The sequence below is a fragment of the Schistocerca serialis genome, chromosome 10, assembly GCF_023864345.2.
Source record: "Schistocerca serialis cubense isolate TAMUIC-IGC-003099 chromosome 10, iqSchSeri2.2, whole genome shotgun sequence".
In the NCBI taxonomy this organism is placed as follows: Eukaryota; Metazoa; Arthropoda; class Insecta; order Orthoptera; family Acrididae; genus Schistocerca; species Schistocerca serialis.
In genome coordinates this window covers 237,062,890-237,207,068 of record NC_064647.1, presented here as the reverse complement: position 1 = coordinate 237,207,068, position 144,179 = coordinate 237,062,890, and the positions used below count along the sequence as shown (strand labels likewise).

Below are 144,179 nucleotides of genomic sequence, written 5' to 3'. Positions count from 1 at the left end.
GGAGCGTCATTCGCTCTGCGAACGTCGAGGAGTGTGGACGCATAGCTCGGTGGGGCAATGCTGTAGCAATGAACAGCGGTTGCGATAAGCACTACAGGGGTCCAGCTGCGCCGCAGCATGGAGCGTCATTCGCTCTGCTAACGTCGAGGAGTGTGGACGCATAGCTCGGTGAGGCATTGCTGTAGCAATAAACAGCGGTTGCGATAAGCGCTACTGGGGTCCAGCTGTGCCGCAGCACGGAGCGTCATTCGCTCTGCGAACGTCGAGGAGTGTGGACGCATAGCTCGGTGGGGCAATGCTGTAGCAATGAACAGCGGTTGCGATAAGCACTACAGGGGTCCAGCTGCACCACAGCACGGAGCGTCATTCTCTCTGCGAACGTCGAGGAGTGTGGACGCATAGCTCGGTGAGGCATTGCTGTAGCAATAAACAGCGGCTGCTATAAGCGCTACTGGGGTCCAGCTGCGCCGCAGCACGGAGCGTCATTCGCTCTGCGAACGTCGAGGAGTGTGGACGCATAGCTCGGTGAGGCATTGCTGTAGCAATAAACAGCGGTTGCGATAAGCGCTACTGGGGTCCAGCTGTGCCGCAGCACGGAGCGTTATTCTCTCTGCGAACGTCGAGGATTGTGGACGCATAGCTCGGTGAGGCATTGCTGTAGCAATAAACAGCGGTTGCGATAAGCGCTACTGGGGTCCAGCTGTGCCGCAGCACGGAGCGTCATTCTCTCTGCGAACGTCGAGGAGTGTGGACGCACAGCTCGGTGAGGCATTGCTGTAGCAATAAACAGCGGTTGCGATAAGCACTACAGGGGTCCAGCTGCGCCGCAGCATGGAGCGTCATTCGCTCTGCTAACGTCGAGGAGTGTGGACGCATAGCTCGGTGAGGCATTGCTGTAGCAATAAACAGCGGTTGCGATAAGCGCTACTGGGGTCCAGCTGTGCCGCAGCACGGAGCGTCATTCGCTCTGCGAACGTCGAGGAGTGTGGACGCATAGCTCGGTGAGGCATTGCTGTAGCAATAAACAGCGGTTGCGATAAGCGCTACTGGGGTCCAGCTGTGCCGCAGCACGGAGCGTCATTCGCTCTGCGAACGTCGAGGAGTGTGGACGCATAGCTCGGTGAGGCATTGCTGTAGCAATAAACAGCGGTTGCGATAAGCGCTACTGGGGTCCAGCTGTGCCGCAGCACGGAGCGTCATTCGCTCTGCGAACGTCGAGGAGTGTGGACGCATAGCTCGGTGGGGCATTGCTGTAGCAATGAACAGCGGTTGCGATAAGCACTACCGGGGTCCAGCTGCGCCGCAGCACGGAGCGTCATTCTCTCTGCGAACGTCGAGGAGTGTGGACGCATAGTTCGGTGGGGCAATGCTGTAGCAATGAACAGCGGTTGCGATAAGCACTACAGGGGTCCAGCTGCGCCACAGCACGGAGCGTCATTCTCTCTGCGAACGTCGAGGAGTGTGGACGCATAGCTCGGTGAGGCATTGCTGTAGCAATAAACAGCGGTTGCGATAAGCGCTACTGGGGTCCAGCTGTGCCGCAGCACGGAGCGTCATTCGCTCTGCGAACGTCAAGGAGTGTGGACGCATAGCTCGGTGAGGCATTGCTGTAGCGATAAACAGCGGTTGCGATAAGCGCTACTGGGGTCCAGCTGTGCCGCAGCACGGAGCGTCATTCGCTCTGCGAACGTCGAGGAGTGTGGACGCATAGCTCGGTGGGGCAATGCTGTAGCAATGAACAGCGGTTGCGATAAGCACTACAGGGGTCCAGCTGCGCCGCAGCATGGAGCGTCATTCGCTCTGCTAACGTCGAGGAGTGTGGACGCATAGCTCGGTGAGGCATTGCTGTAGCAATAAACAGCGGTTGCGATAAGCGCTACTGGGGTCCAGCTGTGCCGCAGCACGGAGCGTCATTCGCTCTGCGAACGTCGAGGAGTGTGGACGCATAGCTCGGTGGGGCAATGCTGTAGCAATGAACAGCGGTTGCGATAAGCACTACAGGGGTCCAGCTGCACCACAGCACGGAGCGTCATTCTCTCTGCGAACGTCGAGGAGTGTGGACGCATAGCTCGGTGAGGCATTGCTGTAGCAATAAACAGCGGTTGCTATAAGCGCTACTGGGGTCCAGCTGCGCCGCAGCACGGAGCGTCATTCGCTCTGCGAACGTCGAGGAGTGTGGACGCATAGCTCGGTGAGGCATTGCTGTAGCAATAAACAGCGGTTGCGATAAGCGCTACTGGGGTCCAGCTGTGCCGCAGCACGGAGCGTTATTCTCTCTGCGAACGTCGAGGATTGTGGACGCATAGCTCGGTGAGGCATTGCTGTAGCAATAAACAGCGGTTGCGATAAGCGCTACTGGGGTCCAGCTGTGCCGCAGCACGGAGCGTCATTCTCTCTGCGAACGTCGAGGAGTGTGGACGCATAGCTCGGTGAGGCATTGCTGTAGCAATAAACAGCGGTTGCGATAAGCACTACAGGGGTCCAGCTGCGCCGCAGCATGGAGCGTCATTCGCTCTGCTAACGTCGAGGAGTGTGGACGCATAGCTCGGTGAGGCATTGCTGTAGCAATAAACAGCGGTTGCGATAAGCGCTACTGGGGTCCAGCTGTGCCGCAGCACGGAGCGTCATTCGCTCTGCGAACGGCGAGGAGTGTGGACGCATAGCTCGGTGAGGCATTGCTGTAGCAATAAACAGCAGTTGCGATAAGCGCTCCTGGGGTCCAGCTGTGCCGCAGCATGGATCGTCATTCGCTCTGCGACTGTCGAGGAGTGTGGACGCATAGCTCGGTGGGGCAATGCTGTAGAAATGAACAGCGGTTGCGATAAGCACTACAGGGGTCCAGCTGTGCTGCAGCACGGAGCGTCATTCTCTCTGCGAACGTCGAGGAGTGTGGACGCATAGCTCGGTGGGGCATTGCTGTAGCAATCAACAGTGGTTGCGATAAGCACTACAGGTGTCCAGCTGCGCCGCAGCACGGAGCGTCATTCTCTCTGCGAACGTCGAGGAGTGTGGACGCATAGCTCGGTGGGGCATTGCTGTAGCAATGAACAGCGGTTGCGATAAGCACTACAGGGGTCCAGCTGCGCCGCAGCACGAAGCGTCATTCTCTCTGCGGACGTCGAGGAGTGTGGACGCATAGCTCGGTGAGGCATTGCTGTAGCAATAAACAGCGGTTGCGATAAGCGCTACTGGGGTCCAGCTGTGCCGCAGCACGGAGCGTCATTCGCTCTGCGAACGTCGAGGAGTGTGGACGCATAGCTCGGTGGGGCAATGCTGTAGCAATGAACAGCGGTTGCGATAAGCACTACAGGGGTCCAGCTGTGCTGCAGCACGGAGCGTCATTCTCTCTGCGAACGTCGTGGAGTGTGGACGCATAGCTCGGTGGGGCAATGCTGTAGCAATGAACAGCGGTTGCGATAAGCACTACAGGGGTCCAGCTGTGCTGCAGCACGGAGCGTCATTCTCTCTGCGAACGTCGAGGAGTGTGGACGCATAGCTCGGTGGGGCATTGCTGTAGCAATCAACAGCGGTTGCGATAAGCACTACAGGGGTCCAGCTGCGCCGCAGCACGGAGCGTCATTCTCTCTGCGAACGTCGAGGAGTGTGGACGCATAGCTCAGTGAGGCATTGCTGTAGCAATAAACAGCGGTTGCAATAAGCGCTACTGGGGTCCAGCTGTGCCGCAGCACGGAGCGTCATGCGCTCTGCGAACGTCGAGGAGTGTGGACGCATAGCTCGGTGGGGCAATGCTGTAGCAATAAACAGCGGTTGCGATAAGCGCTACTGGGGTCCAGCTGTGCCGCAGCACGGAGCGTCATTCGCTCTGCGAACGTCGAGGAGTGTGGACGCATAGCTCGGTGGGGCAATGCTGTAGCAATGAACAGCGGTTGCGATAAGCGCTACAGGGGTCCAGCTGCGCCATAGCACGGAGCGTCATTCTCTCTGCGAACGTCGAGGAGTGTGGACGCATAGCTTGGTGAAGCATTGCTGTAGCAATAAACAGCGGTTGCGATAAGCGCTACTGGCGTCCAGCTGTGCCGCAGCACGGAGCGTCATTCGCTCTGCGAACGTCGAGGAGTGTGGACGCATAGCTCGGTGGGGCAATGCTGTAGCAATGAACAGCGGTTGCGATAAGCACTACAGGGGTCCAGCTGCGCCACAGCACGGAGCGTCATTCTCTCTGCGAACGTCGAGGAGTGTGGACGCATAGCTCGGTGGGGCATTGCTGTAGCAATAAACAGCGGTTGCGATAAGCGCTACTGGGGTCCAGCTGTGCCGCAGCACGGAGCGTCATTCGCTCTGCGAACGTCAAGGAGTGTTGACGCATAGCTCGGTGAGGCATTGCTGTAGCAATAAACAGCGGTTGCGATAAGCGGTACTGGGGTCCAGCTGCGCCGCAGCACGGTGCGACATTCGCTCTGCGAACGTCGAGGAGTGTGGACGCATAGCTCGGTGAGGCATTGCTGCAGCAATAAACAGCGGTTGCGATAAGCGCTACTGGGGTCCAGCTGTGCCGCAGCACGGAGCGTCATTCGCTCTGCGAACGTCGAGGAGTGTGGACGCATAGCTCGGTGGGGCAATGTTGTAGCAATGAACAGCGGTTGCGATAAGCACTACAGGGGTCCAGCTGCGCCACAGCACGGAGCGTCATTCTCTCTGCGAACGTCGAGGAGTGTGGACGCATAGCTCGGTGAGGCATTGCTGTAGCAATAAACAGCGGTTGCGATAAGCGCTACTGGGGTCCAGCTGTGCCGCAGCACGGAGCGTCATTCTCTCTGCGAACGTCGAGGAGTGTGGACGCATAGCTCGGTGAGGCATTGCTGTAGCAATAAACAGCGGTTGCGATAAGCGCTACTGGGGTCCAGCTGTGATGCAGCACGGAGTGTCATTCGCTCTGCGAACGTCGAGGAGTGTGGACGCATAGCTCGGGGGGGCAATGCTGTAGCAATGAACAGCGGTTGCGATAAGCACTACAGGGGTCCAGCTGCGCCACAGCACGGAGCGTCATTCTCTCTGCGAACGTCGAGGAGTGTGGACGCATAGCTCGGTGAGGCATTGCTGTAGCAATAAACAGCGGTTGCGATAAGCGGTACTGGGGTCCAGCTGCGCGGCAGCACGGAGCGTCATTCTCTCTACGAACGTTGAGGAGTGTGGACGCATAGCTCGGTGAGGCATTGCTGTAGCAATAAACAGCGGTTGCGATAAGCGCTACTGGGGTCCAGCTGTGCCGCAGCACGGAGCGTCATTCGCTCTGCGAACGTCGAGAAGTGTGGACGCATAGCTCGGTGGGGCAATGCTGTAGCAATGAACAGCGGTTGCGATAAGCACTACAGGGGTCCAGCTGCGCCACAGCATGGATCGTCATTCTCTCTGCGAACGTCGAGGAGTGTGGACGCATAGCTCGGTGAGGCATTGCTGTAGCAATAAACAGCGGTTGTGATAAGCGATACTGGGGTCCAGCTGTGCCGCAGCACGGAGCGTTATTCGCTCTGCGAACGTCGAGGAGTGTGGACGCATAGCTCGGTGGGGCAATGCTGTAGCAATGAACAGCGGTTGCGATAAGCACTACAGGGGTCCAGCTGCACCACAGCACGGAGCGTCAATCTCTGCGAACGTCGAGGAGTGTGGACGCATAGCTCGGTGAGGCATTGCTGTAGCAATAAACAGCGGTTGCGATAAGTGCTACTGGGGCCCAGCTGTGCCGCAGCACGGAGCGTCATTCGCTCTGCGAACGTCGAGGATTGTGGACGCATAACTCGGTGGGGCATTGCTGTAGCAATGAACAGCGGTTGCGATAAGCACTACAGGGGTCCAGCTGCGCCACAGCACGGAGCGTCATTCTCTCTGCGAACGTCGAGGAGTGTGGACGCATAGTTCGGTGGGGCAATGCTGTAGCAATGAACAGCGGTTGCGATAAGCACTACAGGGGTCCAGCTGCGCCACAGCACGGAGCGTCATTCTCTCTGCGAACGTCGAGGAGTGTGGACGCATAGCTCGGTGAGGCATTGCTGTAGCAATAAACAGCGGTTGCGATAAGCGCTACTGGGGTCCAGCTGTGCCGCAGCACAGAGCGTCATTCGCTCTGCGAACGTCAAGGAGTGTGGACGCATAGCTCGGTGAGGCATTGCTGTAGCGATAAACAGCGGTTGCGATAAGCGCTACTGGGGTCCAGCTGTGCCGCAGCACGGAGCGTCATTCGCTCTGCGAACGTCGAGGAGTGTGGACGCATAGCTCGGTGGGGCAATGCTGTAGCAATGAACAGCGGTTGCGATAAGCACTACAGGGGTCCAGCTGCACCACAGCACAGAGCGTCATTCTCTCTGCGAACGTCGAGGAGTGTGGACGCATAGCTCGGTGAGGCATTGCTGTAGCAATAAACAGCGGTTGCGATAAGCGCTACTGGGGTCCAGCTGCGCCGCAGCACGGAGCGTCATTCTCTCTGCGAACGTCGAGGAGTGTGGACGCATAGCTCGGTGAGGCATTGCTGTAGCAATAAACAGCGGTTGCGATAAGCGCTACTGGGGTCCAGCTGTGCCGCAGCACGGAGCGTTATTCTCTCTGCGAACGTCGAGGATTGTGGACGCATAGCTCGGTGAGGCATTGCTGTAGCAATAAACAGCGGTTGCGATAAGCGCTACTGGGGTCCAGCTGTGCCGCAGCACGGAGCGTCATTCTCTCTGCGAACGTCGAGGAGTGTGGACGCATAGCTCGGTGAGGCATTGCTGTAGCAATAAACAGCGGTTGCGATAAGCGCTACTGGGGTCCAGCTGCGCCGCAGCACGGAGCGTCATTCTCTCTGCGAACGTCGAGGAGTGTGGACGCATAGCTCGGTGAGGCATTGCTGTAGCAATAAACAGCGGTTGCGATAAGCGCTACTGGGGTCCAGCTGTGCCGCAGCACGGAGCGTTATTCTCTCTGCGAACGTCGAGGATTGTGGACGCATAGCTCGGTGAGGCATTGCTGTAGCAATAAACAGCGGTTGCGATAAGCGCTACTGGGGTCCAGCTGTGCCGCAGCACGGAGCGTTATTCTCTCTGCGAACGTCGAGGATTGTGGACGCATAGCTTGGTGAGGCATTGCTGTAGCAATAAACAGCGGTTGCGATAAGCGCTACTGGGGTCCAGCTGTGCCGCAGCACGGAGCGTCATTCGCTCTGCGAACGTCGAGGAGTGTGGACGCATAGCTCGGTGGGGCAATGCTGTAGCAATGAACAGCGCTTGCGATAAGCACTACAGGGGTCCAGCTGCACCACAGCACGGAGCGTCATTCTCTCTGCGAACGTCGAGGAGTGTGGACGCATAGCTCGGTGAGGCATTGCTGTAGCAATAAACAGCGGTTGCGATAAGCGCTACTGGGGTCCAGCTGCGCCGCAGCACGGAGCGTCATTCTCTCTGCTAACGTCGAGGAGTGTGGACGCATAGCTCGGTGAGGCATTGCTGTAGCAATAAACAGCGGTTGCGATAAGCGCTACTGGGGTCCAGCTGCGCCGCAGCACGGAGCGTCATTCTCTCTGCGAACGTCGAGGAGTGTGGACGCATAGCTCGGTGAGGCATTGCTGTAGCAATGAACAGCGGTTGCGATAAGCACTACAGGGGTCCAGCTGCGCCACAGCACGGAGCGTCATTCTCTCTGCGAACGTCGAGGAGTGTGGACGCATAGCTCGGTGAGGCATTGCTGTAGCAATAAACAGCGGTTGCGATAAGCGCTACTGGGGTCCAGCTGCGCCGCAGCACGGAGCGTCATTCTCTCTGCGAACGTCGAGGAGTGTGGACGCATAGCTCGGTGAGGCATTGCTGTAGCAATAAACAGCGGTTGCGATAAGCGCTACTGGGGTCGAGCTGCGCCGCAGCACGGAGCGTCATTCTCTCTGCGAACGTCGAGGAGTGTGGACGCATAGCTCGGTGAGGCATTGCTGTAGCAATAAACAGCGGTTGCGATAAGCGCTACTGGGGTCCAGCTGTGCCGCAGCACTGAGCGTCATTCGCTCTGCGACCGTCGAGGAGTGTGGACGCATAGCTCGGTGGGGCAATGCTGTAGCAATGAACAGCGGTTGCGATAAGCACTACAGGGGTCCAGCTGCGCCACAGCACGGAGCGTCATTCTCTCTGCGAACGTCGAGGAGTGTGGACGCATAGCTCGGTCAGGCATTGCTGTAGCAATAAACAGCGGTTGCGATAAGCGCTACTGGGGTCCAGCTGTGCCGCAGCACGGAGCGTCATTCGCTCTGCGAACGTCAAGGATTGTGGACGCATAGCTCGGTGAGGCATTGCTGTAGCAATAAACAGCGGTTGCGATAAGCGGTACTGGGGTCCAGCTGCGCCGCAGCACGGTGCGTCATTCGCTCTGCGAACGTCGAGGTGTGTGGACGCATAGCTCGGTGAGGCATTCCTGTAGCAATGAACAGCGGTTGCGATAAGCACTACAGGGGTCCAGCTGCGCCGCAGCACGGAGCGTCATTCGCTCTGCGAACGTCGAGGAGTGTGGACGCATAGCTCGTTGGGGCAATGCTGTAGCAATGAACAGCGGTTGCGATAAGCACTACAGGGGTCCAGCTGCGCCACAGCATGGAGCGTCATTCTCTCTGCGAACGTCGAGGAGTGTGGACGCATAGCTCAGTGAGGCATTGCTGTAGCAATAAACAGCGGTTGCGATAAGCGGTACTGGGGTCCAGCTGCGCCGCAGCATGGAGCTTCGTTAGCTCTGCGTACGTCGAGGAGTGTGGACGCATAGCTCGCTGAGGCATTGCTGTAGGAATAAACAGCGGTTGCGATAAGCGCTACTGGGGTGCAGTTGCGTCCTAGCACGGAGCGTCATTCGCTCTGCGAATGTCGAGGAGTGCGGGCGCATAGCTCTGGGTGTCTCGCTGGGCGTTGGCTTGCTACGTTCACTTGTGTTAACGTGCCACAGCAATGCCTCTACGACATGGTTACGGTCGTCGCTGGCGGCGCAGTGTACCTGTGTATCGCAGTTTGAAGGCGACTGATATTGACTTGTCTGTGCAGTTTAATAAACAGCAATTGATTGGAGGTCCAAATGTTTTTCGTGGACTCCGTCTGATCTTTACCTGCGATGTACAAGCAGTGTTTGGAGGTAGTGCTTGGCTGATACTTGCTGTTGTATGGGGCAATCAAGCAGATTATGGTGGCCTTGATGCATTTCCAGATGCTAACATTTTGGCTTGGAAGATGTAGATGTAGATGTCCTGTGGCTCCACAAAAAGCATAATTCAAGATGGTGGAGTTGCTGTTAGCGTTCCTCCGAGCCATCATCCACCGCAGTAGTAGCCCATGGGCGGCCTGAGCGAGGCATGTCATCGACAGTTCCTGTCTCTCTGTATCTCTTCCATGCCCGAACAACATCGCTTTGGTTCAGTCCGAGACGCCTGGACACTTACCTTTTTAAGAGCCCTTCCTGGCACAAAATAACAATGTGGACGCGATCGAACCGCGGTATTGACCGTCTAGGCATGGTTGAACTACAGACAACACGAGCCGTGTACCTCATTCCTGGGGGAATTACTGGAACTTATCAGCAGTCAGACCCCATCCGTCTAATAGCTAATAGGCGCTGCTCACGCATGGTTGTTTACATCTTTGGGGGGGGGGGGTTTAGTGACATCCCCGAACAGTTAAAGGGGCTGTATCTGTGATACAATATCCACATTTAACGTCTGTCTTCAAGAGATCTGGGAACTGGAGTGATGCAAAACCTTTTTCGATGTGTGCAATTTCGTGGCCCGTATTGCCGCTAGAGATGAAATCTGACGTCATTTTGAGCTGAAGAGGAAGCGTTACAGCCAACAGTGGCAGCACATGAATCCACCCCCAACGAAAAAATCCAGAGGCTTGCACGCGAGCTCCGGGAAACACATAATGATCTTTTTCTTCGACTGCAAGGGCCCGCTGCTCATTGACTTTCTGGAACACGGGACTACAACTAACACACTGTGGTATGTGGATACTTTGCAAAGTCTGGTGTGCGCTGTCAACTCCGAACGCCAAAGAATGTTGACGAATGACATCATTGTCTTGCAGGATAATGCGCGCCCACGTGCTTTGACTACGTTGCAGAAGTTTCGCTGGGATGGCCTTACACTTCCTCCATGCATTCCCTTTATCTTCCCATGCGATTTTCATACTTTTGGTGTCCTCCCTTACACTTCCTCCATTCATTCCCTGTATCTCTCCATGCGATTTCCATACTTTTGGTGTCCTCACTTACACTTCCTGCATTCATTCCCTGTATCTCCCCATGCAATTTCCATACTTTTGGTGTCCTCTCTTACACTTCCTCCATGCATTCCCTGTATCTCCCCATGGGGTTTCCATACTTTTGGTGTCCTCCCTTACACTTCCTCCATGCATTCCCTGTATCTCCCCGTGCGATTTCCACACTTTTGGTGTCCTCAAGGAAGACATTCGTGGCCGCCGATTTGCTTTGGACGAAGAGGCGCACCTCTGGGTACAAGCACGCAAACATCTTTCCATGAAGGCGCTGACCGTTTTGTATCAGAGTGCGCTAAATGTGTCCGCAGTTATGGCGTTTACTTTGGAAATAATAAACAGTTTACTTATTTTTTTGCCATCTGTCTCGTTTTCATTTGACTGCCCCGTATAACATGGCGGCATCAGCTTCAGAGCAACGTACAGTGTAGGTCTGTACGGCCAATGTGATTTTTTTCCACACCTGTTTATTACTCCGTTTCAGCGTTTACATGATATTTTTCAAAGTTCTCCCCTCCTACTTAAAAGAACAGTTTACAGCGTCTATGCCACTTCTCGAAAACGTGGAGCTTGCCGTTCTTTGTCAGGTCCTTGAGAATCACCTCACATATTTCGACCATTGCTTCAGACTTCTTAAACTGAAAGCCTTCAGCTTTACCTTTAGTGATGGTAGTAAAAGAAGTCAGAAGGTGGAAGATCGGAGCTACAAGGCAGATGCTGTCCAAAGGTAATACTGAACTGAGGCAGAAACTGCGCGATTTGATTTGCGACGTGAGGCCAGGCATTGTAGTCATGAAGTCGCCATCCAGTCTGAGAAAGCTCTGGCTGTTTCCTTGCAGTGTGCTTTCTCAGTTTAGCCAGTACTGACGTGTAGTATTCTACTTTAATAGTAGTCTTAAGGGGAACCACATGCTGATAAATCATTCCATGAGAATCTAGAAATGTGATCACCATCGCTTTCCCTGTAGATGGGGCAAGTTTCGGCTTTTTTGATGCTGGAGTACCTGGCGATTTCCGTGCTTGCTCGTTTTTCTTCATAATCATAATGGTGCAAACATAAATCGTCATCCCCTCCGTCAGCAAAGAGACGTTCTTCAGAATATTCTGAAGAGGGAAAAATATGTATAAAGTTTGTCCCACATGCCTTGACTCCCGAACTGATATATAACAACAACACGTGCACCACCGCTGCGACTTGACTGAAAAACAAAACATGGACGATTCTTCCGTGAAAAAAAAAAAAAAATCATCACAGGTGAAGAGACTTGGTGTCATCAGTATGAACCTACCACGAATCGACAAAGTTCAGAAATTCACCATGGCAACGATCAGTGTCAAAGATTTGGTGACATACCCTTCAAGCCAATGTGACGTTCGAAGTGAACAAGATCCGAAAGAAGGACTTTTCTCAGAGTATCACATTGATTTATGAAGGTCTTGCGCATTCTCCTCAGGTCGGAGTCCTCTTATCAGACGTATTGTTGTATACGCCGAAGTTCATGTAGTTTATGCTGCTCATAAAATACGTAGCGTTATGCAGTTATTAATTAGTAAATTTTTTAGTGCTACAATCATTTCTATTAATGAATTATTACTTTGCAATACAGAACCTTATGGACAGTGCATGAAGAAGAGTGTAAGTTATCTAGTACTTCCATTCTGAAAGCGAAAAACTAGCATAATTTCATTTCGAAAAAAGAAAAAAAAAGTTACTTGGTTCTCTACAGTTAATAAGATTACCATAACACACTGTTCGCTATTTTGTAAGATCATAGTAACTAATCGTCAAAGTGAAAATAAATTATCAGCATCCTCAGTGTATTACGAAGTGAAAGAGATCTCCTGAAAGTGAGATTAGAGACAGCAACGCCACCGCGAGATTACGGAGACCATCCGTCTGAAATTCCCTCCCTCCCTACTGTTGAGCCGGAACAACTTCGAAGCTCCGACGAAATCATACTTGTAAAAATATTACGGACTGTTACGGCGATACGTACAGAATTTCTTGGAGAAACTGAACGTTTCGTACCCATCTGACGAAGACACCTTCAAGGGGTTTGTAGTTTCTGCGAACGTCCGATTCACACCCTGGTTCACTACTGAAATATTGTGTAAGCTTTTTCTCTCGAAATACGTCTCCCCTACTAGCGCTAACGGGTACTTTCGGAAATCTACAGAGAAGGCTGGCTGTGAAAGAACAGACGCAAAGAGTAATGGAAGAGAGAGCTGGAAGAGAGGACAGGATACGTGACGAAGACTGCAACTGGAGGGAAACAAACCCACCATGCTTCAGACTTAGAGAGGGGCCACTGATGATGTTCAGATGGCTGACACACATCGAAGATGGTCTGTATTGATCGCACCGCTTCCATATGGAATCCAGCCTGCCTTTATTAAATGTTTGGCAAATATATTTATGCCCACAGCTCAATGTGACATAATAACTAACTTTCCCGTCCATGCCAAAAAAATTGTACCTTGGAGCAGACATGGTGACGATATCCTTCTTTTGCGCGATGGGACGAGAGAAGAATATTAGAGAGTTGTTCAAGTCCTAAATGGTCTCCATCATAAAATTAAGTTTTCCATGCAGCACACTCTAAAGAACTACAGACTGGAGTCTAACATACACAGACAAATTACCACGTCGGATCTCGTGATCCACAGCACATGTAACCATGCCTTAGCACATAAAATGGTCGCTTCTACATCTTCTCTCTACAGGCTGCATCAGGTTCCCATATCAAAGGAAACTGTCGACAAAGAATTTCATCTGACACGACACATAACGCACAGCAATGGATATGACTGTACATAATATCAACATAAGTATTTTAAGAAAAGTGACCATGATTTCAGACATCACAGAGTTTCGTGTTTGGGCAATATTTCCCATAAGACAGGTTTTACTTTCAAAAGAAAAAGTATAAAACCGTCTAACATCATTCCTAATATGTACAGAGATAAGTAGAGGCACAGGTGGAATGTCACAAATTCCAAATATACGACTACTGGAGTACTTTGCGTCAGCTGCGATGATTTCCCCATGAAACACATCGGTCAAGCCGGTACGAATTTTGAGGTTTCCTGAGCACTTAAATCTGACGAACTCGGCATCAACAGTAAGTACACACCTTTGTGAACACGGGCACACAATTACCAATTTGTCAAATTATTTTAAAATTTTTACATCGCAAAAATAGAGATCATACTTTAAATGTACTTGAGGAAATTGAAATTCTGCGGTGTACGAGTTCAAACCACCACGCAGAACACACATTAAATAGCCAGACAGAATTAACACACCGCACTCGAAATGCTCTGGTTTTTTTGTGTAATCTACTCCAACACTTAGAGCGCAAGGAGTGCTATGAAAAGGAGAATACTAAGCCCGTGAACCCAGGCCCCTCCAGGTAGGGAGATCCCAGACACGCCCTCTGTTAGACATCAGAAGAGCAGCCGTTGTCGGTGTACCTAAAATATATCAGTGAGGAAGGGGGACCTCTATTTTAGGGCAAACGAACAGATTATTCCCTGAACAAAGAAACTTTTTATTACATAAACTACCGTACACATTCGGGTTCAGGATGAGAAATCTTCATCAGTCTAGGAATATCCTGTGTAAAAGTATAAGACAATAATCGTATATTCGTCAAGTTTAACAAAACTTGATACGAAAAAATATGACAAAATTGCAAGTATAAATCTCAAATGAAGTTTCAGTCTAAAATATTCACTCTGACAATATAAACTGAGCTAGAACTGTAGCTGGGCAATGTTTTGCTGTCGCCTGTGTGACTTATCCGAATTTAAACCTTATGATGACGTGGCTGTTACGAACTATTACTCCAAGCTTACGGCCGGCCGGTGTGCCCGTGCGGTTCTAGGCGCTTCAGTCTGGAACCGCGTGACCGCTACGGTCGCAGGTTCGAATCCTGCCTCGGGCATGGATGTGTGTGATGTCCTTAGGTTAGTTAGGTTTAAGTAGTTCTAAGTTCTAGGGGACTGATGACCACAGATGTTAAGTCCCATAGTGCTCAGAGTCATTTGAACCATTTTTTTTCCCAAGCTTACGCAGTTTTGAAGTGAAAGCACGCTAGTGATTTCAACATTTAGTACCTCACCAATGCGTGATTTTACCTTTTGAAGTGTGCAGCGACAGTGGTGGCGTTGGCCAGATTCTGTATGTGACCTGTCTTGCACCTGTCAACCTAATAACACTATGCTGGCTTCTGACTGGATTTAACCAGTCAAAAACTTCCCTGAGTTTCTGTGAAGTGGAAGACTGTACTTGTCGTTAGGCTAAGACAAAACAGCTCTGTACACCTGCCAAGGCTGGGCTACATGCATAATAATGTGCCTACAGTTCTGGCAATAATATTAACGAGAACGAATGGTCTCACTTTCTCAGCTTTGGAGATCTACAAGGGATTCGGCACAAATATGGCTGAAAAAGAAACCCTAGTGAATCAAAAATGTTCACAGCAAAACCTCTGTGCATCACCTCTGTGCACATTCAACGCCTCTCGAGAGAAGAGAACCTCCGTTACCCTTCGTAACTGACTGTATTATCTTGAACTTCCCCAACTGTACCGCGGCCTTGCCTCACACCAACATTGGTGTCGGCCAGTGGGAGCTCTCGGTACATTCCATACTTGCTTGTTCGAGCCAATCAGAGTTTTCCTAGTAAACTTCTATGTCGCAATAACTTCGCCTTCTTCCTCCTTGTCTTCCTTTCATTCAATCAGCGCCCGTGTTTTTGTTATTGTTGTTGTGGCGGCTTCCGCCACCAAACGTCTCAGGATGACCGAATGTAGTGGGAAGACACCAAATGTAGTGGGTGGGTGCCAGGAGGTGCCGTATTAAAACTTGGCGAGAACTTTCCAAATGATTTATTTGTTGCTGCTACAGTGCTCCATTCAGCTCGGTCTGCATCACAGGGCCCCACAATGCTGAGGAAGCACCCCAGTGGACTGTGCAAAGCAACGCTGTATCGTGCCGGCCTTGTATGCGTGCTGCAGGCTTCCGATTACGTCAGGATGGCTGTGCCAGCAGCCGACTCAGCAGCCACCACCTCCGTTGACTTCGCGCTGCTCTGCCGGGAGCCGCAGGCTGGACCCGCCGCTGCTTCTTCCTCGCTGGTGTAGCTGACAATGCGGCGGCAATGACCGCCCACGATCTGGCATGGCATCCGAATCTGCGGCCCTCGCCTCGGGAGTCTCCAGTGTGTGTTGGGAGCTGAGACGACTGCCTGTGGTAGCGAGCCAAAGAGTGGCCCACCAATGACTGGCTGGAGACCCTGTGTCGGCCTCAGAGGGTCGAACCAACGACCTGCCATGGACAGGGAGACTGTCGCCCCATCTGGTGCTGCGTGTAGCCCAGTGGTGTCACATGCCCCGCCGTCCAGGAGAGCTGCCACACTTGAATGACTCTCGTTAGAAAACAACACCTATTTATATCTGGCTGCGCACCTCTGTTTCGCTAACGCACCGCTTCATGTCACGTACGCATAACACTTAGGTTGGCCAGTCGCCCTCTTCTGCCTGTGACTTGCGCCACGGAAACTGCTGTGTGCGTCATCTCCAGCAGTTCTACACCCCTGTGGCCTCTATTTGCCTTCGCAACTGCTGGTATGCATAACTTACTGCAATCTGGCCCACATCTGACAGTAACTTGTGCTCCAAATATCGCACAAAACTAACTTTCTCTATCCTAAACGGTTGTGTCGCTACACTGTGTTTAAGTTTCGCCAGGGCAGGTGTGAGCAAGAAATCGCATGTGTGTTATATAGTGATTGACAAGTCGCAGATATCACAATAGCAAATTCACAGAATCTAGATGTGATTTCAGCCACAACTAGGAGTTGCAAGTAGTCTTTAACATTCAACACCGTGTGTCATCTGTTGGCCCAATATCTTACTTCTTCCAGTGGACAGTTCGTCTACCTGCGATTTCATTGACATGTCGCAAGTAGCAACTAAAAAGCGCGGTTAACATACCACGCCATGTGGCATCTGTTGGCTGAATTTTGTACTTCTTCCTGTGAACTTCTTGTGTAGCTGCGATTTAGTGAAAAGTCGCAAGTAGCAACTAAACAGCACAGTTAACATACAATGCCATGTGCCATCTGATGGCCTAAGTTCGTACTACTGTTTTTCTTTGCGACATGCTATCAAGTCTAACCGCAATTCCCGTGATTAGTCACAGAATTCACAGAAATAACAGAGCGATACAAGTTATGAATTCATCAACTGCGGTTCTTAACAGCGACAAATCGCAGTTAAGAATTGCAGTTACCGAAAAGTAGTATCCACAGAAACGCTTTCTACCCCATCCCTGGCCACATGCTATTCACGACAGGTCACGTGATCCGAGTGTTCACTTACACTAGGCTCGTCCGAGGTACACTTGCAATCATAACAGCCACTTGAATGCATTTGATGCAGGCATTGTGCCAGTTTCCGTGGTTTTTGACTGGGTGAAAGCTGTTCTCACTGCCTCCAAAGCCCTTAATAAGCCTGCTCCAAAGAGATCAGTGTGGGCACGTGCAGAGCTTTTTCTGTTCAGTCTCGTAGCATTCTCGTTGAAGATAAAGAAGTTCTACGTTCCTGCTAGCCTTGTAAAGGAACTGTATACCTCATACTTGTGAAAATTTAATACGTCCTACTGTCATTTTATTCCCCATGGGGATTTTTCTGTAGAAATGGGTTGCGTATATAAAGCCTGGGATATCAAAAACAAAAGGATCTCGCTATCCTTTAACGTCACTTTCAAAATGAATAACATTTTTCTCTTCCATACAAAGAACCGATCAGAATAGCCGATAACTGGGCTCACATACTACATTTTTTACTATAAATGACATGCGCACATTAAGTTAGCTCACTTTAAAGGGGACGTGGCATAGATAGAAAATGTCATTCTATGCTATTACTCATATGCTAGTGAAATTAAGCTGTACACCAAATTCTTAACCAATAGACACATTGTGGCCACTCCCTGCTAACAATAATTTTTCTTCAAATTAGATAATTTCTGGCATTTGTAATGTTTGAGCATTAACTATATTGTTGTTTATTAACACTGGTATTAATTATCTGCAGTGCACTGTCAATCAGCAACAAAATTTGTCCTACCAAAATCAATGAGACAAGCTGGTCAAATTTTGTCATCATGGGCATATAATCAAAATATGTAAAATAAAACAGGATGTTAATGAGGAAAGTGGTGTCAGGAATAATTAAGAACGTCTTCAGTTAACATTTTATTTCACTGGTTCTCCAAGAACTGCCGACCACAAGTGGGAACCAGAAATGTGTGACTCAATTCCATTCAACATAATCGATGTTTTTGGAAAGCCTGCAGATGTCATTCATTCTTTAAATGTGGTAATGGAACACTGCACCACTTACATATTTTTTCATGGTTTGCACCTCGCATTTCGAGAATTTCTCATCGTTATGGACAAATATTTACATTAGTTTTTTGTGTTGTGATCCTGTCTTGCCCTGTAGTCATCTGTTGTGGTCATAAGGTACTGTGCCTTCTCCATTGCGCAGAAAACAAGACACACGCATACCATCACTATACTGTTTGTGAAAGTTCACAGTGTATGAGTGCCTATGTTTTTCCACACAATGTAGTAGGCACAGTACGCTACCTTAACCTCTAAAAGACGACATAATACACTGTAAGAGAGGCACAACGTACATACAAACAGCACACAAAATACTTACGTAAATGTTTTCACGTGACAATGAGAATAAATTCTCGAAACGCGTAGTGCTGAGGACGAAAAAGTACGTATCCGGTGCACAGTTTTATTATTTAAATCAGAAACATTTGAGCAACGCGAAGAGAGCAGAGGTGTCAACTAGCGCTACACGCGGTCACACAGCGAAACATGCAAAATATGCGTTCGTATAAACTCAAAGGGTTCTGACGGTCGAAACAATCACGAAGCTGCGCATGCGCAATACAGACAGTTTGAAAACGGTTACAGTCGGTTGTGATAGCCTTATTCGAACGAACCTACTGCGATGCAGAGGGTTTTTTCCACCTGCCTTAGTAATGCGCAGAGGCGACGGTCCAGGCCATTGTGTTCTAAATTGGCTTCCTGCAATAATGGTCGGTTTTCTGCGCCTCGCTATGTTTCCTAAAGTGGATTTCCATGTCGCGCTTATGCGTCCTTGCCTGAGCGACTGGCCCCTTTCACTTCAGTCCCACGTTGCTATAAAAATATAGGCATTTACCTGCTTACAAATTAGGAAGGGACTACGAATACCGTGTACACGAAAGCCACGTATGTGCCCATTGCTCATTGCACTCCTCATGAAGCTAATTATGTCCGAAGTATGGCATGTGCCGTATCAAGCGAATCGGCTGGCGTGGAGAATCACATTTGGAGTGGTAACGTATCCTGACACCTTACAATGTACACAGTCACAGAAAGCAGAAAATTTAAAATAATGTAGACCTCTGTGAAGTAAACTGAAGGGACTTCAGTCATATGAGTATGTGACTTCCACATTGCAAAGGGAAACAAGTTGCCAGGTCTTCTTATCTACTTTTATAAGCAACAAATCCCAGGCAAGTGAAAGGTGGAGAGTACATGATTTAGACAGATAAAGTAAGCGGGTCGATGAAACTTCCTGGCAGATTAAAACTGTACAGGAGAGCTTCTGTAAAGTTTGGAAGGTAGGAGACGAGATACTGGCAGAAGTACAGCTGTGAGGACCGGACGTGCGTCGTGCTTCGGTAGCTCAGATGGTAGAGCACTTGCCCGCGAAGGGCAAAGGTCCCGAGTTCGAGTCTCGGTCGGGCACACAGTTTTAATCTGCCAGGAAGTTTCATATCAGCGCACACTCCGCTGCAGAGTGAAAATCTCATTCTCTAAGTGGGTCGATTTCAGCCAACACCCCAGACAGTTGCTCGATTCACTACAGATTGTAAAGCATACACAGTGAATGGAAATTTAATGTACACAGGCTCCCAAACACAACAGAAACGTGGGGGCATACAAGTGGGCATTTTTGGTCTGCGTGTACCAAAAAAGAAATTACTTAAATTCAGGGTACAGCAAATACTAAAATTTTTAAATCAGAAAACTTACACACGTATAGTGCATGGGTAAAGCACCCGTCTTGCAGTTACACACACACACAGACGTTATCATCACTGGGACGCCGGGACCGATGACCTCGCTGTTTGCTCCCTCCCCCAAATCAACCACCCAAGTGGGATGCTGAATCACATTAAAGGCACTGGGCCAGCCTACGATCAGTACCGTAAAACGGGTAACTTGAAACAATATTTGTAACATTTATTTTACAATGCTGATGCTCCCCAAAGGAATTTGAGAACCATATTATGTTAAAAAATTTCGTTTTTATGCCTGGTTCAAGTTTCCATGTGTTAGGGTGATAGCTGTGACAAAGAATATTTTTTAACAAATTTCATGTTAAAAGTATTATAGGATACAAGAAACACAAAACTTTTTTGAAAAAATTGAGTGAAAGATTTTAATAGCTTTTGCTATCAAATAATAATTAATAGAGGAAATATTTGATGCAATTTAAATTAAATGGCATTATTCCATTTACAACAAGTTTATTTCATGTGCCAAAAATAATACACATGAAGCGATAAATTATGAAATTATACGAACATTTGCAACTTAACTGAAAGAACAGAGACAAATGAAAAACGAGAGCGACCCAGGTACAGCAGAATGAAATCATACAGTCACTACATAGCTCTAATAAACTTGGAAACTAAATATTAAAAACCTTATTCTTTCTGCAAAGTTCAGCACAATTCGACTGGAAAGCAATATCGTCCGAATGTCACAAACAATGTTTTCACATCACACATACAATATCGTCAACATTTTCCAGACTTATGTCATCTTCAGGTGGAAATAAAACAATGTTAAATAGTTTTGTAACTTCAATGTTTGTTTTAAGTTATCCAAGACTGAACTCATTTTAATACGAATATAGTGTAAAATCAGTTTATACAGATAATAAAATATGGTAGAATTCATCTACATCAAGAGGAACGAAAGAGTATTTCGTCTTTGTTTCAGTTACAAGGTGTACAAATTTGCTTCCGCCGTTTGCCGATAGGTGGCGACAACGGTAAGTAGTCGTCGAAAGAAACAGACCGCAGACGTCAGGAAGTTAGCTTGGACCTACACCAACATAACCTCATTCAAACATTAGTCGATTTGTGTCTGTATCATAAAGTTGTTCTTGATTGAAAATGTCAGTTTACGAGCCTAATTCCCGTCATTTGCGGGAGGTGTTACTGTTTTGTTTCAATATGAAGAAAACAGCGGCTGAGTCTCATCGAATGCTCTCAAGTACGTATGGTAAGGACGCTTTTAGTGAAAGAATGTGTCGTGAGTGGTTTCAACGCTGCAAGAACGGTGATTTTAACGTCGTAGACCGACATAGTGGTGGAAGAGAGAATGTTTTCGAAAATGCAGAATTGGAGACATTGCTGAGTGAAGACTCGCGTCAAACTCAAGAAGAATTGGCACGATTAGTGGGAGTGACACATAAAGCCATTTAGAACGTCTCAAGGCTATGGGCATGATTCAGAGAGAAGGAACTTGGGTCCCGTGTGAGCTGAAACCAAGAGACGTTGAATGGCGTTTGTGAACAGTTGCTTCACAGGCAAAAACGGTAGGGATTTCTGCATCGCATTGTAACCGGGTACGAAAAATGGGTTCGTTACGATAACCCTAAACGCAAAAAATCATGGGAATATGCCGGCCATGCTTCCACGTCGACGGCCAAACCGAATATTCACGGCTCCAAGATCATGCTCTGCATTTGGTGGGACCAGCTCGGCGTCGTCTACTATGAGGTGTTAAAACCAAGTGAAACAATCACAGGTGCTCGTTATTGAACGCAATTAATGAGTTAGAGCAGAGCATTAAAAGACAAAAGGCCGCAATGCTGCGAGAGGTGCGATAAAGTGATTTTGCAGCACGACAACGTTCGACCACACGTTGCAAAAGAGATCAAAACGTACTTGGAAACGTTAAAATGGGAAGTCCTACCCCACCCGCCGTATTCGCCAGACACTTCTCCCTCCGACTATCACCTGTTTAGATCAATGGCGCATGGCGTGGCTGACAAACACTTCCGATCTCATGAAGAAGTCACAAATTGGAACGATTCGTGGATTGCTTCAAAAGATGAACAATTTTTTCGACGCGGGGTTGGTACACTGCCCGAAAGATGGGAGAAAGTGGTGGCCAGCGATGGAAAATACTTTGAATGGTACATGTGTAACCAATTTGTTCCATTAAAGCCTCAAATGCTAGGGAAAAACCGCCGGAAGCAAAGTTGTACATCTTGTACATGTATGTCATACTTTAGCCCTACAAAAGAAGTTTCCACCCCGTTTTTTTCGTGACTTTACGTCACCTGATTTCATTTATTGCTTAAAAAACTTACACCTGAGCAATTAACAATCATCCAAGTATTTCCAATTCTTTGACGACCTTTAAGAGGTAGTGTGGTAACCAAGACAGGACACAAAACAGCACATGAATAAGTAATACTGTAATGGATAGCGTTGTCGTTTCTCGAATCAAAAAATGTAAGTACCGGTATCTCCGCATGCAAATAATTTTTTGTCAGTTCAACGTTGTTAACACATTCTAGGAATTTCTCACTAATGTAATACAAGTATATTCTGAAATATCTGGTGTTATTTAGATTTCCATATGATTTTTTAATTATTTTATGGCCAACTTTGGACCTCTTTAGTCAGTATTATGAATTAGGTTTTTATGTTTTTTATTGTTGCTGCAATATTTTTTCGTTCTTTCTTATCGCGCCCTTCTCTCCTCATCCGAAATCATCCTTCCCATTGTCTGTTTGGTAGCTTTTATTGGTAATGTGATATGTTTTTCCTAAAGTATTTTGAGGGCGACTGTCTTGCGTTTCAAATCCGCTATTGTTATATGTAATTTCATCATGACCGCCTTCATCTCTGTGATCCATCTAATGCCTCTCTTACTGTTCCATAGCTTCTCAATTATTCTTCCTGCTAACTCTATTTTCTATTCTCCTCATCAAAGGTCCGAGGAAAGAGACCCGTTTCTTCTTCATTCTACTTCTCACTGGTTCTATTTCTTTATAAACTCATTTGAAGCTATTTTCAAAACTCCGTGTTGTTTGGTATTTTTTATTTATACATGTTCTGACTATCCTTCTTTCTATTTTGAGTAATCTGTCTATTGCTACCGTCTTGGTTGTTTTAAACATAGTTTCGCTAGCGTATGTTATTTGCAGCTGTGTGACTGTTTTGTAGTGTTTCAGTTTTGTACCTATGGAGAAGCATATATGAATTTTTGGCAATATGATGTGTTTTAGTCAATTTGTTTATTCTGCTCTGCCATGATGATTTCTCACTCAGGTCGCGTGTTATTATTTCTTCCAAATATTTAAATTTTTCAACAGTTTTTATGTCGTGTTCTGTAATTCTAATTTTGTTTGCTAGTGGCGGCTCCGTTAGCATTAGTTCTGTTTTTTCAAAAGATATTTTAACGCCAATACTCTGGGCCATTCCCTGTAATGATCTTGAGTGTTATTGGCGAGGAGAGCGAGGTCATCAGCAAATCCTAAACAGTTCGACTTTATGTCGTCTTTCTTTGTGTTCCAATCTTAATATTCTTGGGATTTTCCTTGTACCATTCCCTCTTTATGCATTCAAGGGCACAATTAAAAACAAGTGGTGACAGACTGTCTCCCTGCCTTAAACCAGTTTTTACCAAGAAGGATCAAATAAGTATTTAGCGGTTTCCGAGTGTATGGTTAGTCAAGATCCTAACATGGCAGCTTAATTTTCCGTAACTGAAACGACGAGCGATGAAATTCATATTCTTCCTTCTCGCAAATATTTGGCTCTTTATTTCCGAATAAGCGGCGACTCCCGAGTGCATGATTGGACCGGAACCTAAGAGGACAGGTTAAATCGCTGCGAGTGAAACGAAGAGCGATTACGCTCATGTTCTCCCTTGTCACAAAATCGATAACCGATCGTGCTGTCGACGATACTGCGCGTGACGTCAAAATGACGTCACGTATGCGGGAAGTAGTGTGAAACGAGCGTTATCCCTGATAAGAGCGCTTAGAAGGCAGATATACTTATTCACTACGACAGCGATTTCAGCCTGTTATCCCATCCTCAAGTCACGCTTCACTATTAATTGAGTCAAACAGATTTTGGCATAAAATGACCATGTGGAGAGCCATCATGTTATTTAATTTCCTTGATCAGACAGCTTTTTGAATACAATTATTGGTTTCGGCTACGCACCAGCCATCTTCCGGTTCGACGATAGAAGTAAAGAAAAGTACATGGGTAGCTATTACGTTAAGAGATTCAAAACAAATGACTGTAGTTGTAACAAAAGCTCGATACACCTTTCGTTCTGCTGAACTGCACCAAGTCATAATATGTAATAATAGCGTGATTCAAAACTACCGTGCATGCCTAAACCAGTTATAGACGGTGTTCGGAAACTTTTCGTTCAGATTAATACAGGAGGCAGAGAACATCAAAGCAAATAGCTTGTAATGTTAGAGAATGCTAGTGATGCTGAGATAAGCTGGTCTGACACATTGACATTCAAATATCCTCAGTTCGCATGTCTGGGCTCATGTGAATCCACGAGGTACTCTAACTCGTTCTCGTCAAAACCGATTCAGGGTTAAAGCGTGAGCTGACATTCTCTGTCGTAGGTTGACTGGACCATACATTCTTCCATTCCGCCTCAGCGGACAGAGATATCGCTGTGCATTTTCAACTTTTTGCGGCGTAATGAATAGTCCGTCAAATTTCGGGCGTGCAGACGCGCAAATAAAATTTCTTCCACGGATGTTTTGGCGGCATATCGACCGGCCATCCTCAGAGCGAGGACAAGGTGCCAAGGGCGACCTTATGAGCAGGTTGATGGAGATGCTATGTGAGGTCCCCTCTCCCTTCTGATAGCTTATTTATTCGTGGAAGACTTCGAGGACAAGGCAGTGGACTCAGTAAGTTTTAAACCGACGGTCTTCCGGAGGTACGTGGACGACTCATTTGTGGTATGGCCGCACACGTTGGATCAACTACATCGATTTCTTGAGCATTTGAATTCTATATGAAATAGTATCAAATTTATTGTGGAAATAAAAAAAATGGCTCCTCCACTTTTTCGATGTTGTCGTTCACCGTAAAGTTGATGGCAGATTAGGACATGCCATATATTGTAAACCTACACATAGGCTCCAATTCTTTATCTACATGCCAGTAGCTGCCATCACCCTTCACAGACCATGAGTGTCCTTAAGACCTTAGTGCATAGGGCGTATTGTATATCCGATAAAGATAATTAGCAAGAAGAGGTCACGTTGAAACGTCCCCCTTGGAAAATTATATATTACTGTGCTGGTAAACTTCTACGTTATTTGATTTTCAAACAGCTGAGCAAAACTGAACGTACTCAGACATTTCTCTCTTTACTTATTCTGATCATCACTAAACTGCCGCACAATATTTTTAGCGCAACGCAATCTGACTTTCAATAATCCCTACAAAAGAATGGCCCTGACTAACAATAACCTATACCTTTCATGAATCACTTACCTCACAAAAATCTTCGTTTCTCGAACTACTGCAATACAGCGACCGCCAATACTGCCAGCTAAATAAAAGATTCTAACTACTGAAGGCACTAATTACTGATAGGCATAGTTAGCAAATGAAAGATTTTGATAGAGAACAAACAATGTATTTACATTAATAGTGTTCAAAAGTATATATATATATATATATATATATATATCAGTTCACGATATCCCGTCTTACAAATTTACTCTTTCTGCTGGACACACGTCCAGATCATCCGCTCTCAAAACACCGCCATCTCTCTCCCCACATCCACCACTGCTGGCGGCTCACCTTCAACTGCGCAACGCTACGCGCTGTTAACATCCAGCTGCCCAACACTACAATAGCGAATATTACAACAACGCCGACCAGCCACAGACTGCACACAGCACAGCAAGTGATTTTCATACAGAGCGCTACGTGGCGTTACCAACATAAAAACCTAAACAGTCTACTTACGACTCTTTCTTGTGCCCGAGCTTGAACTGACAACATATAGTCGTGACCGTAGAATATGTTAATAATTTTAATTAGTTTTCAAATCATAACGTAAGAAGTGAGCCAGATTTAGCTTGTTAGACGGCCCGCGTGAGTGACAGAGGGAAGTTAAACAGAATGTTGGGGACAGATAACGCGTCTCAGAGCAGCTGGAGACTGTTTGCTCCTTCGAGGCTGGTCAAACACGGCTACAGGCAGTACACTAGCCTTCGTCAGCAGCGCCTAGGGTCTACGTCGACAGAATGCCAGGAAACTTTCGAACCTCGTAACGGAGGGACCCAGGGTACAGATTAGAATGACAGTCGAGCAATTAGACCATCACATGTCGAGGAAAGCCGCCAAGGGAGAATACTCCCGACGGATATCGCAGAGGGCAGTGTGCACCCAGAATCGATGGAGAACGAAATAAAAGCTCAGAGAGGAGCAGATTAGGCGGAGGGAGTAACAGTGATAGTAGAGAGGAGAGATTCAGCGAGTAACCGGAGCACTCAGAGTACTGTGAAGTCAGTGACCGACTCTGGTGGACACACGGCAACCGCAAGCTAAGCAGCAATTTTCAGTACTCATTGGAACAGCATTGAACAGCGACTGGCTGGCTCTGTCTCAAAGAACTGAGTTAGAGAAATTTCAGCGAATACCAGGAACAGGTTACTGTTTTATACGTTTTATGTTTGTACAGTAAAGCGCCAAGGAAACTGGTATAGGCTTGCCTATTCAAATACAGAGATATGTAAACAGGCAGAATACGGTGCTGCGGTCGGTAACACCTATACAAGAAAACAAGCGTCTGGCGCAGTTGTTAGATCGGTTACCGCTGCTACAGCGGCAGCTTATGGCAGTTTGTACGTGGTCTCATAGTCGGCGCACGAGCGACAGCACACAGCATCTCCGAGGCAGCGATGAAGTGGGCATTTTCCCGTACGACCATTTCACGGTTTCCGGGAAAGCATCAAACCTCCGACATCGCTGCCGCCGGAAAAAGATCCTGCAGGAACGGGACGGACCACGACTGAAGAGACTCTTTCGACGTGACAGAAGTGTAACCCTTCCGCAAATTGCTGCAGATTTCAATGCTGGCTCATCAACAAGTGTCAGTGTGCGTACCATTCAACGAAACATCATCGATTTGGGGGCTTTCGGAGCCGAATGCCCACTCGTGTACCCTTGATGACTGCACGACACAAAGCTTTACGCCTCGCCTGGGCCCGTCAACACCGACATTCGACTGCTGATGATTGGAAACATGTTGCCTGGTCAGTCGAGTTCAGAATGTTCAAATGTGTGTGAAATCTAATGGGACTTAACTGCTAAGGTCATCAGTCCCTTAGCTTACACACTACTTAACCTAAATTATCCTAAGGACAAACACACACACCCATGCCCGAGGGAGGACTCGAACCTCCGCCGGGACGAGCCGCACAGCCCATGACTGTAGCGCCTCAGACCGCTCGGCTAATCCCGCGCGGCGGTCGGTCGAGTAACGAGTGGATGGACGTCTACGGGTATGGAGACAAACTCATGAATCCATGGACCAAGCAGATTTCCTCCCTATCATCTCCTCTTTAAAGGTCGACAAACAAGCTAACTGAACTTATATTGTCGTTAACGTCCAGAAACCCTCACGCAGGTAACACCGAAGCAAAAAAAAAAAAAAAAAAAAAAAAATTGGTGCGGGATAACTGTACCAAGACGCGAAAACGTAAGCATAAACCGTCCGTATTTCCTGACTAAATAATTACTTTATTTACTATATACAGCGGTCGTAACTATTGAAAAGTGATTGCCATCCCATCGCCCGCCGTACAAATAACTCTCATCGTGTTTTGGCCGTTTTTCAGTGGCCAACTCAGAGAAACTGCAGGCAGACTGTGCGAAGGTGAAGGACCGAACACTATTCGTGCTTTTTCTGAGAATGCTTACTTCACAGAGGCTAGAACCCCCTGAGATATTTTTTACCGGTCGTCTTCGTTACCTTGCGCAACATTTCGTACGAACTGAACGGGTTTGGTCGATCTCCCGTCATCGAACAATGACGCCAATCAGTCTACTCAGTGGCTTGATTTTGACCCACTTATTAAGAATTAAATCATGTGCCCACACAGGTAAAAATTCAATCAAACTACAGTGACAAGTGTGCTGTCCCTCACGGTGCCCTTAAAAAGAAATTATTCTCCATCACCAATGTGGGTTGTCTTCTTGTCCCGATAATTAACTTACGTAAGGTCATATACACACATCAAAGACAGTTTTGCATCACCTCGGGTCTGAGAGTTCCGGAACCTGTACAGAATATATGAATAGAGATCAACATAAACATCATTTCTGCCCTTTATATTGCTCCTGAAAACCACACATTGCATATTTACCACCATACAGCGAGCCCTTCATAGGTGGTGTAACAGTTGTGCTACTAAACGTAACTGGGTTTTCTCTTTTGATGCTAGTCAATTGTCAGGATGAGCATTCTAAAGCATTATGTCAGGGTGAAAATACTAGATAAATTAATTTTTCTCTCTTAACAACATGTGGGCAGGGTGGGTTCTTCCTTGGCTCGGGTATGAGGTAGAATGTAACAGCATTTTCACATAAGATAACTTTTATTGCAAGTTTCGTACAACTGTTTCCTTACTCGATGTTCTGGCGCGGAGAACGGCAGCTGTGTCGTTTGTGAAGCCTTCTGCTGCGGCAGCGGCGGCGTCTGATTATGCGTGGCAGTGTGTATCTCGTGTCGCCGTCTCGCCCAGTTGACTGGAGACGCGCAGCGCGAGGTGGCCCGTTTAATTATTGCGAGCGAAGTCGTGCATCGGATGATGATACCTTGGATGTGGCGTCCCAGTGTTTCTCTTCTCTAAGCGGCCGCGTGTGTTGTGTGTCGGCCAGCGGAGCGGTGCGGCGGGGGAAGGCCAGTGTCCTGGACTCGAACAACGGACTCCCGCTTGCCAGTCTTCGGCTGTCAGACCTTCATCCCAGCTCACAGGTGACTGCCGATGTCAGGCCGTCTCCTTCCCGTCCTCACGAGTCACCTGGGTACCTAAAAATCAGTCATCAAATACCTTTTAACTTCTGTCTTCTGGCGCCAAGGCTGCTGCTTGCTATTCCATTACAGCGGCGGACTTGGTGCATCTGTGCATGATGCAGTCTCTTCTTGCATGACGGACTTCAGCACCGAAACTGACTGAAAACTACTGCTACACTTCTTCACTTCTTCGTCTTCTTCGTCTCTCCTCTGTCGGGCCCACTGCGTCTTGCGTATTTATTCACTTCAGTTTACTGGAGGTGAACGACTTCATGGTCATTGCCTCTTCTGTCACGTTGAGAAGCTTCTCGAAGAATCTTCTTAACGTCGGTCATTGGCTCTTGGAAGCTCTTGGAATGTAGGCGAGGGCCTTTGCTCACATGCGGCAACTGAGAAACACGTGAGCCGGTCGGGCTAGGGCTATGCCGTGACGGCTGAATCGACAGCGCCCGCTTATGTGGAACTTGCTGACTTCACGGTCATTGTCTCTTCTGCTCTGCTGTTCTGCCCCCTGTTTGTCAGTATGTAACTCTCTAAACTAAACCAAGTTTTTCAGTTATATTCTAATTTCTACTTCTCTTTGATATCACTAATTTATTTACTTAAGTACCACTCAACAGTGGTGGTCCAGATTGCTGTATTCACCGATACCTCTAATTCCCAATAGCACGTTCTCTTGAATTGATGCATGCCTATATTCATCGTGGCATACTATCCACAAGTTCTACAAGGCACTGTTGGTCCAGATTGTCCCACTCCTCAACAGCGTTTCGGCGTAGACCCCTCAGAGTGGTTGGTGAGTCACGTCGACAATAAACAGCCCTTTTCAGTCTCTCCCAGGCATGTTTGATAGGGTTCATGTCTGGAGAACATGCTGGCCACTCTACTCGAGCGAAGTCGTTATCCTGAAGGAAGTCATTCACAAGATGTGCACGATGGGTGCGCGAATTGTCGTCCATGAAGACGAGTGCCTTGCCAATACACTGAAAATATGCTTTCACTATCGGTCGGAGGATGGCATTCACGTATCGTACAGCCGTTACGGCTCCTTCCATGACCACCAGTGGCGTACATCGGCCCCAGATGATGCGACCCCGTATCTCCACGCAACCTCCACCTTGCCGCACTCGCTGGACAATGTGGCTAAGGCGTTCAGCCTTACCGGGTTGTCTCCAAACACGTCTCCGTCGATTGTTTGGTTAAAGGCATATGCGACACTCATCGGTGAAGAGAACGTGATGCAAATCCTGAACGGTCCATTGGGCATATTGTTGGGCCCATCTGTACCGCGCTGCATAGTGTCGTGGTTGCAAAGATGGACCTCGCCATGGACGTCGGGAGTGAAGTTGCGCATCATACAGCCTACTGCGCACAGTGAGTCGTAAGACGATGTCCTGTGGCTGCACGAAAAGCAAAATTCAACATGGTGGCATCGCTGTCAGGGTTCCTCCGAGCCATAATTCGTAGGTAGCGGTGATACACTACAGTAGTAGTCCTTGGGCGACCTGAGCGAGGCATGTTATCGACAGTTCCTCCATGCCCGAACAACATCGTTTTATTTCCCTCCAAGACACCTGGACACTTCCCTTGTTGAGAGCCCTTCCTGGCACAAAATAACAATGCGGATGCGTTCGAACCGTGGTATTGACCGTCTAGGCATGGTTGAAATACAGACAACACGAGCCGTGTACCTCCTTCCTGGTGGAATGACTGGAACTAATCGGCTGTCAGACCCCCTCCGTCTAAGAGGCGCTGCTCATGCATGGTTGTTTACATTTTTGGGCGGGTTGAGTGACATCTGTGAACAGTCAAAGGGACTGTGTCTGTGATACAATATCCACAGTCAACGTCTATCTTCAGGAGTCCTGGGAACCGGGGTGCTGCAAAACTTTTTTTGATGTGTGTATTTCATTCTGCTGTCGCTCTTTGAGAAACTTTTAAGGGGGCAGACCAGGGAGACGCTCGCTTTTGGAACCGATATTCATGAGTCATTTTTCAATAAAATACCACGAAACTGACTTTAGACTTTATTGTATACTCTAAGATTGTATTATATGTGTACCTTTAAACAAAAACGTGCACCCGGAGAACATTATACGACATCGACGAAAGGCCTCCGCAGAATGCGAGGGCTGTTGGTGAAAGCTCTGAACGGCACAGTTTCCAGAATTTCAGAAACTATTTTGAAACTAATCCGTAATGTAGTACGTAGGTACATTTTTTTAATGGTTTGTAACAAAATGGTGCCACTCTGAACGCAAATCAATGTTTTAGTCAAAACAGTCGTTATTAAAACGTGCACCAAACATCTAAATTAAAGTTCATCGCAAGAATCCTATTTAGTACAATATAAAAAACGCCGACTCACAAGTTACAAAAAAGTATAATGCAATTTCTTATATATTTCATGAGTTATAGCTTCCGCCAACTTGAAAAATGTTGTTTCAGAAATACGAAGGTTTAAAGTTTCAAGTTGTGCTTTTTAATACTAAAATTGAACGATCCTTTGATAGTCAATGCCAGCACCATGCAGTTGGTCTTTTTTTTCGCCGATATCGGAACACTCTCATTTTGACGAAATTATATCGGTTAACTGGCTTCCGCTTAGCGAATCGAAGCATTTTTTGTACGACTGGGGATACTATCCGAACCTCTTCTATGGAATAAATACCTTTGTTTGTCATTTACAAGCACTTAAGTTTTACTTCGTGTAAAAACCAAGCGAAATGACATGTTAAGCAGACACGAGACACTTGCTTTCAGACCTTCGCACAAGCAAACCATGTTACGAAGGGAAATGTAGTTGAGAATAGTATTTCAGTCGACACTAATGCCCTCTGTGATATTGACCGAAACTAACAGGAGGCCGGCCGGTGTGGCCGAGCGGTTCTAGGTGCTTAAGTCCGGAACCGCGTGACCGCTACGGTCGCAGGTTCGAATCCTCCCTCGGGCATGCATGTGTGTGTGATGTCCTTAGGTTAGTTAGGTGTAAGTTGTTCTAAGTTCTAGGGGACTGCTGACCTTAGATGTTAAGTCCCATAGTGCTCAGAGCCATTTGAACCATGTTATTGAACTAACAGGACCCCTGTTCCTTCGGTAACTACACCGACGGACAAAAAATCGCAACACTAAGAATGAACTGTGCGACATAAATGGAATGTGGTAGGTGTGTTTCTACATTTGAAAGATGATGTCTGTTTGTTGTGTACATAGTTCCGTGTAGACATACACAACTTTCCCACTAGAGTGCGCCCCGCTAAGCACAATAGTGCAGGCGCAGCGCTCGTCCGTCTCCGCACTACGAGATGGCGCTGCCATAGAGACGGACCAAATTCTGCTTCCGCCGATCCGCGTATTAATATGTAGCGCAGCCAATGAGATTGCTGCTAACGTAGAACCTTTTCTCCTCGCGAATCACACTCGCGCAGTGATACCTGAACGCTCGACGTATTATAACGAGTGTACAGACCTACGATTAGTCAGTCTGCATTAGTCTGCATCAGTCTGCATTTGTGTGCACCGGTCTGTACCAGTCTGCATTTGTCCGTACCAGTCTATAGTCAAGTTTCAGTCTGCACCTAATAAGATTATCATATTCCTGTCCATAGCCATGAAGATAAATGAATAGACACTTTGTCAAGTGTCAGAGATATGTGAGAATAAGATTAACGTACCAAGACCAAAGGTACTTCAGATTGTCAATTGTAAACAGCATCCAGAATCAAGTTAAGTAATTTTTATGCTTATTATTTTAATAAATGTATGTGAAAATTAATGAAGTTCTGTTTAAAGTTGGCCACCGTCAATCTGCTACTCTAAGTGTGCAAGTGGCATTTCTATCGTCTGACCTAACGGCATAAGATAAACACGCCACGATAAGACCACGAGACATATTGCTGACACTCGCCTACTTCGTTAGAGCGACAAGTCAAATAATCTGATGGTGTGTGTACCGAAGGCCTTACAGTACGCACACCACACTGTTCAGACTACGTTGCAGTCGCTTAAGAGTGCTGTAAGCAGCACCACTGTGAGTGCGCAAACCAGGTTCGCTTTGATACACGCTGTAACGGTCCTGAGCGCTAGCCACATTCGAGATTGGACGTTGATGTTAGTCAAGAATGCCTTTAAGGCGTCAGAGCCGCCATTATAAACGCCTCGCTGAGTTTGAACGAGGTCCTGTAACAGGTCTACGAGAAGCTTGATGTTCCTTCTGCGACACCGTAGCAAGACTGGCAGGAATGAAGCCACTGTACGTGATTGCTGGCAGCGGTCGTCACGACAACGAACGGTCGAATGTAGACCGCGCTGCGGACGGCCACGTGGCACAACCGAGAGGGGAGACCGTCGTGTTAGGTGTTTGGCTCTGGTGCGTCGTACTGCATCTTAAGCAGTAACTTCAGCAGCAGTTGCCTCCACAGTGACACAACCAACTGTTGCAAATCGGTTACTTCAAGGCCAGCTCCGGCCAGACACCCTCCGGCGTCCATTCCACTGGCCACCAACCACCGCCATTTGCGATTTCAGTGGTGTCAAGCGAGAGCTCACTGGGGGTTGTTGTGTTTTCTGATGAAAGCTGGTTCCGTTTCGGTCCCAGTGATGCCCGTGTATTGTTTATAAGGGAGGCAGCTGAGGGCCTGCAACCGACCTATCTACGTAGTACGTTAGGTGACTCACCCTGTATATATGCAGCAGTAATACCTGATGATGAATAGTACATGGACGAAACGCAGTTGTACTACAATGTTAGAGCATTTGCCTGAGGGAAGTTTGGAGAGTAAGTCCAATACTAAGCGAGTCTTCAGGTAAGCTATGATAATACCTGATTACAATATACACTGGCCATTAAAATTGCTACACCACGAAGATGACGTGCTACAGATGCGAAATTTAACCGACAGGAAGAAGATGCTGTGATATGCAAATGATTAGCTTTTCAGAGCATTCACACAAGGTTGGCGCCGGTGGCGACACCTACAACGTGCTGACATGAGGAAAGTTTCCAACCGATTTCTCATACACAAACAGCAGTTGACCGGCGTTGCCTGGTGAAACGTTGTTGTAATGCCTCGTGTAAGGAGGAGAAATGCGTACCATCACGTTTCCGACTTTGATAAAGGTCGGATTGTAGCCTATCGCGATTGCGGTTTATCGTATCTCGACGTTGCTGCTCGCGTTGGTCGAGATCCAACGACTGTTAACAGAATATGGAATCGGTGGGTTCAGAAGGGTAATACGGAACGCCGTGCTGGATCCCAACGGCCTCGTATCACTAGCAGTCGAGATGACAGGCATCTTATCCGCATGGCTGTAACGGATCGTACAGCCACGTCTCGATCCCTGAGTCAACAGTTGGGGACGTTTGCAAGACAACAACCATCTGCACGAACAGTTCGATGACGTTTGCAGCAGCATGGCGTATCAGCTCGGAGACCGTGGCTGCGGTTACCCTTGACGCTGTACCACAGACTGGAGCGCCTGCGATGGTGTACTCTACGACGAACCTGGGTGCACGAATGGCAAAACGTCATTTTTTCCGATAAATCCAGGTTGTGTTTACAGTATCACGATGGTCGCATCCGTGTTTGGCGACATCGCGGTGAACGCACATCGGAAGCAAGTATTCGTCATCGTCATACTGGCGTATCACCCGGCGTGATGGTATGGGGTGCCATCGGTTACACGTCCCGGTCACCTCTTGTTCGCATTGACGGCACTTTGAACAGTGCACGTTACATTTCTGATCTGTTACGACCCGTGGCTCTACCCTTCATTCCATCCCTGCGGAACCCTACATTTCAGCAGGATAATGCACGACCGCATGTTTCAGGTCCTGTACGGGCCATTCTGGATACAGAAACTGTTCGACTGCTACCCTGGCTAGCACATTCTCCAGATCTCTGACCAATTGAAAACGTCTGGTCAATGGTGGCCGAACAATTGGCTCGTCACAATACGCCAGTCAGTACTGTTGATTAACTTAGGTATCGTGTTGAAGCTGCATGGGCAGCTGTACCAGTACACGCCATGCAAGCTCTGCTTGACTCAATGCCCAGGCGTATCAAGTCCGTTATTACGGCCAGAGGTGGTTGTTCTGGGTACTGATTTGTCAGGATCTATGCAACCAAATTGCGTGAAAATGTTATCACATATTAGTTCTAGTATAATATATTTGTCCAATGATAATAATGTCGTGTGGCGAGGGCCTCCCGTCGGGTAGAGCGCTCGGCTGGTGCAAGTATTTCGATTTGTCGCCACTTCGGCGACTTGAGCGTCGATGGGGATGACAACACAACACCCAGTCCCTGTGCGGAGAAAATCGCCCACCTAGCCGGGAATCGAACCCGGGTCCTTAGGATTGACAGTCTGTCGCGCTGACCACTCAGCTACCGGGGGCTATTTGTTCAATGAATACCCATTTATCATGTGAATTTCTTCTTGGTATAGCAATTTTAACGGCCAGTAGTGTAGAAAAGCTTGACCTGAAGTTAAGGTCTGTGGATATCGCACGCACTCTGACGACGAACGTGAATGTTCGTCTTGTGATACGACCTGTTGTACTGCCATTCATGAACAGCATTCCATGGTGTACTTTCCAACAGGATGACGCTCGTCCAGATGCCGCTGTTGTAACGCAACACGGTGTCGACATGTTGCCCTAGGCTTGCTCGATCAATCGAACACACATGGGACATTAGCGGATGACAACTCCGTCACTCACAAACTGCATTAAGCGTCCCTGTACTGACAGACCAACTGCGACAGTAATGGAAGTCCACCGCACAACCCGAAATGCGGCAGAACGTTTGCATGCTTGCATTCAGCTCTTTGGCGGCTACATCGGTTATTAGTATTTCATATTTGCAATGGCTTATCTCACGCTTAAAATAACGTGTGATCTTGCAATGTTAATCACTTGAAAATGTTACCTAGACAAATGTATTACCAAAATTTTATTATTCTACATTAATTATTTTTTCGTGTTGCGAATTTTTTTGCGTCAGTATATTATACATAAATGACTTGGTGGATGACATCGGAAGTTCACTGAGACTTTTTGCAGATGATGCTGTGGTGTATCCAGAGGTTGTAACAATGGAAAATTCTACTGAAATGCAGGAGGATCTGCAGCGAATTGATGCATGGTGCAGGGAATGGCAATTGAATCTCAATGTAGACAAGTGTAATGTGCTGCGAATACATAGAAAGATAGATCCCTTATCATTTAGCTACAAAATAGGTCAGCAACTGGAAGCAGTTAATTCCATAAATTATCTGGGAGTACGCATTAGGAGTGATTTAAAATGGAATGATCATATAAAGTTGATCGTCGGTAAAGCAGATGCCAGACTGAGATTCATTGGAAGAATCCTAAGGAAATGCAATCCGAAAACAAAGGAAGTAGGTTACAGTACGCTTGTTCGCCCACTGCTTGAATACATCTCAGCAGTGTGGGATCCGTACCAGATAGGGTTGATGGAAGAGATAGAGAAGATCCAACGGAGAGCAGCGCGCTTCGTTACAGGATCATTTAGTAATCGCGAAAGCGTTACGGAGATGATAGATAAACTCCAGTGGAAGACTCTGCAGGAGAGACGCTCAGTAGCTCGGTACGGGCTTTTGTTAAAGTCGAGAACATACCTTCACCGAAGAGTCAAGCAGTGTATTGCTCCCTCCTACCTATATCTCGCGAAGAGACAATGAGGATAAAATCAGAGAGATTAGAGCCCACACAGATGCATACCGACAATCTTTCTTTCCACGAACAATACGAGACTGGAATAGAAGAGAGAACCGATAGAGGTACTCAGGGTACCCTCCGCCACACACCGTCAGGTGGCTTGCGGAGTATGGATGTAGATGTAGATGTAGATGTAGATTAAAGTATTACATCGATTACAATCGAGCGTTCGGATGCGCCACCCCTCCATTCAGTAACTAGCAGCTTTAACATATTTTTAACATTTGTTACACACTTCATATGAATGAATCTTAAAAACAGACTCTCTAAGGAACATTTTGAGCCAGTAAAGAAATTAGGCTCAAAAAAATTTCCTACCCTGGTCTATCCTCTTAATTACATATCTCAATGTGAGACAGGAAGCCGGCCGGGGAGGCCGAGCGGTTCTAGGCGCTACAGCCTGGAACGCGCGACCGCTACGCTCGCAGGTTCGAATCCTGCTTCGAGCATGGATGTGTGTGATGTCCTTAGGGTAGTTAGGTTTAAGTAGTTCTAAGTTCTATGGGACTGATGACCTCAGACGTTAAGTCCCATTGTGCTCGGAGCCATTTGAACAATTTTTTTTTTTTTTTTTTGAGACAGAAAGGAACGCTACAGCGGGTGAAAGCTGGCAGCCACGTGTTCATAGCCGTCCCGATACAACTGTGTCACAGGATACCTGAACGTGGCCCGCAGAGGGTCATCGTTTTGCGGTAGCAACTGTGTCCATCCGCTCCGGACGGGCAGTCCAGTCGGCCTGTCCAAAGAGTGGGACTGTACTTCTGTGGAAACAGCAGGAAGGCTGCTTATTCGTCCGTATCAGTTCGAGGATCTGGTTTCGGCATTCGGATTTCTCCCATGTCAACACCGACGGCTGCCGTTGCAGACCACGACAATCGCGTCGCAACGCCGGTCTTGTGTTGCATTCAGAGAACGTCGCCGACGGACTTCAGTCGCTAAACTTGTGAACTACAGGATACCTTATGTTGACTGTAAAAGCAGAGAGAGAGAAGGAGAGACAGAAATTAAATCAAGGGCTGAGTCGGGGAATTGCGTGTCAGAGTCCCACCAAAGGGGCGTTCTTAAACTGAGGGAATGAAAGCCAAACATTACCGATTCCGGCGAAGACGGGACGGGCTCAAATATTGAAGGTCAATTACTGAGGCACATTGATCGATTTTACCACAAAAAAAGGACTGTCGGACAGCAGAAAAGAAGCGAAGTAGTGACTAAATCACGCCGTGGAGATGCTAAAGGCTTGGAAGAATCGATTCCGTGGGCGGCATAAAACTACAAAGGAAGTCGGTTAATGCTCGAGAGATGCGCTGGCTACTTTCGTACCGGTGCTGTGATTCTCCAATTCGTCAGCTATTAGATGATCTCGTCCCCTTCACTGTTTCAGACATATTCGTAACGGGACATTCCGCAACTGTGTTACTGTTGTTCAGTCTTTTATTTCACCGTCTCACTTGCACGTTTATTTTATGTAGACTTGTTTCGATCAATATTTGATCAGCTTCGAATCTGAGCAACCCTACAACATCGCAAATAACACTTCTTAAACTTCCACACTATGCTTCGCTCATGTATCCAGAATACAAAGGTAAAAAATAGTTGGGAAGCTTTATGTGTCACACTGTATCAGTATTAAGAGTTCCTAACGCAACTACACAGATCACGTTTCTATCTTACCGAGTTCGCGTACTTTGCGATATCTTTACCTGATCGTTCTCGCAAGAATCCAGAGGCACTACTTTTGCGGGCCCTTTAAAATTCTATTCGCTGAAATAAGAAAATACATAAAGTACAGTTATCAGCAACAGAACCCCATATTGTTCGTAATTCTTGAACTGACTCGTTAGGAAAGGAAAGGTACTGCTGTCATAATACTGTATGTTTAAGCAATAAAGAAACTGCAAAAAGGTGGGAATTTAAGGAGATGGGACCTGGATAAACTGAAAGAACCAGAGGTTGTACAGAGTTCCAGGGAGAGCATAAGGGAACAATTGACAGGAATGGGGGAAAGAAGTACAGTAGAAGAAGAATGGGTAGCTCTGAGGGATGAAGTAGTGAAGGCAGCAGAGGATCAAGTAGGTAAAAAGACGAGGACTAACAGAACCCCTTGGGTAACAGAAGAAATATTGAACTTAATTGACGAAAGGAGAAAATATAAAAATGCAGTAAATGAAGCAGGCAAAAAGTAATACAGACGTCCCAAAAATGAGATCGACAGGAAGTGTAAAATGGCTAAGCAGCCATTTCTAGAGGACAAATGTAAGGATGTAGAGGCTTACCTCACTAGGGGTAAGATAGATACTGTCTACAGGAAAATTAAAGAGACCCTTGGAGAAAAGAGAACCACTTGTATGAACATCAAGATCTCAGATGGCAACCCAGTTCTAAGCAAATAAGGGAAAGCAGAAAGGTGGAAGGAGTATATAGAGGGTCTATACAAGGGCGATGTACTTGAGGACGATGTTATGGAAATGGAAGAGGATGTAGATGAAGATGAAATGGGAGATACGATACTGCGAGAAGAGTTTGACAGAGCACTGAAAGACCTGAGTCGAAACAAGGCCCCTGGAGTAGACAACATTCCATTAGAACTACTGATGGCCTTGGGAGAGCCAGTCCCGACAAAACCCTACCATCTGGTGAGCAAGATGTACGAGACAGGCGAAATACCCTCAGACTTCAAGAAGAATATAATAATTCGAATCCCAAAGAAAGCAACTCTTGACAGATGTGAAAATTACCGAACTATCAGTTTAATAAGTCACAGCTGCAAAATACTAACGCGAATTCTTTACAGACGAATGGAAAAACTAGTAAAAGCCGACCCCGGGAGAGATCAGTTTGGATTCCGTAGAAATATTGGAATACGAGAGGTAATACTGACCTCACGACTTATCTTAGAAGAAAGATTAAGGAAAGGCAAACCTACGTTTCTAGCATTTGTAGTCTTACAGAAAGCTTTTGACAATGTTGACTGGAATACTCTCTTTCAAATTCTAAAGATGGTAGGGGTAAAATACAGGGAGCGAAAGGCTATTTACAATTTGTACACAAACCAGATGGCAGTTATAAGAGTCGAGGGGCATGAAAGGGAAGCAGTGGTTGGGAAGGGAGTGAAACCGGGTTGTAGCCTCTCCCCGATGTTATTCAATCTGCATATTGAGCAAGCAGTAAAGGAAACAAAAGAAAAATTCGGAGTAGGTATTAAAATCCATGGAGAAAAAATAAAAACTTTGAGGTTCGCCGATGACATTTTAATTCTGTCAGAGCCAGCAAAGGAATTAGAATAGCAGTTGAATGGAATGGATAGTATCTTGAAAGGCGGATATAAGATGAACATCAACAAAAGCAAAACGAGGATAAGAGAATGTAGTCGAATCAAGTCGGGTGATGCTGAGGGAATTAGATTAGGAAATGAGACACTTAAAGTAGTAAAGGAGTTTTGTTATATGGGGAGCAAAATAACTGATGACGGTCGAAGTAGAGAGGATATAAAATGTAGACTGGCAATGGCAAGGAAAGCGTTTCTGAAGAAGAGAAATTTGTTAACATCGAGTATAGATTTAAGTGTCAGGAAGTTGTTTCTGAAAGTATTTGTATGGAGTGTAGCCACGTATGGAAGTGAAACATGGATGATAAATTGTTTGGACAAGAAGAGAATAGAAGCTTTCGAAATGTGGTGCTACAGAAGAATGCTGAAAATTGGATGGGTAGATCACATAACTAATGAGGAGGTATTGAATAGAATTGGGGAAAAGAGGAGTTTGTGGCACAACTTGACTAGAAGAAGGGATCGGTTGGTAGGACATGTTCTGAGGCATCAAGGGATCACAAATTTGGCATTGAAGGGCAGCGTGGAGGGTTAAAATCGTAGAGGGAGACCAAGAGATGAATACACAAAGCAGATTCAGAAGGATGTGGGTTGCAGTAAGTACTGGGAGATGAAGAAGCTTGCACGGGATAGGGTAGCATGGAGAGCTGCATCAAACCAGTCTCGCTTGCACAGGATAGGGTAGCATGGAGAGCTGCATCAAACCAGTCTCAGGACTGAAGACCACAACAACAACAACAAGCAATAAATCAAATAACTGAATGAAGTAATCTGACCTAAATACGTAATTAAATTTTAGAAAATGCCAACATTGTGCTGTCTGTCGTAATATTATTTATTCTGCTACCGAAATCGGTCTTAAACCATCGGTTCGCGAGGCTCGCCCCCCCCCCCCCCACCCCCATCGAAGGTTCGAGTTCTCCCTCGGGCATGTGTGTGTGTTCGCCTTAGCGTAAGTTAGTTTAAGTTAGATTAAGTAGTGTGTAAGACTAGCGACCGATGGTCCCATAGAAACTTACCACAAATTTCAAATTTCTTAAGCCATCGTCAACTGCAGAAAAATCACCGCAGATCTATCACATGTCCCACATGCTTTGACATACGTTACCACTGAAAACCGTAATTGCCAATAAATAAAAAAACCGTAACAAAATTAAAATGTGATGGCTCAATCAATGGGAGCTGTGATCCTACCATTTACTACGTCATTTGCGCAATGAACCAAAAATATCTAACCACTACTGTGATAAAGCGTAACTCTAGTTGTGCACTATCGTGGCTGTTTTTGAAATCCATAAAAATACTAAATTCTTAAATTAGAATGAACCTGGTATACCATCATGATGGGATTTTGAAAAATATCTCGAAAAAAAAGGTAGATATTTGGAAAACCTGTCAGTTTCTTGGTATGCTTTTCTAAGTTTAAATGTCTAAGAAAATGTATACAATTAGAATAAAGAAAGGTCTCGACGGGGCCGCCAAAATTAAAATGTCTTTCATTTTAAAAAATCAAATGAATCTGTTAATCTAACGAGGTTCTAGAGCACTTGCGCGCAGAAAAATGTTGTTTCGACAAAAACCCGATTAAAGTTTGGAGTACAAGAAAAAAAAGGTTGTTTCAAAACTTACGGTTACTCTTCGATCACAGGACCATCCTTCCTCTGCCTCGGACATGCTGTGGTTCTCGGTTTGGTGCTGTAGCTTACCAACCCGGGTTCTTTTAACAAATTGAGACATTAGTTGCTTCAGAACGACCACGTGTTTCCTGACAGATAACTCCCCGAATTTTGTGCTGCTCGTCTCTTATCACAATTCCTGACACCTTCGTGGCCTTCAGAGTAGATGAATAACTACGCATAGATCTGCCGTCCAGCTGTCTAGGTCGTTAAAAACTCATACAGCAGTGTAACATTCTTTAAAAATTATTTGTATTCATACTTACTGCGCAATGTGTTGAGAAAATGGTGTGCTTAATCAGTGTTACTGTAATCCAAAGAAAAATTAAACAACTTAATCTGGAAAACCAGTATGTAATATCTATAATGAAATCAATCCCTCTGAAATTTACTCAGTCTCGTGAGCACCGATAACAATGGCCCTGTGCAATAAACTGATAAAATTCCCTGTGTAAATAAACAATGAAATACATTTTCCGTAGCTCTTGAGTCGCAACGGAAGTAATCTTGGTATCATGTTCTCTGCACAGTAGGCATACAAAATATTCAATCTTGGCTCAGCAAAGTGCAAAGCCGACCGTAAAGTAGCTTCATACAAAGAATGTCACACGACATGGCAGAGTATGAGGTACTGGTAACAGGATATGCTAAGACCGAATTCTTCAGTTCGAAAATTGTTTTCAAAATAGAGTTCCTCCTTCACAAAATCTAATATGAAACATTTTACGTTAACTTCAAAATCAGTGTACTTCTTAACCGTTCTACAATTCTCACTTACTGACGTAGTTAACAATACTTGGATTGTTGCATGGCAAAAGGTCTGACATCGTTTGACAAAAGAGCTTCCAAAATTTAACTTCGTTGTATTAGGTTTACAAAGGACACCAAATATTACAAATCGAGTATACGTAATCAACCTATACATTAAATCTGATAGAAGATACTCGGTTTCTACATTCAAGGGCCCTACTGTTAGAATTAACAAAATTCACATTGCGTTGCTGCATACTTAAAACTAAACATACAAAATTTCATTACCTTACAAAACTGTATTATGCTGCGTCCATGGGCCAACAGCTAAATTCTCACAGCTAGCCGCTAGCTTAAAGTCTTTAAGTCCTTCCTTTAACAGAGAGCAACGGCAAAAGCTTTTGCGCTTCGCGCGGTCCAACTTAAATCGATTCTGCCACTCAGACAACATCTTTGGTTCAGTGGTGTCAAAGATACAACCTCTTCTACATGTGATAACCATTAAATGTCATTTTTCATGAAACATTTTACCAAATCGGGCTCCACGTACAAGTGGACCCCTCACAGCAGTTAAAGAATGACAATGCTACCAGGGAACATCGCACCGATTATTCCGTGACCGGACACTGCACACCACACTGTCACCTGCTGAGGGTGAAGAGATTTCTCGATCGCGAAAAGTGGGTCGTCATTTCGCAAAGGTGCCAATTTTGCTTATTGGCGAACCCATCCAAATCAAAGTGGGCTTCGTCGCTAAACTAAGTCATTCTAATTACGATCATGCGCCGCGGGCAACTGTGCAGTTTGAACGTCGCAACACAAACCGTTCAGCAGTTATGACGATTTTATTTCATACAGTTAGGTTATTGTCACCCGGCACTGTGTTCACACAGTCAGACAGAACGATTGTACGTGATGAAAGCTCAAAAAGTCGTAAGACACCTGCACACGGTGGAAGTAAAATTATCTTCTATTACAATTTCAAAGAAACAACTTCAAAATATGTACCGAAAATTGTGAAAAAAATATAAAATAAAAATATCAGCACCCAATACTTCGTTTTTGATATCGATATATCGGTGAGAAAAATAAGGCCCATATTGTGATGACCTCAACCCACAGGAAAAATAATTATCAAAATCTGAACTGTGAAGTCATCCAAAATTCTAGTTGGAAAACCACACTCTTTGTTATACTTCTCAATTGGTCACGATCCTACTTTGTTTATGAACTGAAAACTTTAATATTCACGAGAAACTGCTCTGAAATTAACCTGAACAGACAAAATTGTGTATATATTCTCTGAAACTTCAAAGACATCTAAGACAATATCTGAAAGGAATTAGAAAAAGTGACAAAATTTCGTGAATCACACATAATACTGTTAATAATTGCATGAACACTGGGGGGGGGGGGGGGGCGTTCACCATACATCTACCCACTTTTGAGTATAACCAGTGTCTCTTAATACTACGACTCGTAGCAATACAATATAAAAAACTTTTATTACTGGGTAAACAGTCCCTACGTGATTTGACAGCTGACATTTATAATTCACGCTCACGTCAAGAAATGCACCAATACGGGAATAGCAGCTTTTACGTTATTGGTCAGAACGCAAGCAATTATGGCGGTCGCCGTAATTCTCGCGCGACGCCATATTTAGCGACAAAACACTCTTATTAGTCACTGTCATACATCTAGTCTCATAACAATACATAAAATAACTACAATAATTTTGACATGCAAGGAGTATTAGTTAATGAGAGGAAGAAGTTTATATTTACTGGTGTTTCAACAATGACTACCAGGCAACTCAATTCACTGATTGCAATGTTATTTTCTTTAGCAGAAAGCAAACATAGAGTAAACAAAGAATTTATTTGAATAGAGTCTGTAATTCTTATACTTTTAATAGAGAAAGAAAGTTTCTAGCTCAAGGGATAGCGTTCGGCGAAATCTCTTAACTTTTTGTTGCATACGAACGTTGCGTTAGGCAGCACGATGATGAGAGCAGGATACAGGCAGTTCCACTGGTTAATCTTCTCCGGCGAAACGCAAATAAAGTTCCGGCACAGCTGTATCATTAATGCCTTGGTGATTAACAAACCACAAGACGCCAGTATGCGACCGTTGTTGACATGTCCTCTCTTACAAAGTACATTACGTAGACATCGTTCGTTTTTTACACTTTATGCACTGTCCGTGACGCTATCGTCCACAATTACACAGCTCGTCGCATTCATATAGTCTTAGCCACAAATACACAGTTCATAGAATTGTTCTTGTGTGTGAAGCACACCGTAAACAATGTCCACTCTGTTCTCGCATTTCAAACTTCGACGTCACTGAAAGTCATTTATATTGCACAGTTAATTAAAGTCTTCACTTTCACGGCTTGATAGAATGTGATAGACAACAGTTCCACCACCCAAAACCAATACCAGCAACGTTCATTCGCATAAAAGCACTGTTCGTGTCGGCCACAACAAAGTACTGTTAGAGGCACTTTCACAGTCCGGTTTATTTGCTCTTAAAGTTAGCTGGCGACGGCATTATATACCGCAGTGATAAAGAGAATTAACAATCTGATAGTTCGGTATCACTGTCCAAACAATTACGTATGCTTCTCATAAAACACAGTACTATTTTTCCGCGCACGCTTCACAGACACACCATCCACCATCCACTCTACTACACAACAACCTTTCGACTATCGATATCACTATAGATGTCCCCTGTCTGTAGATGTTATATCGTTATCGTAAATTACATAAATCTTTATAAATGTTATTGACTGCATTTTTCAGAATTAATAATATTCCAAAAGAGAGCTTTACAAACTTTACCACAGGTACAAAGCAAGAAACATATTTATCCATTGGAAACGAAATAAAGACATCTTTACATTGAAAAACGACAGTAAAATGTTACATAATCACAATTAGAAATGCCCATATGAACAAAAGAAGAATAGAAATCTAAAGAAAATCACGAAAAAAAAATTTATATGCGTAATTAGCAATGCCTTCACAATAGATACCGATATTTCTTGGAAAAAACATGGATATACCAATATATCGGTACATCTTTATTAGCAGCCCTAGTCTCGCTCTATTTTCTATACGTTAACTATAGCATGCGGTGCGTTCCAAAGGAACACGGCTTTCTGTGTTTCGTGCACAATAGGCCTTCCTGGACCTTGCTGAAAACAACGTTGTCTTTTCACTTTTGAGTCGCAGAAGAGTGGCTGTGTGAGATCACATCTGTGTTGCCTGTGGTGCGTCCGACGGCCAGTCGCAGCTCTACAAAAGAAAGACCAGTGGACCAGTGGACCGCATGTCATTAATCAGTGTCCCTCCAAGGCATGCCCTGAGAACCCCCTGCAAGGTGGTTCGTCTGTCCACCTGCGTGACTGCGCTATTCGCCTCAGCACTGTCACCTCATCCCAATGTGCTTTCAAAGCCCTCTTACTAATAAAAAAAGACCTCGCAATTTCGACTAAAATGTAAATTACATTAATCGACTACTGACAATCACTGGTACCGATAAGTATTACATCTGTCAGCGTTGACTAAATTCTTCCGATCTATTGGGTATTATACTCGGATTTCATATTTACTGTGGGACAGTCCAGGAAAAAACGATCGCTTAAGAAGCGTTTCTCGAATACCGAGACTGGAATGTGCTCGAGCTCCATCATGCATAAACCACAATTTTTTTTAACAGGCTGCGAAACGGTCGCGAATAGAACGGTGATCGAGAAAGTGTAGAACAAATTTCATTTATTTCCGCCTATGGTTACAAAATTGTTACGTCCTTAGACTACCGGATTAGGTCGGCGACGATCATCCACAGATCTGCAGCAACACACGTGAAAAAAACAAATACAAAACGTGCACTGTCTACATCTTGAAACAATAAAATAGGCCATAATGAAAAGTATTACTGACATACATGTGAAAAACATATACTTAAGCCGGCCAGGGTGGCCGAGCGGTTCTAGGCGCTACAGTCTGGAACCGCATGACCGCTACGGTCGCAGGTTCAATCCTGCCTTGGGCATGGATGTGTGTGATGTCCTTAGGTTAGTTAGATTTAAGTAGTTCTAAGTTCTAGGGGACTGATGTCCTCAGAAGTTACGTCCCATAGTGCTCAGAGCCATATACTTAAAATATGACGGGGCACACCTGTTTTTAAAAGGAATATATAGTGAAGCCATAGTGGCATACTCAGACGATAGTCACAAAATCAGTAATGCACCGTCGCACAGCGTCGAAATATGATACGCACAAGGTAACAGTGTCGGCGGAATAATCTTATTAACAGCGCTACTGTTCGTGACGAAACGCGCTACAGTACTACAAAATGTTTGTGCCATAAGCTCGTTAGAAATCGCTACTGTGAGCCTACACATATTCGTCAATTATATAATTGTACAAAATGCAATACAATTAAGAATACAACAGGTGAGATCTATGATTTCTTTGTGGCAGTTTACTAATACACACCGTCACCGGTTCAGATCCGGTCCAACTGTCTCGTTGGGCAAGTGAGAGGAGACTCAAAGCAATGGGTGAATAAGAGCCGAGCGTAGCACATTGAAGGTGTGGCGGCGGTGGAATTTTACGTTCCCTGCCACCCTCCGACGGTGGAAGGACAGAGGAGTGGTGCAGTAATGCGCCAACTCTATGGTGAAGGAAAATGGTGGCTGGACGAGAACAGGCCACTGCTAGTGAGTGTACGAAACGGACAGAAAAACGTGGTCGTATTGGGCCAACCGTCAGTCATAGCCCGAATCCGAGTCCTCCATGACGGTGGGCGAAACTGGGTGTCGGTGGCAGCGCTGTGGAACTGTGGTGCCGATGGTTTCTCGTCCAGTGACCGTCTCACGGAGGGCATCCACTTTACTCTATAGCTGGCGAGCCTTGCGGCGAATGGTCGTCTTGAGAAGGGCCGTATTTGTCTCCTCATGCAGAATGACAATCCTGGTGAGCGGAGGGGCGTGAAGACTCCACCTGAGAACTTTATTCTGTAGGCGCTGGAGCGTCAGCATCCGGGACTTACTAATCGTGGCCCACGCAGAGGAACCATATGTTAGTGAGGGTAGGACAAGAGAGTGATTTAGCCGGAGCTTGGTATCTAACTTCAGCTTTCGGCTGGAGAAGAGCGGGTACAAGGCCTTCGTCAACTTTAACCCTTTGTGGTTGATGTATCCTGCATGGCGGCGGAAGAAAAGTTTCTTATCCAACCAGACCCCGAGATGCTAGGCAGCTTGGGCCCACGGGAACCGGACGCCTCCGACTGACATGTTATGGCGGAGTATATGGCGCCGTTTAGTGAAATACACGGCCGTAGTTTTGGCGGCATTGAGGGCCATCTTACCAGAGCGACACCAGCTGACCGTTGCGTCCACTTGCCTTTGGAGGCGAGCAATGAGTTGATCAGGATTGCGGCCCGTCGTATAAAGCGGCGTGTCATTGGCGTATTGCGCCAAATGGCAGTGACGGATGACGGGCATGTCACTGATGTAGACATTAAAAAGAAGAGGGGACAGCACAGAGCCCTGAGGGGTACCCACTGACATGTGGCGTACACTGGAGCGCTTTTCCCGCTGAGCAATGAGGAAGGCCCTCTGGTGAAGGAATTCATCCACATTCTTAACGTAGATGTCAGGGATGGGAGTTGGTGTCAGCATCTTATACACCAGGTTGTTTTGCCAAATCTTATGATAAGCATTGTACACGTCGAAGAAGACTGCTGCCGTCGACATGCTGGAATCGAAACCCTCGCTGATGTGCTCCGTGATCTGGAGAACTCGCAGTTCAGCGGACAGGTGTGAGGTAGTCTATGATTGGCTCATGAGCTCTATAAGCTATTACAGTGATGAAATACATTAAATTAAAAACATAACAAAAGTTAAATTTAGATTATTAAAAGGAAATGGTTAAGTGGTGAAGTATAATTCTGAGATGATCTTGTGGCGATTTTAGATTTAAAAAAAATAAGGACATAAATAAGAACAAGCCTACAGAGCTAACTAACAATATAGAAATGATAAGATAAGTAAGGAAGGAAGCCAAGTGGAAGGAACAGCAGACTGTAGGAAGCACCCTCGATAGGCGTGTCCGCCAGAATCAGAAATGGTCAAAGGTACGCAACCGCCAGGGGGCCCCTCGTACTGTGCGACACGCCGTTTCAAGGACAGAATGATAGGACACCGTAACAGTCAATTAATAAGACCACCTAGTTAATGAAATGTGCTATAAAACAGAGAAGGGATATTTTTTTTCTTTAATCTAATTTCATTCCCCTGCCCCACATGGGCAGGGGAGGGCTGTCAGCAGCACAATCCTCCGCTCTTCAGCCGAGTGGCACGACAACCAAAACAGGAATAAAATGATACATACATAAGGTGGAAAAAAGGGAAATATAAAACAGAGTAAGGGGAGAAAATGGAGGTAGAAATACATTGACATGGAGACGTTCATAGGGAACAGTTAAAAAAGCCACCAGAAAGATAAAAAAACACAGTTGGTGAGTCTTAAAACACAGAGAAGACACTGAATGCGCATCCACAGGTTAAAAGTCGGCCACAGTATTAAGAACACTCTGGAACAACACACTTAAAACCCACTTGGAGCACACACGACAAAGAATAAAACTGTCAGGTGGGACCTGCCGAGGGAAAGGTCAGTGAGGATGGAAAGGGAGGGGAGAGCAGGGGGCAGCAGGGGAAGCGGCAGGAGGAAGAGAGGAGGGGCATCAGTGGGTACACAGAGAGGCAGGAGACACGTGGGGCAGGGAGACAAGGCAGGAGGGAGTGCAGAGACACTGAAAGGTGGCACAAGAGAGGGAGGGGAATAGGAGGGGGAAGCCACTCAAGAGGAGCGAGGGGGAGGAGGCAGGAGGAAGATGGGGTTAGAGTTGGTAGGAACAGTAGATGTCAGGGCGAAGCTCATCATCTGGGAGGGGTAGATGGTGGAAGTCGGCGGAGGGTGTGGAGATGGAGAGACGGTGGGACACAACGGTAAAGGCGTGGCAACTGGTTGGGGGTGGAGAGGAAGGGAGACACCAGGGGGTGAGGGGGATCGAGGCGGCGGACAGTATATAGTGTGCGGATGTGTTAAGGAAAAGGCGAAGGTGGGGGAAGGGGATGAGGCCGTAGAGGATGCGCCTGGGGGACAGAAGGCGGATGCGGAAGGCGAGGTGGAGTGCATGGCGTTCGAGGATTTGGAGGGCTTTATAGAACTGGGGAGGGGCGGAAATCCAAGCTACACTGGCATAACAGAGGATGGGGCAGATCAAGTATTTGTAGGTGTGAAGGATGGTGGAAGGATGGAGACCCCACGTCCGGCTGGACAGGAGGTTCAGGAGGCGGAGTCTGTGTGAGCTTTGTATTGGATGGTGAGGAGATGGGGAATCCAGGGGAGGTGGCGGTCGAGGGTGAGGCCAAGGTATTTGAGGGTAGGACTGAGGTGGATAGGACGGCCATAAATGGTGAGGCAGAAGAGAAGGGACAAGTCAAGATGAGAGTAATACACTCAGTGTAAGAAAGCAAAAGCAAGTATGTAATCTACTCTGTACTGGGCAAAGATAAAGATCAGATATACTGGGTGATTATAATTAAAGTTAAACTTTCAAAACGCTGTAGAAATAACACCACTGGCTAGAATGACGTCAAATTGCAACGGACTGTTATCAGAGAAGGGGAAAAACGTATGGCATAGGAAAATAAATAGTGTGAAAATTGATGAATAGATGGCGCTGTATGTTTCAGAGTACGTAAATGAAAACACCTGTCATGCGCACGACCCAATGAAGTTGGTATTAACACTTCGGGTACCCGGGTTTTCTCCCTTTCGCGTCTGCGACGTTCGTCATGACTGTCTCAATGCAGGATCGCATTCTGCTTGTAAAGCTGTATTACAAGAATGGTGACTCTGCACACGTCGCTCTGCAGAAGTTCCGGACACTGAAGGGTTTGAAAAAAGGCGTTGGTCCGGTGACTGCCGTGTGTCTGGAGAAAACGATTCGGAAATTCGAAGAGACGGGTTCTGTTGGTGTGCAACCTGGTAGAGGGCGGAAACGAATTGATTCGAAGTCAGTGGAAGCAGTGGCCACGGCAATGAAGGAGCAGACGAGTATTGTTGTGCAAACGTGTAGTGGACTGAGAATTGCCCGAACATTGGACATACCCGTGAGCACGGTGCGTAAAATCCTACAAAACTTCCCTCTTTGCTATCCATTCAAAATTACTCCTGTGAACAAGTTGCTTCCTGTTAACCGGCCAGCAAGAGAGACCTTTGCTTTAGAATTTCTTGCTCGCACGGAAGTGGACAATGATTGGCCGTTTAAGATTTTATGGACAGACGAAGCCCACTTCCATCTGACTGGATATGTCAGTACACAGAATTGTCGAATATAGGCGACGGAAAATCGACACGCAAATCAGCCAGTACCACTTCATGCTGGAAAGGCCACTGTGTGGTGCGGGTTTACGGCATCAGTTATCACAGGGCCATATTTTTTCTAAGAGGCAGGTGCTTCCGTGTCACTGGTAAGCGCTGTGAGTGTCTTTTGCGCAACCACGTCATTCCAGCTCTCCAACAGAGTAGATGTGTGGATGGGATAATTTTTATGCAAAATGGCGCACCTCCGCACATTCCAAATCCAGTTAAGCGGCTGCTGAAGCGCCATTTCTGAAATGCTAGAACTATCAGCCGCCATTTCGGTACAGCCTGGCCGTCCCGATCACCTGATCTTAATCCGTGTGACTTCTGGCTGTGGGGCTGTCTGTAAGATGCTGTGTTCGGTGTTCCAATTGCAAAATTAGCTGCATTGAAGGCACGCATTGCGCAACACATTGTGAACGTAACCCCAGAAACACTTCGATCAGTTGTGGAACATGCTGGTCCTCGATTTCAATTTGTTGCAGGAAACGGTGCACAGCACACTGAACATGTTTTGCCCCAGTAACACGGAAATTAATAACCCGATTTAATTTTGATTGATGCTTTTTATGCGGTTTTTGCCTCAGGACAATTAAAAACTGATTTTTCCCATCCGATGTGATATGACTGTCGTGGTGGATGGGCTTACGTAACTAACAGTATCACACCTGTTCATCCATGCAATCTGAGTAGTACAGTTTGTTTAACGTCAAACGAACACATTAGGCATTGTTGTATGATTCATTTGTCATTTGTAGTCGACCACTATTAAATTATGATGCTTACAGCGCCATCTATTGCTGCATTTTGTAACTATTTATTTTTCTTCTGCCATACGTTTTCCCCCTTCTCCGGTAACATTCGGTTACAATATGACGTCATTCTGACCAGTGGTGTTAGTTCTACAGCGGTTTGAAAGTTTAACTTTAATTATAATCACCCTGTACATAAGAGGGCCGCGCATTAGGGAGGACTGCGGTTCAATCCCCCGTCTGGTCATCCTCATGTAGGTTTTCAGTGATTTCACTAAATCGCTGCAGGCAATTGCCGGGATGGTCACTATGAAAGGACTCGGCCGACCTCCTTCCCCATCCTTTTCTAACCCGATCTCCTCACTGTTTGTAAAATAAATTTGTTTCTTAACAATAAACTTAAAGCAGTTTTCACGTTCGGTACTTACTCTGGGATTACAAACCGTTCTGAGCTTGCAAACGCAATCAAGGGTGTCAGCTTCCTTGGATGTAAAAAAACCTCTACAGTAATGTCCCAATAAAGGAACTATTGAAATTATTAAATTTGCTCTGCTAACCCACAACCAGATCAGTACTCCAGAATTGGATTTTTTGATTATATTTTTTTTACCCTCAATGACAAAATGCGAAAGGCCTTGCCGCAATAGTAACACCGGTTCCCGTCAGATCACCGAAATTAAGCGCTGTCGGGCTGGGCTAGTACTTGGATGGGTGACCGTCCGGTCTGCCGAGCGCTGTTGGCAAGCGGGGTGCACTCAGCCCTTGTGAGGCAAACCGAGGAGCTACTCGACTGAGAAGTAGCGGCTCCTTTCTCGTGAACTGGTATACAGCCGGGAGAGCGGTGTGCTGACCACATGACCCCCCATATCCGCATCCAGTGTCGGCTGTGGGCTGAGGATGACACGGCGGCCGGTCGGTAGCGCTGGGCCTTCATGGCCCATTCGGGCGGAGTTTAGTTTAGTCCAATGACAAAATATATTATCAATGGTCTTGGGGTGGGTAATAGCTTGGCTGGTGCTCTAGCAGATACTTTTGTGAACGATTTAGAATGCAAATTCATTGCTAATTTTCCACTGCTGAAAGATAAAACTACATATTAAAAACGATATGTTGACTGATAGAGGGTGACATCAGTGAGATTAAAGCATTTTCCCGAGCAATAGGTAGTAGGAACCCAAAAATAAATTTTGCTACGGAAGTAGAAGAAGGAAACTCCATTAACTACCTTGACCTTATTATTAAGAAATATGGGAACAAAATTAAACTTTCGATTTTCAGAAAACCTGCGTGTTCAAATAGTGCCAGTTCATGTTATGCTCTGTCTCACTGATTCACCGCATCTTTCGTCTACCTTAGGCCGTAAGTGAAATACGTAAAGGACTTGGTATTTTAAAGCAAAATTGAAATAGCCGACGGTTTTTATGTAAATGATGTCATAATCTGTTACAACATGCTACAGAAGCGGGAAATGAACTGCAAGCAATCGCGCACTCAACCAGAAAATACAACTAATAAAGAGAAAATGAAAATCATTCTAATAAAATTTCATAGCAAAATGTTCCACCAAATAGAGAAATGTTTCAGAAAGTCTGATCTTAGATGTGGCTTTCAGCTTAACAACACCGTAATACTTCGAGTAAAAATAAAATAAATTGACAAGTGCGTATGACACATATGATGGCTGTGGAATATTGACTTTGATAAATGTTATACCGGACAATTCGAACACTCTTTAATGTAATGTTTCCGGAGTTGTATTTGTCACAGGTTGTCGGTTTGTTGGGGGGGGGGGGGGGGGAGAGGCGCTTTAAATAGAAGTAGTTGAAAATTTCCTACTGTTGTCGCTCGACGCCTTTCTTAGGTATACCTGATGTTTGTCTTTCCCTAGTACAGAGTAGATTACATACTTGCCTTTGCTTTGTTACGTTGAGCTCATTATCTTCGTGTTGACTTGTCCCTTCTCAGTTTACGTAACATTTCATTAACTAGGTAATCTTATTAACTGAGTGGTACGGTGTTCCATCATTCTTTCCTTCGAACAGCGTATCGCAGGGTACGAGGTTGTAACCTCTCCACAATAAAAAAAAAAATAAAAATAATTATGTATAGCATTCACATGTAACCTCCCAACAGATAAATAATATTATGTATCATTCAGATTTAGTGTAACCTCCCCACAGTAAAAAAATGCCTCTCACAGATAAGAATATATGTATATAATTGACATTTAGCGTAACCTACCAACACTTTACTTCCGTAACCTTTGAATAATAAAATGTGACTAACCTCCTAATAAAAAATGTGACTCATATATAACCTTTCAATAATTAACTGACTGTGAATCTAAACTGGTAAATCTGGACGTCAGCAATGCTGCGTCACGGCCCTGAAAGATCATTCTGAATAAATCGAAAAATCTTATCTCAAGGAAGTCGTCGGATAACGCATATATATGTCTGCTCCTATAAGAAATTTTTCTGGCACAGCCCTGTGCAATGCTGGCCGATAGATTTGTCATGTATAAAAGGAAACAACAGATTTTTCTTTACAGTAATTGGGATGACCATGGGTTGGAGAAATTAGTAAATTCTTTAAATTGAGATGAATGATCATCAAAGTTAATTTTTTATAAGAAAGATTATTATTAAGAGATTTCCTTTTAAAAACAATTTACATGGGACTTGATATAACAATGCTACATATGCGTGAGGCTGCTTTTACCTTATACTACATCGCTCAGACACCACCATCGCTCACCACGACCTGCCCAGCCAACTCGATACACCAGACTGCACGCTACTACTTACTCCTACTGCTACAGACACTGCTCTTACTGCATACAACACTACTCTCCGGTCTGAGATTCTCTTATAGCTTACATATCGCAGGCAGCGCGTGAGCAATCCATCGAAATTACATCTGCTCCAGTCCGCTAGCAATAAATTCCTTGGCCATGGGCGTCTTACGTGGTGCCCTCTGGCGGTTGAGTACCTCCGACCACTTCTCGCCCATGCGGCATTATGGCGATTACGCCAACAGAGAGCGCTGACTGTCTTGTTTCATCCGTTTGACTTCTTGTCGCAGTTATTCTATCATTTTTATATTATCCGTTACCTCTGTAGGTTTGTTCTTATTTATGTCTTTATTTTTTTAAATCTAAAATCACCACAAGATTGTCTCACAAATATATATCTTCCCTTAACCATATCCTTTTAACAGTCGAAATTTAATTTTTATTGTGTTTTGAATTTATTGCATTTCATCACTGTAACAGCTTATACACCTCGTAAGCCAACCATAGGTTTCACCTTTTGTATTCTTCTTTTTATAGCATTTTGACCATCACATAAATGACTAATGTGTGTAGGTTTACAGTAGCAACGTCTAGCTAGCTTACGACAGAAACATTCTGTGGCTACTGTAGCGCGTTTCGTCATGGACAGTAACACTGTGAACAAGATTATTCAGCCGACACTGTAACCTAGTACATACCATATTTAAAAGCTGTAGGACGGTACTTTACTGATTTTGTGAGTATCTTTTGAGTATGCCACTATGGCTTCAGTATATCAGATTTTTTTTTTTTAAAAAAGGAATCCTCATTCATATTTTAAGCATATGTTTTTCACATGTATGTCAGTAATCCTTCTCATTAAGGCCTATTGTATTGTTTTAAGATGGAGACAGTCCACTAGTTACATTTGTTTTTTCACATGTGTTGCTGCATACCTGAAGATTGTCATCGCTGACTGAAACCGGTAGCTAAGGACGTAACAATTTTGTGATCATATAGGAAACGAAAGCAATATGTTCTCCACATGTTTCAGAACATTGACACATCTTCTAGCAGGTTCTGGAGGGTGTTGTGAACAAATTCCCTGTAGACAGCACCTGTAGGACTTGATGGGAGGACGTATGGCGCTACCAGACAGTCACCTAGAATTCCGCCCACACATTAAACTGGTGCTGATGTCTAGCTAGCCTGTACTGTAGCATGAGGACTGCAGTCGGCTCACATTTGTTGGTTGTGGACCTTCGTTATGCCATCTCTTCCAAACGTTGTCTCGTCTGTACACAAAACTGATTAGACAAACAATGGAGTGGCAGTTTGTGTAACAAACCAGCCCCATAATTTCTCCCATTGGGGTGAGGAGGGGGGGGGGGCATTTGACCGGCATCTGACCACATTGAAGATGATGTGAATACAGAAGTAACTGGCGAGGTATCCTCCATGCTGAATTTGGCCATGTACCACATGTCTGGGCTACTTATTTTGCACTCATACCTGTCTCTTCTTCGAAGCCCATAGGACGTGGTTTTTCCTGGTCAGGTGTACGAGCAACATGTGGACTTCCTCGATCAGTAAAAAGTGGTTCAAATGGCTCTGAGCACTATGGGACTTAACTGCTGTGGTCATCAGTCCCCCTAGAACTTAGAACTACTTAAACCGAACTAAGCCGGCCGCGGTGGTCTAGCGGTTCTGGCGCTGCAGTCCGGAACCGCGGGACTGCTACGGTCGCAGGTTCGAATCCTGCCTCGGGCATGGGTGTGTGTGATGTCCTTAGGTTAGTTAGGTTTAAATAGTTTTAAGTTTTAGGGGACTTATGACCTCAGATGTTGAGTCCCATAGTGCTCAGAGCCATTTGACCCAAACCTAACTAACCTAAGGACATCACACACTTCCATGCCCGCAGCAGGATTCGAACCTGCGACCGTAGCGGTCGCGCGGTTCCAGACTGTAGCGCCTAGAACCGCTCGGCCACTTCGGCCAGCTACTCGATCGGTAGTCTGTGGTGCTATGGATTCCGTATCGGCAACGCGTTGATACACAGCAGTAAAGATTGGGTGATTCGGGTGTCTTCCGTTTGGAAACTCCTTCTAATACAACCTTGCAGCCTAGTGTCCATTACGATTTGTTGCTGTTCGTCTTATACCCTTCTTTCAAACCTTTTCCATTCCGTTCAACCACTCTTTCAATTCCCTTCCTGTCTCTACAGAATTACAATGTCATCGGCAAAATTCAAAGTTTTTATTTCTTCTCCTTGAATTTTAAATCCTACTCCAAATTTTTCTTCGGTTTCCCTTACTGCACGCTGCTGCATGCCAACCTTGTAAAGGGCAGCAAAACGGGTAAAATTACGAAAGGAGCGGAGCGAAGCTCTCTCGCTACATTACGGCAATGTCGACACAAGGCGGCCGCAATGAAAACATTTCGCCACCGAGAGTGGGTCAGGACAAAACACAACATCGGCGTTTCTGGCGAACCAGACAGCAGACATCAGCAGAATTTAGTGGGTCGGAGCAGCCGAACAGGGTCACGTTAACTTCATTATGTGGCGAAAGAAAGGTTAAGGCGAATGCAACACACGGTACAAAGAGCTTTTGCGAGCCAGGTACACTGAAGTGCCAAAGAAACTGATATAGGCATGAGTATTCGAATACAGATATACGTAAACAGGCAGAATACGGGCTATAGTCGCCATCGCCTATGCAAGAAAACAAGCGTCTTGCGCAGTTGTTAGATCGGTTACTGCTGCTACAATGGCAGGTTATCCAGATTTAAGCGAGTTTATACGTGGTGTTATAGTCGGCACACGAGCGATGGCACACAGTATCTCCGAGGTAGCAGTGAAGTGGGGATTTTCCCGTACGACCATTTCACGAGTATAGCGCGATTATCAGGAATCCGGTAAAACATCAAACCTCCGTCATCGCTGTAGCCGGAAGAAGATCCTGCAGGAACGGGCAGACCACGACTGAAGAGAATCTTTCGACGTGACAGAAGTGCAAACCTACTGCAAATTGCTGCAGATTTCAACGTTGGGCCATCAAAAAGTGTCATTGCGGGAACCATTCAACGAAACGTCATCGATATGGGCTTTCGTAGCCCACTCGTGTACCCTTGATGACTTCACGACACAAAGCTTTACACCTCACCTGGGCCAGTCAACACCGACATTGGACTGTTGATGACTGGAAACATGTCCGACGAGTCTCGTTTCAAATTGTTTCCTGCGGATGGCCGTGTACGGCTATGGAGACAACCTCATGAATCCACGGACTCTGGATGTCAGCACGGGACTGTTCAAGGTGGTGGAGGCTCTGTAATGGTGTGAGGGGTGTGCAGTTGGAGTGATATGGGACCCCTGATATGCCTAGATACGACTCTGACAGGTGACACGTACGTGAGCATTCTGTCTGATCACCTGCACCCATTCATGTCCATTGTGCATTCCGACGGACTTGGGCAATTTCAGCAAAAACAATGCGACGCCCCACACGTCCATAATTGCTATATAGTGGCTCTGTTCCGAGTTTACACACTCCCCAGACATTGAGCGTATCTGGGATGCCTTACAACATGCTGATCAGAAGAGGTCTCCAGCCCCTCGTGCTCTTACGGATTTATGGACAGCCCTGCAGGATTCACGGTGTCAGTTCCCTCCAGCACTACTCCAGACATTAGTCGAGCTCTTGCCACGTCGTGTTGCTGCACTTCTGCGTGCCCGCAGGGGCTTTACACGATATTAGGTAGGTGTGCGTGTTTCTTTGGCTCTTCAGCGAATATGGCTTAAAAATGCTGCAGTATGTAATAGAACTCCGATTAAGAGAATAAGAATTATCCATTCACTGATATTTCAATCGTAATTTACGATCAATAGTCTTTCCGATTTTTTAAATTTGCATAGATACGTGCAATATAGAAAAATACACTACTGGCCATTAAAATGATCAACGGGTATTCATTGGACAAATGTATTATACTAGAACTGACATGTGATTACATTTTCACGCAATTTGGGTGCATAGATCCTGACAAATCAGTACCGACAACAACCACCTCCTTGATACGCCTGGGCATTGAGTCAATCACAGCTTGGATGGCGTGTACAGGTACAGCTGCCCATGCAGATTCAACACGATACCACAGTTCATCAAGAGTAGTGACTGGCGTATTGTGACGAGCCAGTTGCTCGGCCACCATTGACCAGACGTTTTCAATTGCTGAGAGATCTGGAGAATGTGCTGGCCAGGGCAGCACTCCAACATTTTCTGTAACCAGAAAGCCCCGTACAGAACCTGCAACATGCGGTCGTGCATTATCCTGCTGAAATGTAGGGTTCGCAGGGATCGAATGAAGGGTAGAGCCACAGGTCGTAACTCATCTGAAATCTAACGTCCACTGTTCAAAGTGCCGTGAATGCGAACAAGAGGTGACCGGGACGTGTAACCAATGGCACTCCATACCATCACGCCGGGTGTACGCCAGTATGGCGATGACGAATACACGCTTCCAATATGCGTTCACCGCGATGTCGCCAAACACCGATGCGACCATCATGACGCTGTAAACAGAACCTGGACTCATCCGGAAAAATGACGTTTTACCATTCGTGCACCCAGGTTCGTCGTTGAGTACACCATCGCAGACGCTCCTGTCTGTGATGCAGCGTCAAGGGTAACCGCAGCCGTGGTCTCCGAGCTGATAGTCCCTGCTGCTGCAAACGTCGTCCAACTGTTCGTGCAGATGGTTGTTGTCTTGCAAACGTCCCCATCTGTTGACTCATGGATCGAGACGTGGCTGCACGATCCGTTACAGCCATGCGGATAAGATGCCTATCTTCTCGACTGCTAGTGATACGAGGCCGTTGGGATCCACCGATTCCATATTATTCTAACAGTCATTGGATCTCGACCTACGCGAGCAGCAATGTCGCCGTACGATAAACCGCAATCGCGATAGGCGGAAACGTGATGGTACGCATTTCTCCTCCTTACACGAGGCATCACAACAACGTTTCACCAGGCAACGCCGGTCAACTGCTGTATGTGTATGAGAAATCGGTTAGAAACTTTCCTCATGTCACCACGTTGGTGTCGCCACCGGCACCAACCTTGTCTGAATGCTCTGAAAAGCTAATCATTTGAATATCACATCATCTTGTTCCTGTCGGTTAGATTTCGAGTCTGTAACACGTCATCTTCGTGGTATAGCAATTTTAATGGCCAGTGGTATATATTGTAATCAGGTATTATTATAGTTTAACTGAAGACTCGCTTAGTATTGCACTTACTCTCCAAACTTCCCTCAGGCAAATGCTCTAACATTGTAGTACAACTGCGTTTCGTTTATGTACTATTCATCGTCAGGTATTACTGCTGCATATATATATATATTGTCGTACAGACCTGTAGGTCGCTAAGCCACACAGTTGGTAGTGGATTGCAAAATTCGTTCCGTGAAATAAAGAAGTAAAGTTCGGAAATGAAACCTGGTCATTTGTTGACTTGACATAGCAATAACGTGAAGCTCGAATCAGCTGTTTAAAGTCTCTCTACATATGTTATAGCTTAATACACTGACGGACATGAACTTTGGGTTCAAAATCGTTTGGCACTGTAGGCGGCACGCATTTTCTATCTTAGGGATGTACTGCTCCACCAGTTTTATCCATACTCTTTTCTTCGAAGTGTATGTTTAATGATGTAATGGGCAGCTGCAAGAGTTACTACCATCATCAGCATAAAATAAGAGAAATCAAAATTCGCACTGACAGCTTTAAGTGTTCACTTTTCCCGCGCGCCGATCGAGTGTGGGACAGTGGAGAAGTAGTCTGAAACCTCTGCCAGGCACTTAACTGTGAACTGCAGAATAATCATGTAGATGTACAAATGTAGATGCAGTCTCACATTTTCATCTTTTCACTTCATCTACAAGTTTTATTCTTCACCTTCGTATTTTCTTCTGTCCTTCCACTGTATCATCGCTACTTTCTGTCGAAATTCCATTTCCTCGCGGTGTATGTCCCACCCAGTCTGCTTTTTTTTTTCTTAACCAGGCTAACCTTCGTTCCTTCACTCTTTCCGCTAACTCATTTTTTTAAACCTACCGTTTCCATTGCAGCTGTTATTTCTTTTTCACTCGTCCGGTTATTAGTTACCATGCTCCCCAAATATTTGTTCTGTGCAACCTGTACAGTTTTGCCTTCTACCCTTCTGTAAGTTGTTTAGGGAATTCAATCTATAACTTGTTCCGTAAGTTGTTTAGGGAATCCAGTCTATAACTTGTTTAGTAAAATAAATGTTGTTAGTACACGAAATTTTGCCAACATTCTCAGTCAATTAAATACGCCAAACAAGTTACCTTTCAATGTGTATCCTGCGGAACTGTGGAAATTAGAGTTAGTTATTTACCTTTCTACACAATGAAGAGCAATTATAGTAGTACTAAACAACTTAAGTCCTTATTTATTTGCCGGCCGCTGTGGCCGTGCGGTTCTAGGCGCTTCAGTCTGGAACCGCGTGACCGCTACGGTCGCAGGTTCGAATCCTGCCTCGGGCATGGGTGTGTGTGATGTACTTAGGTTAGTTCGGTTTAATTAGTTCTAAGTTCTAGGCGACTGATTACCTCAGAAGTTAAGTCGCATAGTGCTCAGAGCCATTTGAACCATTTTGAACCTTGTTTATTTACTGGTTTTAATTTGTGAGTTTCCTGTCGATCCATGACAGTGCCTTAAGTAGTGTGTGGGATAAGAAGTGATAGGGCTATGGGACGCAGTGGAAATTCAGGTGACAGGAGTTACAGATAAACAATTCAACTCTGGACATAAAAGATTTTTATTACTATTTTTTCTACAAATCTTCATTACAAAATGGTAATACTGCTTTTGGGCATCCTCACATCAGTTATGGGATTGAAGCCAGTTGGTGAATACGTTGATGTTCGAGTGGCTTAAGCATGAGTTTTCTGACTGCACGAGATGGGAGAGGTGTACGTTCTTGGCACTGTGCAGCCGAGACACGTCGGATGTAATGAACAATGGAAGGCGAAAGGAATGTTTAGTGCTGGCATGTGATGAGAGAAGGCCGTGTCGCTCATGTTGTTGAATCACGAGGGTGCATAGAAGTTTGGATGTGGATGGAAGGTGAATGATGTGGTGACGACGTTGATCACAGAAGTGCGCAACTAGCAGTCGAGGGCTGGGAATATGAGTTGGTGAGGGTAGTTGATGTCTAGTGATGGAGGGCTGGAGTGTGAAAGGGTTAGTGGTGGAGACCGCCTCCGTAGCCGCCGTCGAAGCCGCCTTCCAGGTGTCCTCCAAAGTCGTGTCCGCCGCCGATGGCTGCCAAGCCCAGGCCTCCATCGTGCTGGAGAAGACCAGCTCCCAGCTCCAGTCCGTGGTGACCTGTGGACGACAAGTTCCAGCTGTGACGGGCTACTGTAATATCAAAATAAAGATAGTCGAGAAGAGATAATCATAAAGAAAATCTGAGCAAAATGAAGATTAATTGCAAATGCAGAACAGAAAACAGTATGAGCATGGCGTGTGGATGGGTAATCTGTGTTGATTGTATGAAAAGCGCAGATAGATAAGAGGATTACAGCGAACACCTCTGCGATGAAAGGGAACTGCCTTCAAATGTGCTAGAAGGGGCCTAACTTTGTGGTGCAGTAATGCAGTCACAGTTACCAGAGTACCGAATCTTCTGCCAAGACACTAAAACTCAATAAGAGCTATTCCAAACCGTGGGAGGTGTCTGAAAAAGGTTTTCTAATCTGATGGAAGAAATCCCTGAAGTCTCTGAGTTGCTGTTTGAGAAATCAACCAAACAGTTGCAAACAAAGGTTGACTAGCCCTTGACCTAAGTTTCGATATTTGTAAAAATACCTTCTTCAGAAGTAGTGGTCCTTACGCCAGAGATTAAGGCCATCTCATTTGCAGAAAACTTGATGTTATCGTATTACCAAATAAGACGCAAGTTGGTAACACTAGTGCGTGGATACAAACATTAATTCAAACAAGTTCTTTAGTGTGTGTTGTTACAGTCTGTCTTGCAGCGAAACGGAAGCAGATAGTTCGTGTGAGTTAGTATGTGCAGCCGGCCGGGGTGACCGAGCGGTTCTAGGCGCTACAGTGTGGAACCGCGCGACTGCTACGGTCGCACGTTCGAATCCTGCCTCGGGCATGGATGTGTGTGATGTCCTTAGGTTAGCTAGGTTTAAGTAGTTCTAAGTTTTAGGGGACTGATGACCTCAGAACTTAAAGTCCCATAGTGCTCAGAGCCATTTGAACCATTGAACCAGTTAGTATGTGCAGAGGTTATACGGCAATACGTTAATAATGGGTTCCTTTTATCGATCTCCCGACCCAGGTGATACAGTTGCTGAACAGTTCGAAGAAGACTTGTTTCATTTCCAGTAGGTACTTCACTCATAAATTATGCGGTTTGGTGACTTCAATCTACCTTCGATATGTTTACAGTCGGTGACGGCGTAACACATCTTACGACACCGTACTGAATGCTTTCTCCGAAAATTATTTTGAACAAATAATCCCATGAAAAATTGAGTGCATCATGACGGATAGAGGGATTAGTGACCAGAAGGTCGTTGTAACGAAAGTGAATACCGTAACATCCAAACCCACCAAAAACAAACGTAAAATATGTCTGTTTAAAAAAGCAGATACAGGGTGTTTCAAAAATGACCGGTATATTTGAAACGGCAATAAAAAATAAACGAGCAGCGATAGAAATACACCGTTTGTTGCAATATGCTTGGGACAACAGTACATTTTCAGGCGGACAAACTTTCGAAATTACAGTAGTTACAATTTTCAACAACAGATGGCGCTGCAAGTGATGTGAAAGATATAGAAGACATCGCAGTCTGTGGGTGCGCCATTCTGTACGTCGTCTTTCAGCTGTAAGCGTGTGCTGTTCACAACGTGCAAGTGTGCTGTAGACAGTATGGTTTATTCCTTAGAATAGAGGATTTTTCTGGTGTTGGAATTCCACCGCCTAGAACACAGTGTTGTTGCAACAAGACGAAGTTTTCAACGGAGGTTTAATGTAACCAAAGGACCGAAAAGCGATACAATAAAGGATCTGTTTGAAAAATTTCAACGGACTGGGAACGTGACGGATGAACGTGCTGGAAAGGTAGGGCGACCGCGTACGGCAACCACAGAGGGCAACGCGCAGCTAGTGCAGCAGGTTATCCAACAGCGGCCTCGGGTTTCCGTTCGCCGTGTTGCAGCTGCGGTCCAAATGACGCCAACGTCCACGTATCGTCTCATGCGCCAGAGTTTACACCTCTGTCCATACAAAATTCAAACGCGGCAACCCCTCAGCGCCGCTACCATTGCTGCACTAGAGACATTCGCTAACGATATAGTGCACAGGATTGATGACGGCGATATGCATGTGGGCAGCATTTGGTTTACTGACGAAGCTTATTTTTACCTGGACGGCTTCGTCAATAAACAGAACTGGCGCATATGGGGAACCAAAAAGCCCCATGTTGCAGTCCCATCGTCCCTGCATCCTCAAAAAGTACTGGTCTGGGCCGCCATTTCTTCCAAAGGAATCATTGGCCCATTTTTCAGATCCGAAACGATTACTGCATCACGCTATCTGGACATTCTTCGTGAATTTGTGGCGGTACAAACTGCCTTAGACGACACTGTGAATACCTCGTGGTTTATGCAAGATGGTGCCCGGCCACATCGCACGGCCGACGTCTTTAATTTCGTGACTGAATATTTCGATGGTCGTGTGATTGCTTTGGGCTATCCGAAACATACAGGAGGCGGCGTGGATTAGCCTCCCTATTCGCCAGACATGAACCCCTGTGACTTCTTTCTGTGGGGACACTTGAAAAACCAGGTGTACCGCCAGAATCCAGAAACAATTGAACAGCTGAAGCAGTACATCTCATCTGCATGTGAAGCCATTCCGCCAGACACGTTGTCAAAGGTTTCGGGTAATTTCATTCAGAGACTACCGCATATTATTGCTACGCATGGTGGATATGTGGAAAATATCGTACTATAGAGTTTCCCAGACCGCAGCGCCATCTGTTGTTGAAAATTGTAACTACTGTAATTTCGAAAGTTTGTCTGCCTGAAAATGTACTGTTGTCCCAAGCATATTGCAACAAACGGTGTATTTCTATCGCTGCTCGTTTAGTTTTTATTGCCGTTTCAAATATACCGGTCATTTTTGAAACACCCTGTAAAAACTCACTTGACGCCTTCCCAAGAGACAGTTCCCATTCCTTCCGATCCACGTATGAAAGTGTAGACCAGATGCGGCTTAAATTCAAAGAAATAGTATCGATAACAATGGAGAGATTTACACCAAATAAATTAATAAAAGACGGAACTGACCTAATGGCACACAAAACTAGTCAGAAAACTTCATGCCAAATTTAAAATATTGCACGAATGCGAAGTTTTACAGAAGCTCTAAATTTAGCGCGAACTTCAATCGAATGCTTTCAATATTTTCCACAACAAAACTCTGTCTCAAAATTCTTTCAGCAGCGAGACAGTCAATACCTTCACTGCAGGATAGCAATGGAAATGTTACCGAAGGCAGTGCCACTAAAGCGAAGTTAGTAAATAGGGTTTTCAGTAATTGCTACGCCAAACGTGAAGCAAATATTCCAGAATTCGAATCAAGAATTTCTGCCAGCAGGAGAAACTTATAAGTGGATACCCTTCCTGTAGCAAAGCAACGTAATTCATCTAATAAGGGTAATTATTCCGTTCCGGATTGTGTACTAGTTAGATTCCTTTCAGTGTATGCTGATGCATAGTAGCTCCGTATTTGACAATCGTATGCAAACGCACGTATCCAGAAGTCGCACAGGTTTCATCACTACTCAAAAGATGTAAGAATAGTTCGATGAACAACAGTTTCACATCACTAAAGACGTTTTGCAGCACAGTTTCGGAACATATACTGAGTCCAATATTGTCAATTACCTCAAGGAGAACGATCTGTTTACACACGGTCAGCACAGACTCAGAAAATATCGTTCTTGTGAAATACAGCTGGAAATTTATTCTCAGCCGGCCGCGGTGGTCTAGCGGTTCTAGGCGCTCAGTCCGGAACCGCGCGACTGCTACGGTCGCAGGTTCGAATCCTGCCTCGGGCATGGATGTGTGTGCTGTCCTTAGGTTAGTTAGGTTTAAGTAGTTCTAAGTTCTAGGGGACTGATGACCACAGATGTTAAGTCCCATAGTGCTCAGAGCCATTTATTCTCACGAAGTAATGAGTGCTGCCGACAGGCTATCGCATATTCATTCCATATTTCTGACTTTCCAGAAGACTTTTGACACCGTTTCTTACAACAGACTTCTACTCAAATGGAGTGCCTGTGGAGTATCGTCTCAGATGCACGAGAGCATTCGTTATTTCTTATCAGAAAGGTTACAGTTCGTAGCACTTGACGGAAAGTATTCGAGTAAAACAGGAGTGATATCTGGCGTTCCCCAAGAAAGTGTTACAGGTCTCTGCTGTTCCTAATCTATATAAAAGATTTAAGAGACAAGCTGAGCAGCCGTCTTATGCAGTTTGCAGATGGTGCTGTCGTTTACCGCTTAGTAAACCCATCAGAAGATCAAAACCAATTGCGAAATTATTTAGACGAGATATCTGTATGACGCGAAAACTATCAACTGACCTGAAATAAGGAAAAATGCGAGGCCATCCACGTGAGTACTAAAAGAAATCCGTTAAATTTCGGTTACACGAGAAATCAAATAGAGCTAAAGGTTGTCAGTTCAGCTAAATACCTAGGAATTACAATTACGAACGACATACATTGAAACGATCGCATAGATAATGTTGCTAGGAAGGCAACCCAAAGTCTTCATTTTATTGGCAGAACACTTAAAAGAGGCAACCGGTCCACTAAAGAGACTGACAGCGAATTGCTCTGCGATATGGGAACCTTACCAGATATGGTTGACGGAGTGCGTCGATTAAGTTCAAAGAAGGGCAGCTCGTTTTTACTAACGCGAAACAGGGGGGAGAGACTGTCACGATATGATATGCGATTTGGAGTTTTTTGTTGTGGCTAGATTTTTACACCAAATTTCAGTCCTCAACATTCTCCTCCGGGTGCGAAAACATTTTGTTGACACCCACCTATACATGGAGGAATGACCACTGTAAAAAAATAAAAGAAATCAGTGCTTGCACGGACAGGTTTAAGTATTCGTTTCTCCCGTGCGCTGTTAGAGAGTAGAATGGAAGATAAATAGTCTGAAGATGGCTTGATGAACTTTCTGGCAGGAACATAAGTGAGAATTGCAGAGTAATCTTTATCTGCAAGATCACTGAAAGGTTTGCACAAGGAATGTGATGGCACACGATGAAAAGTATTTAAACCGACAAACTCTGGGAGGTTGTAGGGGACATCTAAACAAATATTTTTCCCTAATGTAATTTTTTCCTATGAGTATTATTTAAACCGGTGGAGGCTGTATTACGCTCTTCAGTTGTTAGAGGCCGTATTACGATCTTCAGTTGTTAGAGGGTGTATTACGCTCTTCAGTTGTAGGCAACTGCTGTCCACCAGTGTAGTAGTGCATTGTCTCTGTTTACTAATGGAGCGATACACCTGGAGTGAAAACATTGATATGGTTGGAGCGTACTACGTAGCGCACCACAACGGACGAGCTGCATAGTGGGTTAATCAACTACCCGCTCCCTACAAGACAACGCATGTGGTTTCAACATGACGGGGCGCCGGCACTTTTCAGTCGTCGTGTGCGTCGATTCCTGGACCGACGGTTCCCAGAAATGTGGATTGGTAGAGGTGGTCTGTACCATGGCCTGCTCGATCCCCAGATATGTCCCCTCTCGACTTTTTTGTGTGGGGAGAGATGCGCAACTCCTGTTGCATCAGAAGAGGATCTGGTTGCCCGGATAGTAGCGGCAGCAGGAACAATTCAGGATACTCCTGGGGTTTTTGCCCGTGTCAGAACATGATCCGACGGTGTAACCTCTGTTTACGTGTCAATGGAGGCATATTTGAAAATCTACTGTAATTGAAATTGGGTTGTGTTAATGTGTTGTCTCTTGGTCATAAAAAATGGAAAAGTGTTCTTCATCATCATCATCATCATTTACGACTGATTATGCCTTACAGCGTTCAGTCTGGAGCATAGTCCCCCTTATAAAATTCCTCCATGATCCCCCATTCAGTGCTAACATTGGTGCCACTTCTGATGTTAAGCCTATTACTTCAAAATCATTCTTAACCGAATCCAGGTACCTTATCCATGGTCTGCCCCGACTCCTCCTACCCTCTACTGCTGAACCCATGAGTCTCTTGGGTAACCTTGCTTCTCCCATGCGAGTAACATGACCCCACCATCTAAGCCTGTTCGCCCTGACTGCTACATCTATAGAGTTCATTCCCAGTTTTTCTTTGATTTCCTCATTGTGGACACCCTCCTGCCATTGTTCCCATCTACTAGTACTTGCAATCATCCTAGCTACTTTCATATCCGTAACCTCAACCTTGTTGATAATGTAACCTGAATCCACCCAGCTTTCGCTCCCATACAACGAAGTTGGTCGAAAGATTGAACGGTGCACAGATAACTTAGTCTTGGTACTGACTTCCATCTTGCAGAAGAGAGTAGATCGTAGCTGAGCGCTCACTGCATTAGCTTTGCCACACCTCGCTTCCAGTTCTTTCACGATGTTGCCATCCTGTGAGAATATGCATCCTAAGTACTTGAAACCGTCCACCTGTTCTAACTTTGTTCCTCCTATTTGGCACTCAATCCGTTTATATTTCCTTCCCACTGACATTACTTTCGTTTTGGAGATGCTAATCTTCATACCATAGTCCTTACATTTCTGATCTAGCTCTGAAATATTACTTTGCAAACTTTCAATCGAATCTGCCATCACAACTAAGTCATCCGCATATGCAAGACTGCTTATTTTGTGTTCACATATCTTAATCTCACCCAGCCAGTCTATTGTTTTCAACATATGATCCATAAATAATATGAACAACAGTGGAGACAGGTTGCAGCCTTGTCTTACCCCTGAAACTACTCTGAACCATGAACTCAATTTACCGTCAACACTAACTGCTGCCTGACTATCCATGTAAAGACCTTTAATTGCTTGCAAAAGTTTGCCTCCTATTCCATAATCTCGTAGAACAGACAATAACTTCCTCCTAGGAACCTGGTCATATGCCTTTTCTAGATCTATAAAGCATAGATAGAATTCCCTGTTCCACTCATAACACTTCTCCATTATTTGCCGTAAGCTAAAGATCTGGTTCTGACAACCTCTAAGAGGCCTAAACCCACACTGATTTTCATCCAATTTATCCTCAACTAATACTCGCACTTTCCTTTCAACAATACCTGAGAAGATTTTACCCACAACACTGATTAAAGAGATACCTCTGTAGTTGTTACAGTCTTTTCTGTTTCCATGTTTAAAGATTGGTGTGATTACTGCTTTAGTCCAGTCTGATGGAACCTGTCCCGACTCCCACGCCATTTCAATTATCCTGTGTAGCCATTTAAGACCTGACATTCCACTGTATTTGATGAGTTCCGACTTAATTTCATCCACCCCAGCTGCTTTATTGCACTGCAATCTATTGACCATTTTCTCCACTTCCTCAAATGTGATCCTATTTCCATCATCATTCCTATCCCATTCTACCTCGAAATCTGAAACATTACTGATCGTATTTTCACCTACATTGAGCAACTCTTCAAAATATTCCCTCCATCTGCCAGAGGCATCCACAGGATTCACCAGCAGTTTTCCTAACCTGTCCAAAATACACCTGCTTGTCATTTCCTTCTTACCTCCCTTTCGAAGACTGCTAATTACACTCCAGAATGGTTTTCCAGCAGCTTGACCCAAAGTCTCCAACCTGTTTTCAAAGTCTTCCCAAGATTTCTTCTTGGATGCTGCAATTATCTGTTTGGCTTTGTTTCTTTCTTCAACATAACTTTCTCTGTCTACCTGAATTCTAGTATGTAGCCATTTTTGATACGCCTTCTTTTTCCTTTTACAGGCTGCCTTGACTGTGTCATTCCACCAAGCTGTTTGCTTCATCCTACTTTTACACACTACTGTTCCAAGAAATTCTTTAGGCACTTCTAGTACTGTGTCCCTGTACCTAGTCCATTCCTTTTCCAATGACTGTAATTGACTACATTCAACTAACTGGTACCTTTCTGAGATCGCTGTTATGTACTTGTGCCTGATTTCCTTATCCTGAAGTTTCTCCACTCTTATCCTCCTACATATGGACCTGACCTCCTGCACCTTCGGCCTCACAATCCCAATTTCACTGCAGATTAAATAATGATCAGTGTCATCAAAGAATCCCCTGAATACATGTGTGTCCCTCACAGCCTTCCTGAATTCCTGATCTGTTATTATATAGTCAATGACAGATCTGGTTCCCCTGCCTTCTCAAGTATATCGGTGAATGTTCTTATGTTTAAAAAAGGAGTTTGTGATTACTAAGCCCATACTGGCACAGAAATCCAAGAGTTGTTTCCCGTTCCTGTTGGCCTCCATATCCTCTCCAAATTTACCCATAACCTTTTCATACCCTTCTGTTCGATTTCCAATCCTGGCATTAAAATCACCCATGAGCAAACACTGTTCTTGTCCTTTACTCTAACAGCTACATCACTGAGTGCCTCATAAAAACTATCCATCTTATCTTGATCTGTCCCTTCACAATGCGAATATACTGACACAATCCTAATTTTCTTGCTAGACACTGTCAAATCTATCCACATCAGTCGTTCGTTTACATACCTTATTGCAACTACACTGGGTTGCATTTCTTTCCTGATGTAAAGCCCTACACCCCATTGTGCTATTCCTGCTTTGACTCCTGACAGGTAGACCTTGTATTCTCCCACTTCCTCTTCTTTCTCACCCCTTACCCAAATGTCACTAACAGCTAAAACGTCCAGCCCCATCTTACTTGCAGCCTCTGCCAGCTCTACCTTCTTCCCAGAGTAGCCCCCATTGATATTAATAGCTCCCCATCTCATTACCATTTGTTTGCCAAGTCGTATTTTAGGAGTCCCTGGTTTGTCAGTTAGAGGTGGGACTCCGTCACCTCCAAAGGTCCGAGGCATTTTGCTCTGATTGTTGCCAGCATCATATTTAAAGTACCAGGGAAGCAGGTTGCTAGCCTTACTTGCCCCGAGTCCCATTGGGTTTTACCCCTAACGGTTGAGGGACTAACCGGTGGATTTGGTAGTCTTTGCCGTATGAGCGCTAAGGTGACCACGCCTCAGAATATGTCCGAGATGCCCAGCTTTATTCCAGAGTAACTGGTATCCCGACTGTCGGGACCACTTACTTGGCCACTCATACGTTGCCTGTGGTTCATGAACTAGGACATGACTACAGGAACCCACACCATGAAAAGCGTTTGTTGGTTTAATTAATTTGCAGCCAGAGAAATCTTCCTCTACCGGTTTAACTACTCCACATACAAAAAAATGACATTAGGGAAAAATATTTGTTTTTATGTCCCCTACAACCTCCCAGAGTTTGTCGGTTTAAATACTCTTCACCATGCAGGGAGTCGCTGCTATGCAGTAACTCATTTCTGGGACCTTTGGGCAGGTCATAAAGTGCGCTGATCTGTGCTAAGTAAATACTGACTTCACCAACAGCTGACAGCAATAACAGATTGGTGCAAGCGACTGGTAAAACAGGAAATGTGTAATGCAGATGTGCCCATTGTCATAACTGATAACTGATTCGCAAGTTGAAGATCCAGTCAGGGAAGATGTAGGTATCTTTTTTCAGGGACAGCAAATCATTACTAATTATGCGGTTTTTCCGTGACACAGCAGAAATCGCCGAACTTAAACAAGAATGGAGTCGTGTGCTTAACGAAATGTGTGAATGCTATTATTGGTGGCTGCAACATAAAACTAAGATAATGGACATTTTGGATAGCTACATTACAAATGTTTGGGAAAATTGGAGCACCTAGAAGATATGGTATGAATCACTCCAAAATCGGAGGACGTGTAGGCCACTTCACCCATAAAGGCTGGTTAAGATCACAGAGAGATGGTGTGCATGTAGATCAGAAATGCCCTCTTTTGTGTGACGGGACATGTCAGTGTTATGCCAGGCTTGGTCAGTGGAGAGCCATCGAACGGAGTGGAAACGTGCGAGAAGTGTCCGGTTTTCTTGGTCGACATCAAAGGGTGTAATACCGTCCTGCGAGTGAGCTCCAATGGGGCAGAACAAGTGGTCTCTGGGAAATGGGTTTGTCGTACCATGACATGCTACAGTAGCCAGCCAGTGGGTGTGTTGGACCTTGCATCGAGCTACAGACCCCCTTGAAGATGTCTCCCGTAGACGGGGACGAAACGTTGGGATTTGACAAAGAATTTACCAACCCACCACGGCATAACAGCCCGGATAATTGTAATGGACATGACATTTCCGGCCGTGAAAGTCTACATTTTAGTATCACTGTTGACTCGATGATGCAGCACTGCAACGAGTGTGCACATCATGTCTGCGTCGAGAGCTCAACATTGTCCGCTGCGGGCTGGACCATCAGCACGCATGGCATTGCGTCGGCTTCCACTGACCAGAACCACCAGCGCCTCAGACTGCAATAGGCACGCGAACAGAATCACTGGCGTGCTGAGTAGCGAAAGGTACTGTTTTCGGACGAAACTCGCTTCAGTTTGTCTTACAGATATGGTCGCGTGCTTGTGTGAAGGTAGCATGGCGAACATGATCGGGCATACTGAATTGCTGAGCGGCATAATTGACAGACACCGAGTGCGATGGTTTGTGGTTCCATTGGCAACAGTACGTGAACTCGTCTCCTACGTATCTGGACATCGACTGGTGCATCAGGGATGTTTTAGAGCTTGATGCACTGTCCCTCTGCATGCCATATTTCAGCAGGACAATGCCTGGCTACAATGACATGTGTACAAGCCATCTTCGAAGGTCAACGTTTACCACTGCTTCCCTGAGCTGCACGTTCGTCTGACATGTCTGCCATCAAAAATGTCTGGGGTATGCTCAGTCAGCAGCTTGTTCACGCTGGTCCTCCTACAACCACTTTCAGTGACCTGTGGACGAGCCTACCAACTGGGAAGCAGTGTGTTTCCCCGGCAGCATATCCAGTCCCTGTTTAATTTCATGCGACGACGTCTACAGGCTCCGACTGCAGCTTCACGCCATAGTGAATTCTCATGGTCAAAGCACATGTGCAATTCTGTAAATATGGTCATCAGCATAATTTCATGTCCTAATCTGTGGAATACTAACATTCTAATGATCTGTCTTGGTGTTGGGATTTTCACGAACGGTAGTGTATTTCACTTGGACGAGAGACTCTTGAGGAGTCTTAGACATTTTTCTGTCCTGGAGGTAGAATGTATAAAACCAGACAAAGTGTTGGGTTCATGTTCTCTATCTTCCCTTACAGCTGCTTGAACGTAGAATGCCAAATTGATAGGACAATCGCCTACCTCTGGGGGAGATATCGTGACAGGGGTAGGGGGTGGGGTGTGGGTTCTCCTGGTGGGGTGGAGTGGGTTGGTTCAAATGGCTCTGAGCACTATGGGACTCAACTTCTGAGGCCACTAGTCCCCTAGAACTAGTTAAACCTAACTAACCTAAGGACATCACACACATCCATGCCTGAGGCAGGATTCGAACCTGTGACTGTAGTGGTCTCCGCTTCCAGACTGCGGCGCCTAGTACCACACGGCCACTTCGGCTGGCCGGGGAGGAGCGGGATCCTCACACAGAATCCTGATGCTGCCTGACTATTCCATCTACTGCCTCCCCCACTGTCACATCAGAGCGTTCCTGACCAATTTTTGCTAAAGCCACATTCCATGTGGAGGTCAGTTGGAAACAGCTGCCCAGTTGACAAGATCATTATGTATTTCCATAGTGTCTAGATGGTCTAGGCCAATGGCCTCGATGCTGTGGTAAGACTGGCTCCAATCAGATCACTCAAGTTCAGCACTGTCACGCCTGGCTAGCATTTGTATGGCTAATCGTCTGGGTCTGTCGAGGCCTGTTGGTAAGAGGGGTGCACTCAGCCCTTGTGAGGCTAATTGAGGAGCTGCCTGACTGAGAAGTAGTGGGTCTGGTCACGAAAACTGACAACAGTCTGGAGAGCAGTGTGCTCACCACATTCCATGCCATTCCATATCCACATACAGTGACATCTCTTTGGTTGAGGATGACATGGTGGTTGACCAGTATAATTTGGCCTTCTGAGGCTTGTTCAAACGGAGTATATAGTATAGTTTGATGACTGACTCCCAGAACCCAAAGGCCTGGCTCAGGACCTTATCTGTTCAAAGACATGTATACTTTGTTGATGCCATTCTCTGCCATTGTAGACCTGATAATTTGTATGTGGCGAAAGCTCCAGCCACGTTCCAAACAGCACTGAGAGATTCATCGCTGTGTCTGGTTCATATACTGCATAGAACAGTCGCATCTGCTGTTGTATACACCAGCAGCCTGTAGCCATGTCGACGTTTAGCTGAAACAAGTATACTCTTGATTTTAAACATTGTGTGTAAAAGAAGCGAACTGGTCATGTACCTGACACTTCGCCTGAAGATGAAGTGTGGGAAACTCGTCGAAATGCTTTGACAACACGACACCACGACTCGGCTCATAAACCGAGAAGATCTCACCAATAGCATTCACTGCAAAAGCCGTTATTCACATACAGGGATAGGCAACATAATGTGAACACGTGTATTCACTTTGGAATGGTTTATTAATAAGGAGTTGGACCCCTATTTTCCTGTAATACAGCTGCGATTTTTCTTGGAATAGTGGCATATAATGACTCTATAGCTTCCAGTGGAATGTTACGCCACCCTTCGAACAGAACCTCTTCTAACTCCTGTAGTGGCGAGGGAGGCGGAAATCTGCTCTGGAGTCTGCCCTCCAATACCGCCCAACAAGTGTTCCATAATGTTCAAGTCTGGGGACTATGCTTGGTGGGGAAGAAGTCCCAATTCTGTCGTATGCTCCTCATACCACGATTGTACTGCCCTGGCTGTTTGAATGGGTGCATTATCGTCCTGAAATATGGCATCGCTGTTGGGGAACAACATTTGAATCATGGGGTGCACCTGATCACCTAAAATGTTCACATAATCGTCGGCTGTAACACGGCCTTTGAGAGCAACGATGTGGCCAGCAGAATATCGTGATATGGCTGCCCACACCGTCACATTTCCACCTCCATGCTTAACAAAATGGCTCTGAGCACTATGGGACTTAACATCTGCGGTCATCAGTCCCCTAGAACTTAGAACTAATTAAACCTAACTAAACTAAGGACATCACACACAACCACGCCCGAGGCAGGATTCGAACCTGCGACCGTAGTGGTCACGCGGTTCCAGACTGAAGCGCCTTTAACCGCACGGCCACACCGGCCGGCCATGCTTAACAGCTGGAATCAAGCAATCAGGATTGTAGGCCTGTTTTGGCGTCCTCCAGACGTAAACCTGGCCCGTTGTTGGAAATAACGAAAGCGTTGACTCGTCGGACCGTATGACGTACTTCCACTGATCAGCCCTCCAGGATTTATGCTCCTGACACCATTTTTTTCGCGCCTTTGCGTTGGTTGTCGTCACTAATGGTTCTGGTATAGCGGCTCGTCCACGAATATTCGCTGTATGGAGTTTTTGACGGACAGTGTCGATAAGATGGTTATTGAGCTCTGCAGTGTATGACGATCTCTGTCATTTAGTTTTGATTTGCGCCCACTGTGACGTTTACAAAATGATGTCTTCCCATATTTTGTGTAGGCTGTCATGACTGTTGAAAAAGTTGGTCTCGAAGCATTCAGTAAGTTGGCTGTCTTGTTTACTGGCGCTCCAGCTAATTGGACCTCCACAATCCGACCTCTTTGGAACTCTGTTAAGTCTTTCATTGCACTTCGACCTCGGCCTCTGAACGCAAATTGGAAATGTGCACTACTCGTAAAGATCGTGCACTGGTGCCTAGTCCATACTGAACACGCACAGTCCAGGGCAACAGGTGCCTTACCTGCGTTGTAGACCGTCAAGCAACCATCCCATTACTACCACTGGTCACATTATTTTGCCTATCCCCTGCAGTATAATTAATTCTCGATGGCAGCTGCGTGTCGAGGTTACCTCCGTCAGCGAGAGCGATGCCGTGTCCGCCGCCGAAACCTCCGTGGTGTGCAGACGCCACTGGCACAGGCACCGAGCCGTGGCTCTCGATGTGCACGTTCTGGTACGACGTGGCGCCGCCATAATGCCCGCCGTGGTTCAGCAGGCCGCCGCTGCACGCCGCCACCAGCGTCGCGACCAGGGTCTACAAAGCGAAAACACCGTCAGCGCTACTGCCCGTCTGGAAAATCTTCAATTATCTACACTCCTGGAAATGGAAAAAAGAACACATTGACACCGGTGTGTCAGACCCATCATACTTGCTCCGGACACTGCGAGAGGGCTGTACAAGCAATGATCACACGCACGGCACAGCGGACACACCAGGAACCGCGGTGTTGGCAGTCGAATGGCGCTAGCTGCGCAGCATTTGTGCACCGCCGCCGTCAGTGTCAGCCAGTTTTCCGTGGCATACGGAGCTCCATCGCAGTCTTTAACACTGGTAGCATGCCGTGACAGCGTGGACGTGAACCGTATGTGCAGTTGACGGACTTTGAGCGAGGGCGTATAGTGGGCATGCGGGAGGCCGGGTGGACGTACCGCCGAATTGCTCAACACGTGGGGCGTGAGGTCTCCACAGTACATCGATGTTGTCGCCAGTGGTCGGCGGAAGGTGCACGTGCCCGTCGACCTGGGACCGGACCGCAGCGACGCACGTATGCACGCCAAGACCGTAGGATCCCACGCAGTGCCGTAGGGGACCGCACCGCCACTTCCCAGCAAATTAGGGACACTGTTGCTCCTGGGGTATCGGCGAGGACCATTCGCAACCGTCTCCATGAAGCTGGGCTACGGTCCCGCACACTGTTAGGCCGTCTTCCGCTCACGCCCCAACATCGTGCAGCCCGCCTCCAGTGGTGTCGCGACAGGCGTGAATGGAGGGACGAATGGAGACATGTCGTCTTCAGCGATGAGAGTCGCTTCTGCCTTGGTGCCAATGATGGTCGTATGCGTGTTTGGCGCCGTGCAGGTGAGCGCCACAATCAGGACTGCATACGACCGAGGCACACAGGGCCAACACCCGGCATCATGGTGTGGGGAGCGATCTCCTACACTGGCCGTACACCACTGGTGATCGTCGAGGGGACACTGAATAGTGCACGGTACATCCAAACCGTCATCGAACCCATCGTTCTACCATTCCTAGACCGGCAAGGGAACTTGCTGTTCCAACAGGACAATGCACGTCCGCATGTATCCCGTGCCACCCAACGTGCTCTAGAAGGTGTAAGTCAACTACCCTGGCCAGCAAGATCTCCGGATCTGTCCCCCATTGAGCATGTTTGGGACTGGATGAAGCGTCGTCTCACGCGGTCTGCACGTCCAGCACGAACGCTGGTCCAACTGAGGCGCCAGGTGGAAATGGCATGGCAAGCCGTTCCACAGGACTACATCCAGCATCTCTACGATCGTCTCCATGGGAGAATAGCAGCCTGCATTGCTGCGAAAGGTGGATATACACTGTACTAGTGCCGACATTGTGCATGCTCTGTTGCCTGTGTCTATGTGCCTGTGGTTCTGTCAGTGTGATCATGTGATGTATCTGACCCCAGGAATGTGTCAATAAAGTTTCCCCTTCCTGGGACAATGAATTCACGGTGTTCTTATTTCAATTTCCAGGAGTGTATTATTATTGGAGGGTAAGAGCGAGAACTGTTGCAAACGCAGCTTAATGGCTCACACATACAAGTTCATGACGAGAATAATAACTAAAACAATGGAAAAGAAAGCTGAGGATGTGTTGGATGACTATCAGTTTTTGGGGCGGGAGTGGTCGTGCGGTTAGAGGCGTCATGTCACAGATTGCGCGGCCCCTTCCGCCGGAGGTTAGAGTCCTTCCTTTGGCATAGGTGTATGTGTTGTTCTTAGCATAAGTTACTTTAAGTAGTGTGTAATTCTAGGGACCTATGACCTCAGCAGTTTGGTCCCTCAGGAATTCACATACATTCGAGCACTTGAACACAAACTATCAGTTTCATCTGAAGTAACATAAACGCATTGGATAGGCAGTTAGACGTTGCCATTGATAACAGGAGGGAGAATTAGGAGAAATCAAGAACCTATCACAGGATTTGTCGATGTGGAAAAAGCGTTTACCAGTGTACAAGGGGCATTCAATAAGCAATGCAACAATTTTTTTCTCGGCCAATCTGAGTTGGAAAGCTGCAGAATTTGTTGTGGGACGATTTGGAATATTCCTGCTTCAGCCCATATAGTTTCATGAAGTTCCAGTAACTGGTGGTGCTATATGTACCCTTGAAAATGGCGTAACAAAGATGCATTCCAACCAGAGAGCTGTCACTGAGTTCATTTTGATGGGAAACCAGAGCACTGCAGACACTCAAAGGCGCTTGCGCAATGTGTATGCAGATATGGTAGTGAACAAAAGCACAGTCAGTCATTAGGCGAGGAACCTGTCATCATCGCAAGAAGGTGGCGCAAACTTGTCCGATCTCCGGCGTGCCAACCGTCCACACACAGTTGTGACTCTCGCACTGTAGGAACGTGTGGACACCCTCATTAGAGGCAAAGCCTCACACAGTTTTGCACAGCTAGAAGGGTGTCACAAAACTTCATTGGACTATTCTTCCTTATTCACCCTAAAGCACAGATCTCGCACCTTCCGACTTCCTTCTGTTTGGTTTGATGAAGGATGCACTCCATTAGAACCAATATGTGGATGATGGACAGGTATTTGATGCATCAAGACTTTGGCTCCGGCGTAGACCACTAGAGTGGTGCCATGGGGGCGTACAGACCCTCCCAGTAATGTGGCGTAAGGCTGTCGCATTGCAAGGAGATTATGTTGAAAAGTAGGGTTTTGTAGCGAAGGACTGGGGAATAATATGGTGTAATAGAATCCTGAATAAAACCACATACTTTTAGAAAAAAAGTATTGCTTTACTTATTGAATGTCCCTCATATAAGCATTGTCTCTCATCTCCTATTATAGACATCTATGTATTTATCATATGATGTATTTACATTTTGATAATGGCTGAATATAAAGAATGAAACCAGTTGTGTATGGACTTCATACAGTTCTAATCAAGCAGCTGGTATGGGTTTTCATTAACTGAACAACAGTTGCAGAATAAATGTTAACTGAACATGGAGAATCTAATAAATAATAATTACATTACTATTCAGTAGAAGTAGGTGTAGATGTTAGTTAGTTAGCTACTCACATGTTCCATTGATCATTTGAAAGATCCTTTTTTTTTATCGAAATGATCTCAAACAATGCATTTTACAGGATATGCATACATTATTAGTGTTGACATTAATGAATACATTACTATTTTTGTCATACTCATGCAATTCTACTTTTTTTACCACATACCAGTGTTTAAGCAGAAATATGCCAGAGGAACAGTAGGAGTTTTCCTGGAGAACTGACTTTAAATTAGATATAATACTTTCTTCGCTACCTATCAGACATTCTACAGAATGTTTAACAAGTGGTAATAAAGGTAATTTGTCCCTTTAGTGTTGTAGGCATTGACATCACTGTTCTTCTCAAATAGTGGTGGATTACTTATGAGGAATTTCACAAGCGAATATATGTATCGTGAAAGCATAGTTAAAATGCCTAACTCCTTTAACAGGTAGATCCATGATGTCTGTATGTAAACACCAATATTATTCTTACTGCTCGTATTTGTGCAATCAGTACTTTCTTTCTCAGTGGTGATTTACCCCAGAAAATTATTCCATAAGACATTATTGAGTGGAAATATGTAAAATATGTCAGGCAGTTGATACATTTGTTTCCAAGATTCGCAATTATACGAAAAGGAAAAGCATCTGAATTTAATTGTTTTTGAAGCTCAGTAATACGCTTTTTCCAGTTCAAACTTTCATCAATATGTTCACCCAAAAATTTTGGAGCATTCTACCTTACGTACTAGCTCCTGCCCATGTGCTACATCAATTGTTGAGAGAGTCCGTTTTCAGAGAACAACTGGGGTAGCTGTGAGTCAGCAACTTCTGATAATCAGCACAACAAAAAACCAGTCCTAAGTTGCGAATTTTACTCTTTTTTTCATTCGATGACTAGTTTCGGGCCGATATACATTTTCAGATCACCGTAGCATAGTCAAAAATGGCGTTTCTGAAGATGTGAAAACCATGTCAAAAACGTGCAACGAACCATTACGGCGCATGAAGATATCTGGCCGAAACTAGTAATCGAGTGAATAAAAACAGTAAAATTTGCAACTTTTGACTAGTTTTTCGTGGTACTGAACTTAATAATACTTTACAAAAAAAATTGAAACCCCTTACTAATTGTTGTGTTAGTTTCTCTTCAATGGCGTTTATTGTAACACTATTATAGTTTGTAAAAAGTTCGAATTTTGCTTGTTGAATGTTAACAGTTGTTGTTCTTTTGGTATTCAGTCCCGATACTGGTTTGATGCAGCTCTCCATGCTACTCTATCCTGTGCAAGCTTCTTCATCTCCCAGTACCTACTGCAACCTACATCCTTCTGAATCTGCTTAGTGTATTCATCTCTTGGTCTCCCTCTACGATTTTTACCCTCCACGCTGCCCTCCAATACTAAATTGGTGATACCTTGATGCCTCAGAACATGTCCTACCAACCGATCGCTTCTTCTTGTCAAGTTGTGCCACAAACTCCTCTTCTCCACAATCCTATTCAATACCTCCTTCTTAGTTATGTGATCTACCATCTAATCTTCAGCATTCTGCTGTAGCATCACATTTCGAAAGCTTCTATTCTCTTCTTGTCCAAACTATTTATCGTCCATGTTTCACTTCCATACATGGCTACACTCCATACAAATACTTTCAGAAACGACCTCCTGACACTTAAATCTATACTCGATGTTAACAAACTACTCTTCTTCAGAAACGCTTTCCTTGCCATTACCAGTCTACATTTTGTATCCTCTCTACTTCGACCATCATCAATTATTTTGCTCCCCAAATAGCAAAACTCATTTACTACTTTATGTGTCTAATTTCCTAATCTAATTCCCTCAGCATCACCCAACTTATTTCGACTACATTCCATTATCCTCGTTTTGCTTTTATTGATGTTCATCTTATATCATCCTTTCAATACACTCTCCATTCCATTCAACTGCTCTTCTAAGTCTTATGCTGTCTCTGACAGAACTACAATGTCATCGGCGAACCTCAAAGTTTTTATTTCTTCTCCATGGATTTTAATACCTACACCAAATTTTTCTTTTGTTTCCTTTACTGCTTGCTCAGTATACAGATTGAATAACATCAGGGAGAGGCTACAAGCCTGTCTCACTCCCTTCCCAACCACTGCTTCCCTTTCATGCCGCCCGACTCATAACTGCCATCTGGTTTCTGTACAAATTGTAAATAGCTTTTCGCTCCCTGTATTTTGCCCCTGCCACCTTGAGAATTTGAAAGAGAGTATTCCAGCCAACATTGTCAAAAGCTTTCTCTAAGTCTATAAATGCTATAAATGTACGTTTGCCTTTTCTTAATCTCTCTTCTTAGATAAGTCGTAGGGTCAGTATTGCCTCACGTGTTCCAATATTTCTAAGGAATCCAAACTGTTAACTGAGAAGTCATATCATAGCAAACAGGTGTGGCCCCAAAACTAAACCGTGTGGGACTCCCTTATTCTCCTCTGTCACTAAAATTTTCTACCTTACTGACACTGTCTGTCTGAATTATTTAGCACAACCCTTTTGCGTTCTGTTTGTTAAGTATGGCCGACCGCGGCGGCCGAGCTGTTCTAGGCGCTCAGTTAGGAACCGCGCGACTGCTACGGTCGCAGGTTCGAATCCTGCCTCGGGCATGGATGTGTGTGATGTCCTTAGGTTAGTTAGGTTTAAGTAGTTCTAAGTTCTAGGTGACTGATGACCACATCTGTTAAATCCCATAGTGCTCAGAGCCATTTGAACCATTTTGTTAAGTATGGTTCAGACACGCTGTGCGTAAAGGTATCAGTTTCATAAAATGTTAGTTTTTCTAAGAGAGTAACGTGACCTACATGATCAGACGTCTTGGAAAGAGCACACAAAAATACCAGCTGGCGAGGTATTGTTTTTTTAAGGCTTCCTGTCTCTGGTTGCCTTGTGCGGCACTAGACCAAGAGTGGCGAAGGTGCTCGGAGCGCGGAAGCTGTCAGGCAAATGTCAGACGGCCTGGGAAGCCGCGCACAGAGAAAGTGTGCGAGGAGGGAATTGGCACATTCGGCGGCATTGTTGGGCAGCTTTCTCCAGAAGCGCGTGCTTTGTTGCGAGGCGGGGCGGCGGTTGGCGGGTGCCCGGTACGTCGCGCCTACTTAATTACCGCCGCGAGCCGTGGCGTGCCCTGCCGTGCTTGTGTGACGTGCGTGTGCGAGACGGTGTCAAGGGGGGGGGGGGGGGGGGGCGCTCTTGCGGCCGACCGCTCCGTTCCGCTTTCGTTTTCCGCTCTGCCGGCGTGGTCAGCGAAACATAAAGTGGCGACGTCCGCTCGCAATGTCCGCGAACCCTTAAGTACACGTGCGTGCAAAACGTAAAGACGGAAGTAACTTTCTAGTGATACGTAACTGCCCAGAAACACAGTTCGATGACATCCACAAATACACTACTGGCCATTGAAATTGCTACACCAAGAAGAAACGCAGATGATAAACGGCTATTCATTGGACAAGTATATTAGAACTGACATGAGTTTACATTTTCACGCAATTTGGGTGAATAGTTCCTGAGAAACCAGTACCCAGAACAAGCACCTCTGGCCGTAATAACGGCCTCGATACGCATGGGCATTGAGTCAAACAGAGCTTGGATGGCGTGCACAGGTACAGCTGCCCATGCAGCTTCAACACAATACCACGGTTCATCAAGAGTAGTGACTGGCGTATTGTGACGAGCCAGTTGCTCGGCCACCATTGACCAGACGTTTTCAGTTCGCGAGAAATCTGGAGAATGTGCTGGCCAGGGCAGCAGGTCGAACATTTTCTGTATCCAGAAAGGCCCGTACAGGACCTGCAGCATGAGGTCGTGCATTATCCTGCTGAAATGTAGGGTTTCGCAGGGATCGAATGAAAGGTGGAGCCACGGGTCGTAACACATCTGAAATGTAACGTCGACTGTTCAAAGTGCCGTCAATGTGAACAAGAGGTGACCGAGACGTGTTTATCCACACCTACAGACTTTTTTGTAATGAATACTGTGTTTCACGGCATTTTAATTATTACGTAATGGCATTTTCGTACTATTACTATTTTTTTATATATTCGACTCCTTAGTGTTAACGTAAAATTTTACGTAAATTACGTACGTTGTACTTCTAACTTCCCATGCCAGATGGTGGGTATCATGCTTTTTAAAAAAACTGTGTTATACCTAATTTCATATTATTCATATATTATTCTTTTTCCCTCTCTTTTTCTCTTTTACTTGTCCTGCACTCTGACAACTTATTATCGATCTGTTTTATGTTTTGTAAGTTGGTTTTTTAAAAACAATACGCCAGCGTATTTTAGATGTTTCCTTCCCCCTTCGTCTGTTATGTGTTTTACGTACATTTTAAATTTGAATTACTTCATGATTCACAAATGCACAAGAGTTATTTTGTGTTAATATCTCGCAAAAGCAGTAATATTAAGTCTTCACGTGACACATGTCACATAGAGGGCGTTCCAAGCCCTGTCACACCGAGGTCTGCTGAACAGGTGCATGGCCGGCCTGTATGGCCGTGCTGTTCTAGGCGCGTCAGTCTGGAACCGCGTGACCGCTACGGTCCCAGGTTCGAATCCTGCCTCGGGCATGGATGTGTGTGATGTCCTTAGGTTAGTTAGGTTTAATTAGTTCTAAGTTCTAGGCGACTGATGACCTCGAAGTTACGTCGCATAGTGCTCAGAGCCATTTGAACCATTTCGAACAGGTGCATGTAAACAGCGGCCTCAGTTTATGTGATCGCTCTAAGCTTGTTGATACCAGTGCCTACCAATTTTAATTGTATGTTACAGGTATGTTCCTACCAACTGTTATGTTCATACACAGGTGTAGTTGTGATTTTCTGTTTTATACTCTCTGATCGTTATGTGAAATTTTTAACTTCTAGCACTGAGGATGGTCACTAAGTGACCGAAAATCGATTTTGCGGATGATAAAACAAAAAAAAAAAAAAAAAAAAAAAAACAAAAAAAAAAACGACCAATGCTGATTCTCCTTCCAATTTTATCCAATATTTGGTCGTGGTGCACAGAACACTCCATGGAGTCGCCGATCAGTAAAACCTAACCTTTCTGCAGGCGTCGCATGGGATACGTTGTTTCGGCTGACTCCAGGGACACACAGTTAAAAAAAAAAAAAGCCGGCGAAACACCAGGGAAAATGCGCCTGGCGGCTCTTAGGAGACACACCTTGTACACACATTGCGTGGTGGCCCACAATTGCTTGTATACGCATTGGATGGTCCACGTTGACACATCAACAGATCAGGCTGTTTCCATCAAGATGTGATCATGGAGACGTCCTTAAACACTGTGTCGCGTCTCTTCATCAAACAATCTTACAGCATTCATTTCATACAGTCGATCGGGACATATACACACCGTTCCACTGCGATGCATTACCTCAGCAACGGGGAGTCACAGGTCCACTTGCTAACAGCGCTAAAAAGCCGTATTTTAAGAGGGTGACTAATGTTTTCAGTGGCGAGTGTATTCAACAGGGTCTGCAGAAACAAGATTAGACTAACTGCAGCGGGAGAAAAGGCATTTTCACGAGGACCATTTCAAAAGTACTGCATACTGTGCATGCACGATCTTTATGGTGGCCTGGTCAGGTTGAAATTCGTGTTGATTGTCAGTGAGACTTCAGGCGTGATGGTCGTACATGTGTTTGCTGGTTCTCCTGACTATGTCGTGAGTAATTCAATTTCACAAAAATCAAATGGCTCTGAGCACTATGGTACTTAACTTCTAAGGTCGTCAGTCCTCTAGAACTTAGAACTACTTAAACCTAACTAACCTAAGGACAGCACACACATCCATGCCCGAGGCAGGATTCGAACCTGCGAACGTAGCGGTCGCGCGGTTCCAGACTGTAGCGCCCAGAACCGCTCAGCCACCCCGGCCGGCTCAATTTCACAACTACGGCCTCTAATCAAAACGCATCCCGGTATAAAATTTAACTGCATAAAATTTCTTACAAAATGGTCCCATTTATTTTTTTCTGTACGGCTAATACGTAGCACGTAGAGAGCGAGAAAATGTGAAAATTTTTCGTGTGGTTTGTGAAGGTGTTTCAGGATGCATTAAAACCCAGAGGAAGCGGCAAGTAAATCAACCAGCATAAAGCTGAAACCGTATTCCACGTACTGACCAGACTTCCTACATCAAAATCGAATCGCTGCGTCGAAAGAACCCAAGGGGAATTTAGAATGCTTAGAGAGAGTTGCGTGCGAACAGTATAGCGGATCGTAGCACAGTATCACGCTGGTCTGCTTGTATCCGTGAAGGTCGGGTAAGCACTGAGGTCGACCCAAAAACTGGAAGGCCATCAACTGCAACAGACTACGCCTCTCAGGTTATTGTTAATGACAGTTCGGGACAGGATCGACGAAACACGCGTGACGAAATTCCATAAAAGGGCAGGATGCGTGTCACTTCAGGTTAGAGAATCATAACTGAAACGTTAAAAATGAGAAAAATTGCTGCCAAATGGGTTCCACACAGTCCCAGTGAAGAGCAGGAAGCAGGTCGCAGGAGAATCGCACAAGAACTACTTCAACGTTATCGAACAGAAGGAGGACAGTTTCTGGAAAGGTTTGCTGCGCTTGGAACCTGGGTACTAACTTTTTGGGCCAGAACTGAAGACTCGGTCAGCACAATGAAAAAGTATCAACTCTCCATGCGAACAATCGAAGGTGAAAGTGATGATGACCTTTATGTGTGTATGAGTGGAGTCTTAGCTGATAGACTTTTCTGGAGACTAGAAATCTACTCTGTAGGAATGAGCATGGGTTTCGAAAAAGGCGATCGTGTGAAACCCAGCTCGCGCTATTCGTCCACGACACTCAGAGGGCCATTGACACGGGTTCACAGGTAGATGCCGTGTTTCTTGACATCCGCAAGGCGTTCGATACAGTTCCCCACAGTCGTTTAATGAATAAACTAAGAGCATATGGACTAACAGTCCAATTGGATTGAAGAGTTCCTAGATAAGAGAACACAGCATGTCATTCTCAACGGAGAGAAGTCTTCCAAAGTAAGAGTGATTTCGGGTGTGCCGCAGGGGAGTGTCGTAGGACCGTTGCTATTCACAATATACATAAATGACCTTGTGGATGACATCGGAAGTTCACTGAGGCTTTTTGCAGATGATGCTATGGTGTATCGAGAGGTTGTAACAATGGAAAATTATACTGAAATGCAGGAGGATCTGCAGGGAATTGACGCGTGGTGCGGGGAATGGCAAGTGAATCTCAATGTAGACAAGTGTAATGTGCTGCGAATACGAAGAAAGAAAGATCCCTTATCATTTAGCTACAATATAGCAGGTCAGCAACTGGAAGCAGTTCATTCCATAAATTATCTGGGAGTACGCATTAGGAGTGATTTAAAATGGAATGATCATATAAAGTTGATCGTCGGTAAAGCAGATGCCACACTGAGATTCATTGGAAGAATCCTAAGGAAATGCAACACGAAAACAAAGGAAGTAGGTTACAGTACGCTTGTTCGCCCGCTGCTTGAATACTGCTCAGCAGTGTGGGATCCGTACCAGATAGGGTTGATAGAAGAGATAGAGAAGATCCAACGGAGAGCAACGCGCTTCGTTACAGGATCATTTAGTAATCGCGAAAGCGTTACGAAGATGATAGATAAACTCCAGTGGAAGACTCTGCAGGAGAGATGCTCAGTAGCTCGGTACGGGCTTTTGTTGAAGTTTCGAGAACATACCTTCACCGAAGAGTCAAGCAGTATATTGCTCCCTCCTACGTATATCTCGCGAAGAGACCATGAGGACAAAATCAGAGAGATTAGAGCCCACACAGAAGCATACCGACAATCTTTCTTTCCACAAACAACACGAGACTGGAATAGAAGGGACAACCGATAGAGGTACTCAGGGTACCCTCCGCCACACACCGTCAGGTGGCTTGCGGAGTGTGGATGTAGATGTAGATGTAGATGATGATAATGATGATGATGATGTTTGGTTTGTGGGGCGCTCAACTGCGCAGTTATCAGCGCCCGTACAAACTCCCAACCTTTGCTCAGTCCAAACTCGCCACTATCAGGAATCATGATGAAATGATGAGGACAACGCAAACACCCAATCATCTCGAGGCAGGTGAAAATCGCTGACTCCGCCGGGAATCGAAACCGAGACCCTGTGCTCGGGAAGCGAGAACGCGATTAGCTGATACAGTGCCCTAGGGGACGTCTGTAGCAAGTGCGTGCTACAAGCTGTTTCTCCAAAATGTTTTGAGCTCGAAAATTCGCCAAAGAAGGCCTCACATGCTTGCACTTGATATCCTCATTTTGCACCTTAATGCAAGACCACTTATTCCCCTACCAGTGAGAGAAACGCTAGACAAATATGGGTAGCAAATACTTCCCCACTCACCATACATTCTTGATATAAGTCCACTAGACTTTGATTTGTTTCCGGAATTGAGGGAACAACTAACTGGAAAACGTTTTGACACAACTGATGAAACTTCTAGTGAGGTGTGCGGTAGCGTTCTCGCTTCCCGCGCCCGCGTTCCCGGGTTCGATACGCGGCGGGGTCAGGGATTTTCTCTGCCTCGTGATGACTGGGTGTTGTGTGATGTCCTTAGGTTAGTTAGGTTTAAGTAGTTCTAAGTTCTAGGGGACTGATGACCATAGATGTTAAGTCCCATAGTGCTCAGAGCCATTTGAACCATTTTTTTTCTAGTGAGGTGACGCGAGTAATCAGACAGTTCAACAATAACGCTGCCCTATTCGGAAATACGGAAGTTGTCATAACTTTGGGAAGCTGTCATAAGCAACAATGGAGATTACATTCAATGCCTGTACAGGTATTCTGAAAATAATTATTTTCTTCAATCTTACAGTGCGCAGAACTTCTGAAATGACGCCCGCAGGACTTCCCGTGATCAGCACGCGAATGGAATGAGGATAAATTGCGTTATGCGGTGCAATGAAAAGTACTCCCTGCCATGCACTTCGCAGTGACTTACGGTGCATGGGTTTAGATGCAGACTTATAGTGGATGATTCTCTTGCCTCCTCCACTGGGTTTTAATGCACCCTGTAACATCTTCAAATTCCTACAGAAAAAATAACTGGGTCCTTTTTGTGGGACATTTTATATAGTTAAATTTTATACCAGCATGCGTTTTAATTAGAGGCCACAGTTTTCGAATTGTTGAAGGAAATCGTATAAAGTGACCTTCAAAAGCGTTTTTCTCGAATGCCTTGAAAACCGTGGCTTCCAGTGAAAACGTTTCCCAGTACAAAATTCGCTACAAAAAAAGGTCCTGTTCATTTTATTCTGTGGGAGTAAAATAGTTTGGGCGTTGCGAGCAAGGGAATATGAAAATCTTGCGCATATTGTTTGAAGGCGTTGCAGGTTGCATAACACCCAGATACGAGGGCGGCTGAACCACCTTGTAGAACCCAATGTATGAGACCCTGTATGTCCGTCTCTTCAGAGATGGTTGCGGGACTCGGCCGTTCGATACAGGACGTCAAATTAAAACACCTTTCAGCCGTCTAGTTTCCAAACTACCAGTTTCGGCGATTTACTACGTCATCTTCAGGTCCCTGACGGACGTACAGGAAGATTCCACTTCGGTTCTGATCAAAACACGGGCCAGTATTGCTGGATAATATCGTCACCAGAGAAGACCCACGGAGGGGTGTATTGGTGTCTGCCCGCCTCGCAACCAACAGATGATTTGGTGCTTCGAACTACAGGAGGACGCAATACGCAAGTACTCACCAGTGCGAAGAGACCGTTCATAGTTGGGTGTTGGGTTGGTCGAGCGGCCGAGCTGGTCTGCGGAGCGTGCGGAGTGTGGCCCGTGCTGGAGTGTGTTCCTCCAGCGCTGGAGAGCCCCTTTATAGCCCGGCTGGTGCCAAGCACCCGGCGGCCGCCCGCAGCTCTCTCCCTCCCACACACTGGAGCCTCTGTCTGGAGAGTCCACGGCGCGGATGGCACGGCCGAGCGCACCGGAACCACGCTCGTTAGCTTTCCTCCAGCGCGCGTTACGTCAGTCCAGGAAGGGGCCGCCACCGCGTTGCCCAATTGCGGTGGGCCCTCTCCATCTGGGGCAATTATCTTTTCGGGGGCGCTAATGGGCGGCTCTCGAAGCGGCCCGGCGAACTCCACTCGAGACGAGACCGCAGGTAGTCCAGCAGGAACTGTGCCCGTGCAGAATCGGAGCGCCAGACCTTGGTCACTACGAAGTTTCCGTCAGTGGTCACAAAACTGTTTATTGGCTATACCGGTTTCCCCTGCCTAACCATTAAAAGTAGATTCCAACTACTGCTTACGTGTCGGTTGCCTAGAAACGTACAAGAATCTGGCCGAGCGGTTCTAGGCGCTACAGTCCGGAACCGCCCCACCGCTACAGTCGCAGGTTCGAATCCTGCCTTTAGGTTAGTAAGGTTTAAGTAGTTCTACGTTCTAGGGGAATGATGACCTTAGAAGTTAGGTCCCATAGTGCTCAGAGCCATTTGAACCATTTCGTACAAGAATCAAAATTTTGCTGACAGGACTCTGCTACTACACTACCAATGAAATGTTGACTCCTAGCATAATGTGACGTCGCCATTGGCCAAGCGATATTCATGCGTTATTGTCAAGGTGACACGAAAAATCTTTTTATTTTATGGTCAGTTTCGGTGTTATTTTTGGCGAATTAAGGTGTTATTCTTTGGCAAATTCAATTTTAATTTCCGTCAATGTTGGTTTAATTTTTTTGCCAATTTTCTCGTTATTTTTTTGCCTGTTGTGGTATGCGTGTCTGATGACTCATTTCTCAAGTGCTAATTTCTTATTATTTTTATCGCATGTAATTCCCTTTCGGTACTGTGTTGAAAATGAAAATATATCTACCATTTACGTTATACGTTAATGGCCATTAAAATTGCTACACCACGAAGATGACGTGGTACAGACTAGAAATTTAACCGACAGGAAGAAGATGCTATGATATGCAAATGATAAGCTTTTCCGAGCTTTCACACAACGTTGGCGCCGGTGGCGACACCTACAACGTGCTGACATGAGGAAAGTTTCCAACCGATTTCTCACACACAAACAGCAGTTGACCGATGTTACCTGGTGAAACGTTGTTGTGATGCTTCGTGTAACGAGAAGAAATGCGTACCATCACGTTTCCGACTTTGATAAAGGTCGGATTATAGCCTATCGCGATTGCGGTTTATCGTATCGCGACATTGCTGCTCGCGTTGGTCGAGATCCAATGACTGTTAGCAGAATATGGAATCGGTGGGTTCAGGAGGGTAATACGGAATGCCGTGCTGGATCCCAACGGCCTCGTATCACTAGCAGTCGAGATGACGGGCATGTTATACGCATGGCTGTAGCGGATCGTGCAGCCACTTCTCGATCCCTGAGTCAACAGATGGGGACGTCTGCAAGACGACAACCATCTGCACGAACTGTTCGACGACGTTTGCAGCAGCACGGACTATCAGCTCGGAGACCATAGCTGTGGTTACCCTTGACCTGCATCACAGACAGGAGCAGCTGCGATGGTGTACTCGACGACGAACCTGGGTGCACGAATGGCAAAACGTCGTTTTTCCGGATGAATCCAGGTTCTGTTTACAGCGTCATGACGGTCGCATCCGTGCTTGGCGGCATCGCGGTGAACGCAGATTGAAAACATGTATTCGTCACCGCCATACTGGCGTATGGCCCGGCGTGATGGTATGGGGTGCCATTGGTTACACGTCTCGGTCAACTCCTGTTCGCATTGACGGCACTTTGAACAGTGGACGTTACATTTCATAAGTGTTACGACCCGTGGCTCTATCCTTCATTCGATCCCTGCGAAACCCTACATTTCAGCGGGATAATACACGACTGCATGTTGCAGGTCCTGTACGGGCGTTTCTGGATACAGAAAATGTTCGACTGCTGCCCTGGCCAGCACATTCTCCAGATCTCTCACCAATTGAAAACGTCTGGTCAATGGTGACCGAGCAACTGGGTCGTCACAATATGCCAGTGGTGGTATCGTGTTGAAACTGCATGGGCAGCTGTACCTGTATACGCCATCCAACCTCTGTTTGACTGAATACCCAGCCGTATCAAGGCCGTTATAACGGCCAGGGGTGGTTGTTCTGGGTACAGATTTCTCAGGATCTATGCACCCAAACTGCGTGAAAATGTAATCACATTTCAGCTCTAGTATAACATATTTGTCCAATGAATACCCGTTTATCATCTGCATTTCTTCTTGGTGTAGCAATTTTAATGGCTAGTAGTCTACTTATCGACATCACAGATTACACGTGTTTATATAAGTAAAAAATTATCCAGATCCGAGTAAGACTCGCAAACTGAGGTTTCGGTACAAACTTAGTTGGGTGTGTAGACAGTGATCCCTTTTTAACCTCCTATCGACAATGATACTGGCAATATGTCGATCTACACCTACATCTACATCTACATAGATACTCCGCAAGCCATTGCAAGGCGCGTGGCGGAGGGTACCTTGTGTCAATACTAGTCATTTCCTTTCCTGGAATAAATTATGACTAACTAACAACCGCAGCTGCCGACAGGTGTTGTTGATATACCTCGATGTGGACAGCTGAAAATGTGTGCCCCGACCGGGACTCGAACCCGGGATCTCCTGCTTACATGGCAGACGCTGTATCTATCTGAGCCACCGAGGGCACAGATGAATAGCGCGACTGCAGGGACTTATCCCTTGCACGCTTCCCGTGAGACTCAGATTCCCAACCGTCCACAATTCTGCATATGTATTGTCGCGCTATTCATCTGTGTCCTCGGTGGCTCAGATGGATAGAGCGTCTGCCATGTAAGCAGGATATCCCGGGTTCGAGTCCCGGTCGGGGCTCACATTTTCAGCTGTTCACATCGAGGTATATCAACAGCACCTATTGGCAGCTGAGGTTGTTAGTTAGTCATCATTCATTCCAGGGAAAAGCTGCACGGTCACCAACAGTAACCGTTCTTTCGAGAACAAGTTACTGTCTTCACATATATTTCCTTTCCTGTTCCACTCGCACATTGACCGAGGGAAAAACGACAGTCTATATGCCTCCGTATGCGCCTTATTGTCCGGTATCTTATCTTCGTGATCCTTCCGCGCAATGTATGTTGGCGGCAGTAGACTCGTTCCACAGTCAGCTTCAAATGCCGCTTTTCAGGGATTCCAAGACCTGCGAAAATATTTAATTTCAAGTTTTAAAAAAATTTAAAAAAGCCTCAAATGGCTCTGAGCACCATGGGACTTAACATCTGAGGTCATCAGTCCCCTAGACTTAGAAGTACTTAAACCTAAGTAACCTAAAGACATCACACACACCCACGCCCGAGGCAGGATTCGAACCTGCGGCCTAGCAGCAGCGCGGTTCCTGACTGAAGCGCCTAGAACCGCTCGGCCACAGTGGCCCGTCTTCAAGTGTAAAGTCGGACAAGAAATAACACAAAAAAATATTTTCTCGTGTGATGTAATTAATAATTAACAATTTTCTCATTTTTTCCCCCTTTGCTTGTACTGCGAAACGCTGTTTATTGCCAAATTTCTTGATTATGCGTCGAGGAGAAGTACCCTATAGATTTCGATGAGTGAGTTTGTATCAAAATCTTTGACATAAATGGCCGTATCTTTTGATTCCAATGACTTAGAGAAGCTAATTTTCATTATACCGTGTCCGCAGCTCGTGGTCGTGCGGTAGCGTTCTCGCTTCCCACGCCCGGGTTCCCGGGTTCGATTCCCGGCGGGGTCAGGGATTTTCTCTGCCTCGTGATGACTGGGTGTTGTGTGATGTCCTTAGGTTAGTTAGGTTTAAGTAGTTCTGAGTTCTAGGGGACTGATGACCATAGATGTTAAGTCCCATGGTGCTCAGAGCCATTTGAACCATTGAACCATTATACCGCCAAGGGACCGTAGCTGTTATTATGTGACGTAAACTTTAACTTGACCCGTCCACCCGTTCCCAAGAGAAGTTTCGAAAGGCAACGAAACTCTGCGGCGGAGCTCGGTGGGCACACCTACACCTCATTGAGTCTCGTGAGCAGCTGGCACGGTGTTAGGGAGCAGTGCCCCTACAGACGGCACAAGACGTCTCGCATTGCACAGAGCATTTGATGCATTTGCGAGGAACCCAGTCGCACAGCGCGGCCACTTCACGTAACCCAGTCGCGTTAAACGTTACTGCGAAGGGCAGTGGTCGTCAATCTGCGTCCCGAAGCCGGCGTGCTTCCAGAATCAAGCGCGCCGCGGATTTCAGTCGAATTTTTAGCTTTTTACCCGTCGCTTCGGATGCGTGCACGTCGGCCACTTACATTACACGCGTATACGGCTGAGTCTCTGTCGTTTTAAACCATACGACTCCAGAGAGTCTACTGAATTTATCAACGGTATTCAGCCGTGCAGCATGGTTTTTGCTTCCGAAAAACGCCGACAAAAAATATTTGCTAGCTGTAGTGCACATTCTCCCGACCTGGTTGACACACTGAACAACGCAAGTAAAAGGTAAACTGCACTTCATTCTGTGGTGTCACCGCCAGACACCACACTTGCTAGGTGGTAGCTTTAAATCGGCCGCGGTCCATTAGTACATGTCGGACCCGCGTGTCGCCACTGTCAGTGATCGCAGACCGAGCGCCACCACAAGGCAGGTCTCGAGATACGGACTAGGCTCGCCCCAGTTGTACGGACGACTTTGCTAGAGACTACATGGACGAAGCATTGCTCATTAGCCGAGCCAATAGTTAGAATAGCCTTCAGCTAAGTCAATGGCTACGACCTAGCAAGGCGCCATTAGTAACATTGCATGAATCTAAAGAGTCTCACTTGTATCGCCACAATCTCCAGATGTACCAAAAGGATGGATTAAAGTTAAGTATTCCAGAAGCTACGTACTTTTCTTTATAGCATTCATTACGTATCCTGTTTCAGACCTCACGCACCCTGCTTTGGCTTAGCGCGTGCCGTTCGGCTTCCTCTCATTGTGTCTAGGCTGCCTTGTTTAGACACAACACATTCTTTTAAAATGTGCCGTGTCATCTAACTCCATTATGGTACGTGTTGGCTATGGTTTCATCAAAATAATCTGCAGAAAAATTAATGTCCGCCCTATTCGGATGACTTAGTTGTGATGGCAGATTCTATTGAAACTCTGCAAAGTAATATTTCAGAGCTAGATCAGAAATGTAAGGACTATGGTACGAAGATTAGCATCTCCAAAACGAAAGTAATGTCAGTGGGAAAGAGATATAAACGGATTGAGTGCCAAACAGCAGGAACAAAGCTAGAACAGGTGGGCGGTTTCAAGTACTTAGGATACATATTCTCACAGGATGGCAACATAGTGAAAGAACTGGAAGCGAGGTGTGGCAAAGCTAATGCAGTGAGCGCTCAGCTACGATCTACTCTCTTCTGCAAGATGGAAGTCAGTACCAAGACTAAGTTATCTGTGCACCGTTCAATCTTTCGACCAACTTTGTTGTATGGGAGCGAAAGCTGGGTGGATCCAGGATACCTTATCAATAAGGTTGAGGTTACGGATGTGAAAGTAGCTAGATGGGAACAATGGCAGGAGGGTGTGCACAATGAGGAAATCAAAGAGAAACTGGGAATGAACTCTATAGATGTAGCAGTCAGGGCGAACAGGCTTAGATGGTGGGGTCATGTTACACGCATGGGAGAAGCAAGGTTACCCAAGAGACTCATGGGTTCAGCAGTAGAGGGTAGGAGTCGGGGTAGACCAAGGAGAAGGTACCTGGATTCGGTTAAGAATGATTTTGAAGTAATGGGCTTAACATCAGAAGAGGCACCAATGTTAGCTCTGAACAGGGGATCATGGAGGAATTTTATAAGGGGGACTATGCTCCAGACTGAACGCTGAAAGGCATAATCAATCTTAAATGATGATGATGATGATGATGATATCCTGGTTTCCTCTTCTGCTTCTCTCTCCTCCTCCATTTGCTTCATCACACTCTGTCCTTCTTCCGCATGCCTCTCTTCTCTCATCCCCGCTTCCTCACATCCTCTCTCTTTCATCTTGCACACCTCTCCCTCTACACCCTGACATCCTTTTCCACCTGCCAACTAGCCTTCTTCAGCTTCCACCTGCCTTCTACGTCTCCACCTGCTACATCCCCTCTTCCCCCCTCCATCGCCGCTCTGTTCATCTTCCGCCGCTCCCCCCACGCGCCTCCGTCCATCTCTTCCTTCCCTCTCTCTCTATTTCCTCCTCCCCTCTCTCTCCATCTTCTTCTCCCATCTCTCTGTTTGTCCTGTATCTGCCTATCTCCTCTGCCCCTCTCTCTGTCTGTCCTCTTCCGCCCTCACTTTCTGCAGCTCCTTCTCGCCCTATCTCTCTGTCCATCTGCCCTTCCCCCTCTACTTCCTACTCCATCCTCACTTTGTCCCTCTCCTCCCCCACCTTTCTCTGTTCATCTCCTCGTCACATCTCTCTACATCCATCTGATCCTCCCGCACCTCTCTCTCCATGTCGTCCTCCTCTGTCTGTTCATCTCCTTCTCCTACCTTTCTCTGTGAATCTGTCTTGTCTGAGTCCTTCTTCCTCTAATCTCTGTCTCCACCTTATATGTCACCTGCAATCCAATTGGAGATATGTGGTACTTATAACCTCCCTCCCCACCGCCCCCCCCCCCCCAATACTTCTTTCCAGGCAATAAGTGTTATGTGTACCAAGTTGGGCTGAAATTGATCTAGGGGTTAACAGGAGATGTAGAACACACACACACACACACACACACACACACACACACACACACACACAAACACACACACACGTATCCACACACATAATGGATCACCTACTATATGAACTTTGACACAGAATTAACATAGCTTCACAAATGCAGATTACAGGGGTAGTCAGTTTCAAATTCTGTGTCTACATTTTGTAACAAGGGTTAGTAAATTACATTAATGTTGTAATACTATGGGTGCAGATAAGAGAAGTCCATGTAAGTACAACAGCAATGCAGTGAAATTACAGAAATGAATAGCTGAAATGACCTTACCATTTATTTACAGTGAAAGATACAGCAAAAAATACATTTATACATGATTCTGAAAGTGACCCGCTGCAACATCGATACACAGCTGTGCGCGTCTAGGCATATTATTCACATACACCCGGCGTAAAGTTCTGATATAGACGGCGGCAACTTGAGGGCTGATGTTGTCTTTCAGCTTCTGTACTGTGTGTGGATTTGTTTCATACAGCTTGCTCTTCAAGTGTCCGCACAGGAAAAAATCTCATGTTGTTAGGTCCGGCGAACTTGGTGGCCATAAATGCTTGCTGACAGTTCGTTCCTCAGCGAAGACATCGTGTACTCGTTCCAGTGGTAACTTAGGTGCTAAACGCCGATTTTTTCATCATGGAGTAGTTGCTGACACACAATGTTTGGGTTCTCCGTCGCCCGGTACCTCGTATTCTGTGAATTCATATGGTCGGAAAGATGAAACCATGCTTCATTACTCATGACGTAGTCGAAAGGGTGTAAAAAACCATCGTTGGTGTTATTCAAAAGACAGGTACCGTAATCTACACGTTTCTGACTGCCACCTCCTGTAAGTGCTGCACAATCGTCACTCTATATGACTTCAAATTAAGACTCCCTATTTCTGCTAGCAACTCCTCCTGCTCACATGCGCCTGTTGGGCCAATTTACGAGTAGACTTCTCTGAGCTTTGATTACTTCTTCGGGGAATGTCTACAATAACTTCTGGTGTGCCAACTGAAGGAATTCTTTGCCGTTTTACATTTTGCACTGATTCTTAGGTGCACCAAATTTGATACATACTCCGTATTGCCCTCTTTGTTGGTAGTTCTCTGTCCGAATACTTGGGCCCGAAAATTTTGCGAGTTTCCTTAATCGAACCTGTTTTCACATATGTATCCACAGTTTCCGTTGTTTCTTCTGTCGAGAAAGTCATTTTGTAGGCGAGCAAGAGGAACGTCTAACTTCACTGATGAAATAAACTGAAATGCCGACAGATGAATGCTAACAATCGATTACTGCGTAAAACTGTCTATTGTTGTAGTCCATTCACTCAGAAGTCGGAATATTGCATTCGCATTCGGAAGGGAGGCGCGCTATTTTTAGCTGCGCCACCATGTCGAAGTCGCATGGTTCCTCAGCGGCCAGCACCACATTCGACGCTCAACGTTGACGTTCGAAAGCAACGTATGTGTGCGGACGGCTTAAGACTGTCCGTGGCGGGGCGCAGCTGGAGGGGACAGGAGCAGCGGATGACTTAAGCCCTCCGCCCTGGAGTGGAGCTCAGACACGGGGCAGTCAGAGACAGGCGGCACAGAGCCGTCTCCCTGGAGCTGGAACGATCGACAAGGGAGAGAGAGAGAGAGAGACGGGCGTTGAGGGGGAACGACAAGGTGACGGACGAAATTACTGCTCACATTCAGGGTTTTTACCCTCCTTACCGGACTGCAACAGACAAATGAGGTTCGCTGCAATGATAAAAGCATACATTGAAGTTTTAATTGGTATTTTTTTATTGAAAAATATTAATATTTTCACTGTGTAATAGGGATTTTCCCGAGGCAGCTCTGAAAGGAGGTAGATCGACGGTTGTCGCCGTAACTCCGGTTGTGTTTATTTGGAACATGAAATTAACACATCACTCTGGTCCTTACAGATGTAATTTTAACTCATCGTAGGGATTTGCAAAAGAAAAAAAAGTGAAACTATTGTTGTTGTTGTTGTCTTCAGTCCTGAGACGGGTTTGATGCACCTCTCCATGCTACTCTATCCTATGCAAGCTTCTTCATCTCCCAGTACTTACTGCAACCTACATCCTTCTGAATCTGCTTAGTGAATTCATCTCTTGGTCTCCCTCTACGATTTTTACCCTCCACGCTGGCCTCCAATACTAAACTGGTGATCCCTTGATGCCTCAGAACATGTCCTACCAACCGGTCCCTCCTTCTTGTCAAGTTGTGCCACAAACTTCTCTTCTCCCCAATCCTATTCAATACTTCCTCATTACTTATGTGATCTACCCATTTAATCTTCAGCAATCTTCTGTAGCACCACATTTCGAAAGCTTCTATCCTCTTCTTGTCCAAACTGTTTATCGTCCATGTTTCACTTCCATACATGGCTACACTCCATACAAATACTTTCAGAAACGACTTCCTGACATTTAAATCTATACTCGATGTTAACAAATTTCTCTTCTCCAGAAACGCTTTCCTTGCCATTGCCAGCCTACATTTTATATCCTCTCTACTTCGACCATCATCAGTTATTTTGCTCCCCAAATAGCAAAACTCCTTTACTACTTTAAGTGTCTCATTTCCTAATTTATAAATATGTCAAAAAATTGCCATTTTTTGTAACCCTCTTTTTTGGCCGAAAAAATACTAAATATCAACATTAAAAAAATCGGCTAGGATGAACTGAAGAGAATTCTGTTTGCTTTAAGGGAGACCAGAAATCATTAAAATCAGATGAAAATTGTAGCGTGGGCAACGGCAGCCATGCCGAAAAAGAGGGTTTGAGACAAACGAGTTTAACACATTGACTGCCATGGTATAGTCCTGCTTTAGTTTGCTCCAAGTAAACTTGTTAAGTGCAAATAAAGTGAAAATATGGCATTTCAGTACCTTTATTGAAATTATTTTGGGTGAATTACATGTGATTCACACGGCCGCAGAGTAAAGGTACCCATTCGGGAGGAAGACGGTTCCGTGATTTCCCTGAATCACTCCAGGCAAATGTTGGGATGGTTCCTTTGAAAGGGCACGGCCGACTTCCTTCCCCATCCTTCCCTAATCCGTTGAGACCGATGACCTCGCTGTCTGGTCTCCTTCCCCAAACAATCCCAACCCCATCCAAACCTGCTTCCAGTAAAGGTACCAGGTGTGTCATTTGCTATGTCACTAATAATTTTAGGTTTGTACTCCTGTCAGTTTTTCATTCCACAGCATTATTTGTGTACAGTTCCATTATTGCTTTCCTGCATTGTTGGTACAGTCTGTATTCAGTGTTCTTTGCTCCGTAACAAAGTGATATTGAGGCAGAAGAAAATGTCAGGAAGAAGTTATGAAGATGAACAAAGGCATGTACAGCAGCTTTTAGATGAAGTTATGGACATAAGTGATGGATATTCTGTGTCTTTATTTGGTGATAGCTCAGGCGAATTTTTACCAGAGGAGACCAGAAGCGAAACCGGAAGTTCTGATGATAAAATCACATCAGTGAAGGTAGGAAGAAGAGGTTCATGTCCACATTCAGTCAAAGAACCAGACTTCACAGCTGTAAAAAAACCAGGCAACAATGCACCTCTAACCGTGTTAGTGCCGTAACTACTGCAGTTGATTCAGGTTCAACTGAAGCAAGCGTAATATCAGAAAGTTCTGAGGATGAAGATGACACGCTTAGATCAAATTCTAATGAGATTGTCTGGGCGCCAGTTACGTATAAAAATATGAAAAACTTTACATTTATTCATTCCAGTTCTGGTGTAAATGCTTCTGTTGCACTAACTCTCAAAGGCAAGAGACCATACGATTTCTTCAAATATTTTGTAACTGACGAAATTTTAGAATATCTGACTCAACAAACTAATTTGTACATGGGAGCACAGCCAGACGTATGTGTACAGTGTGCTACGAAAAAATGAATGAATTTGGACGAGACCAAGCTGTCAAGAAATGCAAACAAACTGCATCGAAATGTAAGACCTGTGACTCATATTTTCGCGTAGAGTGTTTTTTCATAAAGCACAGTGCATACAGGTGTTAGAGAAACAAAGTGGAATGACATCAAAGTTTTCAGTTTCATTGTTGTTGCAATTAGAGTTGAAGAATGTAAATAAAACTGTATGTGATTTGCAATCTACTGTGTAAGTAATATGTCAAACTAAATAATAAATAAATCGCAAAAAGAAGAAAAGTCCAATACGACTGAGCCATGAGAGTTATATATAACTCACGAATTCAAATGTCAATAACTACTCTTGAGCTCTTGACAACCGTAGGTCGCGTACGTGATTCGTTACTGGAGCCATAACCTACTATAACACAGAGTCACAGCAAGCTCCTGTGAGTTACAACTGCACCACGGAGCTTTAAACGGAAAAATGTCTGTGAGTTGTATTTACTATACGTGGCCCGAAGAGAACACTTCCAGTGAGTTATATTTAACTCACGTGGCAGTCAATGTGTTAAAGTTTGGAAAGTATTTATCATATAAAGAAAGGGACAAAGGTTGAAACTTACGGGATAGCATCGATGCCTGTTCCATAATAACTGTCGCCCCGGCTAGTTGGGTGGCCGCTTTCTGCTACTTTGACCTGATAAGCCCCCATTTTCGTCTTGAAAGCCGTCGCTGAGCACAACGCCCCTGGCGTCCCTGTCTTTATAGAGTCGTCGTATTTCGTCGCCGATTTAGATTCGAAGGGCATCTGCCACAGGCATTAATGCAGTACGGCCTACTGGGCAAATATGAAGCCGTGTTGACAATTTCGCTTCAGCTGGATGTTATTTTTGAAACGCATCTCCAAATGAGATTACTCAAACTCTCGTTCATATTTTGACTGAAACCGCCCCAAACAGTGCTCCAGCTAATCAGGTTTTCTCAAATCGGTATAAATAGGGGTGAAGACTCGTGGAAATGGCGTTTTGTGTTATGCGCAACTTGGCTTCAGACGCTCACAGAATGTCACATTTTATAGTTAGCGCAAAACATTTTGGGGAATAATTCTTCAATGTATATACATGCGAATTCGGCAATAAAAAGTTTTTAGAGGTTTTTCGACCGTCACCTCGTCGCTCACTCCTTAAGACCATCCGCCTTGTGTGAGTCGCTTGAACAAGTTCGCGAGCGCCTCTGCGGACACACACACACACACACACACGCACACACGGTCTCTGTCTCCCTCTCTCACTCGTCTTTTGATCTTTTGATTGGCTATTCAAAGAATGCTAAGTCTAGGTTGTAGCGCGTCTCCACACGGGCCAAGTACTGCAGCGGCTTGTGTGGCTAGCTAGGACGATTATGCGTGGAAGACGAGATCTTAAAGACAATACAAACTATTAATTTCCTGAGGTTCACGATGCGACTGCAACTGAGATTGCACATAACTGCGTTCACGATGCTTAGTTGGAGGAGACAGGAAACATATCAAGTGACTTATGACAAAACTATTCGATCAGTTGGTGCCTCTTTTCTTATTTGTTAGGTCGGTGTTGCCGACCTAACGTGGTAAATTATCCTAACCTAACGATTGCTCGTTTCTGTTTTCTCTCTCTCTCATGTTTCTGTTCAGACATTTTGAAGGCACGTGTGAATGTGAGTGGTCAGGGAGGAGGTTGCTGAAATTTGGATCTGGATTTAATATCTGCCAAGGAAATCATAATGTCTTAGCATAACCATGTCTCCGACGTAAACAAAACGCATACACAGGAACGAACACTTAAACACACACACATCAGACGCGAAATTTAACCGACAGGAAGAAGATGCTGCGATATGCAAATGATTAGCTTTTCAGAGCATTCACACAAGGTAGGCGCCGGTGGTGACACCTACAACGTGCTCCCATGAGGAAAGTTTCCAACAGATTTCTCATACACAAACAGCAGTTGACCGGCGCTGCATGGTGAAACGTTGTTGTGATGCCTCGTGTAAGGAGGAGAAATGCGTACCATCACGTATCCGACTTTGATAAAGCTCGGATTGTAGCCTATCGAGATTGCGGTTAATCGTATCGCGACATTGCTGCTCGCGTTGGTCGAGATCCAATGACTGTTAGCAGAATATGGAATCGGTGGGTTCAGGAGGGTAATATGGAACGCCGTGCTGGATCCCAACGGCCTCGTATCACTAGCAGTCGAGATGAAAGGCATCTTATCCGCATGCCTGTAACGGATCGTGCAGCCACGTCTTGGTCCATTAGTCAACAGATGGGGACGTCTGCAAGACAACAATCATCTGCACGAACAGTTCGACGACGTTTGCAGCAGCATGGACTATTAGCTCGGAGACCATGGCTGCGGTTACCCTTGACGCTGCATCACAGACAAGAGCGCCTGCGATGGTCTACTCCTCGACGGACCTGGGTGCACGAATGGCAAAACGTCATTTTTTCGGATGAATCCAGGTTCTGTGTACAGTATCATGATAGTCGCATCTGTGTTTGACGACATTGCGGTGAACGCACATTGGAAGCGTGTATTCGTCATCGTGATACTGACGTATCACCCGGCGTGATGGTATGGGGTGCCATTGGTTACACGCCTCGGTCGCCTCTTGTTCGCATTGACGGCACTTTGAACAGTGGACGTTACATTTCAGAAGTGTTACGACCCGTGGCTCTATCCTACATTGGATCCCTGCGAAACCCTACATTTCAGCAGGATAATGCACGACCTCATGTTGCAGGTCCTGTACGGGCCTTTCTGGGAACAGAAAATGTTCGACTGCTGCCCTGGCCAGCACATTCTCCAGATCTCTCGCCAATTGAAAACGCCTGATCAATGGTGGCCGAGCAACTGGCTCGTCACAATACGCCAGTCACCACTGTTGATGAACTGTGGTATCGTGTCGAAGCTGCATGGGCAGGCTGTACCTGTACACGCTATCCAAGGTCTGTTTGACTCAATGCCCAGCCGTATCAAGGCCGTTATTACGGCCAGAGGTGGTTGTTGTGGGTACTGATTTCTCAGGATCTATGCACCCAAGTTGCGGGAACATGTAATCACATGTCAGTTCTAGTATAATATATTTGTGCAATGAATACCCGTTTATCATCTGCATTTCTTCTTGGTGTAGCAATTTTAATGGACAGTAGGGTACATTTACATGATTAGCATTTCAGGCTGACAGGTTAGTGTAAGCGCGAGATAAGCCATTGCGAATGTGAAATGCTGCTACATTAATAACTGGTATAATCGTCAGAGTGTCGACTGAAAGCATGCAAACGTACATGCTTTGCGTTGTACAGGTGCCGAATGTCAGTTTGGGGGTTGGAGTTTCATGACTGTTGTACTTGGTCGGTGAGCACGGGGACAGGTCATGCTACTTGTGGATGACGCTGGGGTTGTCAACCGATAATGTCCCACATGTGTTCGATTACAGAGAGATTTGGTGATCGTGCAGACCTAGGCGATTCGTCGACACTCTGTTACTTTGTGTTACAATAAAGGTATGTGGGAGAGCGTTATCCTGTTGGAGAACATCCCCTGTTCATGAGTGGCAGCACAACAGGTCGAATAACCAGAGTGATGTACAAATTTGCAGTCAGGGTGCGTGGGATAACCGTGAGTGCACTGCTGCAGTCATACGAAATCCAACCGCAGACTATGGTTCCTCGTGGACCTCCAGTGCGTCTAGCCTGCAGAGAGGTTGGTCGAAGGGCTACAACTTAACGCCCCACTAACCAAAACACTGCCATCATTGGCACCAGGGCAGCTCCAACTTTCATCAGGTAACACACCAGATCTTCAATGAACTCTCGCTTGACACAATTTCTTCTTCTTCTTCTTCTTCTTGGATGGCTCTACAGTCCTTGAAGAACCTTGGCCTCCTGTATAACCTGTCTCCATTCTTCTCTGTCCATCACCTTCTTTCTTCACTTTCTTATTCCCATCGCCTTTAGATCTCCTTCCATATCGTTCAGCCACCTTTTCCTGGGTCTACCTCTTCTCCTTCTCCTGTCAGGTTTTCCCATTTAAACTTTGACACTCCGAGTTTCTGGCATTCTCTGTACATGTCTTGCCCATCTTATTCTTCCCTGCTTCATTTTAACTACAATATCCATCTGTCCAAAGAAGTGTTTGTGGTTCTACATTTGTCCTTACTGCCCAGCCATCTTCCTTTCCAAAAATCCTTCTCAGTATCTTTCTTTCCCATCTCAGTAACCAGTTCTCCTCTTTTAACGTCAGTACCGAGCCTTCTGATCCATATATTACTATAGGTCTTAATATGGTCGTAACGTAGGGCAGGGGGGGGGGGGGGAGGCTCTATAGGCGTAGGGAAGGCAACCCTCCTAGGGGAATGTTGTGTACATAGTTCCGCGTAGTCAGCGTGTACACAAGTTTCCCACTAGAGCGCGCCCCGCTAAGCACAACAGCGCAGGCGCAGCGCTCGTCCGTCTCCGCACTACGAGATGGCGCTGCCTTAGAGACGGATCAAATTCTGCTTCCGCCGATCCGCGTATTAATATGTAACGCAGCCAATGAGATTGCTGCTAACGTAGAATGTTTTCTCCTCGCGGATCACACTCGCGCAGTGATACCTGAACGCACGAGGTAATATAACGAGTGTACAGACCTCCGATTAGTCAGTCTGCATTTTTTTGCACCAGTCTGTGCCAGTCTGCATTAGTCTGTACCAGCCTATAGTCAAGTTTCAGTCTGCGCCTAATAAGATTATCATATTCCTGTACATAGCCATGAAGATAAATGTATAGACACTTTTGTCAAGTATCAGAGATATGTGAGAATAAGATTAACGTACCAAAACCAAAGGAACTTCACATTGTCAATTGTAAATAGCATCCAGAAGCAAGTTAAGTAATTTTTATAGTTATTATTTTAATAAATGTGTGTGAAAATTAATCAAGTTCTGTTTAAAGTTGGTCACCGTCAATCTGCTACTCTAAGCATGCAAGTGGCATTTCTATCGTCTGACCTAACGGCAGAAGAGAAACACGCCACGATAAGACCACGAGGCATATTGCTGACACTTGCCTACTTCGTTAGAGCGACAAGTCGAATAAACTGATGGTGTGTGTACCGAAGGTCTTACAGTACGCACACCACAGGGAGTAAACCCTAAAAAAATCCAGGTCCTCCAAGTCGGGGGTCGGGCGTGAGGCTAACAGCCCCACCCCATAAAAAAGTGCTGTTGCGGATACTATACACATGCCTCGCGTGACGTCACTCAAGTCACAATTGGCGGTGTTTAGGATCAGTGGAATGCACGGGACAGTATCTTGCTCGAAGCTATCCTCGAAGTAACCGATTTGTAAAAGTTACCTGTGTGCCACTGTGGTGCTGACTGGTAAGAAAAGTTACTGCTGCAGAGGCAGTATGATGCGCCGGAGCCACATGCCGAGCACGGTGTTGTTTCCTGACGATAGCACCAAGCGGGTGGTCTTCTTGCGACTGTACATTTTGGTGACCACAGTTGGCAGCAATCATGTTCAGTACAGAAGGAATATCCAGCTTCTCGCAGCCCCGTCGCAAGACCTCATTCGAAGTCTTTGGGGTGTTGACAGTGGCGTCGTTGTCGCCTTATAGGCATTCTCGACTAACGTCAACTCACCGTGTCAAATCTCAAAGGTACCTAACTCTCAAGACCGTCACAGTGTGTGTTTATAGCACTCTTGTGCGACTGGTGCGAAATTTGACGAGACATCACCGTTCAGACGCAGAAACACTCCTACCAACTTTCGTTCATGTTCCAGTCAGTGTAGCTCAGGAATAGCTCCTGTCGGACAGAATCCACTTTTCGGTATTACCTGTCCTTCTCCTTGGTAGACGCATATAAAACAGTAACAAAAACACTCCTGCGCACATCTTCTTATACGGGTAAGACGTTGGCAGCGACGATGAACAGGTTGTGAAGACTCTGGCCGCTACACGGCGTATTCGTAAATGGTTGGAGTGGCGAAAACATTGGTGGGCAGACGTGACGTGGCAGGCCTGGACCCGTGTCCCCGCGCTGTTGCGCAGAGCGCGCCCCAGTTCAGCGCCCGGCCATTCAGCCAGCGATCGCATAACCTCTTTTATTCCGCTCGCGAAATGGGCGGCCGCGAATGGTCAGCGGCGCCCCTCCACAGCGGCCTCTGGTAACAGTCGATCGATGCTGCCATGGCAACAGCATCCCGGCTATGGCAGCCCGTCGCCATCGGTTGCGCCCCGCGATGCTCTCCATAAAGTGTCAGATCGATAACGCGCCGGCGGTGCTGCAATTTTGACAGGCCTCTCGGCACTACGCTGGTCTCTGGAGTCTGGAACTTTCCTTTGTTCCTCCTCTGTTCTCCGAATAAGACAACATTGAGTTCGCGCGAGCACGAGAGAGGGAGGCAGAAAATCTCCTGTACATAAATATGAAGAAATCGAAGAAATAATGCTTTTTTTTTTACTATCAAAAACAGTCTTGAACACAATTTATTTATTACGGTGACCGGTTTCGACCACTACTGTGGTCATCTTCAGACCAATGAGTAAGAACCTCCTTCTGGTGGTAAATCACTGCCACCAGAAGTAGGTTCTTACTCATTGGTCTGAAGATGACCACAGTAGTGGTCGAAACCGGTCACGGTAATAAATAAATTGTGTTCAAGACTGTTTTTGATAGTAAATATTTGTAACACATTGATCACTGTTCACTCCCACAATGTATTAAAAAAAAAACTGTCCTAAGGACTGACTCAGGATATAGAAAAGTCAAAACCACCTTCGAAGAAATTAAAAGCAAGGGTGGTAACATTAACAGTGCAAAGGGAACTCCACAATTAAATGCAGAGGAGAGAGCACGTAGCTGGAAGGAGTACATTGAAAGTCTCTCTGCGGGGGAAGATTTTTTCTGATGTGATAGAACAAGAGGCACGAGTAGATTTAGAAGAGATAGGGGATCCAGTATAAGAATCAGAGCTTAAGAAAGCTTTGGAGTACTGAAAGATGGAATAAGACGGAAGGGCCGAACAGAGTGACCGAGCGGTTCTAGGCGCTACAGTCTGGAACTGCGCGACCGCTACGGTCGCAGGTTCGAATCCTGCCTCGGGCGTGGATGTGTGATGTCCTTAGGTTAGTTAGGTTTAAGCAGTTCTAAGTTCTAGGGGACTGATGACCTCAGAAGTTAAGTCCCATACTGCTCAGAGCCATTTGAACCATTTAAGACGGAAGGAATAAACAAAATTCCATTTGAATTTCTAAAATAATTGGAAGATATGGCAACAAACAGAGTATTCTCGTTGGTGTGTAGAATGTATGAGTTTGGCGACATACCATCTGACTTTTGGAGAAATATCATCCACACAGTTCCGAAGATTGCAAGAGCCGACAAGTGCAAGAATCGTCGCACAATAGGCTTAACAGCTAGTCCATCCAAGCTGTTGACAAGAATAATATACAGAAGAATGGAAAAGAAAACTGAGGATGTGTCAGATGAGGATCAGTTTGGCCTTAGGAGAGGTAAAGACACCAGAGTGGCAATTCTGACGTTGCGGTAGATAATGGATGAAAGACTAAAGAAACATCAAGACACGTCCATACGTTTTGTAGATCAGGACGAAGCGTTCGTCTAAGTAAAATCTGCATGTTGTTCGACATTGGGAGCAAAATAGGGGTAAGCTGAAGGGAGACACGGGTAATATACAACACATACAAGTGCCAAGAGGAAATAACAGGAGTATAAGACCAAGAACAAAGTGCTCCGATTAAGAAGGGTGTAAGACATATACATCGAAGAAGAAGTGATGGAGGTAAAGGAAACATTCAGGAGTGGGATTGAAATTCAAGGTGAAAGGATATCAGTGATAAGATTCGCTGAAGACATTTCTATCCTCAGTGAAGGTGGACAAGAATTACACAATCTGCTGAATAGAATGAACAGTATAATGATTACAGAGTATGCAATGAGGTTAAACAGAAGAAAGACGAAAGTAATGAGAAGCACCAGAAATAAGAACAATGAGAAGCTTAAGATCAGGATTGGTGATCACGAAGTAGATTAAGTTAAGGAATTCTGCCACCTAAACAGCAAAATAACCCATGACAGGCGGAGGAAGGCGGATGTAAAAACCAAACTAGAACTGGCAAGAAGGGGCATTCCTGGACAAGAAAAGTCTACTAGTATCAAACATAGGCCTTGATTTGAGGAAGAAATTTCTGAGAATGTACGGTTGGAGCGCAGAATTGTATGGCAATGAAATATGGACTGTGGGAAAACCGGAACAGAAGAGAATAGAAACGTTTGAGATGTGATGCTACAGACGAATGTTGGAAATTAGGTGGACTGATAAGGTAAGGAATGAGGAAATCGAGACCATGCGCAGAATCGGGGAGCAAAGTAACATGAGGAAAACACTGACAAAGAGAAGGGACAGCATGACACGAGACCTCTTAAGACATCAGAGAATAACTTCCAAGGTTCTAGAGGGAGCTGTAGAGGATAAAATGTGTGGAGGAGGACAGAGACTGGAATATATCGAGAAAATGAGTCAGGGTATGGGTTGCTGATGCTACCATCAGATGGAGATGTTGGCACAGGAGAAGATTTCGTTGTGGGCAGCAACAAACCAGCAAGGAGAGTGACGACTCAAAAAAAAAAAAAAAAAAAAAAAAGAGAGAGAGAGAGAGAGAGAGAGAGAGAGAGAGAGAGACAGAGAGAGAAGGGTATCGAACTGGTTTCCGGATGTAGATGAAGATGAAATGGGAGATACGATACTGCGTGAAGAGTTTGACAAAGCACTGAGGGACCTGAGCCGAAACAAGGCCCCGGGAGTAGACAACATTCCATTAGAACTACTGACAGCCTTGGGAGAGCCAGTCCTGACAGAACTCTACCATCTGGTGAGCAAGATGTATGAGACAGGCGAAATACCCTCAGACTTCAAGAAGAATACAATAATTCCAATCCGAAAGAAAGCAGGTGTTGACAGATGTGAAAATTACCGAATAATAAGTCACGGCTGCAAAATACTAATACGAATTCTTTACAGACGAATGGAAAAACTGATAGAAGCCGACCTCGGGGAAGACCAGTTTGGATTCCGTAGAAACGTTGGAACACGTGAGGCAATACTGACCCTACGACTTACCTTAGAAGAAAGATTAAGGAAAGACAAACCTACGTTTCTAGCATTTGTAGACTCAGACAAAGCTTTTGACAATATTGACTGGAATACTCTCTTTCAAATTCTAAAGGTGGCAGGGGTAAAATACAGGCAGCGAAAGGCTATTTACAATTTGTACAGAAACCAGATGGCAGTTATAAGAGTCGAGGGGTATGAAAGGGAAGCAGTGGTTGGGAAGGGAGTGAGACAGGGCTGTAGCCTATCCCCGATGTTATTCAATCTGTTTATTGAGCAAGCAATAAAGGAAACAAAAGAAAAGTTACGAGTAGGTATTAAAATCCGTGGAGAAGAAATAAAAAACTTTGAGGTTTGCCGATGACATTGTAATTCTGTCAGAGACAGCAAAGGACTTGGAAGAGCAGCTGAACGGAATGGACAGTGTCTTGAAAGTAGGGTATAAGATGTACATCAACAAAAGCAAAACGAGAATCATGGAATGTAGTCGAATTAAGTCGGGTGATGCTGAGGGAATTAGATTAGGAAATGAGACACTTAAAGTAGTAAAGGAGTTTTGCTATTTGGGGAGCAAAATAACTGATGATGGTCGAAGTAGAGAGGATATAAAATGTAGACTGGCAATGGCAAGGAAAGCGTTTCTGAAGAGGAAAAATTTTTTAACATCGAGTATAGATTTAAATGTCAGGAAGTCGTTTCTGAAAGTATTTGTATGGAGTGTTGCCATGTATGGAAGTGTAACATGGACGATAAATAGTTTGGACAGGAAGAGAATAGAAGTTTTCAAAATGTGGTGCTACAAAAGAATGCTGAAGATTACATGGGTAGATCACATAACTAACGAGGCGGTATTGAATAGAATTGGGGAGAAGAGGAGTTTGTGGCACAACTTGACTAGAGGATGGATCGGTTGGTAGGACATGTTCCTAGGCATCAAGGGATCACCAATTTAGTATTGGAGGGCAGCGTGGAAGGTAAAAATCGTAGGGGGAGACCAAGAGATGAATACACTAAGCAGATTCAGAAGGATGTAGGCTGAAATAGGTACTGGGAGATGAAGAAGCTTGCACAGGACAGAGTAGCATGGAGAGCTGCATCAAACCAGTCTCAGGACTGAAGACTACAACAACAACAACCGCTATTTCCCCGTTCTGTGTCTAATTCACGATGTAATCATACAAACTGTCATCGGATGTCCGCACGATCCCTTTCTGCACGGACAACCACACCAACGATTACGTCAGGGCACCTATGAAACGCAGTGGTGTTTGCCGGGTAGTCCCACATGCACAGTCGCTGTGTACACAGCCAGTCGTGCAGTATGGCACAGAGAAGACGCCTGCCAGACTCTACAGTCGCCATAGGAAGAATGGAAGTAGGACAGTCGCAAACTCATGTGGGCCCCATGGCTTAACGTGAATCGTTCTGTAGTTTCTCGGATGTGGCTACAGTTTGTAGGGGCCGTAGCTGTATCATGAAGACCAGGACAGGGCCAACCACGTGTGACATCAGAAAGAGAAAACTGTTATTTGGTTGTAAGGGCACGACTACTGCACGGCAACTGGCATCTGACTTTGTAGCGTACACTGGGCGTGTTGTATCGTGTTGTATGGAAGAATTATGGGCAAATTTTAAACACATTGTAAATCACGCATTGGAGAAGTATGCGCCGAAGAAGTGCGTTACGGACGGAAAAGACCCACCGTGGTTTAACAGCGCATTTCGGAGAATGCTCAGGAAGCAAAGGCAGTTGTACTCGCGGTACAAGAAAGATCGGGAGAACGAGGACAGGTTAAAGTTAGTAGAGATTCGTGCTGCTGTAAAAAGAGCGATCCGCGAAGCATACAACCACTACCACCGTCATACCTTAGCAAAATATCTTGCTGAAAACCCAAGGAAATTCCGGTCGTACGTAAAATCGGTAAGCGGGTCGAAGGCTTCCATCCAGTCATTCACTGATGAGTCTGGCCTGGCAACGGAAGACAGCAACACGAAAGCTGAAATATTAAATTTAGCATTTGAGAAATCTTTCACGCAGGAGGATCGTACAAACATACCGCCGTTTGAGTCTCGTACAGATTCCCGTATGGAGGACGTAGTGATAGGCGTCCGTGGGGTTGTGAAGCAGCTGAATGGGTTGAAAATAAATAAATCGCCAGGTCCTGATGGGATTCCAATTCGGTTTTACAGAGAGTACTCTATTGCATTGGCTCCTTACTTAGCTTGCATTTATCGCGAATCTCTTGCCCAAAGCGAAGTCCCGAGCGACTGGACAAAAGCGCAGGTGACGCCTGTATATAAGAAGGGTAGAAGGACGGATCCTCAAAATTCCAGACCAATATCGTTAACATCGGTTTGTTGCAGGATTCTCGAACATATTCTCAGTTCGAATATAATGAATTTCCTTGAGACAGAGAAGTTGCTGTCCATGCATCAGCACGGCTTTACAAAGCATCGCTCCTGCGAAACGCAACTCGCCCTTTTTTCACATAATATCTTGCCACCCATGGATGAAGGGTATCAGACGGATGCCATATTCCTTGACTTCCGCCCGGGTTCCCGGGTTCGATTCCCGGCGGGGTCAGGGATTTTCTCTGCCTCGTGATGACTGGGTGTTGTGTGCTGTCCTTCGGTTAGTTAGGTTTAAGTAGTTCTAAGTTCTAGGGGACTGATGACCATAGCTGTTAAGTCCCATAGTGCTCAGAGCCATTTTGAACCTTGACTTCCGGAAAGCGTTTGACTCGGTGCCCCACTGCAGACTCCTAACTAAGGTACTTCTTAAGTAATAGAACCCAGTACGTTGTCCTCGATGGTGAGAGCTCATCGGAGGTGAGGGTTGCATCTGGAGTGCCCCAGGGAAGTGTGGTGGGTCCGCTGTTGTTTTATATGTACATAAATGATCTTTTGGATAGGATGGATAGCAATGTGCGGCTCTTTGCTGATGATGCTGTGGTGTACGGGAAGGTGTCGTCGTTGAATGACTGTAGGAGGATACAAGATGACTTGGACAGGATTTGTGATTGGTGTAAAGAATGGCAGCTAACTCTAAATGTAGACAAATGTAAATTAATGCATATGAATAGGAAAAAGAACCCCGTAATGTTTGAATACTCCATTAGTAGTGTAGCGCTTGACAAAGTCACGTCGATTAAATATTTGGGCGTAATATTGCAGAGCGATATGAAGTGGGACAAGCACGTGATGGCGGTTGTGGGGAAGGCGGATAGTCGCCTTCGGTTCATTGGTAGAACTTTGGGAAGATGTGGTTCATCTCTAAAGGAGACCGCTTATAAAACACTAATACGACCTATTCTTGAGTACTGCTCGAGCGTTTGGGATCCCTATCAGGTGGGATTGAGGGAGGACATAGAAACAATTCAGAGGTGGGCTGCTAGATTTGTTACTGGTAGATTTGAGCATCACGCGAGTGTTACGAAAGTGCTTCAGGAACTCGGGTGGGAGTCTCTGGAGGAAAGGAGGCGTTGTTTTCGTGAATCGGTACTGAGGAAATTTAGAGAACCAGTATCTGAGGCTGACTGCAGTTCAATTTTACTGCCGCCAACTTATATTTCGCGGAAAGACCACAAAGATAAGATAAGATAAGATAGATTAGGGCTCGTACAGATGCATATAGGCAGTCATTTTTCCCTCGTTCTGTTTAGGAGTGGAACTGGGAGAGAAGATGCTAGTTGTGGTACGAGATACCCTCCGCCACGCACAGTATGGTGGATTGCGGAGTATGTATGTAGATGTAGATGTAGATGAGGCAAACAGCGTAGTGAAGCCATGGACAGAGCGGCCTTTATTGCGGGAGACGTGCTGTATGTCTACCTCTGACGCGTCGTCACAGAAGAGAACGTCTATAGTGGAGTCGTCAACATTCTACATGGACTGTCGAACAGTGGGCCAATGTTGTTTTTCACAGATGACACCCGAATTGGTCTGGAGAGTGGTTTTCGACGGATCCGCATCTGAAGAGAATGTGGAACACGATTTCTAGACCTGAACATTGTGGAAAGAGACCGATATCGAGTAGGATCGCTAAAGATGTGGGCAGGGATTATGTTGATTGCACGAACATCTCTTCATGAAACTGTACGGGTGGATCGGAAAGGTTTAACTGCTGCCAGGTATCGCGACGAGGTCTTGGGACCTCATGTACGGTTGTTGCGAGGTGCTGGTCGCCCAGACGTCGTACTGCTGGACGATAATGCTCGACCTCATGGAGCACTGCCTGTTGAAGTTTTATTGGAAACGGAAGATACTGCACGCCTGCTCGCTCTCCCATAGAGCATGTCTGTGATGCGCTAAGGAGACGTGCTGGATCACGTCAGCATCCTCCAACCACTGTCCAAGACGTGTGAGCAGCTCCGCAGGAGAAAAGGCGTTATTGCCTCAAAGTGACACTGATGACGTCATTCACAGCATATTCTGTCGTTGTCAGCCCTGTACCGCTGCCAGAGGTGGTCACACCCCATAGTGAGCACAGTAACCAATTGTTGGAAAGTATATGCAAATCTGCTAAGTAGGAAAAAACGAATAATGTTTTCGTCTACTGTTATACATGTTGCAGTTCGAGCCGTGGTAAAAAAAATTGCTGTTTTGAAGAGCGGGCCGCAGCGCGTTGTGTGAAGCAGTCGCCCTCCGTTTCTGGCGGTGGCGCCGCTGTGACAATCGCAGCTTTGGTGTCTCCCTCTGGTGGGAAAGGGGAAAGGTAGCCTGTTCACGTGCATTTAAGGGGCGCTAACAGTTCGGCAGGGGCATTCGAGGGTTGGATTCCCTCACTTCTTCATCGAAGACTCTCACTGCCTGGGCTACTCCCAGGGTGTATCTTTGACGTGGAAGAGTCCCACCAGTTCCTTGCCGTGTCGTCTGCTCGCCGTCACTGCTGCTCGCCGTCCGGTCCTCCTCGCCGCCGCCGTCGCTGCCTGGTCGCCGCCTGCCGGTGCTCGCCGCCGCCGACCTTCTCGCGCGCCGCCACCATGACCCAACCCACTACCACTATCATTTTCACCTCTCCCTCCGCTGCTCCAACCACCATCACATGGAGCTCATCCTCCACCCCCATTCCCGTCCTTCCTCCTCTCCCTGTCCACCCCACCCCTGCGCCACTTTCGGCTGTAACCATCCCCAACTCCCCCTCCCCTGTCACTGTCGCCCCATCGACAGCTACTGACTTTCCGCCGCTCCCTGCACCGCCTCCGACGGGCTCCAAGCCAGCGCGGATTTCGGGTCGACGTTCCACTGTCTCTGTGACACCCACGCCCCCTCCCTCTGCGTCATCCGCTGCTCAGGGTGGTCCTGCCCCCCGCCATCTCCCCCTGCAACCCATCACCCAGCCCCCTCTCCACCCAGTCGTGACCGTGAAACCTTCAAAGCGCCTGAATGTTGACCCTTCCTCCAACATCTCCTCCAAAAAAAAACCCAATCCCCGAGACCCACCCACCCCCGTGGACGCCACCCCGACCCCCGCCCCTGCCACGCCTGCCACCCACACCTTTGTCCTCTCCAATCCTGACCCTCAATTCCTTGATGCCCGCTCCCTCACCTTCGCCATCCGGAAATACTACCCCAATGCCCCCATCTCCCTTCTGATTCCTCGTAAGGACTTGGTCTTCATTAAATCCCCCAATGCTTCCTTCCACACCGATCTCCTCTCCCGCATCCCCCATATCCAATTTGGCCGACGTGCAACCCTCACCCCCTACCACACTCCGTCTTCTCCCCGTCAGCCTCGACCTCCCCGACATCCGCCAACCTTCACCGCAGTGATCACGAAGCTTAGCCCCATGATCACGGAGGCTGAGGTGTTGGCAGAACTCAACTCCCGGCCCGACATTGAAATCCGCTTGGCCCGTCGCATCTTCAATGATGCCGGGCCGACTTTTCTCGTCCGGATATTCACCGAATCCTCCTCCTCCATTGACCGCCTCCTCACCGAGGGAGCCCTCATCTACAATCGCCATCATAAGGTGGACCCCTCCCGTTCCCCAGTCCAATCCTACCACTGCCAACACTGTCTCATGTACAACGACCACGTTACCTCTGCCTGCAAGAACCCCCCTACTTGTCCCCACTACAAAGCTTCACACTTCCTCAAGAATTACCCCAACCTCACCTCTCCCCCCTCCTGCAACACTTGCAACGAACCACATACTACCTACTCCTCGAAGTGTAAAACGAAACCTCCTCCAGTCACCCCTGAGCTCACCATCCCTGTCCGTCCTGTTGATGACCCCATCCACCCCAACAACTCGCTCTGCCCTCCACCTACTGCAGAGGACATTATCCGTTTCATCACCATTGTACTCCAAAACATCCACCCCTTCCAGCGCTCCCACATCCTTTCCCAAATCGCCCTCGCTGCCCGTTCAATCTTCCATCTTACCACCTATGCCACATACTCCCACAACCAGGCCCACTTCACCTTCACCCCCCTCACCACGCTCGTTTAACTCTCCCCTCCCATGGTACAACAACCCTACCGTATCCTGTACCAGGACATTCGCTCCCTGCCCACCCACAAACTCCTCTTCCTCCACACCCTCCATCAGCACCGCGTGGATGCCTTCGTCCTAAATGAAACTTTCCATCAACCCTGTATCTCCATCTCCACGGCTCCTTAAATCCTTCACCGCACCGATAACCCGTACCCTCTGGCGCGTGGCAGAGTTGCTATAGGTCACCTCCAGCACCTCCCTGTCTGGCCCCAAACTCTCCTTAACAATCCTGCCGAGCATCTCACCCTCAGCCTCTTCTTCCCCACCCTTACCATCACCTGTGCCACCTTCTCCACCTACGTGATTGCCGCCGACCTCAATATCCACAGCCGTGATCCTGCCGACCTCCAGCGGTGGCATCAGTTTCTCACCACTCTCCAGGGAGACCTGGTTCCCCTGCCTCAGCACGCCCGACCCGAATTCAACACCACTCCCGATGTGGCCCTTGCCTCTCCCAACCTCCTCCTGTTCTCCTCACTATCTCTAATGGTCGCCATCCCCGCAATGCTCCTCACCCTGATGTCCCTCCTAAACTTGTCCACGATTACTCCCATGCCAACTGGGATGCCTACCGGGACTCCATTCACACCCAGGTTGCCGGCCACGACCTTATCCTCCAATCTCCTGATGACATCTCTCGCACTGCTGCCTTCCTGCACCACACCTTGTCTGACGCCGTCGCCACCCATATCCCCACCAAAGCTATCCACCCTCACCGCCCCACCCTGCCTCCACAGGCCATCCTTCTCCTTCGAGAGTCCCGCCGCCTCTACCGCTCTTTTCTCCGCACTCGTGACCGGGGTACACTTACCCACCACCAGCAATTACAACGACACATCTGCAACCTGCTTACTGCGAAGAAACGCTCCCCATAAACTCTTCCAAGTATTGGTCTGCTTTCCACCGCTTTACTGGGAACCGGCCCACCCTGCAGTACCCTCTCCTCCTTAATGACCGTCCCTTTCCTGACAACCTCAGTAAGGCCAACCACTTTGACTCTCACCTCTCCGATGTTTTTTCCATTCCAGATGATCCCCACTTTGATTATTCCTTCTTCCCTGACGTCATGGACTGTACGAATACCTCCGTTCCTCCCCTTGCTCCTAGCTTCCAGTACTTGGGCCACACACCACCATCTGAACTTAACACTCCCATCACTACACAGGACATCAGCCTCACACTCCACACTAAACGCAACACTGCTCCCAGCCATGACTGCATTACCTACTGCCACCTCAAACACTGCCCTCCTTCCTTCCTTTCAATCCTTGTCACCCTCTACAATGTCATCCTTGCCACTGACTTCTATCCCGACCTGTGGAAAACCTCCCGTATCCTGATGTTCTCCAAACCCAACAAGCCTCCATCTAATGCCTCTTCCTATCGTCCTATCTGTCTCACATCAGTGCTCAGCAAGCTCTTGGAATCCATCCTTTCCCATGCATCCATCACCAGCTCCACCAAAACCACCTCCTCCCCAACACCCAATGTGGCTTTGACCTTCCTTCTCTGATGACCAACTCCTCCGCGTCACTCATCTCCTCTCCCTCCAGCTTAACTCCCGTCGCTCTGCCATTTTTGTCTCCCTTGACCTCCAAAAGGCCTATGACCGTGTCTGGCATCCCGGTCTCCTGTTTAAACTCCAAACCTACGCCCTTCCTATCAACTACATCTGTGTGATGGCCTCCTTCCTTTCCCACCGCCCCTCCTATTTTACCATCCATAATGCCAATTCCCACACTTTCTACCCCTCTGCAGGTGTGCCCCAGGGCTCTGTCCTCTCCCCTCTCCTCTACCTCCTGTACATGGCAGATATGCCCCAACCCCCCCCCCCCCTCCAGTACACCTCTTGCAATATGCTGATGACACCGCATTCCTCGCCCTTGTTCCTAGCCTCCAACGGTCCCAACGCCTTCTCCAGAATCACCTTGACCTTTTTGCTGCATGGTGTAACCAGTGGCTCCTGAAAATCAATCCTTCCAAGACCCAGGCAATCATCATAGGTCGTACCACTCGCTCCTTCCGGCTCCTGGATTTCTCCCTTACTGTCTGTGCCCGTCCTGTCCGCCTCACCCCCACCCTCACCTACCTTGGCCTCACCATTGACCGTCACCTCACCTGGATTCCTCATCTCCGCTCCATCCAATCCAAAGCCCACAACTGCCTCCGACTCCTCAAACTCCTCTCTGGCCGGACATGGGGGTTGCACCCCTCTACCATCCTCCACACCTACAAATCCTTAATCCATCCTATCCTCTGTTATGTCAGTCCTGCCTGGATATCTGCCCCCCCCAAATTCTATAAGTCCCTCCAGATCCTTGAGCGTCATGCATTCCGCCTCGCCTTCCGTATGCTCTCCCGTCCCCCACGCGGATCCTCTATGATCTCATTCCTTTCCCCCATCTGCTCCTCTTCCTTGAACATATCTGCATCCTCTACACCTCCTGCCGCCTTGAACCCCCTCACCCGCTGGTTGCTCCTCTCCTCTCCCATCCCTGCCCCCTGCCACGTCTTCACTGTTGTATCCCCCCTACCCTCTATCTCTACACCCTACATCTCCTTTCCCAAGGTGGCTTCCATCAACTCCCGGATGGTGCCCTCTCTCCCTCCATTTATCCCTCCTATCAACTCTGATCCTCACCCCCCTCCTTTCCTCCGTCCTTTCCCTGGGCTCCCTCTTCCTCCCCCCTTCCCCCCTCCCATCTTGTGTTTTCTCCCCGCCTACCCTCTCCCTATCTCCTTTCTCTCCCCCCCCCCCCCCCCGAGTCCTTTTGTACTCCCCTCCTCTGCCTTCCCCACTCCCTGGCACGTCTGCTCAGCACCCTTACCCCTCTTATGGATCCTCATCTTCCATTGGCTCCTTTCCCCCCCTCCCCCTTCACTTTTCCTCTCCTCCCCCCCCCTTTTTTCCCGTCATCTGACCAATTTCCCCCCACCTGCCCTCGGCTGTGGTATGTCATATTTGTGCCAACTTTTTAGTGCAGTGTTTAAGTGAGTGTTCAGTGTTGTGCGTCTTTCCACAGTGTTGCGAACAGAAATCATGCTGTCGCTGGGTGTGCATTTTATATCTCTAGCGAACAGAACCCAGCCTGTCGCCGTGTTTTTTAATTGTCTGTCTATTACTTTTCTGCTCCCTGTTTATTTTATTAGCGTCATCAACCCTGTGTTTTATGTTTTAAGCTCCAGAATTTTCTGCCATTTTTACCTTTAAGTCACCGATTTTATCGCCAACTGTTGTTATTTTTTATTATCTTCATCTTCTTAAAACAAATTCTGTAGGCTGAAGAGCGGCGTAATAAGCTGCTGCCAGCCCGCCCCCTTTAGGGGAAATCGAAACTCAATAAAGAAAAAAACTCGGCAGGGGGTCAGTCAGAGTGAGGCTAGGTCAGTCTCGCGTCACCAGTTGCTGGTCTGTCTTTCGTTTGCGTTTGTGCGGCAGTTAGTGTCTGTCTGTCGTCAGAGTGCTAGTATGTTTATCGTTTGGATCAAACTTTAAAGCCAGAAAATGAGAGTCTTGCCACTCCCCCAGTAACAGAACTCCGCTAGTGGTCGCCCGGTTGGGTCTGAGTTCCTGCATCTGAGTCTGCGCGTTAGGCCGCCAGTCTGCTCGAGTTGCTCGGGGAAAGGTCATTGGCGGTTGGATTGGTCGGTTGGTTGGTCGCGCACTGACTTGTCCGCCTTGAGCGTCGGCGCATGTGAGTCCAGTGGGCAGCGCCGAATAGAAAGAGGGAGTGGCTTGGCGGTTCGCAAGAGAGCAACAGGAGCGAAACCACGACATCGGTCTGGCCGGTGCGAGCTGCGACGCCGTGAGACGGGAGATCGGCGCGCCTTCCTGCGTCCGTTGGAGCGGCTGGCAGCGGACGGTTCGGGAGAGCGTTCGGGGTGCTGCGCCAGGTCTTCGCCAGAAATCGCAGTTTATTAGAAGTCAAGTGGTTGGAGATATGTTGTTTCATTTACTTGTTAAATTCTACTTGTTTTCTTGGTGAGGTCATCAGCCGCTGTGTTTTGGGGTCGTCCCACCATTCTCCTCCGTTTGCCCATCCGCGGGAAGGTGGTTATTTGTGTATTGGGTGGTCCGTTTTTCCCTTGTGGAATTGGGGAGGTTTAGAGAAATCTGCGGTTCGAGTTGTTTAGTAACCCCCCCCCCCCCTTTCAATCTGCCATACGTTAATAGCTGCCTCTGTCATGTTTGTCGGATGCGGTGTTAACGAATTTATTGCGTAAAGGCCGAATTCCTGAAATATGTTTTTATCTTGCCTATCATCTTGTGAGGTGGTACATGTGTAATGTAGAGAATGTTGTACATTTTATGTAAGTCTGGATTTTATGGGTTTTATTTAAATAGTCATTTTAGGTTATAAGGTTGCCACCCTTCCACCATAAGAGTCCTTAAAAAAATTGCACTTTCGGTGGCAAATAATTTGAGTGTTGTACCATTTCCATCCCTCTTACGGGGTGCATAGTTTACGTGTTTGTGTGAGCTGTTAAAATTTTTTTAGTTTAAAGTAATCTGGTGTGTTGCAGATTTGCACCAGTGTATTCTTTCAGAGGTTGTTGTGAGCGGTCATGACTACGGCCGTGTTGAAAGGGAGCAGGCAAGCTTCTCAGCCCAAAGGCTCCTACTGTTAATATTGTTCTTTCTGCCTCTAAATAAAATTGTAACTTCATATTTCGAGGGTGCTTTTGTACTTACAATTTTTCATCTGTTTTTGAAAAAGCTTTTAGGAATAAAATTCACATTTGTTAAAAGTAATTTTATTTTCCATCAGTTACTTCCTGGCAACTACTTCCACGCTCACCTAGTGTGATTAAATGTGTTGATGTTCTTGATGAATCGCTAGAAGCCGGCCGACGTGGCTGAGCGGTTCTAGGCGCTACAGTCTGGAACCGCGCGTCCGGTACGGTCGCAGGTTCGAATCCCGCCTCGGGAATGGATGTGTGTGATGTCCTTAGCTTAGTTAGGTTTAAGTAGTGCTAAGTTCTATGGGACTGATGACCTCAGAAGTTAAGTCTCATAGTGTCCAGAGCCATTTTTTTTTCCAAAATTCAGAGAGAAACGAGGCCGTAAGACATAGATTCCTAATATGTTGTGGAACAGCGGGCTGGAGCCTAAATTCATACGCAATCGTTTTGAAAGGATTTGGTTATTTGCATAAGATGATGGCAGTCGTTAAATTCAGACAAAAGTTCAAAGGCTTCTGCTTCTTTTTCCTAGGGGAGGTGCAGTGCTACGAAACGATTGTGTTACGAAGTTTGGAGTCAAGGCAGGATGGGTAAGGACCCGTGGACAGAAGAAGTTGTCTGCTCTCTAACAAGGAGAGGTCTCCAGTGGTTGCGTCGACTTTTTGAAACAACTATGCGGTTATGTAGGTTAAGATTCCAGACAAAACACACAGCAGCCATTCACCCTGATGGGCGCTCATTTCCGAGTAATTGACAAAAAAAATTTCGGGATTTTGTACGGCGCTCAATAGCGTTAAAAAGGCGCGTTACATAGACTGGTTGCGTTGTGTAACGGATAGGCTACGGGCTTCAAATGGAGTTGTACGATCGAAATTTGTCCGGTACTACACTTTTTAAAAAAAAAAAATTTTGATGACTTTCATCATCATTTTCATTGAATTAACTGGTTTAAATGTATTTTTTATTTTCATTCCTTTTTCACATTATTTTAATAGTAATACCAAGTTGTTCATTTGCTCACATTTTTTTCCTATGATTTTAGCAAAAGAAATGGAAATAAACAGACACATTTACACGAATTAATTGAATAAAGATCAAAGTCATTTCAGTAAATAACTAAAAATATTCAATGCATCTGATGAGATTCGAACCCACAGTCTCCTCCACAGTGAAGCCCTTAGCCTATCTCTTACATCACACAACCAGCCTGTGTAGCAGACCTTTTTCAACCCCACTGACCGTCACGCCAAACTCCGAAATTTTTTTCGTCAGTTGCTCGCAAACAAGGGCCCACCAGGGTGAACGCCTGAACGCCTGGAGGGTGTGGCACCTGGGATCTCAACCTGTATCATCGTATATTTGGTTTCAAAAAGTCGATCCCTTTGCTGGGGACTTCTACTCGTCACTTCCAGCTGGAAGTTATTCATCAGTGCCCCCCCCCCCCCCCCCCCGCATTTGGTACCAGCTGTGATTTTTTGAGGTCAGAAGCTCACCGGAGGTTGGCTACAACAAGGTCATAAGACTTACGAACACAGTCACCCCTAGGCAGTTCGCCAAAACGACATAATCTCGGTACTTTCGGACCACAAGAAAGTTTACCTTCTATTTATCTTGAGCAGAAGGTAGGGTTGTTGATCGTATACTGCTGCAATCGTTTCCAACAGGCGCGCTCGACTAAGTTGCATTATTGACCCGAGACTATGTTCTTCACCATGCGGTAACTTGTCGTCACAACAGCCACCTCGTGGGTTCAGCACACTACAGTAGTATCTTAATATTATCCCTCACATGAAATCAGCTCCGTCCAGCACTTTAAGATGCAGGGATCGCCTAAGGCTTTTTCGTAATTTTGTTGTTATTGTGGTCTTCAGTCCAGAGACTGGTTTGATGCACTTCTCCACGCTACTCTATCCTGTGCAAGGATCTTCATCTCCGAGTAAATACTGCAACCTACATCCTACTGAATCTGCTTAGTGTATTCATCTCTTGGTGTCCCTTCGCGATTTTTACCCTCCACGCTGCCCTCCAGTACTAAACTGGTGATGCCTTGATGCCTCAGAACGTGCCCTACCAACCGATCCCTTCTTCTAGTCAAGTTGTGCCACAAATTCCTCTTCTCCCCAATTCTATTCAGTACCGCCTCATTAGTTACGTAATCTACCCATCTAATCTTCAGCATTCTTCTGTAGCACCACATTCCGAAAGCCTCTATTCTCTTTTTGTCTAAACTAGTTATCGTCCATGTCTCGCTTCCACACATGGCAACACTCCATACAAATACTTTCAGAAAAGGCTTTCTGACACTTAAATCTATACTCGATGTTAACAAATTTATCTTCTTCAGAAACGCTTTCCTTGCCATTGCCAGTCTACATTTTATATCCTCTCTACTTCGACCATCATCAGTTATTTTGCTCCCCAAATAGCAAAACTCCTTTACTACTTTAAGTGTCTCCTTTCCTAATCTAATTCCCTCACCATCACCTGATTTAATTCGACTACATTCCATTATCCTCGTTTAGCTCTTGTTGATGTTCATCTTATATTCTCCTTCCAAGACACTGTCCATTCCGTTCAGCTGCTCTTCCAAGTCCTTTGCTGTCTCTAACAGAATTACAATGTCATCGGCGAACCTCGAAGTTTTTATTTCTTCTCCATGGATTTTAATACCTACACCGAATTTTTCTTTTGCTTCCTTTACTGCTTGCTCAATATACAGATTGAATAACATCAGGGAGAGGCTACAACCCTGTCTCACTCCCTTCCCAACCACTGCTTTCCCTTTTGTGCTCCTCGACTCTTATAACTGCCATCTGCTTTCTGTACAAATTGTAAACATCCTTCCGCTCGCTGTATTTTACCCCTGCCACCCTCATAACTTGAAACAGAGTATTCCAGTGAACATTGTCAAAAGCTGTCTCTAAGTCTACAAATGCTAGAAACGTATGTTTGCCTTTCCTTAAGCTATCTTCTAAGGTAAGTGGTAGGGTCAGTATTGCCTCACGTGTTCCACCATTTCTACGGAATCCAAACTGATGTACCCCGAGGTCCGCTTCTATCAGTTTTTCCATTCGTCTGTAAAGAATTCGCGTTAGCTTTTTGCGTCACTATATAATTACGTGTATCAATTCCTATATCTATTGATTACTGTCTCTCCGTATCTGTAGTTAAAGTTGCCAGTGAAAGCACGATCTCGATTGTACATTTCTAAATTCTAGGAGAACATGTCCCAGTCTTAAACTTCAACCTGTTTTAATTATAGTTGTATGATTGGTGCAATCCCCTGCAAGTAGGAACGATGTTGATTGCTTCCCACTGTGGGGAGTGAGTTACGCCTCCGTTAAATTGTTGGCAGTTTGCAAGCAGCCTCCCCCGTGACGTTCTCCCTCCTCCCCCTCCCCCTCCCAGAAGGGGCAGGTTCAGAAGTTACTGACGAAGAAACTTGTGCAAGCGGTCCAGGCGTTTAAAGGGCACGGAAGCAGGGCTCACCGGTTCCCTGTCCACACAAGCTCGTTTGAGGAAAAACTTAAAGAAGTGTTTTAAAATAGGATTTTTGTGCCCGTGTTAACTAATCCTTTTCACCAGCAGGCAACATCGCAGATTATAGATTGCAACTAAATTAGTTTTTTATATTTGATGGGAACAAAAACACAATTTTCCCAATTCAATTATGGCTGTGGTGGTTCTCTCGTACCTTCAGGCTCTTGCTATTCTCGGGATGGAGTGTCTTGTAAGACCAGTTGGGCCGTAGGAACCTAGGCATGGTCACCGAGTACCAGTTATCGACCTAGGGAGACACCATACGAATTTGGGCCCTGTATTACTGCCTCCTATTTGTGTCGTTGGTGTGATAACATGGAGACAGAGTGGGGGAGTACATGGTCACAGATAGCGAGGAGGAGGAAATGGAGGGAGAAAGTGAAGGACAGAGAGCGAAGGAGCAGATGGACAGAGCTGGGAGAAGCAGCTGGACGGAGAGAGCGGGGCAGAACAGATGGGCTGGACAGAGAAGGGGGGGGGGGGGCGAGGGGGAAGCGGATGGACAGAGAGACTGAGGAAGAAGAGGAGATGGACAGAGGTGGAAGGAGCAGATGAAGAGGAGATGGAGGAGCAGGTGCACAGAGAGAGGGGAAAGCAAATGGACTAACAGAACTGGAATACATACCTAGGCAATACTGGGTTCTCAGCTAGTAGCTAGCATCTTTATAATATTTTGAATAGTGTATGTTATATGTTTCGTAACTTTCAGCGTGTCTTACTTTTTCTTGTGTTTTCTTGGAACGCTTATGTTATACACTAAATATCGAGAAAGAATCACATGTTATTCCACTCGCAAACAAACATCGCAAGTGTGCTTTAAGAGTCCATCTGCGAAACCAAGGGTGATAACAGCACGTGGATTGTTTGAGTTGTAAATGAATTCCGAGTAGCCAGCAAGACTGATTGCCGTCCCGCTTCTCATGAGGTGGCCACCTGTCTTGATGAAATTCGTACACATCTCAAAATCTAAAATTTACTGTGCATTCATGATGTCGACTGTAAATTTGTTGTTCTTAGCACGGTTTACAACGAAAGTCCTGCAGTAAACTGCCGTTTCTCCAGTGGAAAACTCTTCAGAAATGCATGAAAGTATCGATAGCTTTCTGTGACAACACCAGCTGCCGGAGAAGGACGTCTTTCGCATAGTATGAGGCCTGGACATTCATAGACTACAATAATGTACTTTTACGGAAAGAAAACGTGAGAAAAAGCCATACAGAAGTGAAGAATTCAATCATTTTTAAGAAAACGATTAAGCACTTCATGTCATCACCTAGATGAATTATCTGTCAAAAGTAATGTATGTGTGCACTGATTTCGGCCAGAAATGGAACAGATGTTACAGGATAGATTAAAAGGAAGCAGAGCGTACTGTTGGATTTCCCTGGATGAAAATAAAGCACTCTGTCTTCAGGCCACGAGTGGCATACCGGGACCATCCGACCGCCGCGTCATCCTCAGGCGAGGATGTGGATAGGAGGGGCGTGGGGTCAGCACACCGCTCTCCCGGTCGTTCTGAGGGTATTCTTGACCGAAGCCGCAACTATTCGGTCGAGTAGCTCCTCAATTGGCATCACGAGGCTGAGTACACCCCGAAAAATGGCAACAGCGCACGGCGGCCTGGATGGTCACCCATCCAAGTGCCGACCACGCCACACAGCGCTTAACTTCGGTGATCTCACGGGAACCGGTGTATCCACTGCGGCAAGGCCGTTGCCGGATGAAAATAAAATATCCCTCAAACTGTTCTCCACTTCTGAGCTGCTCGTCCTCCCTGTTGACAAGTTCCCACATTTAAACCCAAATTAAACACTAAACATTAGGGCATAAAGATCATAATGTTAACACGTGAACATCGAAACTGAGGTACCGATTTTTAAAATTAATTGTACGAGGAGGCCAATGAAACATATATAACTCGGAAGGTGCTTTGCTATAGATGTGTGCACACACACATACACACACAAAATCATACGTGCAGGTAGCCGATAACAGAGGTAAAAGGAAAGAGACACAAACGCACGAGCAAAGGTTTCCTCTGTATCCCACACCGCCACGTCCGCCTGCTTAGTCGGCTGGTAACGTGCCTGCCTCCCACGCACCGGGCCCGGGTTCGATTCCGGCCGGCTTGGAGATTTTCTCCGCTCATCATCATTTCATCCTCGTCACCGGCACGCGAGTTGCCCAATGCGTCGTCGACTGCAATAAGACTCGGCGGCCGAACTTCCCCGGATGGGACCTCCCAGCCAACAATGCCGTACTATCATTTCATTTCATTTCCGCACCGCTACGTGCTTCTACCCCGCGTACCACCAATGTGCTGTGGTAGAAATGTCACACGAAAATAACAACGTTTCGTGAAATACCATTCTGGGGACGTTCGTGTTTAAAAGTTGGCGATGTTTCATTTGGAGCAACACGCGCAAGCTGGGCAGCTACAACGCTACAATCGCTAAGTTTTTGAAGTTGGCAGCAGTGGAAAATAAAACATCGTAGTAACGAAGCCTTCAGGGCAACATAGACTGCACATAACGTTCAACCCGTTTACATGGGGCTTCCAAAACCGGATTTCGTAAACCGATTTCCCAGTACCTCTTCCGGATGGTCATGTAAACACTTGCAAGTAGGGCCGGCCGCAGTGGCCGTGCTGTTCTAGGCGCTGCAGTCTGGAACCACGAGACCGCTACGGTTCGCAGGTTCGAATCCTGCCTCGGGCATGGAAGAGTGTGATGTCCTTAGGTTAGTTAGGTTTAAGTAGTTCTAAGTTCTAGGGGACTAATGACCTCAGAAGTTGAGTCCCATAGTGCTCAGAGCCATTTGAACCATTTTTGTAAGTAGGCTGTTCAGGTTTTTTTTATTGGTAACGCCACATAGCGCTCTGTATGAAAATCACTGGCTGTGCTGTGTGCACTCTGCGGCTGGTTTGCATTGTTGTTTGCTATTGTAGTGTTGAGCAGCTGGATGTTAATAGCGCGTAGCGTTGCGCGGTTGGAGGTGAGCCGCCAGCAGTGGTGGATGTGGGGAGAGAGATGGCGGAGTTTTGAGAGCGGATGATCTGGACGTGTGTCCACCAGAATCAGTAAATTTGTAAGACTGGATGTCATGAACTTATATATATATATATATATATATATATATATATATATATATATATATATATATATATATATATATATAAAATAATGACTTTTGAACACTGTTAAGGTAAATACATTGTTTGTTCTTTATCAAAATCTTTCATTTCCTAACTAAGCCTATCAGTAGTTAGTATCTTCAGTAGTTAGAATCTTTTATTTATTATTGGCGCTCGCTGTATTGCAGTAGTTTGAGTAACGAAGATTTTTGTGAGGTAAGTGATTCATGAAAGGTATAGGTTATTTTTAGTCAGGGCCATTCTTTTGTAGGGATTATTAAAAGTCAGATTGCGTTCCGCTAAAAATATTTTGTGTCAGTTTAGTGTTGATCAGAATAAGTAAAGAGAGTAATGTCTGAGTACGTTTAGTTTTGCTCAGCTGTTTGAAAAGCAAATAATGTAAGAGGTTTAGCAGCACACTCAATCATAAATTTTTCTTAGGGGACGTTTCATACACTTCAAAACCGATTCTAGAAATGTGTTTCTGGTTATCGGTTTCCCAATTCCGTAATCGATTTTCGCTCCCATGTAAACGCAACCGGTTTTAAAACGTACTTGGGCTGTCGCGTTTCGTCTCGTTTTTAAAAGTTTTCGGCTAATAGGGACGGAGCAGCTTTTTGTACAGTGAAGGGTAAGTAGAAATATTAGACTGAAACTGAATACATCTCGTCTGACTGAAGATAAATAGTGATTGTGCTGACTAAATCATAGAGTATAACAGCTGTTTTCCAGGCGCCATATTTAACTGGTCTAGCAAATCACCTAAAAACCTTAACATGTAAACACGACAGCGAAAAACTGTTTCCGAGATTCGGTTTTCGTCTTTCGCAAGATGTGTCGCATGTAAACGTATTGGTTGCCTACTGGCGCCATTTTCTCGCTTACAAGTTTTGTCCAAAAGTGAACTGAACTAATTTTGTGCACATATGCCACCGTTGCCACGAAATTTGAGATAGGTTCCAAATTTTCGATGTTTTTCATTTTGAATAGTTACGACATGGAAACTATATTTATTTTAGGCTATGCCTCGAAGAGGAACACTTAATGGGACGGGAGGGGGGGGGGGGGTTCAAATGGTTCAAATGGCTCTGTGCACTATGGGACATAACTTCTGAGGTCATCAGTCCCCTAAAACTCAGAACTACTTAAACCTAACTAACCTAAGGACATCACACATATCCATGCCCAAGGGAGGATTCGAACCTGCGACCGTAGCGGTCGCAACTCCGGCCGGCGTGAGGGGGAGGACTGAAAAACAAAGAGCTAGAGAGACACAGCTTAAGCAGACAATGTAACAGGACTAATGTGGACACTGCAAATGATAATTCTATTGTTGTTTTGAAGAATTAATTGTTGTTTTGAAGAATATATTAAATGAGCACAGAACGTAATTCCAGATAATTCTGAGAGCTTGCGGTTCGTTGAGTTTATAGTGCAGATTTTGTAATGCAAAACATTTCGCATCTGAGGTTACTTTATGTGATAACAACGGCATTCACATTGTCTGGTTATAAGGAAAAATTAATTTGCCGTCTTTAACACAATTGTATGGAGGACTCACTTCAAATGGTCTAACAATTAATGACAAATCAAATATTATTCCAATAGCATACGTAGCTAGAATCCAGCAATGGTCGAATTTCGATCACAGGCGATATTAGTTATATATAATTATTCCAACAGGACTGAGCAAAGATTAAATGCTCATGGAATTAAAAACCAGTAACTCATTTAACACTCGATGCTTCATAAACAAGCAATCGAGGAGACAATGTTCTCTAGCAAATATGCAATCTGGACATAATTTAAGCTCTATAAAATTCTTACTGGAACAGACCTATCCTAGGATCGCCCATTCCTCCCTAGGCGACACACTTAGCCAAATGGTTTAAATGATTCAAATGGTTCTGAGCACTATGGGACTTAACATCTGAGATCATCAGCCCCCTAGAACTGAGAACTACTGAAATCTAACTAACATAAGGACATCACACATATCCATGCCCGAGGCAGGATTCGAACCTGCGACTTTAGCGGTCGCGCGGTTCCAGACTGAAGCGCCTGGAACCGCTCGGTCACAGCGGCCGGCCACACTTAGCTCCAAAATATCAATAAAGATAACAAATAATTTGAACACAGTGCTTGAAATGAACAAGCGGTACTAAATAAGAATACAAACAATGTCTTTCTCCTATAAACAACACATGTAGCATATAGAGGCACACCTCTTTTAAAACAAATCTGTTGTAACAATTTATCCACAACCACCCATTCGGGATGGCAAAATTAACCGATGTGGTTCCTCCAACTTAGCTTTAATCCAAAATTGTGACAGCGTCAGCCAGTTACATATTTTAGCAGAACGTGCGCGAGGTTGATCATTGCAATATACAGGGTGGTCCATTGATCGTGACCGGGCCAAATATCTCACGATATAAGCGTCAAACGAAAAAACTACAAAGTACGAAATTTCTCCTAGCTTGAAGGGCGAAACCAGATGGCGGTATGGTTGGTCTGCTAGATGGCGCTACCATAGGTCAGACGGATATCAACTGTGTTTTTTTTTAAAAGTGGGAACCCCCATTTTTATTACATATTCGTGTAGTACGTCGTCGCCAGGCAATTCCTGGTGCATAGAAATATGGTACGAGTGCAATCGATGTTGATGTAGCATTCTCAACACCGACGTTTTTGAGATTCCCAATTCTCGCGCAATTTGTCTGCTACTGATGTGCGGATTAGCCGCGACAGCAGCTTAAACACCTACTTTGGCGTCATCATCTGTTTCAGGTCGTGGTTGACGTTTTACATGTGACTGAACACTTCCTGTTTCCTTAAATAACGCGACTATCCGGCGAACGGTCCGGACACTTGGATGATGTCGTCCAGAATACCGAGCAGCATCCATAGCACACGCCCGTAGTGCATTTTGACCACAATAGCCATACATCAACACGATATCGACCTTTTCCGCAATTGGTAAACGGTCCATTTTAACACGGGTAATGTATCACGAATCAAATACCGTCCGCACTGACGAAATATTACGTGACACCACGTACTTATACGTTTGTGACTATTACAGCGCCATCTATCACAAAGGGAAAAAAGTGGTCCAACTAAAACATTCGTATTTCTTTGCGTACTACACGAATATGTAATAAAAAATGGGGGTTCCTGTTTTAAAAAACGCAGTTGATATCCGTTTGAGCTATGGCAGCGCCATCTAGCGGGCCAACCATAGCGCCATGTAGTTTCCCCCTTCATGCTAGACGAGTTTCGTTCTTTGTAGTTTTTTCGTTTGAGGCTTATTTCGTGAGATATTTGGCCCGGTCACTATCAGTGGAGCACCCTGTATGTTACACGTGGCATGGCGCACGTCAGTGGGTCCCGCTTTGACCGCCCTTTCACCGAACGATAGCAGGCACTGAACGTCCCGTATGGCCGTACACTGCCACATTCAACCGATCCGGGCACGCAAACAAAGCACGAGCTACCGCTGACGCACTGCGCAGGCGCTGAGGATAGCTAGCTTGTCTGTGTTGCCAACATTACTGTACGCGTCCGTAGTTTCCGCCGTGGTTGCTTCCTCAGTAGTCGCCGCTGCACACGCCATCGACCGACCGCCTGCCGTCCCTCACATCGCAGGCCGCGACAAGGAAACCAGAGATAACTGCCGACTATAGATCTCTAGTGGAAGCGATAAATCGTGCCGTCGCTAGTCGCGGCACAAAAAGAGTCAAAATCTATACTACTATGCAAAGACAACTCGTTGTATAATGTTGTTACCAAAAATCTCGAAAAGTTCTTTGCCCATTTACTTAAAATTTTTGCTATATATATACACTCCTGGAAATGGAAAAAAGAACACATTGACACCGGTGTGTCAGACCCACCATACTTGCTCCGGACACTGCGAGAGGGCTGTACAAGCAATGATCACACGCATGGCACAGCGGACACACCAGGAACCGCGGTGTTGGCAGTCGAATGGCGCTAGCTGCGCAGCATTTGTGCACCGCCGCCGTCAGTGTCAGCCAGTTTGCCGTGGCATACGGAGCTCCATCGCAGTCTCTAACACTGGTAGCATGCCGCGACAGCGTGGACGTGAACCGTATGTGCAGTTGACGGACTTTGAGCGAGGGCGTATAGTGGGCATGCGGGAGGCCGGGTGGACGTACCGCCGAATTGCTCAACACGTGGGGCGTGAGGTCTCCACAGTACATCGATGTTGTCGCCAGTGGTCGGCGGAAGGTGCACGTGCCCGTCGACCTGGGACCGGACCGCAGCGACGCACGGATGCACGCCAAGACCGTAGGATCCTACGTAGTGCCGTAGGGGACCGCACCGCCACTTCCCAGCAAATTAGGGACACTGTTGCTCCTGGGGTATCGGCGAGGACCATTCGCAACCGTCTCCATGAAGCTGGGCTGCGGTCCCGCACACTGTTAGGCCGTCCTCCGCTCACGCCCCAACATCGTGCAGCCCGCCTCCAGTGGTGTCGCGACAGGTGTGAATGGAGGGACGAATGGAGACGTGTCGTCTTCAGCGATGAGAGTCGCTTCTGCCTTGGTGCCAATGATGGTCGTATGCGTGTTTGGCGCCGTGCAGGTGAGCGCCACAATCAGGACTGCATACGACCGAGGCACACAGGGCCAACACCCGGCATCATGGTGTGGGGAGCGATCTCCTACACTGGCCGTACACCACTGGTGATCGTCGAGGGGACACTGAATAGTGCACGGTACATCCAAACCGTCATCGAACCCATCGTTCTACCATTCCTAGACCGGCAAGGGAACTTGCTGTTCCAACAGGACAATGCACGTCCACATGTATCCCATGCCACTCAACGTGCTCTAGAAGGTGTAAGTCAAGTACCTTGGCCAGCAAGATCTCCGGATCTGTCCCCCATTGAGCATGTTTGGGACTGGATGAAGCGTCGTCTCACGCGGTCTGCACGTCCAGCACGAACGCTGGTCCAACTGAGGCGCCAGGTGGAAATGGCATGGCAAGCCGTTCCACAGGACTACATCCAGCATCTCTACGATCGTCTCCATGGGAGAATAGCAGCCTGCATTGTTGCGAAAGGTGGATATACACTGTACTAGTGCCGACATTGTGCATGCTCTGTTGCCTGTGTCTATGTGCCTGTGGTTCTGTCAGTGTGATCATGTGATGTATCTGACCCCAGGAATGTGTCAATAAAGTTTCCCCTTCCTGGGACAATGAATCCACGGTGTTCTTATTTCAATTTCCAGGAGTGTATATATAAACGTGAATTATCACAAACTACGGCGTGCACACACTTTATTCAACACGTAAACGTCACTACAGATATTCGAATTTAGGTTATGACATGTTCAATACACCTGCCATCGTTGGCGACGATGTGGCGCAAACGAACAGCGAAAGTCTCCACGACCATCTGAAGTGTCCGGACATCGATGACCTCCTGAACGGGTGTTTTCAGCTGAGCAATGGTTTTGGGGCTACTGCTGTACACCTTGTCTTTAATATAGCCCACAAAAAGGAGTCGCATGTGTTCAGATCCGGGGAATATGGTGGCCAATCAAGACCTATGACAGTGGAATTCAGTCCCCAAAGTGCTCCTCCAGGACATCAAACACTCTCCTGCTTCGATGGGGTCGAGCTCCGTCTTGCATGAACCACGTCTTGCCGAAATCAGGGTCACCTTGGATAATGCGGGTGAAACGATCTTCCAAAATCTTCACATACCGTTCGGTAGTCACCGTGCCATCCAGGAATACCGCACCGATTATTCGGTTACTGGACATTGCAAAACCACCCGTTGAGGGTGAAGAGACTTCTCGATCGCGAAATGCGGATTCTCACCCCCAAACGGGCCAATTTTGTTTATTCAAATGGTTCTGAGCACTATGGGACTTAACATCGGAGGTCATCAGTCCCCTAGAACTTAGAACTACTTAAACCTAACTAACCTAAGGACATCACACACATACAGACCCGAGACAGGATTCGAACCTGCGACCGTAGCGGTCGCTCGGTTCAAGCCTGAAGCGCCTAGAACCGCTCGGTCACTCCAGCTGGCAATTTTGCTTATTGAAGAACCCATCCAAATGAGCAAATGGCCGACAACAACAGCGCGCCTGCGTATGCACATACTATTTCCCATCATGCCAGAAGCTATCAGATTTTATTGCAAATAGTTCAATAATTGTCACCCTATGTGACTGCTTTGTGGTTAGTCCATAAGCGTTTCTGAGAGCTGACTGATTGTTGTTGTTGTGGTCTTCATTCCTGAGACTGGTTTGATGCAGCTCTTCATGCTAATCTATCCTTCGCAAGCTCCTTCATCTCCCAGTACCTACTGCAACCTACATCCTTCTGAATCTGCTTAGTGTATTCATCTCGGTCTCCCTCTACGATTTTTCCCCTCCTCGCTGCCCTCCAACGCTAAATTTGTGATCCCTTGATGCCTCAGGACATGTCCTACTAACCGATCCCTTCTTCTAGTCAACTTGGGCCACAAACTTCTCCCCAATCCTATTCAATATCTCCTCATTAGTTACGTGATCTACCCACCTAATCTTCAGCATTCTTCTGTAGCACCACATTTCGAAAGCTTCTATTCTTTTCTTGTCTAAACTATTTATCGTCCATGTTTCACATCCATACATGGCTACACTCCATACAAATACTTTCAGAAACGACTTCCTGACACTTAAATGCATACTCGATGTTAACAAATTTCTCCTCTTCAGAAACGCTTTCCTTGCCATTGCCAGTCTACATTTTATATCCTCTCTACTCCGACCGTCATCAGTTATTTTGCTCCCCAAATAGCATAACTCCTTTACTACTTTAAGTGTCTCATTTCCTAATCTAATTCCCTCAGCATCACCCGACTTAATTCGAGTACATTCCATTATCCTCCTTTCGAGACACTGTCCATTCCGTTCAACTGCTCTTCCAAGTCCTTTGCTGTCTCTGACAGAATTACAATGTCATCGGCGAACCTCACAGTTTTTATTTTTTCTCCCTGGATTTTAATACCTATGCCAAATTTTTCTTGATTAACAAAACATATTTGTTGCTAGATGTGGTGTCACCGCCAGACACCACAATTATTAGGTGGTAGCCTTTAAATCGGCCGCGGTCCATTAGTATACGTCGGACCCGCGTGTCGCCTGAAACACGTATGTTGTGTGGCGGCGATGGCGAGGCATTGCAGAGTCTCTGACCAGAGAGCTATTTGTCGTGGCTAGTCTGCGCTTGACCGCGCGAGTGTTGCGAGCAGTAGTCAGTGGGCAGTCTGTCGGTAGTAGTAGCCCAGTGCAGTTGTGTGATGTAGTCTGTCGGTAGCAGTAGGCCAGTGTAGTCTGTGGGTAGTCTGTCGGCAGAGCAGTTGTGTGTTGTAGTCTGTCGGCAGTAGTGGTCTAGTACAGTCGCGAGCGGGACGCAGTCGCAGGCGTCGACATGGGTCTCTCTGGTCAAGATGCTGAATGAGGTATATTGTTAATTAAGGCAACAAAGCTGCATTGCGCACACCAGATAATGTAATGTATTTTTATTGTAATCAATTCTCAACAAGTGCCCCAATAATAATTTTGTTTTCAATGCATTCTGACAAAAGAACCATTTAATTGAACGAACGAATTCCTTCCATTTCCTCTAAAGAAAAGTTTCAGTTAAATTTCAAAAATAAAAAAAAATAAAAATAATACTTGCAATGCATTTCGTCCAAGTCGTGGCCAACAATAAGAGCAGAAATTTGACATGCAGTTTCAATGAGGTAAGAAATTAATTCTGATTTTTTTTGCACAGGGCCAAAGACTGACATTTCGGTCTAACTGAGTTTTCATTGTCACAGAAGTTTCATTAGCATTGAATTATCTTTCATTATTTTTGTGAGAGCTTACACCTGGGTCAGATTGCGATTTTCACATTTTTATTGTCATTGTCAGTAGAATTCATTGCTAGGGAGGTTACGCTTGGCTACCATTCATTTATTATTTCTGTCATTTACAATTTTTGTGGGGAGGTTACACGCCACTATCAGTGATTGCAGACCGAGCGCCGCCACACGGCAGGTCTAGTCTAGAGAGACTCCCTAGCACTCGCCCCAGTTGTGCAGCCGACTTTGCTAGCGATGGTTCACTGACTACATACGCTCTCATTTGCATGACGACAGTTTAGCATAGCCTTCAGCTACGTCATTTGCTACGACCTAGCAAGGTGCCATATTCAGTTACTATGTCTTCTAAACGGATAATATTGTGACTCATGTACCGTGAAGAGCGACATTCATCATTAATGGATTAAAGTTAAGTATCAAACTAATTACGTCCGCTTTCTGTATTCTCATTCCTTGTCATGTTCCAGACCTCACGGCAGTATAGTCCTTCCCTCCTCACGCCAGCCTGCGTGAGCTAAAACGCGTGCATTTCGGCCTCCTCTAGTGTTGGCTCTTCTGCCAACACAACACTAGATGCGTCTTAATAACTGCCAGTGCAGGCACTGGATTTTTGAACACCCTACAAAAGAGTCATACTTGCATTGCTTCCTATATTATCACAGTCCTCGATGAAGACCACGTGCGTTGGTTCAACATTTTACAACCCAGTGGGATTTTTATGGGACCAAACTCTGTCTGAAAATACCTGTGAACTGTCATTTGGGTAGGTATTTGTAGACTGGCACCAAAAACTAGCTGTACCGTCCCCTCATCAGTTAAAACGTGCATAGCGAGATAGCTGCTCCAAGTGTAGCGGACTTTGCACAACCTCCTACTGCTGAGTAATAGTTTATTAAGCGCCTCCATCCCACAGCTGGCCACTTCCAGCTTACACAGCAACGACGTGACAGGATAACGACGCGCTAATTGAACTGCGCGATTATCGCTAATTAGCGGAAAAATCCTCCGAGCGTAGTGCCGCCGCGGTCACCATCCTGCTGTAAATAGCCAATTTAGGAATTGTAATTCACTTTGAATTCTCATTAGCACCGCACATATACCTATTTTATCCTCAATTAACTTGGACACTTTCTACATATATATCTACATGGATACTCTGGATATCACGCTTAAGTGCCTGGCAGAGAGTTAATCGAACCACCTTCACAATAATTCTCTATTACTCCACTCTCGAATAGCGCGCAGAAAAAAGGAGCACCTATATCTTTCCGCGCGGACTCTGATTTCCCTCATATTATTATAATGAACGTTTCTTCCTATGTAGATCGACGCCAGAAAAATATTTTCGCATTCTGAGGAGAAAGCTGGTCACTGAAAAATTGTGAGAGGATTCCGCCGTAACGAAAAACGCCTTCGCTTTAGTGATGTCCATCCCACATCCTGTATCATGTCCGTGACACTCCCTCCCCTATTTCGCGATAATACAAAATGCGCTGCTCTTCTTTGAACTTTCTCGATGTACTCCGTCAGTCGTATCTGGTAAGGATCCCACACCGCGCAGCAGTATTCTAAAAGAGGACGGCCAAGCGACGTATAGGCAGACTCTTTAGTAGATTTGTTACATTTTCTGAATGTTCTGCCAAAAAAACCCAGTCTTGGTTTGCCTTCCCCACAACATTTTCTACGTGTTCTTTCAATTAAGTTAAGTTAAGTGGGGCGTTTCCCAAGAGTCGGTGCTGGGGCCACTGCTGTTTCTTATTTATATAAATGATATGCCTTCTAATGTTACAGCTGATTCAAAAATATTTCTGTTTGCTGATGACACCAGCTTGATAGTGAAGGATCTTGTGTGTAATATTGAAACAGTAACAAATAATGTAGTTCATGAAATAAGTTCGTGGCTTGTGGATAATAATTTGATGCTAAATCACAGTAAGACTCAGTTTTTACAATTTCTAACTCACAATTCAACAAGAACCGATATTTTGATCAGACAGAATAGGCATATTATAAGCGAGACGGAACAGTTCAAGTTCCTAGGCGTTCGGATCGATAGTAAGCTGTTGTGGAAAGCCCATGTTCAGGATCTTGTTCAGAAGCTAAATGCTGCTTTATTTACCATTAGAACAGTAACTGAAATAAGTGACACTTCAACACGAAAAGTAGTCTACTTCGCATATTTTCATACGCTTATGTCGTATGGTATTATGTTTTGGGGTAATTCTTCTGATTCAAAAATATTTTTGGCTCAAAAACGGGCTGTTCGAGCTATATGTGGTGTAAGTTCGAGAACCTCTTGTCGACCCCTATTCAAAAATCTGGGAATTCTGACATTGCCCTTACAGTATATATTTTCTTTAATGTCGTTTGTTGTTAGCAATATTAGCCTATTCCCAAGAGTTAGCAGCTTTCACTCAGTTAATACTAGGCATAAATCAAATCTGCATGTAGAATGCACTTCCTTGACTCTTGTGCAGAAAGGAGTGCAGTATTCTGCTGCATCCATTTTCAGTAAGCTACCACAAGAACTCAAAAATCTTAGCAGTAGCCCAAACACTTTTAAGTCTAAACTGAAGAGTTTCCTCATGGCTCACTCCTTCTATTCTGTCGAGGAGCTCCTGGAAGAGCTAAAAAATTAAGCAAATTCCAGTGTTACATTGTTGATTTTCTTCATTTAAAATTACGACTTGTCACCTGAATATGTTTTTTTATATTTCATTTTATCTGTTTCTAATATCGTGTTATAATTTCATGTATTGACTCGTTCCATGACCATGGCGACTTCTCCTTAATTTGGTCCCACGGAACAATAAATAAATAAATTAAATTTGTTCGTAATTGTAATTCCTAGGTATTTGGTTGCATTTACGACCTTTAGATTTGACTGATTTATCGTGTACCCGAAGTTTATCGGATTCCTTTCGACACTCATGTGAGCGACCTCACACTTTTCACTATTTAGGTTCAATTGGGAAATTTCGCACCATGCAGATATCTTTTCTAAATCTTTTGCAATTTGTTTTGATATTCTGATGACTTTACTAGTCGATAAACGACACCATCATCTGTAAACAGCCGAAGACGTCTGCTCAGATAGTCTGCTAAAATGTTTGTATAGGTAAGCAACAGCAAAGGGCCTACAACACTACCTTGTGGAACGCCAGAAATCACATCTGTTTTACTCGATGACTTTCCGTCAGTTACTACGAGCTGTGACCTCCCTGACGGGAAATCACGAATGCAGTCACATAACTGAGACGATATTCCATAAGCATGCAATTTTACTACAGGCCGTTTGTGTGGTACAGTGGCAAAAGTCATTTGGAAATCTAGTAAGACGGAATCAATTTCAAATTTCTTGTCAGTAGCACTCAACACATCATGTGAGTAAAAGGCGAGTTGTGTTTCACAAGAACGATGTTTTCTAAATCCGTGTTGACTGTGTGTTAATAGACCGTTCTCTTCGATGTAATTCATAACACGATGTATGTTCCACAATCCTGCTGCATATCAACGTTAATGATATGGGCTTGTAATTTGGTGGATTACTCCTCCTACCTTTCTTGAATATTGATGTGAGCTGTGTAGCTTTCCAGTCTTGCAGTACGGATCTTTCGTCAAGCGAGCGGTTGCATATTATCATTACGTATGGAGCTATTGTACCAGCATACTCTAAAAAGACCCTAACTGGTGTACAGTCTGGACCGGAAGTGTTTTAAGTTGATTCACTACTCTTAGGATATTTATTTCCACGTTACTCATGTTGGCAGCTGTTCTTGATTCGAATTCTGGAATATTTACTCCGTCTTCTTTGATGAAATAATTTCGAAAGGCTGTGTTTAGCAACCTTGCTTTCGCTACACTGTCGTAAATAGGACGCCTGTTGCTATCGTGCAGATGGTTTGGTTTGGTTTGTGGGGCGCTGCTATAGCGCAGAGAAGACATTATCTTGTAGGTACCATACCTTACATACGACCAGAATCTTTTTCGATTTTCTGCCAGGTTTTGAGATGAAGTTACGCTGTGGAAATTATTCTAAGCATCTTTCGGTCCTAAACACAGCTACACTATTGGTCATTGAAACATTAACTGCAGGAAGGATAGAAAAAAAGACGTTTCTAATTGTGCATACACAGTGTTGTAGGGAGATCGCCTACAAAGTTAAATTTTTAGCGTACTCAGGGCTACGGAGGGCGAGAAATTTGATGCACAGGTGTCTCCCAGAATCGTCATGTGAATTTTCTCTAGGTATTAACAATTTGGTTATTAAAAAATGTACCTGAATTAAATCAAGTCAGTTTTATAGGATATACACTACTGGCCATTAAAATTGCTACACCAAGAAGAAATGCAGATGATAAACGGGTATTCATTGCACAAATGTATTATACTAGAACTGACATGTGATTACATTTTCACGCAATTTGGGTGCAAAGATCCTGAGAAATCAGTACCCAGAACAACCACCTCTGGCCATAATAACGGCCTTCATACGCCTGGGCATTGAGTCAAACAGAGCTTGGATGGCGTGTGCAGGTACAGCTGCCCATGCAGCTTCCACACGATACCACAGTTCATCAAGAGTAGTGACTGGCGTATTGTGACGAGCCAGTTGCTCGGCCACCATTGACCAGACGTTTTCAATTGGTGAGAGATCTAGAGAATGTGCTGGCCAGGGCAGCAGTCGAACAATTTCGGTATCCAGAAAGGCCCGTACAGGACCTGCAACATGCGGTCGTGCATTATCCTGCTGAAACGTAGGGTTTTGCAGGGATCGAATGAAGGGTAGAGCCACGGGTCGTAATAATCTGAAATGTGATGTCCACTGTTCAAAGTGCCGTCAATACGAACAAGAGGTGACCGAGACGTGTAACCAATGGCACCCCATACCATCACGCCGGGTGATACGCCAGTATGGCGATGACGAATACACACTTCCAATGTGCGTTCACCGCGATGTCGCCAAACACGGATGCGTCCGTCATGATGTTGTAAACAGAACCTTGATTCATCCGAGAAAACGACGTTTTACCATTCGTGCACCCACGTCCGTCGTGGAGTACACCATCGCAGGCGCTCCTGTCTGTGATGCAGCGTCAAGGGTAACCGCAGCCGTGGTCTCCGAGCTGATAGTCCGTGCTGCTGCAAACGTCGTCGAACAGTTCATGCAGATGGTTGTCGTCTTGCAAACGTCCCCGTCTGTTGACTCAGGGATCGAGACGTGGCTGCACGATCCGTTACAGCCATGCAGATAAGATGCCAGTCATCTCGACTGCTGGTGATACGAGGCCGTTGGGATCCAGCACTGCGTTCCGTATTACCCTTCTGAACCCACCAATTCCATATTCTGCTAACAGTCATTGGATCTCGTCCAACGCGACAGAAATGTCGCCGTACGATAAACCGCAATCGCGATAGACTACAATCCGACCTTTATCAAAGTCGGAAACGTGATGTTTCGCATTTCTCTTCCTTACACGAGGCATCACAACAACGTTTCACCAGGCAACGCCGGTCAACTGCTGTTTGTGTATGACAAATCAGTAGGGAAACTTTCCTGTTGTCAGCACGTTGTAGGTGCCGCCACCGGCGCCAACCTTGTGTGAATGCTCTGAAAAGCTAATCATTTGCGTATGCGAGCATCTTCTTCCTGTCGGTTAAATTTCGTGTCCGTAGCACGTCATCCTCGTGGCATAGCAATTTTTTAATGGCCAGTAGTGTATTTACCCATGAAACATACGTTGCACAACGTAAATGATCGAGGTTTGTTGGAAGTTCTCAGAAAAGTAGGTACACACAATTGGGAAAGAAGTCTAGTAGTGTAAGGGTCTACGGGTTTGCACGTAGCGGTACAGTACGTTCGTTACATGCGCTCGCCAGCCGATCGATCTTGGAATGCTGACAATTTGCTTGGTCGGTAGACTTGCGTCCGGCCGCAGTGCGACACAGGAGAGTAAGCCATTGGCCGCCGTCCGCAGCGGGCAGTATTAACTAGCGTGGCCTCGGGCGCGAATATCTCTCTTTTTGTTAGCTCACCATGGAGCCTTTCGATACGACCGTAATCAGCCCGTGTTGGGATGTCAGTCAGACACAGTGACGATGGATGCGCCAGCATGCGTGTTTTATGATCAGCCTTTGTTAATAAACTGTTTAAACTTAATTCTCGGTGTTCGCGTATTCCTGTACCTCAAGGACTCACTGCTTACAAATCCTGACAAATATTTCGTGTAATTATCATCCGGGGGGGGGGGGGGGGGGGGTAACAACACAAACAACCTCCTCATAATAGACAATAGGCAGAAGAAGCTAGATGGTGCAATAAAAATGAAAGACCAAGAGAGGAATGTTCCAAGTAAAAGGCTCTAAGGATAGCATCCAACGTAGATTACAGACAACATAAACTGCAAATGACCTCATTATACTGAAACTTAAGGCTCCTGGCGCGTCCGCCATTTTCTTTTCGCAGAGTTCTGAAGTGTAAACGTTCTTCGCTGCTATAGGATTTGCGTCACGGCGCTTTAGTACGAAATTACGGGTGATTGTGCTGTCATAAATTGTTCCAACCATTCTGTAGGTGGATTTAGAATGGTTCGCTTCGCAGAAGATTCGAAAAGATGAAAAAATGGACTGTTCACAGTCGTCGCGAAAACTGGGAACCCGGACGGAGCGCACAGTTACGTTTTGTGATTAAACGATATTTATTATGACCTGAAGCAATATTAAATACGAAAAATATGTAAAAATCAGCCAACCGGTTGCTCAGGTTTTCTTATATACCTTGACCAGGTGTCGTCACCTCTGAGGGTGACTTCATTAGAAGGTAAGGTAATTACCTGTGTTTAGGATCTTCTTTCTGATGTCTTTGTACTTTGAGACAGCCTTTGATACATGGGCGGGTAAGAAGCGTACAATTTTGAACATGGCTGTCGTTTGCAGCAACCATATACAAAAATTTGAAAAATATGTAAAAATCAGCCAACCGGTTGCACAGGTTTTTTACATACCTTGACCAGGTTTCGTCACCTCTAAGGGTGACTTCATCAGAAGATAAGGTAGATTTTTACATATTTTTCAAATTTTTGTATACGGTTGCTGCAAACGACAGCCATGTTCAAAATTGTACGCTTCTTACCCGCCCATGTATCAAAGGCTGTCTCAAAGTACAAAGACATCAGAAAGAAGATCCTAAACACAGGTAATTACCGTACCTTCTGATGAAGTCACCCTTAGAGGAAGAGGAGGAGGAGATTAGTGTTTAACGTCCCGTCGACAACGAGGTCATTAGAGACGGAGAGCAAGCTCGGCTGAGGGAAGGATGGGGAAGGAAATCGGCCGTGCCCTTTCAAAGGAACCATCCCGGCATTTGCCTGAAGCGATTTAGGGAAATCACGGAAAACCAAATCAGAATGGCCGAAGACGGGATTGAACCGTCGTCCTCCCGAATGCGAATCCAGTTCACCCTTAGAGGTGACGAAACCTGGTCAAGGTATATAAAGAAACTTGTGCAACCGGTTGGCTGATTTTTACATATTTTTCAAATTTGTGTATACGATTGCTGCAAACCACAGCCATGTTCAATATTAAATAGAAAAAATCGCATGCGATATTCGAACGTAGGTTTTTGTGTAGCTGTTTTGAAAGTACTACCTCTTAACAGAGATTAGCAGCCCCAAAATATCGTAACACAGAAAAACATTCCAGAACATTCAGTATTTAGAGTACAATATGCGTCTCTTATAGTATACTGACAGTCATTAATCAAATATAAACCACGATCGGTTAAGACTTTTATTTAGGCCTAAACTGCCCGTCTCTAATGACCCCGTTGTCGACGGGACGTTAAACACTAATCTCCAACCGCGCGACCGCTACGGTCGCAGGTTAGAATCCTGCCTCGGGCATGGATGTGTGTGATGTCCTTAGGTTAGTTAGCTTTCAGTAGTTCTAAGTTCTAGGCGACTGATGACCTCAGAAGTTAAGTCCCATAGTGCTCCGAGCCGTTTGAACCATTTTGAACTAATCTCCTCTTCCTCCTCCTAAACTGCCGCCGTCGGGTCTGTATCACAATAGTTCTCACAACACTTCAGAGATGTCTGCTATTTCTAAAGTTGAGAAAGCTCGCCAGTTTCACTACCAGCATTTCACAATAGTAAAACATAAAACATCAAGCCCCAGGGTTGATAGGGCCTAGGTCACGTCAAAAGCTCTACTCCCTTTAATTCTGCCGAAACCGGTCATCAAAGTATCTCTTAAAGGCTTTTGCCTGTATCAATCACGAAATTCTTCTAGATAAGCTTAGGTATTGTGGTATGAGTGGGACAGTGCAGAAATGGTTTACCTCATATTTAACTGGAAGAATGCACAAGGTTGAAATTAACAGTACAGATAGGCGGCCCTTTGTCAACTTTAGCCATTTACCATATTTGCGTACAATACTCGTGCTTTACCTTGGAGAAGGAATTACGTAGTGTGTAAGTGTTAAGTGTGTCCTTGCGTGCCCTGCAAATTTAACGAAGCAAGCCTTCATTCGATTAGAAGTGCCGTGTTTGGTGAGTTTTGTGTTTATACTTGGTTATAGCGCAAATATGCACTTTAGACGCACATGCAGTCGCCCCAGCTCGTACTTATAGGAGCGTGCTACATGGTTTAATAAACGCCATTATCGAATATTTAATTTGAATACCGAGAAGAAAATAAAACATAAACGTGGTACGCGATTCTATCACAGAAATATACGTGTTTCTTGCACCTTTATTCTTCATTCAGAGAGCAAAGAAAAGCAGCAATAAGCAAATAAAACGCAAGATTTTTTTGTCTAATCCACATATCGATCTAAACACCAGCGGAATGAAAGCTCAAAATAGCACGATCTAAGGCTCTATGCAGGACACTTCTAAAATATTTCAGAAAACTTGAACAAAACAACACAGTTCGCATAAGCTACGTGCTATGTTCGGCGTTCGTTAGGAAACAAAATGGAGGATGCACCAGCGTATCTTTTTAGGTGCTCTACTAAAACCAACAACTAAGTCACGTGATGTGCAGCAGGAAGTCGAGTTTCTGCCATTTCGCCTTGTGTGGAATGGAGGCGACATTTACCGATTTTCTAATTTATTTTAACAAGTGAGCAAATTGATGTGTTAGTATTATAAGTGTTGTAGTACAGTTTAATCTAATTTGTCCGAAATTCCTGATAGCAATGCAACGGTTATTGTTTTTACATGCAGGCAGGAAATATGCACCGACAGTTCTTTTTTTAATTGACAGATTTAGATGTCTTCGGTGAATACCTGTTATTAATTACATTTCGCCAGCAGTATGTAATGGTAGGTACTAAAAGGTCGCAGTGGAAGGATGTTGTATCAGGGGTCCCACAAGGATCAGTATTTGGCCCATTACTTTCCTCATTATATGTTAATGATGTCTCAACTATTCTCTCCCATTGCAGATATCACCTATACGCTGGTGACTTTCAATTATATCTCAGTGCAAGTCGAGCAAACCTGCACACAGCCATCCGTTCATGTAAATGCTGACTTACTTGCTTTATCAGAATGGTCGTAGAACTTAGTTCAGAAACTAAACCCTTCCAAAACGCAAGCAATCTTAATCGCCCACAAAGGACTTATTACAACGCAGTACAGAGAATCTCTTCCATGCTTAATTTTAAATGGCACCGCAATAACCTTTTCTCCTTCTGCAAAGAACTTGGGGATAATCCTGGACCACCACTTAGACTGGACTGAACACGCTGCTACAGTCTGTAAGAAAGTTTCTGCATCCCTTCATTGTCTACGAAAATATAAAAAAGTATTTCCATTCGAGCTTCTGCAGACGCTCGTAGAATCTCTAACACTCCCTATTCTCGACTATGGCGATGCTATTCTTCAAGGACTTTCGTACGAAAACTCTCTCAGGTTTGAACTGGCGATGAATCATTGCGTACGATATATTTGTGACGTTCGTTATCACGATCATATCACGCCAGCCTATGAACAATTACTGTTGCTACATGCTGATAAACGTAGGGACTACCATACCTTATCTTTACTCCATCGTCTTCTCAATCAGCTGACTCCCTCTTACTTATCTTAACCCATTACATTACTATCTGAACAGCACAGCAGAAATACTCGTTCTCAACAAAGTAATCCTCTTAGTACCAACACACATCACCGTCATGTTTTCTAAATCAATTTCTGCATCCGGAAACCGACTTTGGAACAATCTTCCTCAAAATATCAGAGAAATTAAATCAATTCCAGGCTTCAAAAAGCAG

At 45.8% G+C, this 144,179-nt stretch overlaps 1 protein-coding gene and 1 pseudogene across 1 annotated transcript; both read right to left on the bottom strand.

Annotated features, from left to right (window-relative positions):
- Window positions 1-60,707: 60,707 nt before the first annotated feature.
- LOC126424718 (probable peroxisomal membrane protein PEX13) lies at window positions 60,708-105,237 on the bottom strand. Its single transcript, XM_050087440.1, has 4 exons — window positions 105,128-105,237; window positions 88,089-88,548; window positions 75,107-75,290; window positions 60,708-61,294 (listed from the first exon to the last, which is right to left on the bottom strand). The coding sequence occupies exons 1-4, from the start codon at window positions 105,235-105,237 to the stop codon at window positions 61,152-61,154; spliced, it is 897 nt and encodes a 298-aa protein (XP_049943397.1). The 3' UTR covers window positions 60,708-61,151.
- A 19,230-nt stretch (window positions 105,238-124,467) lies between these two features.
- On the bottom strand, window positions 124,468-124,585 carry LOC126425611 (5S ribosomal RNA; annotated as a pseudogene).
- Between the last annotated feature and the right edge of the window lie 19,594 nt (window positions 124,586-144,179).

Excerpts from the sequence above, each read along its gene's own strand:
- LOC126424718 (XM_050087440.1), bottom strand. The coding sequence starts at position 105,237 with ATGGCGACGGGCTGCCATAGCCGGGATGCTGTTGCCATGGCAGCATCG. Across the intron at positions 88,549-105,127 it reads CATTCGCGGCCGCCCATTTC|TGACCAAGGTCTGGCGCTCC; the intron begins GCGAGCGGAATA and ends GAAACTTCGTAG. Across the intron at positions 75,291-88,088 it reads TGAACGGTCTCTTCGCACTG|ACCCTGGTCGCGACGCTGGT; the intron begins GTGAGTACTTGC and ends TTCGCTTTGTAG.